Genomic DNA, 141,822 nt, shown 5'->3' with positions numbered 1-141,822 from the left:
GATTATCAACCTTTTTCTGTGTTGTTGAAGATGTTGTAAAGGTCCATTAAAATGTCTGCAAAGCAGCTCTTTGAGTGGAAATACCATGTTATCCTTCACCATCCCTCTGTTGTTGGATCTTTGGGCTCTTCTCATTTTATTTCACTCTCCTGGCCTCTCCACAGAGATAGCTTTGCCCCCATCAGAGGCTTTTCCCCTTGAGGCTGGGATTCCTAGGAGTGGAGCACCTTGGGCGACAATTCTGATGTTTAAAGATCTTTATCCCCTACCCGAAACCCATCACCTCCACTGGGCTTTGTTATTTTTTTTTTTAAGATTTATTTATTTACTTTAGAGTGACCTTTGGGGAGAGGGGCAGAGGGGGAGAGAGAGAGAGAGAGAGAGAATCTTAAGCCGACTCCCCACTAAGCGCGGAGTCTGAGATGGGGCTCCATCCCAGGACCCTGAGATCACATTCTGAGAAGAAACCAAGAGTCAGATGCTTAACCAACTGAGCCACCCAGGTGCCCCTCAGCTTTGTCTTAATACATGGATTTGCAAATACTGCCTTTCTAACAAGATTCTGACACCAATTTCACATTGGTTTTCCCTGAAGCATCTCTGTGGTTCCTGAATCCAAGGCCATCAGAACCTGGCACAAGTCACTTCCCAACGTGCCCAGGATGGTCCTGGGAGGCTGGGTACCAACTGCTGTTGAAGCAGCACGTGGAGGACAGCCCACCCTGCCACGTGCAGCTGCCTGCGCCCCAGCCGTTCCCATCCACCGCCCCGTCCCCACCACTTTGTAGCTGTGTGATCTCTTAGAATATCTTAGCCACTCTGAGCATCCGTGATCTTTAAAAATAGGACTAAACGTCCACTCATCTGAATGTTGGCTGGTGGTTTCTGAAGGCCCATGCAATTCTAAGCATTCACTCATTCACTTACAATAATCATTTAATTAATGCAGCGTCTGCCTCTGAGTTTGATTCATCATTCTCCACGGGTCCATGTCTCTTCGCCAGTTCAACAGAGCAGTGAGCTGGGTTCAGACAGTCATGGGCTAGAGTCCTGCCTCTCTCGGTAGTTAGCAGGGGGACTTGGGTGCATCAGTGACTCTCTCTGAGCCTCTGTGTTCTCTTCTGGAGATTAGGAACAGTAATGTAACCGGTGAGGTGAGTTGATCGTGTGGATTAAACATACAATGTATATAGAATACTCAGTAAGCAACCAGCAGAGTTTAGCTATAATAATAATTAGATGCTATTATGTTACATAAGGTCTCAGACAACTTCTAAGGGGGTCATTTTGCCCAAGGACCAGGATGATCAAATGCCTTCACTATGTTTGCATGTTGTGTGGAGGTGGGGGCACAGAGTGACTCTGCATGCTCCCAAGAAGGTTCCCCAGGGCTCATTCAAGGGGGCTGGTTTATGCTCCCAGGGGCAAGGAGACCACTGGGGGCGGAGCGCTTCCTGCCCGTGACTCAGAAAGAGACACTGGGAACAGGAGAACCAGATTCAAGGACCTCATTGGAGACCAGACGGACTGAACGATGGAGCAAGGCAGTGCCCGAGCGTTAGAATAATGTCATAATCAAGGGTGACGATGTTATAATGTAGGATGTTAAAATGATTCAATGTTAGACTGTGTGGCTATTACAATAATAGAATGTTATACTAGAAGAACTTTGGCTTTGGGAGGGCAATTAAAGAGGATGTGGTCTTTTGCTGGAAGTGCAGGCATGTAAAGCCGCAGGGAAAAAACATAATATGACTTTCCTAGGGGCTGGTGGGGGCTTTTTTTTCCCCCTAGGGCCTGGTTGGGGCTTTTGATAGAATTGTGAGAGGGAAGAACTGAGCTGGTACCGTTTTTATATTCTGTGTTTTATAATTACAAATTATAATTACAAATATATAACACATATTATAAATATATAAAGAGATATCATTATATATCACCGTATCTATTTATATGTGAATTACAGTTTTTATATTATAGCATGCACTTGGGAAGAGAAGGCGAATTTAGAATGTGTTTTGGAGATAAGATGAAAAAGCTTAACCATTTAAATGCATGTTGGTTTTGAGGTGGGCTCTTTGGGGTTATTTGCCCCGGGCATGGGCACTCACAGTCCCTTTCCCCTTCCTTGGGAGGCTCGTGGAAATGTGTGCAGATGGCTAAGTTTAGATCAGCCCCTTCATTCTACAGGTGGAGATGCAGAGGTCCAGGGACAGCAAATGAGCTGGCCAGGTGTGTGGGGGCTTTGCAGAATCCTAAGAGGAATCTGACGTCCTGACTGCATTCCCGGTCCCCCCCCCACCCCTCCTGCCTCAGCTGGCCCCCCAAGTCTTGGTCTCACCGGAGCGGCACGGAGGTAACCCTCCTCCTTGCGCTTGGGATCCATGAATTCTGGTTTGGAGTAAAGCTAATGGTGTACACGTCACACTCACCCCATTAGCTGTTGACTTGCCTCTGGTTTCAAGGTCAGATCTTATGTATGTCTTTGCACTGAGAAAATAAAAGATTGGGTAAAGGGGGTCATCGGGTCTGCCTTGAGCTTTGCAGTTTTAGAGAACTAAGAAGCCTGGGTTCAAATCCCAGCTCTGCCATTTCCTAGCTGGGGGATCTTGGGCGAATCTCTCATTGACTCAGTTTTTCCATCTGTTAAATGGGGTTAATAGTGACCTCATAGTGGTGTCATGAACATTAAATGAGAGGAAGAGCCTCAGCAGGACGCCTGTGACAGCGCAGGTGCTTAATAAACATTATGTTTACAATAATACTCTGTCCTAACAATCTCTGCCTCCTGCTTCTACTCCACTCCCAACACTGTCCCTGGATACTCACACACATATGTTTCGATGCCCTGGGGTCTCTTCTGGGCATAGAAAACATGGCTCACCCCCAAATACCAACGACATTTTGGAGCTCGGGTTTGCTTGATGGACTAGGAAGACTTTTTTAAAAAAAATATCTCAAAATCCCTTAGCATGCGGAGCCACGGCCTGAGAGGGGGAGTTCATGGTGCTGAAGGGCTGCCATGTTCTGTGAGAGGTAATTCTCACCGCTCCCACACTTAAGTATCATTATCTCCAACTTACGGATGAGAAAACTGAGCAGAGACCAAATTGGCCAAAGTCGGAGGGCAAAAAAGAGGTGGAGACAAGTCTCTATAACCCCGAATTCTTTTTTTTTTTTTTTTTTTTTTTTTTTTTTTTTTTTTTTTTTTTTTTTTTAATTTTTTATTTTTTATAAACATATATTTTTTATATACATATATTTTTATCCCCAGGTCTGTGAATCACCAGGTTTACACACTTCACAGCACTCACCAAATCACATACCCTCCCCAATGTCCATAATCCCACCCCCTTCTCCCCAACCCCCTCCCCCCGGCAACCCTCAGTTTGTTTTGTGAGATTAAGAGTCAATTATGGTTTGTCTCCCTCCCAATCCCATCTTGTTTCATTTATTCTTCTACCCACTTAAGCCTCCATGCATCCCAGGCCAGCGCAGCGAATTACCAAAGCAATTCCAGACCCAGGGCCGTGTCTCCCAGCTGTTTGTCTGGAAGCTACTTCATGGGACTTTTGAACTTGGACCACATCCTACCATACCCTCCACCCTCCCTCCCCTTTCCTGACCCCAAGACCAGATAAAGGCTGGGTCGCTCCCCTGCTCAGGAAGCAAAATGGGATATCTGGGTGGAAAGAGAATGGGTTTTAGGATCAAGAACAGGTTTTAGGATCAAGAATTCGGGGTTATGATCTCCCTGATATAACCCCGAATTCTTGATCCTAAAACCTGTTCTTGATCCTAAAACCCATTCTCTTTCCACCCAGATATCCCATTTTGCTTCCTGAGCAGGGGAGCGACCCAGCCTTTATCTGGTCTTGGGGTCAGGAAAGGGGAGGGAGGGTGGAGGGTATGGTAGGATGTGGTCCAAGTTCAAAAGTCCCATGAAGTAGCTTCCAGACAAACAGCTGGGAGACACGGCCCTGGGTCTGGAATTGCTTTGGTAATTCGCTGCGCTGGCCTGGGATGCCTGGTCAGTTTCTCTGGAGAACGTTGAGTTTGTTCCTCGTCAGCGAGGTCCTGCACTCAGGGCAGTTGCAAGACGGGACCTTATCAAAGCAGGTACAAGTGCTGCAGAACAAAAGCAAATGTGCAAAGTGTAAAGCAAAGGGCTCTACGCTCTGCCTCTTATCCTAGATGTTTCCCTCAGGCTCCGTGTACACCTCAGAGAGCGAGTGGGAGGACAACACTGCGGAGCCGGAAGAGGGGCCAGACTCTCAAGTAACCCAGGCTGGACTGGGGAAGAGATGGCATTCCCCTGGAGGAAGGAAAGGCCCCATACAGCTGGCCTGAGAGAGAGAAGTGGGACCACACAACAGAGTGGAACCAAGTCCCAAGGGCGGTGGGGGAGAAGAGTGGGGAAGCCCACCCAGGAGGCCATGGGTCGGGGCAGGAGGCTCAAAACCAAGACCAAGAACCAGGGTCGGGGGGAGGTTGAGGTCTGTTTCTAGGTCATCTGGAGGCAGATCTAATGGCTCAAGAAGTCCACCCAAAGCTCCGACCACAGCGGTGGGTCGTTCATGGTGATAGGCTTACAGAAGATGAGTCTAGCAATAACCTTCATCAGAGTCACCCAACTTGGACCTGGGGACAGAGACCCCCTGCCCCGGGAGCTGAGACCCACTGGGCGCCTCCCCTGTCCACTTTTGCTGAACCCCAAATTTCCTTGTCTAGCCCATGGGGCTGGAGCGAGCCCCAGGCAGCGCCTGCTCGTCCTTCCGTCTCCAGCCATAAAGAGACAACAGAATGGAAAAATAATTAAAAAATAAGAGTGGAGGTTGGGGGCGGGGTGCGTTGGTAAGGGGGAAAGCTGGGGGCTGGGGAAGCGATTTCCAGAGGAGAGACGGGTAGAGGGTTGGAGTGGCTGGCGTGGAGATAACCAACAGATGCGATTCTTCAGATAAGCGTAGCAATTTAGATAAATCTCCGGCTTTGGAGCTGGTCGCCTGCATCCCTCTCCTCCGTCTGCCTTTTTTCAATTTTATCTCTGAGCCAAGGGAGGGGGAGGGGGAGGGCAGGGAACTCGGAGGGGTGAGGAAATGGGAGGAGAGGAGGGCAGGGAGGGGGGCCAACTTCATCTTCGGGGACTTTGGCTTTTCTTTTTAATGTGTTTTTCCCAGAAGGTGGGAAAATGCCAACACACACTCGGAGACCTAGAAGGCGGCCTATGTTTTTTAAAAAGCGGCGGACAAAAATCAAAATATTTGAAAATGTATTTCATGGTAATTATGTCATATTTCATGGGCTGGTGCCACTACTGAAAGAGAGGCTGAATGCCTTAATTTGTATAGAAATTGTAATCATTTGTTCATTTCAAGGTGAAAATTGCATTTTTTAATTTAAATTGTATCCTGCATGATAGTCTATTATCTAGTAAAATTGTCTCCATGTCTGAATGCCTTATATGCAGCTGCAATGCTTGTTACAAATCCACTTATATTCATAAAAGCAGGTGGACATCTCAGGAAATGGAAGCCGTTGTGTGTGCGTGCGTGTGGCTGCGTGTGGACGCGGTGAGCCCTCTTGCCAGGCTCTCACTCCCGCCTTCTCGTCCCCTGTCCACTCCCCCCACCTCTGACTCTCATGTCAGCGTTTCCAGATCTCCTTAACAAACGAGCGTTCGTTGGAATAAATGAGGAATAAATGCACCGTGCGGAAGGGCAAGGTCCGGTCCGAGTCTGGGGGGCCGAGGCAGGGCTGGGTGCCCCCCTTGTCGTGCGTCCTCCCTGGGCAGCTTGCTGCCTCGAGCCCCACTCTGGGCCTGACTGCCCGACTCTGAGTCCTGGTTCTGACCCTAGCGAGCTGCACTCTGGGACTCAGTTTCTTCGCCTTTAAAATGGGATAACAACAAAATCTACTTTGTCTGGTTGCCGCCAGCAAGCCATGACCCGGCAGGGAGGGGAACAAATCCACCTGCCACCTGTCTAAAGCCTGCTGAGAGCGGCTTTTACATTTTTTTTTTTGTGTGTGTGGGAGGAGAAAGAAGTCAAAAGAAATGATAGGAAATTACCTGAAATTCAAATTCAAGGGTTTATAAATAAAGTATTATTGGATCACGGACATACTCGTTTAAAATTGGCCCCCGGCCCGCCACATCAGAGCTGAGTAGTTGTAACAGAGACCGCAGCCCACAAAGCAGAAAGTACATCTTTTTTTTTTTTTTTTTAATTTATTTACTTGACAGAGAGAGATCACAAGTAGGCAGAGAGGCAGACAGAGAGAGAGAGGAGGAAGCAGGCTCCCTGCCGAGCAGAGAGCCCGATGCAGGACTCAATCCCAGGACCCTGAGATCATGACCTGAGCCGAAGGCAGCGGCTTAACCCACTGAGCCACCCAGGCATCCGAAACTACGTCTTTATGGATAAAGTGTGCCCAGTCCTGAAATAACATAAGTGAAGCGCTTAGCTCAGCGTCTGTCATGTCTAGGCATCCAGCCCCATTAGCGGTGAGGACAGGCTGGAGACTTAAGGAAGTTTGAGTGCCCAGAAGAAAATCAGCCGACCAGTATTTCTGTGGCAACGGTTACCATCTGCCCAGCTTACATATGTGGTAGGTACTGGTCAAAGAAACAGAGTTTCTCTCTGGGGCAAAAACTGGAAATGGGGACCTTGTTATCCCAGAAGAATTTCATCCAGGGTTTTCTTGACAATTCTATGACTTTTTTTTTAAATTCCTGGGATGTCAGAAGGGGTTCTGGACTGAGAGTTAGATACTCTCTCCATCCATTACTCTGGGGTTTAGTTTCTCACCTGTAAAATGGGTCCCTTCCAGGGGCACTTGGGTAGCTCAGTCAGTTAAGCATCTGACTCTTGATTTTGGCTCAGGTCGTGATTGCACGCTCATGGGATCAAGACTCCGCCGCATGGAGTCTGCTTGAGATGTTCTCTCCTTCCACCCCTGCTCGCATGCGTGTGCGCGCTCTCTCTCTCTCTCTCAAAATACATAAATAAAATCTTTAAAAAAATGAGTCCTTTCCAGCAAAAGGTCCAGCTGCAAGTGCCTTATGACACGTGTGAAGGGTCACATGTTCCTGGCATATGGCAGCTGCCAGATGGTTCATTTCTTCCTCGCCTCTCGTAAGCGTAGGTTTGGTGGTCCCTATAGGACCCTGTTCGGGAGCACTGACCACCCATCTTTTAGTCCGTCCATCCATCCATCCCCCCATCCATCCCTCCTTTCCTCCCTCCTGCCCTCCATCCGACAATTTCCAAGCATCTCTGTCCCAGGCACTGTCTTGGAGGAGGGTCCTTTGTGGTGTCTCTCAATTCCAGGCAGCCTTGGGCAAAGGAGATAGAAATCTGCCCTCCAGCACAAGCTGGATGTCCTTTGGTGAGTGACTTCCTCTCTGAGCATCATTTCCCCAACCCAAAAATCGTGGCCCTCTCCCTCCCAGGGTTACGGGGGAGTGCTAGAGATGGTGGGTGTCAAAGTGCCTCAGAAACTCTAGAGAGCCACGCAATACCTTCCCCAGGAGTCAGGTTGGGCATGACTTGCCCAAGACCACACCTGGGAGAAAGGAATGCAACTGAGTTTAAGGCCAATGCTTGGTGTTATGGACTGCATGTTTATGTCTACCCCCAACCCCCCAGTTCCTATGTTGAAGCGCTAACCCTACCGTGATGGTAGTTGGAAATGCAGCCTTTGGGAGGTACTTGCCGTTAGATGATGTCATAGGGTGTGTCCCCCACGACAGAATTAGTCCCTTTGTAAGAAGAGGAAAGACGCTGGAGTCCTCTCTCTCCATGTGCTCCCACCGAGGAAGGGCCACGTGGGCACACAGCTGGAAACGGTCTGCAAACCAGGCAGAGAGTTTGCACTGGAACCCAACCACACTGATACCCTGACCTCAGACCTCTGGCCTCTGGGACTGTGAGAAAATAATCATTTATTGTTAAGGTAACTTTTTATGGAGTCCAAGCAGAAGTGAGACACCCAGGTTCTCAGCACTCCCCCCACCCCACTTCCTCCCTGGATTTATTTCATGAAGAGAAGAGAACGCTAGCCTTGTTGTGTAGCCTGGTGGGATCTGGGGTTCAAGGGTCAGGGGTGGGGCTCTGGGGCCTCAGTTTTCCCATTGTTTGTCCATACCAGCCGTATGACAGAATCAACAGGGAAGCTAAAATAACAACAACAGCAGCAACAGCAATAACAATAACAATAACAATAAACATGCCCGAGCGTCAGTCCCAGAGGTACTGGGAAGAGCCTGGACCCAGCGTGTTTAGTGCCCCTCCCCCGCCTCTCTTTGATTCCACACAGAGTATTTGTTGGGTGGAGGCCCACCCCGAGCACCGGTCCCCTGAGTCTGGGACCATTTCAACCCTTCCCGGAGCCCAAGGGTAGCGGAGGGGCACTGAGGGCAGCAGCACACACGTAGCCCAGCCCCGGCCAGAATTCCTGGAGGGTTCCCAGTGCTCCCTGCCAACTCCGGGGAGTCTGGGAACACGGGAATAATTCAACTGGGATGGATCCTGGGGCTGGGGAGCTGGAACCCAGGGCCCCGAGATCATGCCTCTTCCCCAGGAGCTCCTGCTCCGTTTGAAAGCAGTCTACGCGGGGGGCGCTATCCTGGCCATCTTCCAAGCACGGTTCCATTTCACAGGGACATTTACCATTTCCTAGGGGCCTACCAAGTTCTCGGTGCCCCGCTGACCACCTGCCTTGAGGAGGACCTCACCAGTTGCTCTCCCGTCCGGGCTTCGGGCGCCGTTCTCCCTGCTCTCTTGCCCCCTCTGTCCCTTTGCACCTTCGTGCACTGGACTCCTCTCCCTTCGACCTCGGATGGCTGGAGTGCCTAGAGCCCGGTCCTTGACTCACTGTTCTTCTTCTGTCTCTACCTCATTCATTCCCTAAGTGACCTCAGCCAAACTTAAATACTGCACAGATTGCACCCCCCCGCGCCGTCAGCCGCTGCGCCCCCTCCTCTCCTGCACGCGCCACAAGGGGCAGGTGCTGCCTCTTCATGTGGAGCCCCCAGGCGGTTCTCTGCTCCCACCTCTGGAACCCCTGCCCCACCCTCCACTGGCTCCTCCCCAGTCTTCCCAGCTCTGTAAATGGCCTCTCTGCCACCTACTTCTTAAGCCAAAGTCCTGGACAGTTGCCTCTTTTCTTGTCCCCTTCGACACCCCAGGCCACAAGCAGGACCAGCCGGCTCTTCTTCCAAAACGGGTCCTGCATTTGTCTTCTCCTCTCTACCACCACATCTTTATTCATCTATTTAGCAGAGAGAGAGGGAATGAGCAGCCGAGAGACAGGGAGAAACAGACACCCCTCTGAGCGGGGAGCCTGCCATGGGACTTGATCCCAGGATTCTGGGATCATGACCCAAGCCAAAAGCAGATGCTTCAACAACTGAGCCACCCAGGTGCCCAGACAACCTTTTCTTGACATAAATCAGATCATGTCATTCAAGATGCCCCCATGGCTGTCATTCATTCAGGAAATAAAACCCAGCCTCTGGCAGGGTCTACAAGGCCCCTGCCTGTTTCAGCTTTCCCATCTCCTACCCCAGATGAATAATCCATTGACTTGCCTAAATGAGCAGACGAATGAATATCTTGGGAAGGGCGGGGGCTGGGCACTGAGAGGCAGGGATGCAAGCCCCGGTTATTCTGGAACTTTGGACAATTCCCCTTGTTCTCCATATTTGTTGCAATGAAATCTCCTGTGAAGTAGGGTCTGTTACACCCATTCTACAGATGGAAAAGTGGAGTCTTGAAGGAACTCTGTCCCAAGCCAAGGGCACCCTCATCCCAGTAACTAAGAGGGTTAGGATTTGAACACAGGCCTATGTGGTTCCAAAGGCCACACACCTTCCACTGTGCTACTGCTCTGACTCCGCCTCCCACCTGAGACCCTCCGCAACCCTGTCTCCAGGTTGGGCCAGAGGCACATCCAGCTGCTGGAACCACACCTCTTCTTCTCTGACTCTGAGTGGGAGGGGGAGCCCTCACTCTGCAGAATCCTCCATCTGCCAGGACCTGGCCACTTCCAGACCTGCTGCATGGGCTTGGAGAGGACACTTCCTAAACCACAAGGTACCAGACGGCCACATCCAGCTGTCTTCCAGAAAGACCAGCTCAACGTTTGCTCTTGTAGGGATGGAAAAATTCCATTTACTTAGTTGGTGTGGGCACAGTGCAGGACAGCCGAGGCCTCTATCTCTCAGCCTCGGGGCGACAGAGCTAACCCCTCCTGATCCCCCTCCAATCCCGAGTTTCTCAGCCTCGGCACTGTTGACATCTAGGGTCAGATAACTTTTTGTGGGGGGCTGTGCTGTGTACTGTAAGGGGTCTAGCAGCGGCCCTGGTCTCTGCTCACTAGATGCCAGAAGCATTCCATTCACCCAGGTGTGACCACCGAAATGACCTCCAGACTGCCAAATGTTCTGGGACACCAGGGAGAAGCACAGCTCTCATCGTGGGCGTAGCTTGGTCCTTACCTGCCCTAGCTTATAGGATAGTAACCGTTCTCCCAGATCGTACCCTGCCAAGTTTCAGGCATCTAAGGTTAGTGACTTGCTAAGTGCCAGGTGTTAAACATCTAACAGGGATGACCTCATTCACTCCTTACAGCAGTCCTCTGGGGTAAGTATTATTATTATCCCATTTTACAGACGAAGAGACACAGGCCCAGGGATATCGGGTGAGTCCCCAGCAGGGCTCTATCCCTGTAGATGGCAGGTACCCCCAGCCACGTTCTCACTCAGTCCTGGTGCCGTGGTGTGTCATGGCATCATGGTGCTCAACTTCCAGAGGAGGAACCTGCAGTTCGTGTGGCTTCCACGAGCTCCCCTAGTGCCCCCAGTCACGGCAGTTGGCAGAGTCAGAGTTTGGACCCCAACCTTACAGTAAAGCTCATTATCTTCCCACCACTCCCGGCTGCCTTTTAGACTCATCAATACGCTTCCAACTTGACAGACACTTGGAGATGGTTAACTGATTCAGGAGCTATTTATTGATGTCTACAACAGAACCTGTGGTTAAGAATGTGGGCTCTTCTGGGAGGCCTGGGTGGCTCAGTCAGTTAAGCATCTGCCTTCAGCTAAGGTCATGATTCCGGGGTCCTGGGATCAAACCCCGCATCAGGCTCCTTGTTCAGCGGGGAGCTTGCTTCTCCCTCTCCCTCTGCCTGCTGCTCCCATGCTTGTGCTCTCTCTCTGACAAATAAATAAAATCTTAAAAAAAAAAAAAAAAAAAGGAGTGGATTCTTCCTTATCTTTTAGAGACAGGGGCTGATGTATCTAAGGATGAAATGATGGGGACATGGAATTTGCTCCGAAGCGGCCCATGATGTGGAGGGGTGGGGGGGGTGCAGATGAGATGAACTTGGCAGGGAGTTGATAATTACCAAGGCCAGCGGATGGCTACATCTTGTGTTCTACTTTCATGAACATTTCCATCGTACAATGCATTTAGCAGTGTGGACGCTGATTCCTGGTTTGGGTTCAAATCCCAGCTTCACTACCTAAGGTGTAAACTTGAGTCATTTTCTTTGACCCTCTAGACCTTGGTTTTCTCATTTGTGAAGTTGGGGGACAGTGATTGGTAGCTCGTAGGGTCTCTGTGGGGATTAAATGAGGAAACGCAGAGTGCGCAGGCCTGTTCCCTCACAGGGCGGGGACCTGCTCAACAGCGGGAGTCCCGGGGGGGTCACAGCAGGTCCTTATTCACTGTCTACATGGAGATGTGGGGAGCCAGTCTCATTACAGGGCTGATCCTAGTGGTGTCCGTGTCCTCCTCCAGTCAGGGTCACCAAGGAGGCTCTGAGCTCTTGATGGCCCTGGAGGGGCCTGAGTTATATATAATATTAACAATAATATATATTATATATATATATATAATATATATTATATAATCCTGAGTTACCCACTGAGCGAGGAGCACACAGAGCTCCTAATCCCCATGGAGAACGCTGACTCTATGCAAGTCCATCCCCTTTGACCCCAGCATGATGAGGCCTCGTCTGGAATTCCTGGTGACCGAAGTGCCACCTTCCCACCCATCCAGCCCTCGGCCTTCACTTTCTCCGTGCTCCCTCCAGGTTGGCCTCTTTCCCTCATCAGCTCTCTGGGTCGCTTGAATTATTCCCATGTTCCCAGACTCTCCAGGGTTGGCGTGAAGCACTTGGATTCCTCCAGGAATTCTGGCTGGGACTGGGGCACGGGTGGGCGTGCCATGTGAACTGCTCCCTTCCAAGTCCGTCTGCCTCCCCTGGGGGCGGACTCCTGTTCTCAGGGTTGCTGCTTGGGGAATGGGCCTCCAGCCAGCAAGTATTCCATGAATTGTCTTACATTTCCCAGAAAGCCTTGCAAGTTGGAGCCACATGGCCAATTCCATGAGAAATAATGGTGTGACTTCTGAGCCAAGGCAGCTAAGAGCCTGCGTTCCTGGCCACCCTTCTCCCTGACTATGGACACCGGGGAGGCCACACATTCCAAAAGGCACAGACACTTGGAGGAGAAAACAAAATTTTCCTTTGTAGACGCACTGAAACTTGGGGTTTATCTGTCTCGGCAGCAGAGCCAATCCTCACCTGACTAATATAATAGGGCCTTCAGAAACAGTTAACAAAGCCAAAAGACAACTGACAGAATGGGAGAAGATATTCGCAAATGACGTTATCAGGTAAAGGGCTAGTATCCAAAATCTATAAAGAGCTTATCAAACTCAACACTCAAAGAACAAATAATCCAATCAAGAAATGGGCGGAGGACATGAACAGACATTTCTGCAATGAAGACATCCAGATGGCCAGACACATGAAAATGTGCTCCACATCACTCAGCATCAGGAAAATACAAATCAAAACCACAATGAGATATCACCTCACACCAGTCAGAATGGCTAAAATTAACAAGTCAGGAAATGACAGATGCTGGCAAGGATGCGGAGAAAGAAGAACCCTCCTACACTGTTGGTGGGAATGCAAGCTGGTGCAACCACTCTGGAAAATAGCATGGAGGTTCCTCAGAGAGTTGAAAATAGAGCTGCCCTACAGCTAGCAATTGCACTACTGGTTATTTACCCTAAAGACACAAACGTAGTGGTCTGAAAGGGCACATGCACCCGAATGTTTATGGCAGCAATGTCCACAATAGCCAAACTATGGAAAGAACCTAGATGTCCATCAACAGATGAATGGATAATGAAGCTGTGGTGTATATATACACAATGGAATACTATGCAGCCATCAAAAGAAATGAAATCTTGCCATTTGCAACAACGTGGATGGAACTAGAGGGTAATATGTTTAGCGAAATAAGTCAATTGGAGAAAGACAACTATCATAGGATCTCCCTGATATGAGGAAGTAGAGAAACAATGTCGGGGTTTGGGGGGTAAGAAAAGAATAAATAAAACAAGATGGGATCGGGAAGGAGACAAACCATAAGAGACTCTTAATCTCACAAAACAAACTGAGGGTTGCCGAAGGGAGGAGGGCAGGGAGAGGGTGGTGGGGTTATGGACATTGGCGGAGGGGTGGGGTATGTGCTCTGGTGAGTGCTGTGAAATGTGTAAACCTGGCAACTCACAGACCTGTACCCCTGGGGCTAATAATACATTATATGTTTATAAAAAATATATAAAAAATTTTTAAATCTTTAATCCAAATAATAATAATAATAATAATGCCTTCAAAGGGGTCAGATCCACCTCCAGAGGGTCTGGAGACTAAAGATGAGCTACATGGACAACTGGACATGTCTTACCAATGAAATCTCTGCAGGCCAAAGCTTAGATGAACTTTCCTGGTTGGTGATAGTCTGTGTATATTGTTATACCCTGTTGCTGCAAGGAGTTATCACTGGCTTTGACTCCACAGGGCACGAAGCTCTGTGTTTGGAGACCCCCACCCCCACCACCTGACCTCAGATTCCAGCATGCATCTCTTCTCCAGGCTGATTTGCCCCTGCATCCCTGTGCTGTCGTAAACCACAACCATGGGTGTAACAGCTTTCGATGAGCCCTCTGAGTTTTTCTAGGAGATTATCAAACCTGATGGTAGTCTTGGGAACCCCCAAACACTGAAAGAAATGAGTGTCAGAAGTGAGGGTGGTTTTGGGGACACTGTCTTTGACTTCTTCTGTCCTGGAAAAATTATACCCAAATGTAGTACCAGGCGAATGGACCCATATATCCCAGGGGGTGGGATTCATGGGCCAACCTGTCTTCTGGGGACACAATCACAGATGAGGAAAGTGGTGAAGAAGGTCACCCCTTGAGAGCAAGGTGTTGTCTAGCAGGACTTGATGACCACCCCCATCCCAGTCTCAGGTGTTTAGGCCATCCCGTAAGGGGGCTGGCGCAGGTGTGCCACCAGGACCGTTTATGGAAGTGGAGACAGAGGCGAAATCGGATGGGCTGTTACCTAGCACACAGAGGTGACGCTCAAATATAGTCCCATGGGGGAAGTTCAGTGTCACCGAACACGAGAAGGAACAGAGGGAAGTCTATAGCACAAAGATATTCATGCAAATTCTTCACACACACACACAAACACACAGAGGTATTTTTCAGGAATCTAAGGATGTACTTTCAACATGAGAGACGCTAATGGGTGAAGAAAATGATCAACAAAATAAGACCATGACAACTGCGTTTGATTAGAATTTACAGAGCTATGGGAGGGCACCCTAAATTATAAAGTTACTAGCAGAACTGGGCTCACTTGTCTTGGCTCTTTTGGAAAGTCTTCGCCTTGGGTTGTCCCCTTTTCTGGTCTTCACCTCAAGCAAGTGCACCGGCTAGCATCAATTTTGATACAGTTCCTTCTGCTTTTTGTGGTGCCTCATGTCTCCAACACGCCTTCAGCACTGCATGCACCCAGAAAGATGGGTAGATCTTGATGCCTCCTCCCAGCTAGTCAAGGGGTCTCAGTCCTGATTGCAACTTAGAATCACTTGGGGTGCTTACCAATTACCTGCTCCCTCCTGTGCCACACTGCTGATTCTGTTGCCTGGGGTGGAGTCTGACATTGACCTTTAAATGGCCCCAGGTTGAACCCATGGATGGGAACCATGGAGGTTCCTCATCCAGGCTTCCCTCACTCAGAGCCTGCTCTCCTGCCACTGACATCACCCATGTATCCCTCCCTGGCTCGGCTCTTTCTAAAACACCTTGAACGGGACCTGGCATAGACTGACTTCTCAGGGGAATATTTCTTTGAGATGAACTGTTTTAAAACTGTTCAAATAGATGAGTCACACATGTCCTGCGCCGTTCAGCCTGGTGCTGCAATCATATATAATTCTTTTTCCGGCTGATCCCAGGTTCAGCTCCTAATTCCCACTGGATCTCAGAACTCTTACTTACAGAGGGCAAAATCGTTGTCTTTTTTATTTTTCAAGTTTTGAACAGCTGGGATCCACCTCCTTGCTTGTGAGCCCCACTGCTTTATTGGGAGTCCATGGGTTTGAGGCAGTAAGTGGGGAAGGGCAGGCTCTGGGGTCATTTGGGTCTGGGCTTGATGCTCCCCAGGCATGAGATCCAGAGTAGGATACCAACGGCTCATCATAAAATGGGCTGACTTGAGAATGGAGAGAGATTGTATATGCAGACTGCTTAGTGCTCTATCCAGCACATATAAAATGTATCATGAATAAAAAATTATTCTTAACAGCTTCTTTTGGTGATTTTAGATACCTCCAAGCATTAAGATACCTCCTTGCCTGCAGAACCAGGGGCCCAAGAGGGCACAGAAGCATGGGACCAGTAGCAGAGAGTTTATGAAGAACTTCAGAACCAGTGGTCTTACAGAGCCCACTTACCTGCAGTTGGGACAGAGCTAATAACCTTGTCTTTCTGGCCAGAGGACTATGAGAAAAATCTCCTGTGAGCCAGAGTGTGAGAAATCTCCAGGGTTTTAAAAAATTGATTTTTCAACCTCTGCCCAGCCCCGAGACCAACCTCTATGGTGGATCAGCTTTGAGGTTATGGAAGTGGTGGCAACTGGGCCTTTAAAAGCCAGAGAGAAAACTTGTCCATCTGGATGGAGGAACCAGGCAAAGGGGTCCCATGTTATGAGGAGTGTGGAAGGAGTCGCAGGGTTTAAAAAATATATCTGTTGCTCTCCTGTGTCTTCTCCCTGAAGGCGGGTCCAGTCACATCAACTGTGACAGTGTGGGAAGTTAAATGCTAACAGAACCCCATCTTTTTGGCCAGAAGGATCAGAAAAGGGAGCCCCTGGGAGCCAGGGGATATAACGAGAATCTCCAAGAGGAAAGAGATGGAGAAGAGGAAATCCTAATTCTGTATATAAAATGACACAAATACCTCACCCTCTAGCTGTGAGTGCACAGAACACACATTAAAACGCAAAACAAAACAAAGCAACGGCTTTGAATACTGAAAGAGTCTATAAACCACTACCCAAGTCCCAGACCAACCCCTGACTGGCACATGAGTGGGATAGACTGAAACAGCACAGCAAAGGCTTTGCACATTGGGCTCAAGTTGAATCTACTCTTCCCTGAAGGCAAGACAGATCTTGAGATCTGAACTTAAGTGGGTTGATGGTCTGCTAAATTAAAACAGAAACAAAATAAACAAAATCCCCATTCTCCAAAGGATTTAACAGGCTCCAGAATCTCATCACATAATGTTTCAAAAATCCAAAATTACTTGATGTATTAATAACCAGCAACCACAACCAATTTTCAAGGGAAAGGACAATCAATAGATGCTAACCCTGAAATGATAGAAATTAGAATTATTAAGGATTTTAATATGGCTTTTATAACTGCACTCCATGAGGTAAGGGGAACATTCTAGAAAGGGGTGATGATACAGAAATTCATGGCAATGAAATAGACACTACAAAAAAGAAGTAAATAAAAATTTTGTAACCAGAGCATATGATATCAGAATAATAATAAAAATCACTGGGCACATTGAATAGCAGGATGAAGATAACAGAAGATAGTCACTGCATTTGAGAAATGATTTAATCTGAAGAACAGAGAAAAAAAGATTGAAAAAAAAAATGGACAGAGCTTCAGAGATCTGCGGGACAATAATGAAAGACCTAGTATTTCTATCATCAAAATCTCCAAATAGGGGAATAAGAGATAGACACAGGAAAAATATTAAATAAAAAAAATGATGGCTAAAGTTTTTCCAAACGCAAGTGAAAAAACTTAAATTTACAGATTCAAAAGGTCAGTGAATCCCCAAGGGGATAAGCTCAAAGAAAACCATGCCTAAACACAATCTAATCAAACTTCTGCAAATAAAAGATAAAGAAAGGCTTTAAAGCAGTCAGAGAAAAACTACATTTACGCAAAAAGAAACAACAGTTCAGGTACCTGTAGATATTTCATCAGGAACCACAGTGGTCTGAAGACACTGGAACATCTTTTCTGAAAGAAAATAAACTGTCGACCCAGAATTCTATACCTAACAACAACAAAAAAATCTTCTAGAAGTCAAGATGGAAATGTCTATACTTTTGAATGAGGGAAAACTAAGAGAATTCTTAACCAGCAGACATTCTCTAAAAGAAAGAGCAAAGGAAGTTCTGGCTGAAGAGAACTGGTACCAGAGGGTAACTTGGAAGTTCAGGAATAGAGAAAAGGCAAGAGAAATGGGAGATATCTGGGAAAATAGACTACTTTTCTCCTCTTAAGTTCTTTAAAATATATGATTGTTCAAGGGAAAAGTATAATATTGTTTGGGGTGTTTGGTGTATGTACATATATACATATGTCAGCTATAACATCAAGGTTGCAAACTTCTACATTTTATTTGAAATTGTAAAATATTAACTCTAATTAGACTGCAAAGGGTAGTTATATAATAATTGCTAGACCAATCTCTAAAAAAATATTAAAATATGTTCCAAAAAACCAACAGATAAATTAAAATGGAACATTAAAATATGGCTAGAACTCTTTCTTTTAGAGAATGTCTCTCTCTTTTTAGAGAATGTCTGCTGGAGATATATATATACACATACATATATGATATATATGTATATATACATATATATGACCTATACATATAACAAATAAGATGTATATATATAAGATTTTTATATATATAATGGAATACTACTTAGCCATCAAAAATGAAAGTTTGTCATTTGCAATGATGATGACCTAGAGGGTATTATGCTAAGTGAAATAAGTCAATCAAAGACAATTATCATGATTTCACTCATATATGGAATTTAAGAAACAAAACAGAGGAGCATAGGGGAAGGGAGGGAAAAATAAAACAAGATGAAATCAGAAAGAGAGACACAACATAAGAGACTTTTAACTGTAGAAAACAAACCAAGGGTTGCTGGTAGAGAGATGGGTTGGGGGACGGGGTAGCTGGGTGATGGGCATTAAAGAGAACATGTGATAGGATGAGCACTGAGTGTTATATATAACTGATGAATTACTGAACTCTACCTCTGAAATTAATAACACACTATATATTAATTAATTGAATTTAAATAAAAGAAAATAAGATTTTAAGAAAAGAAAAAAAAAGAGACAGTCCCTCAAAGCACATCTTTTATTTTTTTAAAAAAGATTTTATTTATTTATTTGACACAGAGAACACAAGTAAGCAGAGCAGCAGGCAGAGAAAGAGGGAGAAGCAGGCTCTCTGCTGAGCAGGGAGCCCAATGCGGGGCTCAATCCCAGGACCCTGGGATTATGACCTGAGCGAAAGGCAGACACTTAATCAACTGAGCCACCCAGGCGCCCCAAAGCACATCTTTTATATTTCAGGAGTTTATTCTTGAGTTCTTATTTTTGTCATCACACTGTCTTATTTAGAAAGACACTAGGGAGAATGTCCTTTAGCGAGTTTCTTTTTCTTTTTCTTTTTAATTTTTTTTTTTTATTTGACAGACAGAGATCACAAGTAGGCAGAGAGGCAGGCAGAGAGAGAGGAGGAAGCAGGCTCCCCTGCTGAGCAGAGAGCCTGATGCACGGCTCAATCCCAGGACCCTGGAATCAGGACGTGAGCCGAAGGCAGAGGCTTTAACCCACTAAGCCACCCAAGTGCCCCTTTAGAGTTTCTTATTTTCTCATTGACATCAGTACCTCATTGTAACTCATTGGTTTTCCTATTTTCCATTGGTTGTTAGGAAACTCCTGGCATCTCTCTATAATGTTAACAAGCATTCCTATAATAAAAGATCTAAGGGTCACATAAGTTTGTGAAAAAGAACTAAAGAAAGTGAAATTGGTTTCATTCATTCTGTGATCTCACGTAATCTTCACAAGTGCCTTGGAGGTTGGTACCATGGTTATGCCATTTTTGCAGATGATGAGAAAGCCAAGTCCTCAGAGAGACTACTTGCCCAGGATTAGCTAGTAGTGGCATTAGGATTGGAACATGCTGTTTGATTTCAATCTGCTCTCTTAAAACCACAGGCAAATCATGTATATAAAATACGTGGCAAAAGGAAAAGTTTGTCCACATGACATAGGCATCAAAAGAGCTGGCCTTAAGGGCTAACTTCACAAAAGGAAGGTGTTCTATAGGGTCAGGAGGATGTAGCCCAGCCCAAAGAATCTAGGAATCCAGCCACCCATACCCCAACACTTACCCAAGTCCTTCTGCCTGGGAATGCTCCAGTTCCTGTCAAAACTGTTCTTGATAAACCACAAACTTCATACTGGTACCTGTTCCTCACCCTGACTTCTCCCAGTCCCTACTTTCCTTTCTTGGAAATCTGCTCTCTGCAGACCAATTTGACAGGGCTGGGAAAGGGGGCTCTATGGGCTTCAAATATATGATGGAGGTAACTGCTTATGGTCAGCTGTGTACTGATGGACATGGGGGAGGTAGAACCAGACAGAGGGATTTTTGGTGTGTGTGCTAAATTTCCCAAGTAATGGGTCCTAATTCCTAATTCTCTGTAATAGATATCCAATTCTCTGTAATAGATATCCAAACTCTTTCCATGCCTCAGCAACAGTGAAATGGACTCCCTTGTCCCTTGACCTTGAGCTTGACCATGAGCTTTGCCTTGGCCAATGGGATGAGAGTGGATCTGACAAGAGAAGAAACTTGAAGTGGGGTTTGAAAAGTTTGAAATGGGAACCTGATGATGCCCTTTGAACTCTGGTGATCTGTACTTATGGCCCAGTAGCAACCTGAACAAATATCATCAGACCTAGAGCCTCAAGTCTTGCTGCCCATCTGTATTAGTTTTTTATTGCTGCATAACCAATGAACACAAACTTAGTGGCTTAACACAACACCCCCCCCCCACCTTTATTATCTTGCAGTTTCTGTAGGTCAGAATTCTGGACACATTATAACTGGGCCCTCTGCTCAGGATCTCACCAGGCTGGAATCAAAGTGTTACCAGGGGCTGTGATCTCATTTGAAGGCTCAATGGTGGAAGAATCTATTTCCAAACCCATTCAGGGTATTGGTAGGATTCAGTTCCTTGGGTAAGACTGAAGTCCACTTTTTTTCTGACTACTGCATGGGTCACTCTCAGCTCCTGGGAGGTACCCTGATGTCATGTCATAGCTGTCATGATAAAGAAGCTTACTTCTTAAAGCCGCAGGAGAATCTCATTCCAGTCTGCTGTGATGGAGTCTTGAGTAATGTAAGGTAATCACAAGAGTGACTATACTATCATCTTTGCCAGACAGTGTAACCATGTCAAGGTAGTGACCATCCCATCAAATCCCACCCACTCTCAAGAGCACATATACCAGGGAACAGGAGTCTTGGTGGACATCCTACAGGTGATCTGCCTACCATAACACCCAAGCCTAGATTAACAAAACCATGGTTGACCTACAAAACTGTGGAAGTGAGAATTAATGTTCATTGTAAGCCAGAGTTCTGAGTGGCATATTATGCAGCACTACAGTGGCAATGGCTGATTGATACACTTCAAGAAGTATTGTCCTCCCGGTTCACACAGTGTCCTATCTGCATTTTGGGGAGGCAGCCTGCTATGATGGACAGGACATGGGGATGAGTCATGGGTTTGAATCTCTACTCCTCCACCTCCTAGTTGGGGATGTGGAGCCAATTGCCTCACTTCTCTGGGGCCCTTTCTCTTCTGTACAGTAGGGTCCACAATGCTTACCACATTGCAGATGGTGGGACTGTCACCTAAAACAATGGCTGAGGATCACCTGGTACACAGTAGGCACCATAAATATTAGTGTCTTTTCTATCTAAAGCTCATATTTCTAGCCAACATGCCCTTGTATTCCAAGAATGAGTGTGGTAAAAATTTAGTGTCACTGCAATGTTCCTACCTGTGGGTTATCTGGATGGTCTCTCCTCATCAGATGACAGGGGAGACCTACAGGGCTCTCTAACCCTGAGCCAGGTTGTGGAAGACAAGCCTGCTTGGTTTCCATGGGGTACAGACCATCAGCATCCACCATCAGACAAGCCCCCTGTTCCACATCTCTAGCACTTCAATATTAGGATGTGACATGGAAGCCTTCTTTTGGAGAGTTCAGTCCCTACCAGTAACAAGCTGTGCGAGCTTGTGCAACTTTCTGACCCTTGGCTTCCTTCCCCATACATTAATGGTGAATTCTGCCCCCCAAGCAATGTTGTCATGCCAATGATAGGACAGAAAGGGCATGCATGGCACACCGCAGGAGATTTTTACTCAGTGTTCCCTTTCCCTCTGAGAAGAAACCATCTTTGTGGTTCATTTAGTGCCACTCTTTGCCCCATCCTATCTCCAGGGTCCACTCTGGCAAGGGGCACAGAGCGGGCCCTTATAGAAATGTATGTTTTCACATCATTAGACTCACTTGATCCTCAAGAAAACCCCCTGCATAGGTGGGCATGGGTCCCAAGTGCTGTTCCTGATAGTTCCCTCTCCCATCTCCCAGGCACAGGATGCATTACACTTCCTTCCTCCTTTCAAGGTCAGTGTAGCCATGTGACTTGCTTTGGCCAATGGAGGGTGAGCACTTGTGTACACCAGCCACTTCAGGTGGACACTTTAAGAGCCAGCACACAAATTACCACATCTCTCTTTCATTCTGGTGCCAGCAGCCAGCAATAATCAAGACAATGCCTGTTCTTGATCAGGTTGACTATGATGAGTGGTGGTCACAACTAGGAATGAGAACAAAATTAAGCCTTTTTGGTGTTAAAAGCCAAGGAGGTTTGGGGTTGTTGGTTACCACATTCTAGCCTGATACAATGGGACAAATGTTATTCCCATTTCAAAGATCAGAGGAAGTGGCTTGTCTGCCGTCACACAGAGGGTACCTGGACCAAGGACAAGGCTTTATCTGAGGGAGCATTTTTATTCTTTCCAGGTGGGCATGAGAGAGCAGAGGTGACTGGAACCCTGAACATACTCTCCCGGGTGCTTCTGGGAAGTGAGTCCCAACTCCCTGCAACAGGTGTTTACATCACCAGGGCTAGGAGATTGATTCTGTGTTCAGAGAAAGTCAGTGGCAGCCTGGGGAGTGGAGGAGGTGGGGTTCTGGAAGCTGTGCTTTCAGGTGTTCCAGACTCAACACCACAGCAGATGGAAACCTCATCTCTCTCTCCTGTGTGTCCCTCCCCATTCAGGGCCCATGTATCTCCTGTCTCAGGAATTTCTTTCCTTAACTAGTCAATTTTACTCCAGGAAAGATTGTGAAACTCATTGCTATAAGAGGTGCATGAGCAATGAGACTAGGAACAGAGGCTGCTATGTTACACAGCATTTCTGCAGTACTGTGGCAATAGCTGACTGATACACTTGTCTATCCAATGGTTGTTCTTTGTTTTTCCTTTAGACACAGAAACCTGGTCTTATTCTGGACAGTAATATGCCTGGGCAGAAGATTACATTTTTCAGCTTTGCTTGGTCTGTGGGATGAGATTCTTAGAAAAGGTCCCCTAGAGGAGGGTCAGAGAGCTCTCTCAGGGCCTCTAAGGGCAAGTTTGTGTCTGGGAGCAACTCGGCATCATTCAGCACCCAGCACTGAGCATTGCTTTCCCAGCACTGACAGTGGACAGCTCTGAGCCATTGGGGCACTCTCTGGGCCACATTCCACACCAGCTTTCAGCTCAGTTTACTACCAGGGTAACCTGAAAGATCCTTAGGGATTATCTAGCCGGTTTTTTAAAAAAATATAGAGAGAAATAGGGTCTGAGACAGGGAGAAAATTTTCTCAGGACCCACCTCAAGTCACATGCAGAACTAAGAGTACTACTTGACCAGTTCTTGACTCTTCCCCATATCTTCCTGACTGACTGAATAACTACACAGTTGGGGGTGGGAGGGTGGGGAACGTGGGAGGCAGCCCTGGTTCTGACATAAGCTTCCTGGGTTCCTAGACAGCTGGTGGAAAGCTCATCACCCTGCAGGGATACTAAGTGAGGGAGGGAAGACCCAACCTCCCTCAGTCCTGCTGTGGAGCACCTGGCTGGGTTAGATGGACTCAGGTCCATAGAAACACCTTACAGTCCTTCACGTACAATTTCTCCCAGCAATTCCCCCACATTGCCCCTTCCTGTTCAGATTATCTGAGTATACCAGTACCCTGAAATGACATGGGTATCCTGATTTAGAGCCAGGGGAACATACGTGGAGGGGATGCTGCTGTTCCTTGCCCAGATCCCCTTTACAGGGCCAGCGTACTTGTCCCCAGTGGATGTGATATTGCATTGCATCACAGTGCAATGTGATTTGGGTGCCTTGCTGCACCTTCCTCTGGAGAGCTGCCCTCAGGCCACAGGAGCCACTTTGACCAGAGTCGCTTGGGCACATTAGCCTTTACTCACCTACCCACATTCCGAGGGACAGCCAGCAGCCAGTGAGTGACTGACCCTTTGGAACAAAAGGCCAGTCCTCCACACTCAAGGTGAGACTAACTCTGTGCTACTCATCCTCCAGAGCTCCCTGCACTATCAGGCTGAAACTAGACTCTAGTTAAAGCTCCCTCTTTGTTTAGCTCCTTCCCCTGTCCTATGTTATTTCCTTCACTCCCTTATGCCCTTCCCTTGAGAGCTCTCCCTCCATAAAATCACCTGTCCTTAAGAACATCAGGTTCTGCGTCTTAAGGACACATGGAAGCTTCCTTCCCCTCCTCCCCCCACTCCTCCTCCTCCTTCTTCTTTTTCTTCTTCTTCTTCATTCACCTCCTCCTCCTCCTTCTCCTCCTTTTTTTGAAAACATGAAAGTTTCTGAGTACTCTCCTACCTTCCAAATTCGATGTATTGGGAGAGGACCACAGAGGGCTCTAAACTTCGCAGCAAGAAATCTAGCCTAGTGAACAGAACCGAAATTTCAACAGCGAGATGCTTAAGCAACACCATTCATTGATCAAATATTGATTAGGCATCCACTATATGCCTAACACCTGCTTGGTATGGAGACCAAGAGGTCTTACCCTGACCCCCTAAATTAGGCCAAACAGCTTCTCAACCACCCCTTGGGTCCTTTTAGGAAAGCTGCCTAATGACAATCAATTGAGGACACAGAATCTCGGAAATGCTTTAATTTCTTTTAATGTATAACAGTTACGCCTGAGTTACAGAGGAAGCACTTACAAGCAGGTAGTTAAAGCAAATGCCAATTTCTCTTTCTAGTCTACTATTCCATATAGCTGAATAAATTATGGTGCGATTATATTTAAACACACACCCTTGTGCCCACAGGCCCACACTCACACCCCACTCACACTCTCATACACACACACTCACTTACACATGGAGGAATATGGCTGTGAGTCAAACACAGAAGCAACCAAGTTGCAATTATTAGGAAGAAGGAATGATCTAGAGTGCTATGTAGATATTTCCCAGGTGGGGGATTGGCGATGTTAGAGTTGACAGAAAAAGCATTCAATACACAGTTGTCGCTGAGCATGTCAAGATGGCGGCCGGAATACCCCTCCCCCGCCCCCCATTTGGTCTGGGTTAGGTGTCTTTGCAGGACAGAGCTGTCAACTTCAAAAAGCGTCCAGCAGGGAAGGGCACATCGGGAGCTTGGCGAGAATATCAACCTGAGAGAGGCAGAAGAGAATGTCTTTTTTGGGCAATCATGGAATTTCACCAAGTTCCAGGATCCAAATCTCAGAATGCTTTGCCAGCTCCATCTAAAACGTTGGATCTTGGTGGAGTCTGGGCAAAGTCTGGGCCCTGTTCTGCTCTCAAGCCATAGTCAGATTGGAAATCTGACCTTCTCATTTTCCTTCTGGGCAAACCTCCCTCTTCATCCTTCTGTCCTTCTCCCTCATTTCTCTATCTCTCTTCTTCATATTCTTCTGGCAAAAGAATGGGAAAGGTAAATCAAGTAAAAAATAAGAGTAGAAAGCATAGCTTGGTTCTTACACATCACTTTTTTCATAGCAAGAGAGAAATACCAAATGGGAAAACAAAGCAATAAAAATGAAAGAACCCAACAGAGCCTGGAATGTATAATCTGAAACACACAATATGTAGATATATCCCTACAGATGGTCCCTGGCACTAGCACGACACACACTGTGGGGGTTTTCTTTCCTTTTTTAGTATATATATATATGTATATATATATATATTTATATAAAAGTCAACTTCCTATAAACGAACAGCACATCACCACATTTCCAACTAATATACAATGAGTTAAGAAGAGGGACCCCCCCAATAGGTAGGACCAACAGCTACTTGTGATAAGTTGGAGGAAACATCTCTTATTTTGTTATGGATTCTATTTACAGGAATGGATGGGGATTGTTTCTGGGCTGGCATGGCCACTGAGTTTCAGGCCTTCTTTGTAGGCTGTGGTCAACCCTAGAGTTTGAAGCCTTATACCTCTTGTCCCACGTTATCTCTCCAGTGAAGGGGTGAGCTGCCAACACGAGACAGAGTTTTATGAACTAAGTTGGCCAGACACATTAATACACAAGGTTTTAGGGAAAACCCATCAAGGTCAGGGTCTCTCTCTGAGGGGGCGGGGCTCCAGGCGGAATAAATCCCATTTGCTACCAAGATGGCGGCTTGGGAGAACTCCAGAGAAGTCGGACATAATAAGTCGCTTGGTTTATTCCCATTTCATCACAGAGGGCAGATGTTTGGGATTGGTCCTAGCATAGGAATGTCACCTCCTGGGGGTGAGGCCTGGGCAGTTTTAATGTCACCTGCCTGAGAGCCCTGCTCCTGGGTATGTAAGGGGGCTCAGATGATTTCTGAGTCAGTCCTCCAGCGGAGAGGACTGACCACTCAAGGAATGTCAGTGAAGACCGTGGTTGATCTTAAAAGCTGCTTCCTGGTTGTGTTGGTTTCAAACACGGGAACCGGGTCACCAGGGGATGACACAGTCTTCCTTTCTGTCCAGAACTTGAAGGATCAAAAGTCTCCTGCAGTAGATGTTTCATTCGAAATCTTGGCTGAACTCCATGGGCTACATGTGTCCAGGTATCTGCTGCTACCAGAAAGTTTATCTGTCCCCATGTATGAATAGGTTCCTCTAAACCAGAAATACAAGCCCCCCTGGCCACAGTCCAGGACAGGCTTGATATTACCAAGTCTGAAGATGAGAAGCAGGTGAACATCTGTCACAGAGGAGGCGTCCATGCAGGAAAGCATCCTAGCATCTTGCCAGTCCAGTTCCCCAGTAGGGAGGAACTCAGGTTGACTCCCAAGGCAGCAGCCCTTCCCTCCAGGAATGTCATGTTGGCTGAGAGCAAGGGGCACGGGTGGAGCACAGAGGTGGCCTCACATGCCCAGGTGGGGACAAGCAATCTGGCCCAGTCTCTGCAGATTCAGTGCTGTGTCTCCCGTCACAAGTGCCTTTAGCCTAGCAGCACTTGATAAAGGTGATCCAAGTGTAGATTATAATCATGTTCATGGTGAAGATGAATATAGTTTTGAAAGTAGGTGAAGGTGGTGGAAAGTCCCAAGGGAGGCATAGCCAGGGGCTTGAACCATTCCCCAAATGTCTCGACTTTTAAAGAGAAGAGATATGAGCAAACCATGGGTGTGGCCAAGGAAGGCGCCTTTCTCCTACTCTCTGGAACATTTGGCATCCCCCACCTGTACAGGAGTGGTGGCCTGAAGACTGGCCACATATGTCACCCCCCCCCCACCCCAGCTGTGCTGGATGACCAGACAAGGCCCTCTCAGCCTAGAGTGGATCAACACTGAAAGGTGCCACTGTCAGTGGGACAGGGACACTCCCCCTCTCACCCCAAATGTTAAGGGGAATTGGTGGTCTTGTCTGTGGGTAAGCAGTCCTTGCTGGTCCAAGAAACCTCCTCCAGAGCTCCAAGGGAAGCTCTGTGCACCCCAGCAGCTTAAAGGGCAGATGGAGGACCGCTTCCCAGAGGTTTAGGTCTCCGAGGCAGGCTCTGGGAGAGATTGCAGCTCCATGGGTTGTGGACTCAAAGGCATAACCCTGAAGACTTTGGTGATACAGGTCTGATGCCCACAAGCAGAGGGACCCCAGCTATGAAGCCCCCTTCTGAGCCTACCCTCTGCCTCTTCACACAAAACTTGCTCCCTCCCCCTCCCATCTGATTCAGAGAATGAGAAAACTGAAGGGCTCGTGGGATCCCCAGACCCCACGTGGGGTGGGCAAGATTGGCATTTGGGCTTCAGTCTAGACGCCTGCTGTCTCTGGGTGCCTAGGTTGGGTCCTTGTACCCGGCAGCCCACTGCTGGTGAACCCTGCCTCCTGGGAGGCCTCTATCTGCCCTTTCTGGTCCCCCTGCCTGGGCTAGACTCCTCTCCTACACCCAGCAGAGGTGTGTGGGGAGGGTCCTGGAGTCCTCAGAATTCCTGGGTGATTCCCCTGGGAAAACCACAGGGCTAGGGTCCTCTCTCTGCTGACATCCCAGCATCCAAAGGAGGAATGAGCTCTGGTTCTGGGCCAGAGATCCACCTGCCAGGGCTAGTTCCCAGCGCTTCCAGCTAAGAGTGACCCTCTGAACTCCACCCCCACCTCTGGCCAGGGCACTCACTGGAGTCTGGTCCAAAGGGCTCTAGTACCTCATCCCAGTCACCATCCTCCTTTGGGTGCCCAAGGTACTCTTTTCAGGGTGAGCTTCCATTTCTGTGCCTGAGATAGCACAGAGACCAGGACAGGATTTGACTAGGGGGAGGACTGCAGGCTTAACCAGAAACCCTCCGGGGGAGACAGTGGAGGGGCAGATTCCAAGGGGGTCACTCTGGGCTCCTGAACATAAGTGAATGGTAGACTGGCTGCACATCTCCAGAGCACTGGCTATGAGAAGGGAATGGGCTCCTTTCCTGGCCTCCTGGGACCCCAGGGCAATGAAAGGACGGAGGCTGGGAGGCTCAGGGATCAGTAAGGGCTGGACTGGGACTTGGTCTGGGGCAGGTTGTCCCAGGGGCCCTAGTAGGCCTGGCCAGTTTCCACAGGCAGGAGTCCCAGCACAGCAGAATGCTCCCCAAGCTTCATACGACGCTGTGTGGAGAGGCTCACGTTTTTGGCCAGGTAATCAACAGCAGCTGGAGGAAAAAAAAAAAAAAAAAGAAAGAGAAAATCCTAGACATTGAGGTTCTTTTTGCCGATTCTTCCATCTGCCCCACATCCATCCGTCCATTTATTCATTCATTGATTCATCCATCCACCCTTCTGTCTACTTGTTCTTCAATCCATCCATCCATCCATCCATCCATTTATTCATTCATTGATTCATCCATCCACCCTTCTGTCTACTTGTTCTTCAATCCATCCATCCAACCATCCATCCATCCATCCATCCATCCATCCATCTTGTCACGAAACTCTTGCTCTTACCTCCTCTCTGACCATGCAACAAATAATTTACTTAACACTTACTATTTGCTCAGCTCTCTCATGGGTTCTGTAAGAAGCTACAGAGGATATCTACATTGCTGACTGAAGAATTAGTTCCAACACACCTGTATGTATGTCTGTTATGGGGAAAGTCCAGTGAATCTCACAGAGCCCAGGTAGTAATGAGGGCAAGGTCCTTCTGTCTTCTCTGGACCCTGAGCCCAGCTCATGGATGAGGCAAAGCAACATCCCTTACTCAAAAGCAAAGCAGAGATTAAGAGCCTCTTATGGTTTGGGGGCTGGGTGGGAGGGATGGGGTGGCTGGGTGATGGACATTGGGGAGGGCGTGTGCTATGGTGAGTTCTGTGAATTGTATAAGACTGATGACTCATAGATATGTGCCCCTGAAACAAATAATACATTATATGTTAATAAAAAATTTTAAAAAAGAAAGCAAAGTAGAATTTGCAATTGAGCTGAGGGGTAAATGCAGAAGGAGAAGCCAGGACCCTGATACGAAGAGAGCTGAGGCCTTTAGCTTTGAAGTTCTGGCCATCCAGATGGGGAGAGGAGAGTCTGAGCATGCATGAGCAGTGGAAATGAAAACCTCTGTGTAGTCATGGGCATGAGCTTGAACGCTGACATATGAACAAGGCTCACACGTGTACATGCGGGCAAGCCGTGTGTACCTGTGTGAGTAGAACAGTGGGGATGCCTGTGCACACACAGGTAAGTGCGTACAGGTGGGTGGCACCTAAGCCGGGCACACGTGTCCGTGTATGTGTGTGTGTGCAGGTGTGACTGCTGGGTCAAGCGTGCACGTGCTCTGTCTTGATTGTATGAACTGCGCCTGCATGAGGCTACTGCAGAAGTCAGCGCTGGCCAGGTGACTTGGCTGGCATGTGACCAAGGTCTCTTGAGGCACAGAGATGCCTCCTCCGAAGCCGGAATCCGTAGCTGTGGCCAATCCAAATCCTGGGATCTCTTGGATCCATGAGGTGAGAAGTAATCGAATGAGTGCTGCCTTGGAATCACAAGGCCTGGCCTGATACTCTCCCTGTCACCTGCCCACTGAGGGACCGTGAGGGTAGGGCCAGGAGGTGTGGGCACCGCCAGTGGGCAAGGCCCAGGGAAGTGAGAGGGCAGTTATCAATAATTGGGGCCATATTCCCTAGAGGTTCAAATCCTGCACCCACCAACTTCTACTCTGTGATCTGGGGCACACCAGCTCACCTATACAAGCCTCAGTTTCCCTGTCTATAGAATGAGAATGATGATAGCACCTAGGTCAAAGAATTGTGGGGCATGAGGTGAGAAAATGTATATGAAGGGATTCAGTGCTCAGTGAGCTCAATGGCTTTGGGCTTTTGTAGGATTGAGATTCAGTGGGATTCCTACCTGATGAAGGTAGGAAGGAAATGAGGTGCGAATGAAACAACTCAGAGTCCCAACTATCTCTGGTTCATGCAGCTTTGGGCAAGTCACTTTGCTTCTCCAGGCTGGTTTCTTTGTCTATAAAATGGGCACAGTAAATCCCAGCCTCATCAAGGGCTTTTATGAGGATTAAATGAGATGATGCACTTTAAGATGCTGGGCATAGAGGGCTCAGGGATTGCACCTAGTTTCCCAAAGATATGCAAATGTCCTGGGGTTTTTGGAGTGCCTGGATGGGCCCTGTGGTCCTCAGCTTCCCAGGTTCTTGAGCTGGAGCTGAGACCCTGAGTGGTGTCCCTGAGGTCACCCAGCCTCCAGACTCCCAGCTGGTAGCACAGAGGTGGTGGTGGCCAGCCTTGTCCTGCCTTGGGTCTGCCCCTCACTCTGGGGGGAAGCATGAGAAGCTCTGATCTCTGGCCTCAAGTATCTCATCTCTGCTCCTTGGAGCAGGTCTTATCTGGGTCCTGGGGGACCTGGAGGAAGCCGAACTGCAGAGCAGCAGCAGGAAGAGAGGAAGGAGCTGCTGCCTACTGAGCTGGTGCTCCGCCCATCCTGGTCTAAGTGCTTCCTGTGTGCTCACTTCCATGATCCCATTTTACAGATGATGCGGCTGAGGCCCGACCCTAAGACACTGTGTAACTTGAAAGGTCGTATGGCTCTTAGGCTGTGGAGCCAGATTTCAAGGCCAGGTGTTCTGGTGCCAGCTCCTAACCACCCCCACACCTTTACTGGCAGCATCCTACAGAGAAACCCCTGATGTGTGCACAACACTTAAGGGGCTACGAAGCACTCTACACCCCAAATCCTGCACTGGCCCCATTCTCTACTCTAGGACATGTGAGGGGTCCCAGGGCATGTGGTCAAGCCAGGTGGCCTTTCCTGACTAGCTGAAGGCTCCCCCTGATTGTGCCTCACACCCGACTCTATGCTGGGCTCTCCAGCTCTTCCGGGGTGTGGAATGGAAAGGTCTGGCTGGGAGGAACAATCAGAAGGACAAAGCCTGATCCCTCCTGCATTGCGCACTCACTAGAGGCTGGGTGGACGCAATCTCATTTCACCTCTCACCGATCCCAATAATCTCAACAATGGTACAGCTGTTCCCATTTTCCAGAGGTGGAAACTGAAGCACAGAAAGGTTGCTGACCCACAGTCAGACATAGCCTGTGAGCTGGAGGAGACCAAATTTGTCCTGCTTGCGCCTGTGGTCACTCTGGGTCATCCTTTTTAGCCCAGACAGGGCTCAGCGGACAGTAGGACTCACGTCCTGTCAAGATGGGCAAGGAGACACCAAGAAACTCAACTTTGCTGATGAGCAGCCAACTTCAAGGGCAACCCTCCTGCCGCACAGGCTGCCTCTCCCTGGGGTCGAGCTGGAGGCCGGTGAGGGTGGGGCTGTGACATTTCTCATTACGGCCTCTGTCAGTGGCCCTCCCTGTCCCTCTGTCTCTCCGCGTCCCTTCTCCTCTGCCTTGTGCCCGCGCCTGGGCTCTAAATGTCTCAAATTAGATTAATCGGGAGTTGGCAGGAGATGCCAACCAGTAAACAAATCTCAGCCATCACCGCCTCGTCAGCCCGCGGCCCCAGAGGAGGACCCTTCTAGACACAAATTCTTATTAGACTTGTCAGATCTATTAAAATTCTTTTCACACTTCTGCGTTCTATCAGCCCCATCATTAGTACGGCCCTGGCCTCTGGGAACGCCAGGGCCATACTAATCTGCTGTGTGCCCCGTCCCTGCCCCCTGCCCCCACCCCCTCCAGGGACAGGAGAGACAGACAGATGGACAGATGATGGCCGGGGACAAGCAAAGAGGGTGTGGAGGTGTCCCTGGGAAGACAAGAGGCCCAGGAAGAGGAATGGACTCTCCTGCGCAGGAGTCTGGCCACGTGCATGTGCCCCGCCCACCAGCAAGGCTCTCTGAGGGCGGGGCTATGGGCGTGGCTTCCTTCACACAGAGGCGGGATCTCAGGCAAATAGCCTCTCTGGGATCCCCTTCCTCCTCTGTCCCCCAGGAATAAACCACGTGCACCACACAGGGCATCCATGAGAGTGAGACCCACAGCAGGTGCTCAATAAACCTTGAAGCCACGTGTCTAGACACACGTCAGTGCACACTCAGGAATCAATGTGTGTGTTTGCAGCTCTCTGTGCACTGGTGCCTGTGGGGTCATGGACGTGAATCTGTTATACAAACGTGGGCCGAGATGTGTATCATTACTGGGTGTCTGACTCAAGTCGGTGGTTTGGCCAAAAGAGAAATGGGTTGGAAGTTAGGGGACCCAGGGCCCACCGTTCATCTCCTGTGTGACCTTGGGGAAGTCCCTAGGCCCTCAGAGCATTAGCTCTTGCATCTGTAAGCTGAGGACAAATAAAATCTACTTGGGGTGGGGTTTTGAGGATGGCATGAAATGAGGACCATGCCATCAGCCCCATGCGTGGGTGGGACTCACGCTTGGGACAGATGGGAGCAGGGGATGGGCGGACCAGGGCACAGAGGCTGTCCGGGATGTGCACTCTTTTTTTTTTTTTTTTTCGGGATGTGCACTCTTGCACTTGGGCTGGGAATCCAGTCATAGGTGTATTTGGTCTCCCATGAACATGGGGCAGGTGGTCCATGGCAACTTGATGCGTCCCTGTCCCTGGCTGTCCCAAAATGTCAAATGCGAGGAAGAAGGTGCAATGGAAAATCTCGGGGGGGGGGGTGTCTCGTCCCTGGATTCCCATTTCCCGGATGGCAAAACTGAGGTTCAGGGGCAGCGGGATCTGGGGGCAGAATCAATGATAGTGGGGCCAACTCTCCCTTGAGCCCCTCCCAGTCCAACCCTGGGACCTTTGTGGGGAGGGGTGGGGTCTGCCCCAGGGATGCCTTCTGGATAGGGTTGGAGAATATGGCTCAGGAGGAGCTCTAAGCCACCCCCTGGAGGAGCCAGGGAGGCAGGGCTGGAGCTAGAAGGGGAGAGTGAGGAGAACGGAAAGGAGGGAGGGGGGAGGGGGAGGGGAATGGCTTTGGCCAGCTTCTCCCCTAGCAGAGGGGGAACAAACACTCCTTTCTCGCCTCCTGGGCCCTTTCTCTTTTGATCCCCCCTCCTTGCAGCCCCCATGCTGACTTTGGGGTTAATTTTATTTCCGACTTGGGCAGGCACCCCTGGAGCAGGGCGCGGGGCTCCGGGTGTGACTAACGCCCGCCCCGGGCCGGCCGCCGCTGCCTCCGCGGAGCCGCTCTCAACTCTTTATCAAGAGCATGTGTGTCCCGTTCGCCCTGCCCGGGCACGGGGGCTGGGGCCAGGGATCGCCCTGGGCCCCTCTGGAAACACTCGCGTGCACACGTGCGAGCCCTGCCCTCCACCCTACCTGCACACACGTGATCTACCCCCTGCACACACTTGCTCTACCCCCTGCACACACTTGTCCCTCACGCGCACCACTCCACACAGGCACGGCTACACACACGGGCAACACCACGTGTCTGTGCCCTGAGACACAGCTCTACACAGGGACACGTGGCCTCACCTAGGTACACACCGTAGCACACACGCACCCAGATTTACACACCGCCCGTGTAGTGTGCGTGCCCATACACGTGTACTCCAGGACATTTATGGATCCGCGGACACAGGCAAGCATCTGTGCATACCAGAACGCACAAGCGTACCCTCAGATATGGAGCCACATGTACGTATCCGCACACCCTTACACACGTCTGCACACATGCGCACCTGCTTGTTACACACATCCCCAGAATGACATATGCCCATCACAGACATCACACATACAGGCACACCACCTGTGCACACCTGAATGTACACTGAAACACACGTGTGTATGCAAGACAGACACACTCACAGGACCAGATGTGAGCACTTGCGTGTTCACACAGACTCACACGCCTATCACCTGGACGCAACAGGCTCATTTAAATTCAGATACGTGAACAGCCAGGTGTACACACACTCACGTGTGCCCCTCACACACTCACACATACAGCACACACCCACACACAGAGATGTGTGGGCAAACACGTGTATGCTGAACGACAGGACACACACAGACACACGAATCATACCTATCTATGCCGTGTGTGTTCTCATACACATAGGTGCACACACATGCACTGAACAGACACAAACACACACACCCACACGGGGCAGGGGCCATGAGCACAGCTTGGAGGTGGAGGCCGGCACAGCTGGCCCTCATTTAGCTGTGGAGGCCAAGGCCGAGTGAGGAGGAGTGGCTGGTGTGGGGGGCAGGAAGCAGAGGTCAGGGAGGCCGGCGGGGCGGCTGCGGAGGGAGGCAGCGGACGCCCTCGGGCTGGGACCTCAGCCTCTCACCCAATGCCCTTCTGATTAGTTTGACACCAGCAGGTGAGGCCTTTGCTAGGGGTGGGGAGAGGAGGGGAGACTCCTCCCGGTGACCCCGGCTCCCAGTGCCTCCCGCCTGCCCTCACACTGCCCCGTCTGGCAGCTGGAGGCTGTGGCTGGGTCACTCTGCCTCTTGTAGCCTCTGGTCCGAGGGTCACCCGCCCCCCTTCCCCAGTCCGCATCTAGGCAAGGTACCAGGGCGATGGTGGCCAGGGAGGGTACGTAAGACCAGCTCAAAGTTTGGAGCAAACAGGGCTGAGGACGGTGGGGGCTTGGGTACGGGACAGAGAGGAAAATCCAGCTGTCCCCCCTCCCCCGCACCCCGGGGCAGAAATGGTCAGGGTCCCTAGAACCACACCATCCATCATGGCAGCCGCCAGCCACACGTGGCCCTTGAGCCCCTGAAATGTGGCCGTGCCAGCGAGGAACCGGATTTTACATTTTAATTTAATTTTATCTAATTTAAATGTGAAAAACTGAAATTCGATTTAGCTTAATGATTGGGAAACTTTACAGTATATCTGGAACAACTTGGGTGTGTAAACCCACTACTCCGTTGTAATTTTATGAAATTTAAATACGGACTGAGTAGTTCTATGAAAACTTAAGTGACCGAATTAAAAAGGGCCGGATTTCTAAGATGCTGCATGAGAAAAGAAACGGGAAAACATCTCACTCATAACTCGGTATGGATTACGTGTCAAAATGATCGTTTCCCATATACCAGGTCAAACAAAAAATGTTCGCGAAAAATCATTCCACGTGCTTCTCCTTACGTTTTCAGCTGTGGCTCCCAGGAAATTGTAAATGCCCTTCGTGGCTCCTAGTACGGTTCTATGGGACGGCACTGCTCTAGAGCCACGGTAGCGGGAGTGCAGGGCCCGGGCTCAGTATCAGCTTAAGACAACAGCCCATTCTTTCTGGGCCTCGATTTTCTCGTCTGTGAAATGGGCACTCCCACCCCAACACCGCCTTGCCGCTCTCTACAAATCAACAGACCATCCTCGGAGTGGGACGGGGAGGGGGAGGAAGACGCCTGGGGCGCCAGGCACTCACTTTGGCCGTACTGGCCGTACTGGTAGCCAGCCACGGGGTCCACGCTGTAGCCGGTGGTGCTGTAGGTAGGCGGGCAGTAGGACTGGGAGGTGGGCAGGCTGTCTCCTGGCTTGATGGAGTCGGCCCGCTGGCTGCAGCTGGCCGAGATGGACGTGGCCGAGTCCAGCCCACCATGCAACGGGGAGATGGAGAAGTCGGCCTGTGGCTGCGGCGGCACGGCGCTGGGGTTGCTCAGGATGCTCATTACCTGCGGGGGAGAGACGATCAGCGTGGCCAGAGCGGCAGGCTCGGAGTGGGGGGCTCGGAGGACCGGCCCTTGGCTGGGGTTGCTCCCTCGAGATCCCTGTGCAGCACCGAGAGCCTCAGTTCACCAGGTTTGCTAGCCCCTGTGGGTCAGACATTTGGTGGTTTCTCCTGGTCGGATCCTGACCCATGGAATGACCCCCTCATCCAGAGCTCCAGGGGGGCAGGGGAGGGCCGCGTTCCTCTCCTGGGTATCCCAGGCCTGGCTCTAAGAGACATCGGGTGCCTGTCACATGAATGAATGAACCTACAAACTAGCTGATGTCTCGCCCATCAGACAGGAGCTCCTCCGAGACAGGAAACCGTGTCTCCCCTATCAGACTCAGAGGCTCCCATCTTCCAACACAGAGGTTAGAACAGGACCCTGGATCTAGCCCAGCTTCACCCCTGGTCCTGAGGCAGGCCTGCTCTGCTCTTGACTTGGAGATCCTGCCCCTACAATGCCAACATCCATGGTCAATCCTTTTGAAGAGCGTCGCGGGTATCTTTCTCTGAATCTGGTAACTCTCAGATGTCTGTGATCGTCACCGCGTCCCTGCTTGGACAGGATAGCAAATAGGACTGGTGATCCCAGCCTAGCTGGGAGAGGCTCACTTCTCCATACTCAGCTTAAAGAACCTGGCGTCGGTTCACAGATGTGTTCTACTTATTCCTTCAACAAACATGCACTGATGGTGACTGCAGCCCAAGGCCTCGGGCAGGGCCCTGGGTCTTCAGAGGAGGAAGAACCACAGTCCCTGCCCTCGGCAGGGGGGATGTTCTACATCTGGTGGAGGAGGCAGCAGGGAGCAGACCATCAGGATATGAAGTGGTGAGGAGCACGACAGAGTCCGTTCAGCGAGGGCTGTGGGAACCCAGGGAAGGGCCAGTCTGGTGGTCCAGGAAGGCTTCTGGAGGAGGTGACAGCGGCTGTCCAGCTCTCCAGGAGAGAGTGGGGAAAGGCAATGCAGGCCGCTAGGCGCCCCTCTGTGTGGAAGCACGGGGGTCCCGTGCCATCGCGGGAGATGATGGAGAGGCAGGCCCTTGTGCTGCCGACCCACAGGGCCCAGGACCCTGCTGGCCTCCTGGGGAAGCCACATGCCTTGTGGGAGGGAGGCTTCAGCTTCAGGTGGGAAGCTGAGCTGCTAACCCGCCCCGCAGGGAGCTGTAGCGGCAGGCTGTGTTCTCTGGTTGCCTCTCCAGAGAAGACAGCCTAGAGGCATCAGAGCAATGATCTTGTTGCTGACTGGATGCCTTCTGGAAACTTCTACCTTCTCCCCTGTGACTTGTCCCTACCAGAAACACTGAGGCAGGGCGGGCGTCGAGGGCATGGATGTGGAGTCCTCAGGCCAGGGACTGCCCCTGGTCTCCTCCACTGACAGCCTAAGGTGTCGCTTAGCAATGTGACTGCCCGCAGTCCTGAGGAAAAGAACATGACGACTGTCCCTAGTTCAGAGGGTGGCTGGGGGGCACGAGTTGGTGTCTGTGTGCCGAGGGCTTTGCGCCAGGCCAGCGCTCCTGGAGACAGGTCCCCAGCGTCCCCCGGCCTTGTCCTCCCTTTTTCCTTCCTTTCCTTCGTCTTGACATGAGCTCACACGGCTCTCCCGGTCCAGAGGCCTACCGAGGTGTGCGAGGCTGCGCCGTGAGGCCTCTTCCTCAGACGAAGTAACAGAGACCTTCAAAAGGCTAAGGCCTCTCCAGACCTCACCGCAAGCCTGTGGGGAGCAGCTCCCCACAGAGGCCTGAGCCCCTTCGCCTGACAGGGTCACAACTGACTCTCCAGGGGTGGGTCTGAGCGTCTGACCCCTTCAGAGGTCCACACTCCAGGGGCCGGCAGCAGGTCGTGCCCCGGGCAGCCGCTGCTCAGGGGCCCCTCGTGGCTAGGGCAGGAGCACAGCCTCTCCCTGACCCTTCCCTGGATGCTCCCGGCACAATCCCCTCACCCTGGGGCTCACCATCCTGGGTCCTTTCGCTCCCCTTTCCCCCAGAGCCAGAGTCAAGGGCACTGGGCCTGGGGAGGGCTGGTCTTTGCCTCCCCTACAGCTGTGGGGGGGATCTTGATGGTGTATCAGCCCCATCAACAAGGCAGACACGCAGGGATGGGGGCGCGAGAAGGGGAGGGTCCGGGCAGGTGTCTAGCTACTCTGGGCCATGGCCTGACCCGTGGAATTTCCTGAACTCACACTCTTCAGTGGGAGGGGTACAGGGAAGGTGGCAGGAAGGACCCCCCGAAGGGGTTGGTGGGGAAGGAGGCCTGAAAGTGTGGGCTGTGTTTGTTGCTTTCCGACTGTGCAGACGGGTTCTCTAGGGTCTGGGAGATTTGCTGTGTGTCTGGGAGGGATCTGAGGGCGAACTCAGGAATCTAGCATTTGCCAGGGGGCTAGGGGACCTGATTCCCTTCCATGTTACCCGTCAGGTGCCCAATCTAGACTCCACTTTCCATCTGATTTAAGAAAATCACCGCCCACTCCATGTCCACCCCCCACCACCACCGCCCCAATATAAGCGTTAACCCTGCTCTCCCCTGGAAGGAGGCCTGGACTCCAAAATTAGACTCAGAGGCTCAGGAAAAACACACAGACCCCATTTCCCATCCTTTAGGAGGATAACTGTGGGCACGGGGAGACTCTCGGGAGGGTCTTGCAGCTCTCGTGAGACCCCGGTTTAATCCTCCCTCCTGCGCACCGCCAACACACCAAGCCCACAAGAGATGATGGAATGCAAGGGGAGAAGCATGTTTTGGGATGGGCTGGGAGCTATGCACAGACGGTGCTCATCCTGGCAGACAGAGACCCACAGAGAACTGCCACAGATCTGACCACAGCATTCAAGAATGATCAGTGGCTCGGCACCTGGGTGGCTCAGTCGGTTAGGTGTCTGCCTTTGGCTCAGGTCGTGATCCCAGAGTCCTGGGATCCAGCCCCACATTGGGCTCCCTGCCTAGCGGGGAGTCTGCTTCCTCCTCTCTCAGTTGCTCCCCCAGCTTCTGCTCTCTCCTCTCTCTCTCTTGCTCTCAAATAAATAAATAAATAAAATCTTAAAAAAAAAAAAAAGATCAGTGGCTCCTCATTACCTCCCAGATAAACAGGACCAAGTCTTTTTGTGATCAGACCGCTACCTACCTGTTCTAACTCCTCCCTCTCTTCCTGCCTTACACATTGCGTCCTGGCTACCAAGTGATATGGGGTTTCCCGAAGACATCTGTCATTCATTCATTTATTCATTCAACAAACATTTCATAGAAGGCTACCATGTGCCAGGCTGCAGAGAGGGCTGGACCCACCTTTGCCCCACCAGCACAGACACTGTGCCTGCTACATACTAGGAACCCAGAAAAACCAGCTGAATTCATGGATATCACTTAACAAGTCTGTAGTGAGCACCTATTACGTGCCAGACGTTGAGCTGGGCATGGAGGATGCAGCAGTGAGCACCAGCTACTCCATGCCCTCGTGGAGCCAGCCTCTCCTGAAGGAGGCTGACAACAAACCAGTAAATACAGAATATAATTTCTGATGCTGAGAAGTGTTTATAGAGGAGAGACAAAGGGGATAAGTACAGTAGTCAGGCAAGAGCTCCCCAAGAAGTGCTATCCAGCAAGACCAGAAAGAGCCAACCAAAGGAGGATGTAGCAGAAAAGCTTTGCAGGCAGCGGAACCAGCAAGTGCAAAGGCCCTGGGGTGGGAGCATACCCAGCAGGTTTAAGAAATAGGAAGAAGGTCAATGCTGAGAGTGAAAATCCTGAGAGCTCCAAGGCCTCTTGGAGTTTGTCAGAAGGGGCTTGTGTGGTGCTCAGGGGCTGGGGCTGGGGGGCGCTCAGCACCAGCTTCAGGCCAGGGGAGATTTTTCCCGTAATGGGATTTGTTCAATGGGATTTGCCCCGGAACATCAAATCAAATCCACATCTGGGAGAGGTGTGAATGAGGATGCAAGGAGGCTGCACACTCTCTCCCACAGTTCCTGGCGGCCTCTGGATCAAAGGGCTGCCATTTCATCCCGTGCCTGGTCTCCAGGCATGGCAGTTTCCAAGCAAGTGGGACAGGACCCAGCTGAAGAGAGGTGGTAGCATTGACTCCTCGAGCAACCGAGCTATTATTCCCCCTATTATGCAGACAGGGAAATTAAGGCACAGGGAAGAGGAAAGGCACACCCCGGAGCACCAAGCCAGGAAGCGGCAGGGTTGGGATTTGAACCCGGGTCTTCCTGACCCGGAGCTGTGCTGCTTCCTACTAGGATGTGCCGGAGACAGTGGGGAGAGAGGCCCTTGACAACCTGGCAGTGGGGGGTGCTGAGGACCCAAGTGGCCCTCTGTGGCCCCAGGCTGGCCCCTGGACCCCTGGAAGCCCCTCTTCGCCGGCAGAAGCAGGAAGCTTGGGCCAGGGTTAGCGGCCCAGCCAAAGTCTGGGGCCTGCAAACTTTTGAACTTGAGGAAGTCCCAGTCTGATGCGGTAATCCACCCCCCTCAAGAATGCTCAGGCCTCTCCCCCGGTGGGTTTTACTTTTTTCCCCGGTGACCTTGCTTTCGCTAATGTATTACTTCTTGGTACGTTACCGTTACTAACTCAAAATCAATACCGACCTCCACATCTGTAAGGTTTTATCTGAAGGCAAATCTCCGGGCTGTCTGTCAGGCTGAGTGACAGCCGTCCCTTCCACGGGCCCCCACCCGCCGCAGCCCCCGCCCGCCCCCAGCCCCTTCCTCTCTCTCTGCTCTAAATCAGTCCCAGCCTCCACCAGACTAAATCAATAAGGGGCGGCCTCATCCCCCTTCCGCCGCTGGGGAGAGGCTTGCAGGTTTGGGGGGTGCGGGCTGCAGGAGCCCCGTGCCAGCCCCTCCTTCCACATCCTCCGCTCACCACCCCCTCCCCGGGACGCGGTGGCGCTCTCCCCTCCTTTAAAAGAAGGGGATGGGAAAAATGTAATTAAGTCCCTCCGCTCCTGAGCTGGCCCCAGGGCCTGGGACCGAGGAGGCTGAGCGGTGGGATCTGCACCCTCTGTGATAACCAAGCGCGCTTCGGGAGCGAGGCTGCAATTAGGGGATCGCCATCACGGGGGCTCCGTGGCAGGGTGCGGGGTGGGCGCCTGGGGACCGCGGAGGGACACAGAGGAGACAAGCAGGGGCAGGGATCACGCCTGCAGAGGTCAGGACAGTGGGACCTGGAGATGGGACCACGGCTGGGAGGTGGCCAAGGACCACCGGGACCTGTGTGAGCAGGTCAGGGCGCCCCCACCTCCGCAGGGCCAGGGGGGACCCCGAGGCCCCAGAGGGACTCAGCTATTTGCCGCCGGCCAGAACACCAGCACCAGCATCCGGGCTCCTCCGCGGGTGAGCTGGGACCCTTGGTGATTTCTTGAACCTTCTGTGCCTCAGTTTTCTCATCTGTACGATGGGCATGGCAAGAATTGTAGCTACCTATAGGGGCATTGTAACTGAGGAAATGCACCTGGAACGTTTCAGGCAGTGCCGGGCACTGGGGCCTGTTCTCAGCACAGGCTCGCACTGCCCCTCGGCTTTCACTTGGAGAAGGCAGGTGGCCTGAGCTTGACATCAACTGGAGGGCAGATTCCCGGAACTCCTCCCTGCCCTGACTGTGTCCTTCTCATCCCTTCACACAGTGGGAGCTTTCTGGGTGGAGAAGCCCTGCCCCCACACAGAAGGGCATGGGCCCTGACGGCCAGTCTGTGAAGTCTCCAGCAGAAGCTGAGGCCTGAAGGGGGTGATGACTTCCACTCCAGGAGAGTGTCACCACAGACCAATGGCACACCATCCCCCGGGGCTTACTGCCACTCCTCCTGCCCTCAGCCTGGAGAGAGGCTCCCTGAGCACTTTCATCTCCATTCCAACTCAGATCTCTGGGTCACTTCTGATTCTACAAGAGGTGAGGGAGGGGGGCATGTTTGGAAGGCAGCCTGTTCCCACCATCAGGGGAGAAGGCAAGGGCACAGATGGCCAGGAATGGAATGCAACGCTTGAACTTCATGGTCTATGTCTCTGTGAGCTGAGGGATTACCAGGGGCAGCCTAGCTCACAACGCACCCTGGTCCCCAAGGGCCTGGGGCCTGGAGTCCCTCCCTGGGTGCAGGTGGAGCTCACTGGGGTTGACTGAGGGCAGGGGAGGCGGGACACGGCTGCCCCATTGGGCTCTGTCTGCCCAGTTGCTGCCTCCCCACCTTGGCTGCCTGCTGGAATCAGCGGGGAAGTCTTTCAAAATGCCGACACAGTGGGGACAGGATGCCTGGATGGTTCAGTAGGTTAAGCCTCTGCCTTCAACTCAGGTCATGATCCCGGGGTCCTGGGATGGAGTCCCGCATCATCCGGCCCTCTGCTCAGCAGGGAGCCTGCTTCTCCCTCTACTTGCCTCTCCCTCTGCCTGCTGCTCTCCCTGCTTGTTCTCTCTCTCTCTGACAAATACATAAAATCTTAAAAAATAAATAAATAAAATGCCAATGCCAGGGGTGCCTGGATGGCTCAGATGGTTGGGTGTCCGCCATTGGCTCAGGTCATGCTCTTGGGGTCCTGGGATGGAGCCCTGCATCAGGGCCCCCTGCTCAGCAGGGAGCCTGCTTTTCACTCTCCCTCTGCCCCTTCCCCACCTCGTGCTGCCTCTCTCCCTCTCTCTCCTCTCTCTCAAATAAATAAAATCTTAAAAAAAAAAAAATATATATATATATATATACACATAATGCCGCTGCCAGGATCTCTTACCCTGGAGATGCTGATTAGTTGGTCTAAGGGTCTGGACATCAGGAGCGTTTAAAGCCTGCTGCCCCTGCTGCCCCTGGTGATTCTAATGCGAAGCCAAGTTTGCGAGCCACTGCTTTCAAATCATTGTTATTACCGCTACACACACATAGTAATGACGGCAAGTCCTCACCCACGTGGAGAAGACATGGGCGCGCACACCAAACACACTGACACGCGTGCTGACTGCACACGGCCTTAGGCAGACACACCAACACGAACACACAAAGAATGATACACATGAAAAAGTGTGCATACGCACACAGCTGGGTCACAGCCCGTCACATGTGTCACAGACCCACACGCAAACACGCACACACGTTCACACACACTGCAACCTCACAACACAATCGCCAGCTCACGGAGGCAAGCCTACGAGCCTATGTTCACCTTACCGCAGCCTCCAGTGGACCCCCCAGGCACACATCACACAAACACACCCCCCAGCCTGTCCCACCGCCGGGCCCCAGCTCCTCACTGGGATTAGTGCAAGCGAGAAATCACCCACCCAGGCAGCCAAGCACCTCCCTGCTCCCCCTCTCTCCTGCTCCCGTCTTGCTAAGAGGATCGGCCCCCTCCCCTCTCCCTGCCCCCTGTGGACAGCGGTAATGGGCTTCGGGTGCTGACTTTGAGCTTCCAAACAAGATTTCCTGCCAGCCTCCCCATCCCCGCCCCCCCTTCGCCTTCCATCTCTCTGCCTATGGCCCTCACCCTCCCTTCACTGTGAGCATCTCAACCAGGAGAGCTGGTGCCCCGCCTGCCCGGCCCGCTCCCCTGCCCCCGCCACGCACCCCCTGACCCCAGCCTCTCTCCTGCACCACCACCAGCCTTCCGCGAATGCTTTTCTAAGCCTGGTTACTGCCATTTTCTGGCCCAGCACAGCACCTTACTGTTTCCGAAGCACTTCCCTTCAAGCCTCCAACCTTTCCAGATGAGGGACAGGCTTAGGGGCTCACTGAGAGTCACCTGGGGGAGTGGCATCAGTGCGGCAAGAACCTTCAACGCCTGACTTCTAGTCCAATACTCTGGTCCTGCGCCCAACTCAGGTCTTCTTTTACCATAGACAGCTCTAGGTCATTCTTGGGTCCGTGTGTGTGCGTGTGCGCATGTGTGCCTGTGCCTGTGTGTGTGTATGTGTACAGTGTGGGTGTACATGGGGATATCACATGTGGGAATATTGCATGTGTGTCAGAATATTATGTGTGTGCACACATGCGTGTGCATGAGAGGACTGTGAATGAATATATGAACTTTGTGTGTGTGTGTGTGTGTGTGAGTCTACATGTGGGTCAGTATTGCACGTGTGTGTGTGTGTGTGTGTGTTCAAATATGTGTCCTGGGTGCCCCCTCTATCTGGTCTCCCCAAGGGAGGGTATACCCCAGGGCTGGGGATTCAGCGGGTCACTGACTGCTGTCTCTGACCGGAGGGGAACTCCCCAGCCCCAGACTCCTCTGGGTTCTCTCTCCCTCCCACGTAAAAGCCCAACACAGCTGACCTGAAAAGACCAGGAGAGAGGGTCTGTCTGTTTGCAGAGGGAGGCAGGGAGAGTAAACTCCGCAGAGAAAGTCTTCAGCCTACGCTTGGGTAAGAAGTCCCAGAGTACGGAGGAAGATGAAGGAAGGCTAAGCTGGAAAGTCTTAGGCTTGGGCCTCATCCAGAGGGATGCTGCCAGCCTTGCGGTGGCACTGACCCTGATTCTAACCCTGACCTGGATTTAGCCAGGAGCGGCTGGGGGCAGACTTGCTGTCCTAGTCCCAGTGCCTGGCATGTAGTAGATGTCCAACTAATATTGACTGAGTGAATGAATGAATGAATGAACGAATGAATTTATCTGTCTTCCCCAGCACAGGGCCTGGCATGGAGTTCCACGAATGAAAAGAAGAAATGGAGGGGTCTTGTGGCACATTCACACCCGGCTCCTCCCCTCCATGGATTTCAGAGCCCCCTCCCCACCCTGGGGGTCCTTCGGGCCCAGCGAAAGACTAAAAGTAGGGGGGATGGACTGAATGACTCCCATGCATTGTCTAAGAAGTTAAAGATACTCTTTTTGTAACACATACACACACACACGCGTGCGCGTGCACGCCCGGACATCTCCAATGTTTGCTCTACGAGATGTTAATCTCCAAAATCTGGAAACATCTAGAAATATCTGGAAGCCCTGGAGAGGGGCTGGCTTTGGCATCCCCTCCCTGGATGGTTCCTGAGTAAGGTATCCAAGCCAGGATGGCTGGGGACTCCTGGCTGCCGGCGGGGGTGGGAGCTAGTGGGGTGGGGTGCAGCGGGATCCGGGGACCATCTCTGATGGGGCGATAATGGCGGAGGGGGATTAGAGCAACCGCTCTGAGCGGTGGCGGGGCTGGAATAGGAAGGGGCCGATCGCCGGGAAAGATATGACTATTTAAAGATAATGATTGCATAAATTTAATTAGCACAGTTTCACGCGGCAAATGGCCGTTTTGTAATTAATGTATCTGGCCTTACTAAGCATGAAAGATCCCATCTCCTCCCCCTCCCCTCCCGCTCCCCCTCCTCTGCAGCCCTAATGAAAGACAGAGAGCAAGTGACAGAAACAGTTCCTCCGTCAGTGGTTCCGCAGCTCCAGGTGTCAGGGGCGTAATTGGCTGAGCCGAGGGGAGGGGGGTGGGAGGGGGCTGGGGGGGGGCGCGAAGGGGGCCTCCTGGACTCTGGGTCCAGGTTGGGAAAGGAGGGGAAGGAGGAGGCCTAGGCTCTGGGCCCCCCTGGCGTGGGGGATGCTCCCCCTTGGTAATTGCCGGAGACGAGGACACAGATTGGCCGTGGCAGGGAGTGAGTGCTGGCAGGGAGGCCTCGTTAGTACCTGGGCAGACAAGCTGGCACATATCACAATGCGTTAAGGACTCCCAGCCGTGATAGCTCAGGCCCGGCGTCCCCTCTCCAAGGAGCCAAGTCCCCGGAGCAGAATGACCAAATGCCTCCCCACCCCCACCCAACCCCGTTATTGAGAGGCTCAAAAGGAAAACTAATCATTAGCTTTCTTTATGAAGCACCTACTGTGTGCCAAGCACCTACTATGGGCAGGCAGCTCTGCCGTTCACCCCTTAAACCTACAGCGGGAAGGATGGGTATTTTCATCTTCCTGAAATTGGAATGCATTTTACCACCTGTCTTGCTGGGGCTGTCCCAGCAGCCAGGTAGCATCCGTGTCCCGCAGCAGTGACCACGGAGCTGCGTGTGAAGGTTTTCACGATGCCTTCTGATAAGATCAAGGATGGGCCAACATCGAATTGTCTTAGGTTCAAGGAAATAAGGGTATCAGCTGTTCCAGGTTCTAGGTCAGGAAACTGAGTCTTGGGGAAGAGAATTACTTCTCTGCAGTCTACACAATGAGTGAGTGCCGGACTGGGATCTGAACTCAGAAGGTATAATGCTGAAGATGATTTTCCCTCTAGCATCTACCTAAAAAACCCACTGCAGGGCGGGCTCGGAATCCTTCCTTCCCCCGTGATGCCATTCCCGGCGGGCTGGCAAAGATGCTTGGCTGACTCTGTAGGAAAGCCTCTTTGTTAGGTGCGGATAGGGATCAGTCGTGGTGACGTCCTTCAGATTCAGAACAGCCTGGTTTTCCTGGAGGATGACCAGGTAACAGAACGGAGAGGGTTCCTGCTGGTCTGCCCCTTACCCTCGCGCTGTGACCGTCTCGGGGCTGTGTGCACACCCACCTCTCCGACAAGGCCCCTCCACCGTCTTCACCCGCCGGCCTCTGCCAGGTTCGGCCACCAGCCCCTGCCCGGTTTTCTCGGGGTGCGGGGAGGCCCCAAGCCAGCCTAGGCCGGGTGGAACAGGGCCCAGCCAGCCCTCTCCTGGACCAAATTCAATTTCAAAGCTTAATGAGTTTGCAGAGGAGCCGGGTGAGCTCGTTGACGCTACTCTTTGCCGGCTGGGTGGTTCCCGGCCGGGCCACCGAGCGCGCAGCGGCCCGAGCAGGGAGAGCCCTGGGCTCCATCGACGGTGGCGGGGGCACAGAGCGAGTGAAAAATGTCAGAGCAAATTGTTCTTGACAGCGTTAATATCTGCACCTCATAGCAATAATTACATGTAAATAAATAGCAAAATCACAGTCAGCTGGAGGCAGCTTGGGGAGGACAGACGCGGCTAAGGACCAGCTGGGGACCCGAATGCATTGCTCCAACCCTTTCTTCCCTCCTTCGAGTCTCTGCTCCCCCCCTCGCCCGCAACCAGATCCTTGCTGCAGCACGGAACAGAGACCTCAAGTTCCTGGCCACTTGTATTAAAAATGGGAGGGAAAAAAGAACACGTTTGGACCCCCCCCCCCATGGCTCACCCTGTTCTCATCCAGCTGTGGGGGGACAGCTGGAACAAGCATCCTCCCCGCCTCTTCCTCTCCTCTCTCTCCGAGCATGTCCCTCCACCTGCGGGTCTCTTAGAGAGACTCGCCTCGGAAACCCACATCCCTGCCCTGACCCCTGTCCCGGGCACCGTGCTGGCCGTCTCCTGGCCTTGACCTCCGCACAGCTGCCCCGACCCAGGTCCTCCTTCTGCACTCTCTGCTTCTCCGATCCAATCACTTTCTCGGTCACCCAGACCCCACACGTTCCCCAGCCTCTTCGCCTCCCCGGCCAGCCCGACAGTCCTGCTGCTGAGCAACAACACGCACCACATGAAAGTCACCAGCCGAACGTGGTGCAGTGTCCTGACACGACCTTACTTTACGGCCCCATTGTGACCAACAAATATGGCGGTGCCGTGGCCAAGAACCCAAAAGGCGCGTGCGTGTCTGTGTCGCAGGTCTGTGTCCCCAGGGCCCCGAGAGTACACACTCAACCCGTAGCAGGGGGACTTTGAGAGGAGCTGAGAAGCCCAGTGTGCGACCAGAGTCACCTCTTGCTATCCCACTGGTTGGCTTCTGTGCTTCTGTCTGCAAAAGCAAGGACCAGTCTTACCCACGTCTGGGTTCACAGTCCTTAGCAAAAGGCTCCCCGGAGGTGTTTGGGGGACCAGGAAAAGAAACCAAAAGGAAGTGGAAGGGCTGAGACAGGAGAGGAAGGAAGGAAGAGGCTAGGAAGGTGGGAAGGGGGGAGAAGGGAGGAAGCGGCTGCCCAGGCACCTGACACTCTGCAGATGAGCCCAGGTGTACCGCAGTGGCTGGCCTGAATCCAGGGTTCCATCGCTCCCCTCCCCAGAGAGACCCACGGGCCTGTCCTCCAGGGACCCAGGCTCCCTCCTACTTCCTGTCTGCACTGTAGAGAGTTCCCCTGTCTGAGCTCCGCTGCCCCAGGAGAAGGAGCGCGGAGGGCCCTCCAGCGCCGTCCGTGCCCGGCCTGCCTCGCCTGCGCAGGGCAGGGAACGCAGGCTCCATTCTTCACGAAACAAATATCTTCTCCAGAGCAGCCCCGCGTCCCACACTGTCTTATTTAGTTCACCGACTAATCCACTTATCGAGGATAAAGCGCCTGTGAATCCCCATTTGATAAAGGCAGTCACAAAATTAGCAAAAACGTGCCCACGGCTCCGACGTACCAAACAAACAAGAGGCTGGGGACGGCTGCGGAGAGATGTTGTCTCTCTCTGGTCCCCGGGCCCCCGCAGAGATGCGGGAAGAGATAGCAGCTTTCTCACGGGGCGCTGCAGGCTGGGAAGGCGATGCCACGGGTTATTTGGGAAGGGGGCTGGGCAAGTGGGGAAAGGAGCTGGAATGGGGTCCCGGCTCCCTCCGACACTGCGTGCACCCCAGTGCCAGGCCGGGGCCCCAGCTCCCAGTACGGCCCAACTCCATGACCCTGTGCCCATCACACCTCCAAATACCACTGCTCAGCATCCTGGCTGACGGCCCTTCATGGCTTTCACTCTATCTGGACAGCGTTCCAAGCCTTGCATGTGTTAACTAATTCCTCTGCTCCTCACTACACCCCTGGGAGATCGGTACCCACGTTTTATAGAGCAGGAAACCAAGGCACAGAGAGGTCAAGTCACTTGCTCAAGAACACACAGCTGCTAGCTACTGCCTCCAGCTGGAGAGTTATTATCGAAAACTCTTCCACTCAACCCTGGCCAATTCAAACTTAGTCTCCATCTCTGACTATGGTCCTCAACCCTGACAGCAGTCCGACCACCTGGCTGTACCCGCCCCATGATTCATGGCCCCTTCCCCTGCCACAGCAAACAGCCTTCAAGTTGCTGAAGCCTGGATGCCCCCTCCAAAATCTGACAATGCCAAATTCAACTCTCTGTGCCTCTGTCCGAGTCAATGTTATTCTTTGCCCCACGTCCACCATTAGCGACTGTGGCATCTAGCAGAGCCCAGAAGTCTCCCCGTGTCGCCCCAAGGGGCTCCAAGCCCTTCGAGGACACTACCTCCTCTCGACCACAGCAGCTGGGTTGTTAATGCCATCACACAGATGGGAAAACAGAGACATGAATAAAACCTCAGCCTGAGCCAACCGACCCGTCTGAGCGTGGCTTCGAGGAAGGGATCTTTTCTCTGCTCTTGGTGGCTGGAGAAGGTGCAGGAAGAGGAAGGCACAAGGAGAGGCTTCTGGAAGGCTCAGTCCCTGTGCTGCCCACACAGCCGCTGGCTTGGGGAGGAGGGGCTGGTCTCTGGCCTGGGGGGTGTGGGGACATTAATCACAGGGAGCACCTGTGGTGGGGGGCATCTGGAACTAAAAGGAAACACTTGTCAGAAGGGCAGGACTTCTTAACCCAAGGCTCTGGGGGCTCTGAGACCAACCACTGCCCCGCCAGGAGGCCAGGGCCAGGAGCAGGGCATCTGGGGGTCAGGCCCGGGCAGCCCCCTTTGCTTGGGAAAAGGTGCTGCCATGGACACCCGGCCTGCTGAGGGGAGGAGGGAGCACAGAGCAGCAGGCTACGTCAGGGCATGAAGACCCCTTTCTGCTGCTGCTGCCTTCCTGCAGGAGGACGGAGCCAAGGGCACACAGCCGGGAGGTGGTGAGGCTGCGGCTCCTGCTGCTGCGGCTCCTGCTGCAGAGCCCGCTGTATCTCCCTCAAACCCTCTCTCTCTCCGTGTGCCCCCTCCAGCTTCGGGGGCCCCCTCCTGTCTCAGCTCCCGGTCCCCACCCCACTTCTGTAAGTACGTGTCCCTCCAGTTGGGCCCCCGAGTAGCCATCGGGCCCTGCTTGCTGGCCTGTGTGCTCTTTGTCTTCCTGCCCCCGTCCCTGCCCCTGTCTGCACGCCCCTCCCCGCATAGCTCTGTCTCTCCATTTTTCCTTCTCTCCCCCCTGTTTCTGTCTCTCACAGTCTCTGAGTGTCTCTCTCTTCCTGTTTCTATGCCTCCATGGGCTTCTCCCCCAGACTCTCTTTATCTCCCCCTACCTCTCTCCCTCTCTCCCCGTGCCCCCCCCCCCTCCCCCCGGCTGCTGCTCCGTTTCCCTGAAGCAGCTTAGACCCTGTCTCTCTCTACGGGTCTGCTGGTGTCTCTCTGCCTTTCACTCCTGCATACCTCCAGCAGGAGGCGCCTCCCGCATCCACCTGGAGCTTCCTCGCCAGACCTGAGCCCACCCCGCCCCGCCCCACCCCGGGGGGGGCCAGGCTCACACCCTGGCCCAGCTGGCTGTCACCATAGCATAGGACTGCCCGGCCAGGGGAACACTCAGGCCACCTCCCCCGCTCCCCTGCTTCTCCTCTAGGCCTTCCCTGCAAGGCCCCTCCCTTCTCTTGCCTCTGCTGTCCAGGGCGGTCCACTGAGTCACTGTAGGGAGCTCACGGGGATTCTGAGGGCCGGGCAGTTGCACAGGCCCCTTCAGCCAGCGCTTCTCAAACTTTCCTGAATCCCCTGGGAACTTGAAATCCAGACCAGACCCAGAGCAGCCAGGGTCTAGTCCAGCCTCTGCCTGTCCTGGCAGCCCAGCACAGAGGGGAGTTTCCTCTCTGCCATCTGGCAGATCTGGGCTTTGGATGCCAACGTTATCCCTTGTTCTTGACCTTGACCTTTGGCTCTCTGAGTATGCAAAATGGGCCTGACGATTCCAGGCCCTCAGGATTCAGTGAAGATCAAATCATGGAACAGGGCAGAGGTACTCATGGATATCCAGGTTCTAAACAAATCGATGATGTCATTGCCGTCACTATGGACAGTATCAGAGCTGAAAGAGCCACCCTGTTCCTGCTCCTTCGGGAGCCAAAGCAGGGAGGGACCCCATTTGGGACAGCTGCTTCCTCCCTAGAGAGGAAGCATGGAATCAGCTGGGTTTGAGGTCAGCATCCAGGGGACCTGGGGGAGGACATGGGGAGTTAGGGGAGCGGGAGCTGGGGTGGGAGCACTATCTGTGGTGGTGAAGGGAAGGTAGGCCCTGTGGGAGGCTCAGGAACTTCTGCCTTGGGCATCATGTCTCAATTGCAGCCTGGATGTGCCCCCTTTGTATAAGACACTTGACAGCGGCCCTTATAGGACCTCTACCCTCCAACCTCGAACATCAGACCCACTGTCTGGAGAGAGGAGTGCATGCTGAGCCCTCATACTCTTGCTGGTCCCCAAGAGACCATCAGGATGGAGGGACAGGAGCTGGGCAGGGGTGGGTCTTCCTCACACATCTCACCCCGCTTTCCTCTTCTGGTGCTCCACACTCCAGATTTCCCAGGGCTTTGTGTCAAAGTGGGGATAGCCCATGGCACCGGGAGCAGAGGCAGAGCTGAAGGCAAGGCTGTCCGTCCAGCCACTGGCACACCGACTCGTGCCCTCTGAAAAGCCTTGTTAATCCCTGAGTCCTTCTAGGCAGTGAAAAAGGTGCAGGGCCGCCGTGGGTGTCTGTCCTCATAAGAGGAGGCACTGGGTCGAGTTCACTCTTTCTAGGATGCTTTCTGCCTTGGACCCTGCTGGAAAGGGACACTGCTGGAAAGGATCTAAACAGTTCAGTTCAGACAGACCCTACCCTGAGGTCACTTCCTAAAGAAAGGGGAGGTCAAGGCGCTCCTGAAGCTGACAGGGGGGCCAAAGCTTGCTAATCCAGTGCTTTGATAATCCAGGCCGCCTTTGATGGTGTCTTTGAAAATACGGATTCTCCTGTTCCCCATGCAGACCTAGGGCATCAACCAAACGGGGTGGAGCCTGGATTTAGATTTTTACAGGCATTCCAGATCATTCTGATGCACAGGCTTGGGGAACAACAGTCTCTACTGAATCCCCGACACCAGATTCTCCAGCTGAACCCCCCCAGAAACAGGGCGCTCAGGGCTTTACGACATCACCCCTTCCACGCCAGCTTGGATGTGGACATCCTGGGCTGAATTCTGCCTCCCCATGACCTCCATGCCCTGCCACCAATGGGAACCTGCTGGTTCTCTTGCCCCGCAAAAGACAGCTTTGTGGAGGTTTCTGGTAGAATGGTGGAGGTTCCCTTCTGGTTTACTTTACAAAATCTGACCTCCCGGACCTCCAAGTGGGACCGCAGCTTGCCAAGGAAGGTGGCTGGAATCACAGCTGAAACCCTCCAGGTAGTCTGTCCGGCTCAGCCAGCCCAGAGGAAGAGATTTCCCTTGTAGGGGAATTGGGGGGGGGGGGCTGTCACAGATACCCCTCTGCCCCCATTCCTCGTCTTGTCTGGGGCATCCCCTTCTCGCCAGAAGCTTTAGGCTTCTGGCTTGTTTGCTTGTCTCTTGCAGAACTAGCTGGAAGGAAGGTCCTCGAATGCAGAGGCCACGGAGCTGGGCAAAGAACAAATGGTCAGGGTGTCCAGCCATGCCCACAGCTGTTTGCTGGATCCCTATTGTGTGCTAGGTTTTGTGGTGGAGACATGGGCCACCAGGATAACCTGGTCCTGGCTTTAGGGGGAGATGGCAGTACCCAGAAAGTTAGAATTCAGAGCCAAAACTGCTACTGTGGAAGGGGGTGTGGCCACCCAGACTGGAGGGTCCGGAAGGTTTCTCAGAGGAAGTGGCCTCTGGGCTGAGACGAGACAGATGAGTGGGGGGTTGGCTAAGAGAAGGAGGGAGGCTGAGCATGTTCCTGGGGAGGGAAGGGCAAGCGCACTGGCGCAAGGGGACCGAATGAATGCACGGGGACTGGGGGAGGAGCCCTGGCCCCGCTGAGGAACTGCGTTTCTGCCTGCCTCTCTCCGTCTCTCCGGAGCGCCAGCCTGGCCCCCGGCTCGCCCACTGTCGCCGCCCGGCCCCTGGGCCACCACCGTGCGCACCTGGCCGGACCGCGGGCCGGACGGACTGCGCGCGTTCCGGGGGCGGCCGGGCTCGCGCTGCTCCCCGGTCCCGGGCCCGGGCAGCAGGAATTAAGCAGGCCGCCGAGCCCGAGCGCGTCCTTATCTCGGGGAGACAGTTGTTGGGAATCACTTTGACTGAGTGGTTTTGTCTCCCCGCATTTTCCACTGTCAGGCGGCCTCGGGCCATGGATCAAAGGCGCGGCGGCGGCAGCGGCGGCAGAGCGCAGGGAGGGGAGGGCGGGCGCGCGGATCCGGCCGATCCCTCGCCGACCGCCCCCCCCCCGTCCCCGCCCAGACTCAGCACCCCCTCTCCCAGCCAGGAACCGCGCCCAGCCCCCGCCCGGAGCCTCACCCCTTCCCACCCAGGGTCGTGAGCCTGCGAGGTCCGTCGGAGAGGGGAGGTTGGGAAAGGAGAAATGGGGGGTGGGGGGAGCGGGGGCTGGAGACACAGCGGAATGAGCGAGGGAGTGGAGGAAAACGAGAGATTAGGGGAAAGAGAAGGGAGAGCGGGACTGGGTTTGTGGAGAGAAGGGAGGAGCGAAGAATGGGGTCTAAGAGCAGTCTGGATGGAGGTCCGGTGAGGGATGGGGGCAGGGAGGGCTGGGGAGCTGGAGCCAGGCGTGGGGGAGGCGGAGAAACAGAGGGAAGTGTCCAGGAGAGACCCAGGTTCGTTTCCCATCAGCTGGGACCAAGAGAAAGTTCTGGGCTGAAGATTGGGGTTGGGACGTGGAGGCAAGACTGGCTGGAGACAGAAAGGGGGGGGGGGCATGACTGTCTGGGCTGGGACTGTGGGGGCGGGGGGGGGGGAGTCTGTCATCCTAAAGAAAGTGCTGTCCTTCATCACTCACAAGGAAACAGGTGCTGAGTGCAAGTGACTGAGCGAGGCCGCACAGGAATGGGGATGGCGCTCAGGCTTGACCTCCCAAAGTCGCCAGCGGTGCCTGGGAGACACGGGTCTGGATCTCAGATGCTCCCAGGAGCCCCAGGGGAGGATGTTCTCTGCCTGTTTCCTCTCCATCAGCCGTTATCCTACAGCCGAACTCCCCGGGATGGCTCAGAACACCTGTCCCCACTCCCAAAAGTGTTGGAGAAAAGTTCACAGCTGGGGAGAGGGCCAGGAGAGAGGAGGGGCTGCTGGGGAGGGTCCACAGGGAGGGGGACCCTGGGGCTGAGGTTGGGGCAGGGCAGATGCCTAGACAAGGAGGCAGGAAGGAGCAGGGGAACTTCAGGGCACCGGGGGAACATTATTTCTGCAACAGGATGTCTGGGGCCTGGCCCTGCCCCAACTCACTGTGTGGCCTTGGAGCCCCATCTGCAAATAGCTACCCCGAAGTGTGCCAGATGCCAACACACTTTGCAGATCTCAATGTGCTCATTCCTCGGACCACTCTATTAGATGGGAACAACCGCTAGCCCCAACTGACGGCAGGGGAAACTGAGGCAGAGCAGACTCTCCTTGGAATCACGCAGGTAGGAAGTGACAGTGCTAGAGACTGGGACCAGGTGCAGGGACCCCAGAGCCCACGTTTTGATACCCCTGCTCTCTTTCCTCTTAGGGCACTGGGAATAACGACAATGAAAACTCACCAGCAAGTGGGAAACAGACCGTTCTCATGACATGTGCCAGGTGAGAGCATGGTCTCTGGGGCCGGACGGGCAGGGTTCAAGTCCCCGGCTTGCCACTTGTTAGTGATTTGGCTCAGGCAAATGATTTAAACTGCTTGGTTTCTCTGTACCCCCCCCCCCATTTAGGAGGCCCTCCCCCTCCAAAGGAGATGGTGCAAAAAGATTAAATGAGCTGATCCCACGTGAGGGGCTATGTAAGTGCTCTGGAAAAGGAACAGTTCTTTTTACCTACTATTGTCTAGTAATACAAGCACTTTCAATGCAGCGGTAAAATGTGACAAATGCACAGGGAAAGCACAACTAACCCACCATGAGGGGGTGAGCAAAGGTCCTGGAAGTTGGCCAAGCCTTAAGGAATAAGCGGGAGCAGTTTCGAGATGACAGGGTAGGGGAGGAGGAGTCCCAGTAGAGAGAGACACAGCAGAGAGACGCAGGAGGAGTCCCGGCGGGCACAACATCCTAGGGGCAGGGGACGGTGTGACTCTTTGGAGACCCTCCCTCCCAGGACCCGCTGCGTGTTCTAGCTGGGGAACTGCCCCGCCTCCCAGGTCCAGTCACTGGCCATCCTGGCGGCCTCGTTCCCACTGGGGACCCCAGGGACTGGCCTGGAGCCACTCGGCGCATCTGCCTGCTGTATTAATTGCTAATCTCCCTCATTTTCTTCCCCTCTATCTGCTGGGACTGTCTCATTCCAAGCCCCCGTGCTAATCACAAAGAAGGACAAATCCTCTATCTGCATTCTTTCCCACCCAACCGGGCAGCTCTGGGAGGCTAAAGCGAAGGCCTGCTGGGAAGCCCGGAAGGCCCAGGCTGGGGCCCCACGGGGGTGAGGAGGGGGTCCAGGACACAGAGGAGGGCCAGCCCCTGCCCACTGATCTAGGGGCTGTGACTCACGGGCTCGTACAAAGAACCCACAGAAATCGCAGACTCTGAGCGGGAAGGTTCCTAATTAGCAGCCGGACCATCTCTTGCATTGCACAGATGGGGAAACGGAGGCCCAGAGGGGAAGCATCTACCAAAGGTTGCACAGTGGGCGAGAAGCAGAGCTGGCAGGGAGCTCAGATCTCCTGAATTTCCAGTTGAAAACTGGCCACGCCAGACCTCTGGTCCCAGAAAAGAAATGGCCCAAGAGAAGGAGGAATAAGGCTCATTCGGTTTCTAATCAGAGCAGGGAGAAGCAGAGAGGAGGAAACTGTCACTTATTAATCTCTTACTATATGCCCAGGATGGTACTAGGTGTTTCTCATGAACATTCCCAAGGCCTTATTATTGCTCATAATCCTGCAGGGTGAGCAGTATCGGCCTCATCTAATAGCGGAGGAAACCGAGGCTTGGAGAGCTCATGTAACTTGCCTGTGGTCACAAAGCAAGGAAGCAGGAAGCTGGTGTCGGAACCCTGGGCTGTACGATCATTCCACCTGCCCATGACGCATCTGCACTAGACTCGGGTTTCGTACTTGCCCTGTGATTTGCTGTTGTCTTGCCAGCACCAGCCTCCTACCCCTTCCGTAAATATTGTCTCCCCTGAAATACACTTGGTTAGAGAGAGACAGCCATGTCGTTTCTTTTTTGAGCCTCCCTAGAAGCTGCCCTAGAAGCTGTGTTAGTAACAGGAGCTAGGGAAATGAACTTGAAGGGAATCGTAAGTAATGACATTCAAGTACAAACTAAATGATCAGCGGCCTCAAAAACCTTTTGGGAACAGAGCAGAGCATGTGATCAGGTTTCAGAGGCTTAGGGGCTCACCAGTGGTAGTTGGAGACCTACTATGTACCAGACGCTGGGGTCTGTGCAGTGCCAAAATGAATTATCAGCCACTGGGTGCTAAGGCCTCCCTCACTAAAGAGCACGTCCCTGCCATCCAGGCTCCCCTTCTCCCCTTGCTTGAGCACCCAGTCTCACTCTGCCTGTCATAAGCTCACACCCCTAGCTTCTCAAGGTGCACGGTCCAGATTGCTGCACCTGTTTTGGTGGTAGGCGAAAAAAACGGCCCAGAGCAGCCCCGACGGAGGGCAGCCCTTGACCTACATCTCTTTTCCAGACTCAGAGACGTGGACTCCAGATGCTGTCTTTCCAGAATCCCACCCAGTCCTCTAAGGAAGGAGAAAGGGCCAGGGGTGACCCTCCTACTCCTCCCTCGATGATAAAAAGACCCTAAAGTCACCCAGAAGCAATAAACCAGCCCCCCCCCCCCCAGTTCCTGGCATTTCCTGCACATAGGCATGACCTGACTTCCTCAACCCCAGTCTAGAAAGTTCCTGATCCCAGCCAGTCTCGCCTCCCCAGCCCCCCTCCACCCAGGAAAAAGGGGTGAGAAAGGCAGAGAAATAAACAGGGCTCTGTTTTCACAGGAGATGAGGCTCTGTCCTGGCCTCTCCCTGTGGGCTGGAGCTGAGCCTTTGATTGACGGGAGCAGGTGGTTTTGTTTGGCGAGGAGCTGCCGGGCAGGGGCGGGCAGGGGCGGCGGCGGTGGGGGATAACTCAGCTTTTCCCACTGAGGTGGGTTAACTGTGGACAAAGGCAAAGCTGGTTGTGAGAGCAGGATCTTGGGAGAGTTTGTCCCTCTAGGGACTGGCTGGGCTCAAGGATGCCCCGGGCCCCACGGCCGATTCTATGAGCCCCGGGACTCACCCCTGCCCTAGGGCTGGCCTAGCTAAGAGTCAAGGGGAAAGGACACTTGGGGTGCGGGGTCACCTGATGAGCTGAGCTGATACTACCCACCGCCCCCGCCTGGTGCCTCGATCAGGGCTCGGAAGAGAGGCTGGCAGATGTGGATGTGGCAGAGGGCTGTCCGGGAGCTGGACTAGCCCCGGGTACGAAGAAAGCCAGCAGGGGAGGGCCAATGCTGCTCAATGGCATTTGGCTTTAAGGCTAGGAAACTCTGGCCACAGACTGTAGCCCTTCCCACCAGCTGACCCCTGACCCCATTACTGTTGGTCACCATGAGAAATGGGTATGTGGGCTGGGTGGGGTGACTCAGCTCCTCTGTAATCCCGGGGAAAACCACTCAGCGTCAGAGCCATGTCCTTCCAGCCTGAGCCAGTCACTCTTTCCGTCCTTGCTCATCCTTTCCAGGGACCTGAGGCGGGCCAGCGGAGAGAGCCTTTCCCCGTGTTTTCTGCAGAAGAGGGCGCTTCCTGCGCCCAGCACCCTCTCTTCCCAGGACTGGGGTCAGGGGGACATACTACCCTGTCCTGGACTGGAAAGCGAATCAGGCATTTTCCAACTAATGGAAGGGAGGGTAGGAGAGCGAGGGGGGAAGGGAAGGAGGAAAGAGATAGAAGGGAGTAAGCAGAGTTGGAGGCCAAGATACAGATGCGGAGGCGGGGGTGGGGATGCAGGGAACGAGAGACGATTTAGAATTTAGTAAGCACCTTCTATGTACCAGGCATTTTACTCACATTCTCCCTTTATCCTCATGGCACCCCCTGAAAGGTAGGGATTATCACTCCCATTCTCAGGCGGAAAAAAATGAAGACCAGAGAGGTTAAGCAAGTTGCCTTAGGGCCACACAGCAACTCACTAAATGGCTGAATCAGAACTCCACCCCAGAGCTGCTTGATGGCAATGGGCCGAGCAGTGTCTTGCCCCTCTCTTCCTCCTACTGGGTGGTGGGGGGAGGGCCTGTGGGAGAGATCCCCGGGGAGAAGGCAAACCTGGGAGAGATCTTGAGAAGACACGGGGAAGGAAGCTGGAGGCAGAAGAGGCGCCCAGAAGGGAGGAGAAGGAAGGGCTGGGCGCCTCACTCGGCTGGGGGCTGGGGTTAAAGCCCCGTGTTCCTACAACCCACTAAGCTGGAGAAATGAATTCTGATCCCTCCAAAACCCAACCTTGGAAAATGTGCGAAAGAAGGGTCTCCTTTCAGGGGAGCAGGAAATCCTCCACACCTCCTCCCGATGCCCTGGTAATGCCAGGATGTCCCCAATCTGCTTTGAGGAATGGAGAGATTAAGAATAATAAAAAAATTGCAATAAAATACGTGTGAAGGAGGGGGTAATTGTGGACAAACGCAGCATTCAAATTCATTTTTCAGCTCTTTTACACACCATTTCAATCTTATTTTCTGCTTGTTAATGAGATCTTGTTGCCTGGGCTAGGCAAAACCTTCCAATATCGGGACGTAATTGCACATAATTTTCTCTCCTACCAGTGATTTGCATCAGTTTTTTAAAAATTCTGGGCTATTTAACACCCCACTATCCCCCTCCCGTCTTCCTGCCTACAAATCTCCCACTCCCTCCTCCTTCCTCATCCCTGGTCCAGCAAGACTCATTTTAAATGCTTATTATAAACGTAGTGTCGCCAATAAAGAGAAGAAAAAAAAAAAAGAAAAAACACAAGGAGGAAGTGATAGGAGAAAGAGGCACAGGGAGTTTCCAGAGCCCACCGCATGAGGGGCACAGCTCAGTTCCCCAGAGCCAGCGGTCATATTCCGCTGAGGGTCACCGCAAGGCACAGTGCGTGGTCCTGGCTCTGCCACTCAGAGGCTCTGTGGCCTTCAGCAAGTTGCTGAACCTCTCTGAACCTGTTTCTCCAGGCGGAGGGTTTCTGCAGAGTTTCAGTGACTTCCTAGAGCCAGAGTGCTTCCGTGGGATCTGGCTCTCTATAGGTATACGGCTCCCCTGGGGCCCTCGCAGAATGCCAGAAGGGGCATCTGTTATGGTGAGGCATTTGGATACCCCTTTCATAAAGAAATTAAAATAAAGCCTTGAGCTTTTAGGAGGAAGGGAAAGCTTAGCATTTGTGGATTCGGACTCTGAACCTGACCATGCCCCATGGGTGCCAACGTCAGCTTCACCAGATGGGGTGCAGGACGCACCTGGGGGGGGGGCAGCAGATAGAACAGCTAGCCCGGTGGGCTCTGGAAGCAGACCCTTCCCATCCCAGCGCTGCCACTTTCCAGAACCTACCACAGAGCCTGGCACATGGTAGGTGCATGGATGGATTTGGATGGATGGATGGCCCCAGACAAGTTGGTTTTCTCATCTATAATCTGAAAGTCACAAGATGTGGCCAAGACTCTGTTAGGGAAAGTGGTTATAGAGTTTATCTCTGTCCCAGCCGGCCCATCAGGAGCGTCTACTCCACGTTAGCTGTCGCCGTAATTATTCTGGGCAAAAGAGGGGAAGGAGAGGAGAACATCAAGGAGCCGAAAAGGACAAAAAGACTTGCTGTTCGGGGATCGTGGCTATGTGAGAACCGTACACTTAGAGTACGTTTCGGGAGTTCAGTGTAGGAAAAGGTAAATATGTAAATCCCTTGTACAGGTTCCTTCCCCTTAAGCTCCAGAGTGGAGCAAAGGACACGATGAATGTGGAGCGAGATGAGCGGAGGTGGCCAGGAAGAAACACCCCCGTTCTGGGAGGCAGCGGCAGGAGCCCTTGGCTGGGGGGTTGGGGTTCTGGGGGGCCTGGAGCAATTCTCACTCCCTGTCTGGGCCTCAGTTTCCACTTCCAACTCTGACAGAATCTGCATCTAAAAAGCCGGAGGGTTTGGGGAGCTCAAGCCAAGGATGCGCCATCCATAGATAAAACTCTACCCGTAGATGCCCTAGGGCAGCGGTAGAAGCCAGGGCTCTCCCAGAGAGCTCCCAATTTGAGGGGATCCTGAAGAAGCCCCCAGCACAAGCACAAGCCCCCCCCCTGCCCGTAGCCTTCAGCAAAACGACAGGACTGCACTCTTGCCCTAAGCTGTCCCAGGCTGTTTTTTTAATCTAAGAGCCATTTCCAAGGACCTCAGCCTAGGGGATCTGCGAATCCTAGTTCCCTACATCTCGTGGGCAGTACACTGACCCTCGAACAACATGGGTTTGAATGTGTGGGGACACTTCATACGCTCTGCCCTGGACCCCGCCTCTCACATAACAAACAGTTACGGGGTGCCTCGTCTGTGCCAGGCGCTGTTCTAGATGCTGTTTCAATGACTACAGCACAGCCCCGCTGCACATGTATTTTCTCTTCCTTATGCTTTTCTTCTTATGATTTTCTTTCTTTCTTTCTCTTTTAAGATTTTATTTATGTATTTGACACAGAGAGAGAGATCACAAGTAGACAGAGAGGCAGGCAGAGGGGAAGGGGGAAACAGGTTTCCTACTGAGCAGAGAGCCGGATGCCGGGCTTGATCTCAGGCGTGATCCTGAGATCATGACCTGAGCAGAAGGCACAGGCTTAACCCACTGAGCCATGCAGGTGCCCCTCTTATGGTTGTCTTATGACAACATCTCTAGCTCACTTTCTCGTAAGAATGCAGTATAAAAGAAATAGAACCTACAAAACAGGTATCCGTGCCCTATTTACCTTCTCACTAAGGCTTCAGGGCAATGACAGGCTATTAGTAAAGTTTTGGGGGAGTCAAAACTTGGACATGGATTTTCAGATCTGTGGGGGTGGGCACCTCTCATCCCCACATCGTTCAAGGGTCAACTGCTTTGGTTTTCCTTGTACATCTTCAGAAAGACCCCATGTGCAAAACTGGGGACGTCTGCGTGCTGAGCACCGAGTCCCTGATCTTCTAAAGCTGGGCTTTGGGGTGGGGTTATGAGGGAACCAAGCCTCACTGGTGTCTGAAGTCTTCTCATCCAGGACATGGGTTGAATGAGGTTTCCCCTCCATCTCCACTGAGCAGAATGGGAGAGGATTTCTTCTGCCAATCTCCATAAAGGAGGGTAAGCATTTATATTTCTGAGGTCACAGGGTGGTGTCAGTTCTGGTCTCAGGCTCCAGAGAGGAGGGCAGAATCCTGGTTTTGCTACCCAAGTAGTGAGGGTAGAGGAAACACTCAGAACAGGGTGCGGGCCACAGGGGCTTGCAAGTTTAGCTGCCCTTGCCAAAGCAGTATTAGATACATTGCGTGAACTTGCAGTTTTATTATGTATTATCTGTCTGTCCTGTTAGACCGCCGGCTGCATGAGGGCGGTGAGGGGGGGGGTCTTCATCTCTGATGTGCACTGATTTATCCCCAGGGCCTAGAAGAGTGCCCAGCACATGGCAGGCACTCCGTAACTCTTTGTTCTCTGACACCCAGGGTGCAGGGTCCAAGGCAGAGCTGAATCAGTGGTTTTTCCATGGGATTCTGCTGGGCAGGTCTCTCCTTGGAGACTCTGAGGCCTGACAGCCCCTACTTCCCAGGCTGGGTCTGAGACAAAGACCCAGGTCGGGCCCTGGGAGGGGGGGCTTCTCCAGGCAGCAGCGCACAGACCAGTGTGAGGAGCACATGCTCAGCAGAGCCCCAAGTTCATTTCCCAAAAGAATCACTTTGGGCTTTCGTAAGAACAAGGACTAAGGCTACCTGCGGTCTGAGAGGAGGAGAAGCCCCATCCCAGACGGAGCCCACCCCATCCCTCTTGCCCACATGAGCTCCGGACAACCACCCTGCTACTGGGGGGCGGAGGATGAGACCCAAGGAAGTAGATCTGTCCTGGTGGAGAGCGCCAGCCCGCACCCCTCCCGAGATGGCGCCCATGTGCCCGATCGTGCAGTTGGCCCGCTCAGAGGGAGGAGGGGCCGTCCCGGGACTCACAAATACCAGGAACTCTTGTAAAGACCCAGAAACATCCCCGGCTGCCCCCTTCCTCCGGAAGCAATTGAAGCTTAACCCCGGCCATTCACACGGGCAGAAGCACACACAGCCTGCCCTCCTGTCCCCACTCCGTGCAGCCCCCTCTCCCTGCCGGCAGCTGTTCACCTCCTGGTCCCCTCTGCCCCCGTCAGACCCTCCATCTGTCTTCACACCTTTGGTGGGAACCTCTGGACAAGTCTCCAGAGTTGGCCCAATCCATCATGTCCTCAGAGCCTCTCTGCCTGAAGTGGGGAAGGGGGGAGCCTCCCAAGCAAGGGTCTCTGGGAGGAGAGGCGAGGGTCCAGCTCAGGCAGGGAGAAGGTCAGGCTACTGGCTGCTTACAGTAATGGCTGTTTTTTTCCCCTCCTTTTTCTCTTTTTATCCTCCTTCCCTGAGGCTTGTTTCTGGGCTCACACAGGTCCTGGGACATCCTTACTTTTTACCGCATCCCTGAGCCAAGCTCCAGAAGCCAGAGGCCTTTTATTTGCTTGTCCCTTCTCTGCCCTGTGACAAAACTGGGCTTTGGGGAGAAACCTCAGCCCATGCCGAGACAGTGGGTTGCGAGTCGGCAAGACGGTGCCCTAGACTCTGGGCTCTGCCCGGCCAACGGGTCCCTGGTCCCCATTCATGAAGTGAGAAGGCTGGCCCATATAATCTGATCTTTGGACTTCCGAGTGATGCTCCTGTGACCTGTCTCATACCGTGAGGCCAGGCCTGGACTGCATCCTCAGGTGTGGAGACCTCGGGTCTCCATGGCCACGGTCACCAAGCCAGCTCTTGGGTCCTGTCCTGTCCGTCTCTTGACTCTCTGGAAGGTTAGCTCAGCCAGTGTGTGCTCAGTACTGAAGCCATGGCCTTGAGCCTCAAAGACGCCAGCTACATTCCAGCAGGTAAACGTTCTGGTTTGCCGGCTGCATCATCCCCGCCCCATAATGGGCGCTCCAACAGGACGTGGTGCACCACCGTTAGGAGCTCTGCAAGGAGCTGGTCAAGTCCCCCAGGGCTCAGCTCTGCCCTGGACCTGGGCGACGTGCTTCATGCCTGTCCGCTCACAGCTTCCTCAACAGCCCTATGAGATGGATGCTAGTGTCATCCCCATATCATGGATGGGAAAAATCAGGACAGAGAGAGGTGAAGGAATCTCACCCACAAATAAACGATGACACGAAAATGCAGTCAGCTGTCAACCACACTCGCTAACAGAGGCAAGCAGGGATGAACCCAAACCAGGCAGAAAATGAACATTCTTGCAAAGGTCTTAGACCAAGGGTTGGCAATGGGTTTTCTCTAAGGGCCAGAGAGCGAACACTCTTTGCTTTGTGGGCCGGGTGGTCTGTTTCGAAATTTCTCAGCTGTGGTGTTATAGCCCCAAAGCAGCCATAAATACGTAAATAAATGGACATGGCTATGTGCCAATAAAACTTTATTGACAAAAACAAGAAACTAGATGGATATGGCCAGGGGGCTGGAGCTGACCTTCCCTTTGGTCCCCTTTTTTCTTCACGTAACAGATTTCTCACGCTAATTGAATCATCTTGGCGATGGGGGGTTGGCAAGAGGACTAATGTTTTTTGGTCCCTATTTGGTGTCAGGCTGGGTGCTAAGGCTTTGGCCAGTTAGACGCTAAGTTCAGAAAACACCCTTCTTAGGAGGTCAGCAACACCTGGTTTGATCACTCTTTAGTTCTATGGGGGACCAACCGAGGCTCAGCAATGCTAACTTCCCAATGCCCTGAGCAGTGGAGATGGGATTTAACCCCCTGCAAGACTCCAGCTTTCCTACCCAAAGCACAACAGTTCAGAAAAGCTCGCGCCACGTGTGTCCCCATAGACACGAGGGAGGCGACTCAGAAGGCAGGAGGAAGGGTGAAACCAACCTTGGATATAATTCTTTCCTCTGTGGGTATTTGAGAGCCTGCTGTAGCCCCAGAAAAGAACTCTCAAGGTCACATGTATCACCACATCCTGCCCCCCAGACCCACTGGTCACTGCCATCAGCCTCAGCCCTGTCTTTCTGACTTGATCTAAGGGCAGTCCCATGACTTCTGACAGCAGGAGTAGGCACTGAAGGACTTCGCCAGCAACCCATTGGACTTGAGAGAATGAGCTCCAAGACCCCATAGGGACCCCATGGGAGACCCCATGAGGTTCCCAGTCTAGAACTCTAGAACCTTAGCTGTGTTTCTCACTACCGATCGGATGCTGCCTCTCACTCACAGGTCACTCCTGGGGAAAGGCAAGAGATGGAGCCCAGGACGGCATCCAGAACCTGGTTCTAGAACAAAGTGCGAAGCACGGTCAGCATCCCATAGGAAACGGTACAACCCACACAATGTGTGAAAATACCCGACTTTTATGGACCGAGCAGCCATGAGGTGGGTGGAGGGCCAGTTTCAAAAGCTCTGGGGGACTGTCAAGCCAGGAGCACATCTATAATGTGGTCTCTGTGTGCTGCTGGTGGCCAGAGCCCTTTCTCCGCAGCCGCCTGCTGGGTCACCAGGACCTGCGGCTTGAAGAACATGAACCCAGGGCGAAGGATCCCAGAACACTGCCCCGTGAAGGTGGAAGGAGCATCTCCACTTCCCACTGTAGCTCTCTCCAAGGTACCCAAGAGTCTGCCATTTCCCGGGCACCAGTCTGGTGAGGCCACCTACCTGGGGAGACAGGCCGTTGCTGACGGGGTTCATGTGGTTGGAGGACGCCGCCGGGTTCATGAAGCTGTCCGAGTAGCTGGAGAAGCTGTGGCGGGCTCCGTAGGCAGAGCTGGTGTCGGCGGCTGCGGCGGCCGCGGCCAGCCCCCCCTGGTGCATGGTGGACGGAGGGAGCGGCTGCGGCCGGTGCACAGTGCTGCCCCCATCTGCGGAGAGACCCAGAAGACGGCCTGAGCGAGGGGCCCCAGCCCAGGGATGGTGGAAGTCCCAGCACAGGGAAAGAAGCACTTGCTTGGAAAACAAGCCAGAAGCCTCCTCCTCCCAGTGTCTACCCAGCAGAGGGAGGGGACCACCTACTCTCACTACTCAGGATGGGGCAAGCTGGCTTCTGGGCTGGGCACGAGGGACTAGCCAAGTCTGGACAGACAGCTAAGCAACGTTCCACGTAAACTCCAAGGCAACTGTGAGCCAGCCATGTTGCTCAGTGTTTGGCACACAGTAGGTGCTCAATAAGTGTCCTCTGGACTCAGAGTCACGCCTTGTTGGGAATTCTGTTAATCTACCCAGACCTGTCCCGATAGCATTTGTGGGGACCAACCACTTGCCTGGCGCCTTTACAAGCACTGGCTAAGGGTTTGAAGCAAGAATACTGTTCCCATTTTACAGATGAAGAAACCAAGGCTTGGGAGGGTCGGGGCACTTGTGCAAGGTGATAAGGCTAGTGAGTGGTGGGCCCAGGGTTTGAGCTGCTGTTTCCGTTCCTGGCTGTAGGGTTGCTGTTTTGCTTTGCCAGGGTTCCTCCACGCAGCCTTCCAGAGGACGGGACAATCCTCCATTTTTCATCAAGAATCATAGGGAAGGTCCCCTGCCTCCTGGGCTTCCAGAATTCCAGACTGCTAGCCCTTTAAGAGGGAGCCATAGGGACATCAAGTAGTAGGACTGCTAATGTGTGCTGGGAGGGGAAGAGAGTTGGTGGGCTGGGGCAGAATGGAAGGAAGGTCTCGGAGGGAGGGTAGCCTTGTATGTCACTTCTATGTTTTAATATGACTGCAGGAGAGGCACATGACTTTACAGTGTGAGAAGCTCGGTGCTAAAAGTGTATGGGAAGGCTATGTTGTGCCCTCACCTGAATGCTCTGTGGTCTGTGGGCAGAACCAAGAAGTTTAAGGCCAAGACCTGTGTGTGTGTGTGTGTGTGTGTGTGTGTGTGTGTGGTAATAGTCTATCCATATGCAAATAGACAAATGGTCATTTAAAAAAAAATAGCCCTGGGGCAGCTGGGTGGCTCAGTTGGTTGAGCATCTGAGTTGGGTTCAGGTCATGATCTTAGGGTCCTCCACTCATGCTCACTCGCTCTCTCTCTCTCTCTCACGTAAATAAATAAAACCTTTAAAACTTAGCCCTTATGATTCCTTTTTGGTTAAGGAAGGGAGGAACGTGGGGGTGGGGGTGAAAAGGTGTGGTTGGAGTACCCTGACAAGCTTGCACACTCACCTTGAGAGATGGTGGTAGTGGGGTAGGTGGAGTCCGGCAGCTGGTAGGGGGGCAGCGTGGGCATGCCGGTGGGCGGGAAGCCCCCGGGCAGAAGGTGGTTGAACGCTGCCAGCTGGTTGGCTCCTGCCTGCTTACGCCAGCGGGCGCGGCGGTTACTGAACCAGACCTGGGGGGGTGGAGAGCGGAGAGTGGAGAGCCCTCAGCCCGCCTCCGAGTGGAGAGCTGAGCCACAGCTAGAACCGGTCGCCGAGCCATCACCCTCTGTCCAACCAGGATCCTCCTCTGTGGAGGATCCCCTCCTCTGTGGAGGTCCCCAGCCTCCTGCAGCTCGGGATAGCGGGCAGAGGCCTCCTGTGGGTGTGATCCCAGCCTGTCCTCACCACCAGCGAGGGGAATATCATTGTTATCCCCATTTTACAGATGAGCAAACAGTGATGCAGAGACAGCAGGGGACTCGTCCACGTGATAGGGTGAGCAGGATGCGCAGCCAGGTCCGGGAGGACTCTGGGTGCAGTGTTCCTTCCACTGTAGCGGCTCCTGTCCTAAAGGACATCCGTGGGGGACCACCCTCATTCTAACACATGCTGCCCCCCACCTGGCCAGAGCCACTGGCCAGAGACAGATGCAAGAACCAGTCCTTTGTTCAGAGCCAAGTGGCTTGGCTTTGCTAAATTCTGTTTACCCAGCACAGGCCCCCTCGATCTGGAAAACCCACCTTACACAGACACAGGCATTCATTAGGCATCCGTGGAAAAATAACCTAACACATTTGAGGCTTCCTCTGCTCCAAGCCCTGGGCTGATGCTTCACGTCTGTCCATACAGAGACCCATGAGATACATCCCTTTAGACCCATTTCATGGAAGGGGAAACTGAGGCTCACAGAGGTCAAATACTTTGCCCAAGGCCACACAGTTGGCTGTAACGAAGCTGAGGTTCAAACTTAAATCAGTCTGACTTTCTAAACTCCCCTGTCTGGATTTGCAATGAGTTCTGGGCCCAAAAAGGGGAATGAGTGTGGGACCCAAGGGTTGCTTCGGGGGGTGGGAGGTTCTTTTCCACCCATGGGCTTTTCACATGCTGTTCCCTCTAACCGAGACCCTCTTCCCGCTGGCAACTCCTCCACCAGCAGGCTCGGTGGCAACGCCTCCTCCTCTCTGATTCCCTAATCACCGCATCTGAGGCAAGTTCAGGCATGTCCTGCCTCCTCGCCAGAGGCCCCCAGCTTCCTCATGAGCTCCCCACCACACACGCACTTAGTCTACGTATTTGTTTCTGGGCTATGCTTCTCTTTGTCTCCCTCTCCGGTTCTAGTCCCATGGGCAGAGGCCACACCCTCCTTGCTCAAGGATTAGGGCTCCATAGGTGCTCACGGAATACTTGTTGAATGAACGAACGAACAAAGGAATGAACAAGGCTATAGAGACATGCTCTGGTGTGTCTTTGCCAGGGCTGGTGCCGTAAGTCTCAGTTGGGAGCCAACCGCTGCACCCAATGAAGACCTTGACCTGTCCTGGCATAGGATCACTTAAGATCCCCTCCCCCAACCGGTAGACCATGTCCATGGACACGGGGGGCGGGGTGGTGAAGGCAGTCTCAGTTGGATGGTGGGGAGCAGAGTGCTTCTGTGCCCCTGGTGTCTTTCGTTTTCTGGATCCTTCTGGAGGAGAGGAGCTCTGCTTAATTTTCCGAGACAGATGAACAGAAAAGCTGCCTCTGACGCGTTGAAGACGCGCAGAGAAAGGAGAGGAGGTGGTCAGATCAGAAGTGAAAAATGGGCTTTGGGTCAAAATTAAGGTCCCGGCTTCTTCCCAATCCCCAGGGGGCTCCTGGTGGGATGGATGCCAACTGTTGGACCGAGGAGCTTCTGAACCCATGAAAAGGGGGCAGTGTCTCCTCACTCCCTGCTTCTGGGAGAGGGGGAGGGGCTCATGTTGTTTTCATTCTGTGTTTCCCAAGGGGTGTGCCTCCTAGCACCCCATGCGGGAGGAATATCCCAGACAGCAGACCTTAAAGAGCCCTGAACCGCTCTGCTTGTCCTCTAGGCCATCTGGGTGTCGGGGAGACAAGGTTTGGGCTTGGTGCTGATGGGGCCTCAGTGCCTGGCTAACACCTGCTGAGCTTCCTTTTTAGCACACAGAGAGGAGCCCCAGCCTGTGCTGTTCTCCTGCGGGACATCCACCGTGTTTTTCGGCCTTCCCTCGTGTTTCCAGAGGCCTTCCTTATGTAACAGTGGTAGATGCTTTCACTTGAAAATATATCGATTTTATTTTAGAACTGAATTACAATCTGCGTAACCTGTATTATGTGGCAGCAGTCTCGAAGCTGGTCCGAGAATGACTTAGCTGTGGGACCTGCTGCGCCCGTGTGGCACGCTGCCGCTGTCCCTTAGCTGGGGGTCACCCCTTCCTCGAAGGAAGAATACTGAAGGAGGTTGGAAACGTCCTCCCCCCCCCCCATCCTTCCTGGTCTTTTCCTTCTCGCTCCTTCCTTCTCATCTCAAACCCTCGCTGGGACTCTGCTCTGTGCCAAGCCAGATGCCAAAGATGGAGAACAGAACAGGACAGTCCTAGCCTTCCTTCAAGCTGCCCTCTGCCTGGGCACGTGACAGACAAGGCAAAGAATGCCTATTTCCAGGGCAGTAAGCTCAGGGGACATACAGGTGCTGGGAGGAGGTGTGAGGATGCGCTTCCGACTTCACCTCTCAGAATCTGGGAGGACTTCCTGGAGGAGATGACACGCCCTTTGCTGTCAATTCTCTCACCTCTTCTTCCTCTATTGTTCTGTTTTCCCTGGAATGCCTCCTTCCTGGCAGGCACCTCCCTCCTCACAAAGTATAACAGGATGATTAAGAGCAGGGACTCTAGAGCCCGACAGCCTCGGCTCGATTCCTACCTCTAACTCCTAGCTAGGATGGGCAAATTCCCTTAACCCTCTGTGCCTTTGCTTCTTTGTACCTAACACTGGCAATCCCCTCCGGTGCTTCTGGACCTCCAATGAGTTCACACTGGCCAAGTGCTTAGAACAACATGTGCAACTCTCATCCTTCTAGAAAAGCCTCTGATGGCTAAGCTGGGGGAGCTCTTAGCCAGCAACCGCGGCAAGTGGCCCATTCACAGGAGGGGAGCGGAGGCTTCGGGAGGGACAGGGGTAGCCCCAGCACCCACCCAGAATCCCCGATCAGCGCTGCATTCTTTGAGAGCAGAGGCCGAGTTTTGGTAACCATTTTTGATCCTTCTATCAATACCTTGCCCTGGGAGCAGGACGCTGCGGGAAGCAGCTTTTACGGAGCTGAATATTCCATCTGGTCCTTCTCTGGATGGAGCACAGAAGAAAAGAACGGGACAGGCGGACTTGGGTTCAAGTCCCAGCACTGGTGCTTCGTAACTGTGTCTTTAGGACATTTCTGTCCTCCACTAAAGCTCAGGTTTCTCACCTGGAAAGGGAGTGACTGACCGTACCGACCTTCTAGGATTACAGGGAGGATGCTAAGGATAACATAGGTGGAACACATCGTCCCTAGCACAGAAGAAGGGCGCGATAAACACGATCTACTCTTAGGGAAAGATGCAGTCACCGTAGTTCATCAGCGAGTTCTTCTAGTGCTTCTAAAATGGGATTCCATTCAGGGTGGCTCTGTTTCTGGAGGAAATACGCAGGCTCAGAGATCCCTGCACTTGGGACAAAGTGGATTTGTTTACCTCCAAGGAAGATGCGCGGTTGGCCCCCAGCTGTTTAAAAATGAAGATTCTTCCAGAGGAAGTTACTGGTCCCCAGGCATGTGTCCTCCTGCCTGACCCCCTTCCCCACACTTCCTGGTGGCTTGCTGCCTGCCGGCGAGACAGGGGTGTCTCCCCCAGACATCACAGATGCCAAGTGACACCTGCAGGCTTCAAAAGCCCGCTGGAGCAGAGCCCAAGGGAGGGAACGTATCTGGGTTACTAGAACCCCGCCTGACATGTGTTCCTGTTTCCTTGTTTCCTGGGCTACAGCTCCGTGACAGCAGAGATTTCTGTCTGCTGGGTCCCCGGCGCCTAGACCAGCGACCTGCATGGGAAAGGTGCTCCGTTAAGTGAGCGCCAGAGGAAGGCACCGGGAGTTCCCATGGTGGCCAGGATCAGAACCATCAAGAACAGGTGCAGCTTAATGAGACTGTACCCCGCCTGCGGCGCTTCTGTGTGCCAGCCACTTCTTAACATTGAGTGTGTGTTTTTCTCATGTGGGAACACTGAACCCTCAGAGTAAGGGGGGCTATTAATGTCACCTCCACTTAACTAAGGCCAGAGGGATGTCCAGGTGGAGCTGGACCTCACACCTCGGCATCTGGCTCTGAGCCTGCTCTGACCGGCTCTACCCTCCCACCACCTCACTGGGGCCACTGAGATGACATGTCTCAGGACTGCAAAATCCCAGAACCACAGACTCTTAGAAACAGAGACCCGAGACCCCAACACCATAGGCTCGGCGCAGTGCTCAGAAGGCTTTGAGCTCCCTGCCCGACTACCCACAGCAGGAGCACTCTCACCAGCTTTTCTGATCCACTGGACATTGTACTTTGGCTTGAATGCTTCTAGTAATGGAGATCTCATCACCTCACCAGGCAGCTCTGATTGTCAGTAAATAAGGATCCTAGAACTTTAAGGAGCGTTGGTGATCATTCAGATCCTTGCCTTTATTTACAGATGGGAAATGAAGTCTCAGGAAGGGAAACTGATCGGTTGAAGGTGATTCAGCTGATTAGAGTCAGAGACCAATGCAAACCCAGGCCTGTGGCTCCCAGTCCCACCATCAGCGGCCTCTTAGCTGCCTCTTCCAAATCTCTCCTCCAGGCCAAATGTTCTATCAATATTCCTGTCCTGGTTTTTCGGGAGTCAACCTTTGTTTGTCCTTTTAAAACCCAACATATATGGACCTCTGCCCTGCTGGGATTAAGCTAAGTTCTCAGGCTAAAATTGGGAAGACTCACTGCCTTGGGGGAGCCCAAAGGATGGCAGAGGGGTCAGCATGAGCAAGAAGTCTGCCTTGGCTCCCTCGTTATGCATTTGCCTGGGCTCTGCCTGCTCCCCCTATTCCCAGCCCCCCTCCGTCCTTGGACCTTGAGTGACACCTGTTTCTGGGTCCCCTGGGCCAATAAAAGCACGGCCCTGACAGCCAGGAAATTTTACAAGGCACAGTCAGGCTTCAAGGTGGTGGGAAGCAGCCGCAGCCGCCAGACGTGGGAATGAGAAAGCACCCAGGAATGTGCCCAGGAGAACAGCTGCAGGAGGATCAGAGCCGGGGGAGGGAGGCCCGGAGCCCAGGGCAGGCTCAGATATCAGCCTGCAGAGCAGGGGTGGGAATGAGACGAGCTGGCTGCTGCCGCCTGCTCCCTTCCCCTGGGGGTCTTCCTCAAAGGCAGCCACGGACCCGCTACTCCAGGAGTGGGGGTGGGGAGGGTGGAGAGAAGTACACTGGCTCCATACCAGCTTGCTTCTAGAACTTTCCCTACTGCTTTCAAATCCTAGGCTCTGAGTCAACCTCTTCCTTCCCCATGGAAAAAACTTGGGCTCTGGATTCCTTCGGGACTGAGTTCCGGGGGCCCAGCTCTGTGCCCCTGGGCATGCCTCTTCTCCAAGCCTCTTTCCGCCCCTGTGGCTTGCCCGGAGGTGCCAAGCCTGACAAGGTGGTCTTAGGTTCCACCAGGTCATGTGTGAGAAGGCTCAAAGTGGGTGCCCAGCAAAGGCTGCTTGCGCTCGGCTGGGAGTCCCTAGTGAACAGTTTGGGGGGCCCTCCTACAGACCCGTCTCCCTCGCTCGCTGAGAAGACGGGCCAGGAATGGGTCCCCTCAGGAGATGCTCAATGGAACCCTCTGTCTTCCTCCCTGACCTGGGGACAGGAGACTGCTCCCTCCCCCACTGCTGGCCAGGTGGCAGGTGAGGGCCAGGCTGAGCCCAGGCAGGCTCAGCTCCTTCTCCACCTCCCCCGCCCCCAGCCCCCCTGATGAGGAACCACACTCATGGGCATGGAGGGAGTGTTCAAGGTCTGCCCATCCTCCCTCTGATGCTTCTAACCCACCAGGAACGTGTCTGCTCCGTGTGCTTCCATGCTGCCTGTAACGGGAAGCTCTTCACCTGTCTTAAGAAGCTAGGCCACTCACCAATTTCCCTTCTAGTCACTTCCTTCCCTTATCAGAGACCTGGAGCCGTTTATGCATCCTGAGCCCTCTCTTCTGGCCCTTCCCTGGAGGCCTGAACACAATCCAGCAGGCCTCGCTGCACGTCCTGGCTCCCCCAGGGCTGCCCACCCTGTGCTCAGTGAGTCAAGCAGCACTTACTGCCCGTTTACTCCGCATTACGTGCCTCGTCTACACAGTCCCTGGACCACCCGCTGGAGAGCCCTCTGGGGGTCCACTCAACCCTGGGACACCGGCCACCTCCACCTTCTCCGTTCCGCCAGCTTCAGTATGCCCGCAGGGCAAACACCCACGGCCCCGTCTCACCTGCACACGTGCCTCCGTCAGCTTGGTCCTCTGCGCCAGCTCCTCGCGGGTGTAGATGTCCGGGTAGTGGGTCCTCTCGAAGGCCTTCTCCAGCTCCTCCAGCTGCTCAGCCGTGAACGTGGTCCGACTGCGGCGCTGCTTGCGTTTCAGAGGGAGGTCGGGTTCTGACTCCACGTCCGAGCCCTCGTCCAGCCGGTTCCCTGCAGCAGAAGGAGCGGGCCGAGTGAGACGGAGGGGCGCTTTGTGCCTGCCTATCCACCCACTGCCGCGCTGACCGCCAGATCGCTCCTGAGCTCAGGAAGCGTGTTTCCCACAGCACTGCTCACCAGAGCGATGGGGGGACGCAAACTCCATGCCCAGCCTCAGGGCACTGGCTACATACTTTGTGGCATGACTGGTCTTGCTTTTAAATCCCCTATAGTTGGGTACTTGGGTTAGTTCCACTGACACGGAAGGATGGCCATGACATAGGACTCAGAGTAGTTCCATGATGAAATACATTTGCTGAAATTTCCTACAACTATATTCTTCAAGATGAGAGAATTTTGCTGTGCATGAACTGTATCTCCATATACCTAACTTGAAGAAAAAGGCAGGGTAGGGGCACCTGGGTGGCTCAACTGGTTAAGCCTCTGCTTTTGGCTCAGGTCATGATCTCAGGGTCCTGGGATGGAACCCCGTTTTGGCCTCTCTGCTCAGCGGGAAGCCTGCTTCTCCCTCTCTCTCTGCCTGCCTCTCTGACTACTTATGATTTCTCTCTGTCAAATAAATAAATAAAATCTTAAGAAACAAAACAAAACAAAATAAAAAAAAAAACCCTAGGGCTAAGAGGAAGGCCAGAAGAAGGGGAGAGAGGGAGACAGAAAGCACATGCATGTGCTCAGGGCTGGCAGCCCAGAAGCTTAGATTCCAGACCTGATTCCACCCCTAAATCCCCAGAACCATGACCCCAAGAGGGTTACCTTCCCTCCTTGGGCCTCAGTTTCCCTGCTTATAATATGAAGGGTTTGGACTTTGAATTCTACACAAAAGCCCTTCCTGGGGTGTTTCAGGATCTGTGCTTCCAGGCTGGAAAAGGAGACCTTACCTGACAACCTTGGTTGTGGTCATGGCCCCTACCTGATAGCCCCCTGTGGGTCTGGGTGTGGGTGAAGGTCATTGCTTCCTGTGCAGAGAGAGCCCAGGAGTCTGGAGTCAGCTTACTTCTTAGTCCTAGATGGGGCTATCAGACCAGGTCCAGACCAATGAGGTTGCAGGAATGGCTTGATCAAGCTCCTTGGCATCAGAGCTGAAGACACCCTGGGGACTGAACTGGCTTCCCGACCCCACTGATCCTGTGCCTCTTATCCATCTCAGTCCAGCAGAGGGAATGCTAGCAAGGAATAGCCTAGCCGGGGCTCTGGAGCTGTACCCTCTGTGGCCTCCAGGTGAACGTGGGGAGCACATAGTAGGGCCAGGAGAAGACCAAGGAAGGGAGAGGGAAAGAGGAAGCAGGCTGTCAGAGATTATCTTCCTCCCATTCCTGCTTTCTCTCTCTTTCCTCTTTGCCTTCAGTGTCTCTCCCCTTCCCCTCCTATCTCCATCTCTGGAATTCCTGGAAGTACTTGTGTGTTCTGTCATTCATTTGTTCACCAGAGCATCAACAGAGCACCTGCTAGGTGGTGCCCCCCACCCCGGGCTGGGTACACTGTGCTTATAGCGCTTAGTCTGAGTCAATCATGTGATCACACTGTACAGATGGGAGAAACTGAGTCACAAAATCTCTCAGGAAGTGTCCACGCCTGTTTCCACTCCTGTTCTTGTTCAACTCCTTTAACTGTCTGTTATACAGATAGGTCTAGACCTCTCCCACAAGGGACAACCTCTTCCTCCCTCCCCTGAACACCTAATACAGCTTCTTAGATGTTAGGAGATGGGACAGGCATTCTAGGTCATGGTAAGAGTATTTGCCAAGGCCTGGCCTGGCCAATGGCACGATGGGCAACCTTGTCATAGGGCTGCATCCAGAGCTCGGATGTCATCCGGGCTTGAGTAATGCCCCTCTGCCCCATGTCTCCTTCCTTCCCTCCTCCTGTCTTGGTCATTGGACAGTCATCCCTGCTTTTTCTTGGCCACTGCCAGGCTGTCCCTGATTGTGATGCCACAGGACAAAGGAGACAAAAGCAAGGAGCTCTCCCTTCATCATTGCCTACACCGTCCCCAAAGGCAGAGACCTGGGGTCAGATCCAACCCCCTCCTCTCCCCATTCCCGGCTCTCCAGCTTCCCATCACTGAAAGGAGGCCAAGCCGGCACAGCTGGCATCCTGGGCCACCTTCCCCAGCACATCTGGGGCTCAGAGCCAAAGACAACTTTTCCCAAGGATTCGATCCTGAAATTCACTGCATCACCCTTTAGGGGCACGGGAGGGGGTCCCGTGGGCAGTGTGGACACAAAACACATACACTGAACAGAGGATTTTGGGGTGGGCCGTGGGGGAGCAGCCTTCTGGCCGGCAGCAGTTCCTGCCCTCTGCCCCAAACAGCTGTGAGATGGAAAGCTCCCAGAGGGACAGAGCTCATGCGGGTGTGGGGAGAGCCCCCAAGACAGAGGGAGAAGGCGAGGGACCCGCTCTCTGGGTTCCTGGATCCTATCTCTGCTCAGGGATGTGGGGAGTCTAACCCAGCGCAAGGATAAAACAGCCCCACCTCCCAACCTTATGGGAGAGCCTGTGTCTTAGGAAGTTCCCAGTCCGATGGAGGAGGTATCAGCCCCCCCCCCCATTTTGGGAATTTCCCAGTCTGATAGAGGAAATGTGGCTTCCATAAGAATTGGGGCCAGGACAGGCACAGAACACAAGACCGCTGCCGGACTTTGGAGAGTCTCTGAGAATGAAATGGATGAGGGACAGGAAGGGTGACGGGAGCTGTTGGGTTTGTCAAAGCTTAAAAGTGGGCAAGAATGAGGTCTGCTCAGGGCCGAGCCCAGCCCAAGGCTAGGCTGCTGGAAGTGGAGAGAAAATCACCGGGGACCATCCCTTCCAGGGTCTACCTCAGCCACTGTCCCTCCGCCCGAGCCTGCTCAAAGCCACTGATTCTAGAAGCTTCTGCGATACCAGGGAGGTCCCACCACGTGCACAGATGAGCCCATCACTCCACCCGCTTCCCTGGCCAGCTCTCGGCATCCTTAAAGGACCAAGCCAGACCTCCTGCCTTTAATCGTGAGCTCCCTCTGTTTGAAACGCCTCACCCCCTCCACGGGGCTTCCTCTGGCTCATGCAGCAGAACTCAGCTCATGGGGGGCCTCCCCCAGCAAGGCTTCCTGAGCGCATCCACGTTGGTCTCTGGGGCCCTTCATGGGCTCTCAAGGCTCATCAGGGGACCCCGAACCTGCCTGTTTCTGGGTCTCTCGGTCCCATCAGACTGGGACATCCCCAAATGGAGCAGACATTGTGCCTAGCATACAGAGGGTGCTCAGTAAAAGCCTTCTTAGATGAATAGGGCTTGGCAGAACAAATACAAAGTGCCTTCTGAACTTGGACACACGGCAACAGTCATCACCCAATATGTACACGCCGCACCCTACAGTTTACAAGGTCTGTCCCTGTTCTGCCGCAGTCTCTCCCAATAACCCTAGAGGACCGAGCAGGTACTATTAGTCCCATTTTACAGATGATCAGTGTAGTCCTGGGGTGGTGGAGCTGGGAAGAAAACCCAGGACTCAGGAGTCCCAGCCCAGTAGAAGTCCCCTTTGCCATGGAGTACTCCCAGGTGGTGGAAAGTTCCATTTCTGAGCTGGGGGGTGGGGGTGGGGTGGGGTGGGGGGGTGGGGGGGAACCCAGGTGGCTTATTCTCCATCCCCATGCCCAAACTTCTCCTGCTCTCTCTCTGGCCAGAGGAAGACACTTGAAAGGAGATGAAACTCTACCAGCTTCTCAGAGGGCAGTCCTCCTGGATCTGAGGGAGACAGCGGTGGCCTTGAGGTTTGGGGTCCTTCTCTGAGTGCAGCCCCCACCCCCACCCAGCGACGCCCTCCCACCTGGGCTCCTGCGCTCCCCCTCCCTGCTGCCTCCGAACCCAGTCTTTATTACAGTTTAACATAGGCCCGGCTCTAGCTGCGGCAGAGAAACGAATCACATAATAGTTGATATGCGTTTTAATCAAGTAATTCGGGCAGAGCCGAGAGCTGGCGAGTGTGGGCCCAGTGTCCCTGAATACCAAACAGGCCTGGGCGCAGGTCTCAGAAAATGGAAAAGTCATTTACAGCTCAGCTGGGGGCCCGGGGAGCTGGGGCCAGGGCGGGAGCCCCTCCCGGCCCCTCCGCAGAACCACTCAGCTGTAACCAGTGCCTGCCGGAGCCGGGCCCCACACAAGGGCTGGGAGCTGGATCCCCAGCTTGGGGGGGACAGAGAGACCGGGCTTGGAGTCTGCATGGAAGCTCCCTGGAGGCCAGCCCTCTTGTCCACCACCTCTGCCTGCACTTCTCTTGGGTGCCCACCTCAGCACCGCCACCCTGGTGTCCAGATCGAAGACCTGGTACTCAGCCCTAGCACCCCTCTCCTTCCCACTTCGTGCCTCCCAGGCAGCCAGCCCAGCACCAAAGCAGGGGTGGGGGGTACGGGACTCAGAATTCCCGTGGGCTCCAAACCTCCCACTTATGGCCGTACCCACAGCCCTGGCTCATTATGCCCTCTCCTCTCTCCCTGGACTCCAGCAACCATCTCCTGCTCTGGCAACCATAGGCCTTTGCACAGACTGTGCCCTCTGCCTGGAGCGCCCTCCCTGTGCCCCCCTAGGCCTGCCGTTTGCCACTGTCTGGGCCAAAGTGAGTGGACATCTCAGCGCACAGGCTCCTGGAGCAGTCGGCCTGGATGTGAATCATGGATAATATTAGAGACCACCCCCCCATGCCCACCTGTTTACTTTGTCTTTTTCCACACCACATATCCCAATCACATGGGCTGACTCTTCTATTTTTTGCCCCTCCCCCCCCCATCGTCTGGGCCATCACTAGAACTCCATGAAAATGGGTGGTTTCATCTTTGTTGTTCACTGCTAAGTCTCCAATGTTTAACACAAAGTGAATGGCCAGATAAATATTTGTTGAATGAATGAACAAATGAATAAATGAATGAGAGGATACTGAGGCACATGAAACAGTGACAGCAATGCTCAGGGAATGTGAGCTTCTGTTGATCCTCACCCTTTTCGATTAGCTTGGGATCACTCTTCCAGGAAGCCTTCCTAGGTCACCCCCACCCCCGCACCTGGTTCAGAGGCGCCCACCTCTGTGCTGTCATTGCTGGGGCTCCAACTGTCCACACTTGGTTCACTTCAGTCCTGCCCTCTGGGAGGGCTCCTGGGGGTTGAGAGAGGCACTGATGAGGTGGGGATTTCTGTCCGACGCTACACCAGCAACTGAGTCAATGGCCCAGCTTCACTCTCCCAGCTCAAGGAAAGGAGAGGCAAGGTGGAACTCTCACTTTATTATAACCTAAACCCGACAAACCTTTTCTTTCTCTGGGAAGTCCCTATCCATCCCCACCAGGCTGCCTTTTTAAAAGTTGGAACTGCAGGTACAGAATTTGCATTACAAAATGTGGAGCCCTGGGGGGTGTTCTTGGGTCGTGGCTTCTCTGCTAACAGCTTAGTACTGCTCTTAGGCACTAGAGGGCACTCTTTATACATTCCTGCTAGGAAGGGGCATCTCTAGGAAGAAGGAAGCAGTACTGTTTGAAGTGGTACTGTGTTGTGGCACTGCCAGAATTCAGGGCCACAGTCTTGCAATGGAACCAGAGCTGTCTCTGTAGGGAATTGTGAACCAAGCCCAAGTCACATGTGGGAAAGAAGAGAGAGCATGTAGAAGGCTGGAATTGTCCGGGAGTAGCTATTTAAAATAAGGTTTCCCTGCTAAAGCAAGAGGTTAAAACAAAGATCTCAAGAGAGTCCTTCCAACTCGGACTCTTTAACCTGTTGGCATCATATGCTGCAAATGCGGAGTTCTGGAAGGGGGCACAGCAGCTGTGGACTAGGAGAGAGGAGAGGGCAGGTGACTTGGGGGCACAAGCAAGCCCACTATAGGAGGATCTCAGCTCACCATCTCCTTTAACACTCTTCCTCTGACTTTAAGACAACCTTACAAATAATCACCAGTTTTTCTGTGCTGTTTCAGCCATTCACTCATCGACCTCATGTAAGGACAGGAAGAGCCAAGCTTGGTGCTGGGCAGGCAGCAGAGCCCGCTATGGCAGCACCTAAAGGAAGCCTGTCAATGGGTCCCATCTTTGTGGCCCAGGCTGGCAGGCAGTGGGGAGAGAAACGTGGGGTCAGATGGACCTGGGTTTGAATTCTAGATCCGCCCCTGACAAGCTATAGATGCTGGGCAGCATTGTTGAACATTTGAAACTCGCTTTCTTCATTTCTGAAATGGGATGGTGCTGGGATCCAGAGCCCCCTCCCCACACTGAACCATTAAGCAGCTGTGCCTCCAGATCCAGAGTCCCCTCTGGTTCAGAGAGCCCAGCAGGGGACAGCTGGTCCTCCAGGCTCACACCCTGAGATGCTGTGTGACCCCGAACATGTCACTCACCCTCTGGGATCCCCATCTCCCCACCCATTCCTGGGAATAAGAATCCGCGTACTGACCCCATGGGGTGCCATGTGGCTATACGGGGTGGGGGTGGGAGTGACCTCAAGAAATACCAAGTGGTGCCTCTCACATGGCACTCCTGGCCTGCTCCCCACACTAACTCGGGAGTCACTCCCCTCCTCTGGGTCACAGATTCATCTGTAAAACGAGGAAAGTAATCCTAAGTCATCATGCACAAAGATTAAATGAATTACTATAAGACAAGGGTTTATACCAGCACTGGGTATACAGTAAGTGCTCAATATACACGAACTATTATTATTATAATGATGATGATGATGGCGATGATTTTTGTTTTTTCTTTTTAAAGATTTTATCTATTTATTTGACAGACTGAGATCACAAATAGGCAGAGATGCAGGCAGAGAAAGAGAGAGAGGGAAGCAGACTCCCTGCTGAGCAGAAACCGCCCCCCCCATGCTGGGTTCGATCCCAGGACCCTGGAATCATGACCCGAACCAAAGGCAGAGGCTTTAACCCACTGAGCCATCCAGGCGCCCCAATTTCTGGGTTTTTTAAAAAGACTTTATTTTTAAGCTATCTCTGTTCCTGATGCGGGGCTCGAACTCACAACCTCGAGATCAAGAGTCTCATGCTCTACCGACTGAGCCAGCCAGGCACCCCTCATTACTGCTGGTGTTACTGGTGTCGGCGTATGCCGAGAATTTAACCTCCCTCTGCCTAGAATTTAGCCTCCCTCTGCACCCCGCCCACAGGCAGGCAAGTTTTCGGAGCACACAACACAAAGGAATGAATGCACATGTGAATGAATGATTGAATGAACGGTGACCCCTTTGTTATCCCTCCCTTGTTCTCCTATAGCCACGTGCTTGGCACAAACCCCAGGAGGCCCACAGACCACGCCTGCCCACCCTCCCCCAGGAGGGCCATCCCTGACGCAGAAGGTGCCCGCTGAGCAGAGGCCGTGGCGGGCACAGGCGCTCACAGGCGCGAAGGGCCAATGAAGGAGCCTGGCCCTCAGGAAGCAGGTCCTGGCGGAAGCCTGGCTCAAGGCCTCAAGGTCAGCGAAGGGGAAACAGCAGCTGGGGCCCCAGCGGCCAGATGAAGCTGCCCCGCATGGCGGGCGAGGAAAAGGCAAGCCGGCCACCCGTCGGCGCCCCACAATGCCACTGTGAAAGGGCCATATGCCTGAGAAGTCAAGCCTGCTGGCCCGACTGGCTCTGCCTGCCACCCCCTCGCCCCTCCTCGCTGCGAGAACTCCGGGGGGCAGAGGGGTTCAGCCAGTTGCAAAGTCATCGAAGGAGGCAGAGATGGAAAAGGGCTCAGCACCCCGTTGGCCCCTGCCTCCTTTCGTCCATCGAACCCCCAGCCTCCAGACTCAGCCCCGAGGAAGGGCTTCCACCTGGGGCTCACTGGACCCTCGGATCCTGAGGACAGGGCTCTGAGGTCGCACAAAGCCTCCCGTGGCAGGACTGGGCATGAAGGCCTCCGGAGAATAAACCTAGCAGCAGCTGACGTGCTCTGGCCATGCCGGGTGCCTTTACTGCCACGAATCGCAGTATCCTGGGGAAACCCTGAGAGGGACGGGTATGATCAGCCGCATTCTACAGGTGGGGAAAGAAGGCTCAAAGGGTAAGTGAAAGCCGGGCAGCTGGCCCCGGAGGCCCACTGGAGCCAAGCATCCAATGGCTTTGCAAGGGCCCAGGAGCCCCTTACCCTGCAGGTTCCTTCCAGGCCTTTGTACTGCGCTGGGGCCTGGGCTGATGCTCTACTCTACCTCCTAGATCCCCCTCTTGCAAAGCTGCACCTGGAGTTCACCTAGACCACGAGGCTCTCCCTGAATCCCCAAGGGAAGCATCCGCCACCCGCACCACCCTCCCAGCACTTGGCATTGGCTCCTGCTGGAGATGGACGATGAACATCTAACCCATCTCTTCTGTTAACCAAATGCACCGGATCATCCGGCTTGTGAGCTGAACTTGAGGACGGTGTCTCCCTGCCACTGAACTGAGGACCCTCGGCCTTAGACGGAGGTTGTGCTTTCCCGATCAGTCTGGGAGTGTCTTCAAGGTGGAAACTCTGATTTCTCTATTATAACTGGGTGCTTCCCTGTGCTGGGTAACAGCACTGTGGGTCCTATCATTCTAGATGTTTTTGTTTTTGTTTTTTTTTAAGATTTTATTTTAAGTAGGCAGAGAGGCAGGCTGCGGGTGGGGAGCAGGCTCCTCGCCGAGCAGAGAGCCAGATGCGGGGCTCGATCCCAGGACACTGAGATCATGACCTGAGCCAAAGGCAGAGGCTTTAACCCACTGAGCCACCCAGGCGACCCTCTAGAATGTTCTTAATGACAGTCGTTGGTAGGAACGGAAAAGCAAGCCAGGCTTCCACTGCTAGGGGTGGGTGAGACGCATTAATAGAGGGCCGCCTCCCTCCTTAGAAACTCCAAGCTTGACCTGGGAAGGCCACCTCCTAGAACAGACTTCCTCTCTGGAGACCAAAACCAAAGCCAAGAACCAGAGGTACTACTCCACCTACTGCTACCTCCAGGATTTCTGGGTAAAACGCAAATATTGGCGGCAGAAGCACCCTCCACCCTGGTTACAGGCACCCTGCACCCTGGCCAGATGAGGCAACCGTCACCTTGCCCAGAGGCAGGACGCCAGGGAGTCTGGTGGGTAAGTCTAGGAGCTTTGGGTTAGAGCCCTGAATTTGGTTCCTGACTTTGCCTCCATCTTGCTGTGTGACCTTTGGCAAGTCTGAACCCCTCTTGAGCATCATTTTCCCGATCCCTAAAATCCAGAGGTCCTCCTGGATCTCTAGGAACAATCCTGAGAAGGGGGCCAAGGCTAGATCTGATTTATTCACTACTTCACACTCCCAGAGTTCCATACCGCTCCTGGCACACAATAGGGCTTTCAATAAATGCCTATTGGTCGATAAATAATGACGGATCGATGAGAGGAGGCAGCAGCTCCAGAAGGGACTGGGATTCTAAGTCGGTGCACGGTGTGGGACAGTGAGACAGCAGAGACTTTTCTGTTCTTGTGGGGACAGGGAAGGACAGACGTCAAGACCCTCCTATTCCGCTTCTCAGTCGTCCTCAGGCCCTTCTTCTTCTCTTAGGGGAGGGGGTAGGGAAGAAGGCTTCTCTCTCCCCCTTCCCTCTCCCTCCCTCTCCTCCCCTCGCCGCCCCTCCCCAGGCCAGTCCTGGGCCCCTTGTGTCTCAGGGGTCGCTGGGCCGCCAGAGGCCTTTCATGGTGCATTCTCGCCCTCCCCTCCCCTCCCCGCCAGCTCTCCCGGGCAACCCCACCCTGTCCCGCTCCCATCAATCTGCCGCAGCCTGGCCTCTCCAGCTGGCCTGACTGGGCTGTTCCCAGGCAGAGCAGGTCCACAGTGGAAGGTGGTGGAAAGATGTGGACAAATTTCTGATTTGCAACACTCTGGGAAAGAGTTTATTGCCATTGTTTGCGGACGAATGTATAAATAAAGCAAGGCGAAGATTGCAGGGGGAGGCCGATGAAAGGCAGAAAACGAGAAATTTTATGGCCATAAGGAGCGTACTCTAATGGTGATTTTTGAGGCACTGGACCATGGTAGTTACTTAGCCAAATGATCGCTGTGAAGCTAAGCAAGGCGGCTTATTTCTTAATTACTGTTACGTATTATGTCAGGCAGATGCCCCAACCCTGGAAAACTTGGTCCTGAAAGCAGACACTGGCTCAGAGTCAGGTCCCAGGGCCCAGCGTTCTGGCGGGCCGGTGGGAGGGCCATCCCCTGTGCCCACCGAGAGCAGGGGGCCCCTGGGGCCCGCCACCCTCTCTTTCTGCCCCAGGCTCCTGTCCTCAGATGGGAACCCACCCGCGCCTCACGTAGGTGCCCAGCACGTGCCGGCTTCGAGCCAGCCACAGCAGGTGCAACACAGAATGAAACAGACACAATGTCTGACTTCGAGATTTTCGTGGAAGCACCTTGGGGCTCATTTCGGACTCCTCACTGTGTGTCTCTGTGCAAGATAACTCGGGACTAGACAGACGCAGGGAGGAGGTGGGCTGACTGGCCAGAAGAGGGCTGCTGGGGGCGGGGGGGGGGCGAGGCTGGGACATGCTGTGTCCCCTGCCTCTGTTTCTTCACCTATAAAAAAAAAAAAGTGGGGGGGGGGACTAAATCATCCCCATTTGGGGACTGATTCCCAGATGCTGTGATTCTCTTGCTCTCACAGTTGATGAAGTTGATTTTTCAAAAGTGACCAGCCCTGGCCCCATGAAACACTAGGCTCTTATCTTACTGGTTCACCACTGTCAAGGAACAGAAGGAAGACGGGGGTTCCGGTTTACTGAGGGCGTCCTGGGTACCAGGAGCTCAGCAGGCACCATGTCCTCTCACGACCTTTCTGTCCATCATCTCAGTGCTCCTCTGGGAACCCTCAGAAAGGCATGGAGACTTTTTCAGAAGCTAAGTTGTAAAGCCTCCATCAACCATCAACTCCGGTGGATCCCAAAGTCACCAAATATATTCCAGGTAAATCAAACGATCCCCCCGCCCCATACCTCGCAGACCAGCATTAGGCCATCAGATTGCTGAAACACAGAGTGCCGGCCCCCGCCCCAATCCACCCCGGGTGGATGGAGCCAAGAAAGAGCATTTGCAACAGGTCTGCGGGTGGTGCTGATCCTGCTGGCGGGGACCCCAGTTTGGAGCCACTGTTCTACAGAAACAGAGAAAAGCAGCACAGCAACAGCCAACACAAAAACCACACTGCTCTGGGGAAGGGGAAGCATATGACTCTTCTTCCCTCTTATCAGAACAGAGGGACTGCAAGAGAGTGCCAAGCCCGCACCCCCTGCCCCCCACAGCGGACCCCAAACCTGACGTGTTCTTCACACTGGGATTGGCGGGGAGAAGACTCAGCCCAGGGTGGGCCCAGCCAAGGAGCCAAGCTTGGCAGGTGAACTTTCTTCTCTGTGGTCCCTGCTTCTGCCACTTGCCGTGGTGTCTGGGGCATTGGATATATATTTTTTTAAAAGATTACTGATTTATTTGAGAGGAGAGAGAGGAATGCAAATGGAGGTGGGGGAGGGGAGAAGCGGAGTCCCTGCTGAGCAGGGAGCAAGTCCGCTGTGGTAGGGCTCAATCCCAGGACCCTGAGATCATGAGCTGAACCGAAGGCAGACACTTAACCGACTGAGCCCCCCAGGTGCCCCTGGGTCATCCGATTCTTGACAGACCACAGCCCAGGATGCCTGGAGTCCCAACCAGGACCCATTCCACCCTCTCTCTCTGCCTTGGCTCCCTACCTGGGTCCTCTTCCGCTTCCCCACACCTTCCCGGGAAAGACAAGGCTGATGTCAGGAACCAGACCTGACACCTGCTTCCTCCCGGACCCACCTTCCTGTCTCCTAGTTTGAATTATTCGAAGAGGCAATTCTTGCTCCAAGAGGATGGTTTTTGGTTTTGTTTTTGTTTTTGTTTTTTTTTTTTTTTAATCTGTTTTGTTCATTGCTGAATTTCCAATGCCCCAAAGAGGGCTGGGCCCATGGGAAGAGCTCAACACATGTTTGTCCAGTGGCTAAATGAATGAATGGGCGAGTGAATGCATGATTGTGTGGCCTCTTCCTGCATGCCCAGAGCCATGCAATAACTTGGAACATTCCCACAGACACCTTTGACAGTTTGTTTCTCGAGCCAGCGTGACTCCTGGTGAGCAGGTTAGGATCGTCCAGCAAAACCATCTCATTAGAGATGTTCATGCAACAGCAGATGCCTGGCCCCAAGCTGAGAACCCAAGCTAGCCACCTGAATGGCTCCAAGAGATCCAGAGGACTGATGCTCTAGAAACCAACACACATGGACTCTGCTGATTTCCCCCTTCTGCACCCAGATGTTTGGTCCACTCAGAGGTGACCCCAAGGCAAATGTGGGGTCCTAATGAAGTCTTCGAAGTCACCTCCACTGCCGTGGGGTGATTGCCCAGCCACCCCAGACCGTAAGCATCTCCCGGCAAAGAGCCTTCGGCTTTGGAAGTGGATTGCTGGAGGGAGCCGGTTTTTAAGGGAGTTAAAATCCAATTTGATCCTGCTGCTTACGCCTTTTCTAGTTTGATGTGCTTTTGATAAAAAAAAATTTTTTTGATCAATAAAAATAAAATCTGTTACTCGCACCCTGGGGCAATTACTACTCCGGGCCCCGTTTGCTGATTCTTGATAGAATACATAATGCTATTTTTCAAAAATGTGGTCAGCCACAGGTTCGCTGCATTAAACCAGCAGGGAGGGGGTAGAATCTGAAAATGGAGCTGTTCTCAGAGGGCACAGTCAGGTTCTAGGGGCTGAGGGATGGGGCTTCCCAGTTCTGAAGGGCAAGCGGCCCTCCTCACAGAGAACACAGGGAGGGATGCCCTTACCTGGAACCAGGTACTCTGGCCTGGCTGGTGCCCCTGGTAACTGGCTTCAGCCCCCAACGCTGGCTGAAGACCTGGCGGGCCCTGATGTCTGAGCGGTTCCAAGGAGAAGATTCAGAGAAAGGCAACGCTTTACCCAAGGTCACACAGCTGCACATGGCCACTTGAGGCCCGGGACTCCAATCCATCGGGACTCTGAGCCCACGTGCAGACCCCTGCCACTCCAGCTTTCATTTCTCTAAGTGAGGGTGGAGAAAAGGCCTTGGAAGGTGGAGAACATTCCCACGTCAGCGCGTCTTTTCTGACCCACCCCTGCGCCCTCCCCTTCTTCCCAAGTGCCATACTGCGCCGGTTCCAAAGAGCCCTGATCGGGGCAGCTGGAAAGGCCAGCTTCCTCTGGCCTGGGGTTGCATGTGGAGGAAGGGGATGGGGCATTTGAGACACAGATGGCTCTCATGGGAAGGTACTGGGGTCTGGGCTTTGGGGAATCAGTGCAGGAGGACACACACACCTACTGTTAGCCATAGTCCTACTTTGTGCACGCGTGTGCGTGCACGTGCCTATGGTCAGGGACGATTTCACTTTCTGTTGCATATTTCTGAACGATGACAAAATATGATCTTTTAGTAAAAGAGTCCTACATATCCGGCAAGGGTCGGGGGAGGGGGATGGTTTGGTGGCCTCACCGACGTAAGATGCCAGGCGAGGGGGCCCAGGGACCAGATTCAGAGGGTCAGTGGTGAGAGAGGGGAGATTCTGAGTCAGGGGAATTCTCGAGAGTGCCTGGCGACGAGGGAGGGGTTTGTGTTGGAGGTGTGAACACTGGGGACCTCCGTGGCTGCTGAAGGACGGAAATAAGCCAAGACGGAGTACCCAGTGGGCGCCAAGCCTATCCAAAGACATAAAGCAGACCCGAGACGCGGGATTCGAATTCAAGCCAGCTGAGCCTCCCCCAAGCCCCGTGTTTCCTCTCCTAGCCCCCTCGCACGCAGCCACGGGGGGCCCCCCAGCCCAACCTTCGGCTCCCATTGCTCTCGGGCTCGGCTGCCTGCCCGCTAATTAGATTCCCCTGGAAATAAGAGTTCATTGTACAGTCCCGCTAAAGGCAAACTGATTTCACAATTTCTTTTCTTTCCTCCTCTTAATAACTCGCAATGTCTCAAGGAGGTTTCACTTACAGCCTGCACACTGGAAAATTATTCTGTCTCTCATGCACTCATTTTTCTCTTAAGGAAAATTGAAAACTGGATTTCTCCTCCATCACCAGCCCCCTCGCTTTGCCTATCTTGTGCCCAGACTATTCTAGTCCTTGGCCCCTCTCTACCTTGCAAGCAAGCCCCCCCACCCCACCCCGCCTTCCTGCCCCACAGCCTGGAAAGGCTGGCAGCCCCACTGATCTTGGGAACAGGGAGGCGTCTTTCAAAAGTTTAGAGAGGGGCCGGAGGGTGGGAGGGAGGCATGCGGTGGCGGGGGGGCGGGGGGGGGGGTGAGGCGGTCCTCTCCGCTGCCGGATGCATTTGCCTCCAGAGAACTGGACGGGCTCCAGCACTTTTGAGGTAGGAGCTGGGTGAGTGAGGGGCCTTTATTGGTCCCATCGGGTTCCCGTTAAGTGTCAGAGAGTAAATTATAAACAAATGGGTCCCATTTCCATTTCTGAAGGCATCTCCCGCCCTGCCTTCGCCCTCCACATTTAAGGGTACATGCCCCTAAGTGGTGCCTCATGGGACAAGGAGCCAGGTGGATGGCGGCACGCAGGTGTGGGTTGTGGTCTGCACAGTCTGCAGCCCCTAGCTGGCCGGCCGGCACCCACTCCCTAGGCCCTGGGGCCAGACCAGTGAGTCACGTGTGACAGACGGACAGATGGACAGAGAGACGGACACTCCCGAGGGACTGCGGATCTGGGCGATAAGTGAGCGGGTTTCATGAATTAGGGTTTGAGAGCCCGCCCCCCCTCCCCAGGGGGAAGCGAGAGGGTAGAGGAGGGTGCTTGCTGGAGAACGAGGCCTGGCCCAGGGCTGGGCAGCTGGGGCGGCGTGAACAGCCACCGCCATGGGCTGGAGCCAGGGAGGAAGGCAGCAGGTCCCAAGGCCCGGCACTCAGGACGTGTGGGACGGAATGGGACCCTGAGCTGGGCAACCGAAAGCCACCCACTCGCCCGTCACTCTCCGCCCGCTTGCGAGCTTCTACTGCCCCTGCTCCCATTGTGAGAGCTGGAAGGGGGAGAAAGATCCAGCCACACCCGTGCAAACAGCTGATCTTACAGGAACTGGGACCGTTCGCCAGGCACCAAGGCCCCGGCACTTACGATCTCATTGAATCCTGGCATTCACAACCCCACTCCGTAGACAAGGGCCCTGGAATGCAGAGAAACTGTCACCAGGGGCCACCCCAGCTCCTCGGAAGCGCCCCTCTGTGCCACGCACCATGACGGGCTTCGTGTGGATTAGTGGCTCTAACTGTTCCAACAATGTCACACTGTTAGTCCATTTACAGATAAGGAAACCAGGGCTCAGAGAGGCAGAGGCTGGGGTCAGTCTCAGGTCTGGTGCAGGCACTGGCCTCCGTGTTTAGGATGGCTTCTCCACGTGGACTGGGTCTCTAACGTTTGAGACCTCCTTTCTGTATCAGGGGAGTCTAGAAGTTCAAACTAGAAGCGACTTAAGAGATCATTCAGTCCCATCTCATCGTCTTACAGATGAGAACAGTGAGCCCAGAGAGAGCATGTGACTCGCCAGAGGACACACAGTAGGTCAGTGCAAGAGCTCATACTGCTGTCAGGGGTCAGGCCCCCTCTCTAGTCCCAGAGATCCACAGACACTCTCAGGGTGTGACCAACGGCAGGCCTCCGCAGCCAGGGACGTATAACCATGCTACCAATAACTCCACGTTAGCTATGTCCTGGGGCCACCGAGTCACGACGGGCTCTGGAGCTCTAAAGATGCTCTGGGTTCCTGGCCTCCGCTGTCAGGCTGGAAGCAGTGCCAGCGGCTGCTGCAGACCTGGGAGGAAGACCAAGGAGAAGGCCGAGTAAGGCCAAGTGCTAGGAAACGAGTGGTGTCCAGCCAGGCTTAGGATCCAGAAACATCATTCCTTGGTTCCTGCGGCAGAAACGGCAGGCTACCGGCACGAGGGGACTCTGGAGACCAGGCACTGCGGGTCTGAATCCTGGGTGACCTCGAGTTGGTCACTTAGCCTCTCTGAGCCCTAGCATCGAGGAGGCAGGGGGGGTGCTCAGGCAAAGCAAGCGTCTGAGGAAGGGGAGGCAAGAGAGAGAGAGACTCCTGTCCTTTGGCCCCTGTTCCCTCCTGACGGCCCCAAAGAAAACCGACACAATCGCTTGCCATCTCTTCGTGGGCTCTAACATGTTGCAGGAAGAAACTTGAGGACCTGGCCTGGGAAGGGACTGCGCTGGGGCTGAGTCACTGTTTGCCGAAGGTTACCTAGGATGCGTCCAGACAGGAACCAGCCAGGGTCCTCCTGCAGGGCCTCCAGACACACCAGCCTGCCCAAAACCAGGACAAAAACAACCCTCCTTCTGGGGAAAGACATGCCAAGCCAGGAATCCAGGTCCAGAGAAAAGCTTATGTAAATGTATGCAAAAATCCCTGGCTCTGAGCAGGGCTCTGTGAATGGAAACCTTTATTACCTTAACAAGCATTTAATGAGCACCTACTAGGTACCAGGTGCTGTCTCACACACTGTGGCCCTTCTGTCTGTGAGAGGGCACTGGTGGCCCTGGGTGTTTGCAGGTGAGGACGTGGAAACCGGGAGGGGGAGGCTCAGGCATCGTGTGGTTTCAACACCCACAGCTCTGATTCTGGGTGAGGGGTCCCTCAACCTGGGCTGCTCACTGGAATCCCAGAATCATGGTCGGCGGTGCAGCTTGGGGCACTGGGATGCGGAGAGCCTCCCCTCTGGACCCCTGGGTTTTGCTCTGGATTTGCCCGTCTCCTATTGAGCTCCCGAGGCAGCAAGGCTCAGAGAGACTGTGGAAGGAAAGATGATGGAGATTTCGGAGGGAGGCGAGAACTGGGAGTTGGGGTGGGGGCACGAGACCTATTGCCCTTGGCTGGGGATAGAGAAAAGACTAGACCCTCCCTAAACCTTGGTGCTTCTTGGGCCAGCTCAGGGGAAGGGATCCCAGACAGAGGTGACAAGTGGGGCAGCAGCTCCTGGGACTGGGTGGGAGGTGGGGTGGGGGTGGTCCACTGCCTCTACCGCATTCCCAGAGCAAATACCCCCCACCCCCCGCCACTGGCCCCTCTCATCTCCCTCCTCACCCCAGGACCTCGTGACTTGTAAAGACTATAAGTGTGCATTTCTTCACATCCAAACTCAAACCCCTCCAACTACAGCCTCCAGAGTACACCTGCTAGAGCTGGGCTGCCTTGTGCTCCCTTGTCGTGTGATGATCTGGCTTCTAGGGAAAAGGTCTCCCTTTCCGGGGCTGTTGCAAAGTCAGGGCTGTGAGACCGAAGCATCCTTCTTTGCCCTGAGGCTCTCTGAAGGATGGAGGGGAAGCCCAGCCCCAGAACTAACGTCTCCCTGCCCCTTCCCTCTCGGCAAGACTTCACGCTTGACCTAGAACCTCACAGTGTTATTATTCTTCCCCGTTTTACAGACGGGGAGCAGACATAGAGCAGTAACGCGGGCTTGGCCAGCGGCACACGCGCCCGCGCGTGAAGCTGTAGTAGGGTCAGGACTTGAACCTGGTTCCTCAGCTCAGCTGCTGAGCCAGGAACAAGCCACCGGGGTCACGCCGTCTTGGATCTGCAGCAGGAGGGAATGGAGTAGGACCAAAGGAAGAATTGCTCGCTCTCAGTAAGTCTACGCCCTACCACCAGCTGCTTTGGGGGAAGCTATAGAATATCTCAGAGGCCTTTCCTGATGACCCCAAAGGACCCCTGCCCCGTTCCGCTTACCACTGGAGTCAAGGTCCCAGATGCCTGTCCCCCACCCCCACCAACCAGTCTGAATGTTTCCCCAGGTGAGTTGGAGGGGAAATTCAATCCTGTTTCCTTTCCTCCAAACGTGCCAAAAGCTTGTTTGCTCTGAGAGGCCCTTGAGGCCTTGGCTTCCCTGGTTTCAAATAATTGACTTTCAAAGCCTGTCTTCAGGTGGAACGCTGCCACGTAGCACCTGGGTGAAGGGCTGAACCCCCGAGGACATTGCCAGGGAATGAGTGGGGAGGTGCCTAGGCTCCATGATTGGCCAGATGCCTTCCACAGTCACTTCTGGGCCCACTGACCCCTTCCCCCACCCGGAAGCTTGTCAAGCTTGTCCCACAGTCACTGCCTGGCATGGGGGGCGGAGATGTGGGAGGCAGGCCCCACGGGGCTCCCCAAGCTCTTACTGCGCAGCTATTAGAGAGAATGTGGTACATGCAGGTGTGTTCACCTGTGCCACGAGCCCTCCTGGGGCTTGAGGCTGAAAGCCTGGCACCCCAAGACCCAGTCCACAGGTCAGAGCCCTTAGGGTGTCCCCTAGACCACAACTGGGCCACTATGCATGGAGGGGGTGGGAGAGGCTTGAGGTTTGGGGTGAGTGCAGAGCTGGGCATTTTCCCCTCCACACTAAATATTTTGAAATGGGATGAGTTTCATCGGCTCAGTCTCCTACCTCAGCCCTCTGTGTTGGCCAGGGACCACGAACGCTCTAGAGTGTCGTCAAGGCCACTGCCATGGAGAGCCGGGTCACCATCAACCCCTCTCCATCTGCCGTGACTGCAAAAACAGTAAGCCACCCACATTTACGGAGCACTTACAGTAAGCAGGCAGTCTGCTAACCTGTGTGCGTGGCTCATACCATCTAAGGGACACGGCCAATCGATATGAAGCCCCGTGTTGCCCCTGGGGAAGCTGAGGCCCAGAGAGATGCGGTAGTTTTCCCAAGGACACACACAGGGCATTCGGGTCTAGCTGACTCCGGGACCTCGGAGCCTCGCTACCACCTGACACCGCCATGGTTAGAATCACTAGGAGCGGGAGGTGGTATCTCTGACTGCACCTCATGAAATGTTTTCGGGGAAAGGGACTGCATTCTGCTGTTTCCTCTCAGGATCTGGGGTCACCTGTCATGTGTCCAGGGGATCAGCCTATGTCTGGGGAAGACGTCCCAGAGTAGGGATTTCCTGGCTCCCCCTCCTCTGAGCCTCATCCTCCTCATTTGTAAAGTGGCGGCACCGATCTAGAGGGTCCAAAACCTTCCCCTCCTCCAGGTTTGACACTCCATCGCTCACTGTGTGACTCAGAGCTACTGGTATCTGTCACGCTATGGGCCTCAGCTTCCCCATGTGTACAGCAAGGGTGATGGGCCACTTCACAGAGGATTGGGAGGGTCGCAGTCCTGAGAGAGCTCCGGAAACTGCCAAGCACCGGCCGCATGGGAAGCTTTGTCTTTCTTTTCCCAGGTCGCCAGCTCCCCATCTGTTAGGCCTCCTGGCGTCCTCCGGGTTCAGAAGACTCTCAACAGTGGGGAGGGAAAAAAACCCAGATGTGGCTCCAGGCGGTGTGGAGAGGTCACCGCTGCGTCAGAGGGATAAGATCACCTTTCCAGCCGGCTGGGATCTGTGCGGGACCTGCCGCTCATCAGCTGTGTGACCCTGGGCAAGTCACTTAACCTTTCTGGGGCCTCTGCCCCTCCATCTGTGAAAGTGAGAGGGTCAGACTGGATGCTTCCAGGGCTGACAGGGGAGGAGGCGCTGATGGAGGAGACTTTTTTTTTTTTTTTTTTGCTCCAAATCCTCATCTTTGTACAGTGATCTGGAGGAGCTGTGAGTTTCAAGATCCCAGATCAGGAAAGAAAACTAGAACCCAGACACCCCATGTTCTTAATGTCAATGGGGGAGGTGTGTGCTTACTAAACCTCCCTGTCTCTCTGGTGGGGAGGGAGGGACCTATCCTGGACAGGCTGGGAGCAGCTGACCTTTACTTCTAGTTCATGTTAAAGCCACCTAATGGCTCCTGGCCGGTCAGGAGAACATCAGGGCTGCTCATTTTTCGCCTCAGAGAGAGGCTGCTGTTCTTAACTGGAGTCTGTCTGGTGAACGTGGCGGTTACATTTGAGGGTGGGGCCAACCCCTCCACACACCCCAGAATATTCCAGAGGACTTAGAATCAGAAAACTCACACTCAAATTCCATCTCAGCGACTTTCCAGCAGGAGGCCCAAGGGGATCATTCCTGGCCTCTGAGCCTCAGTCTTACCTTCTGTAAAATGGGGACAGCAATGGCTTCTAGAATGGACAAGTGAACGTCACAGGCACGGGGGCAGGCACCCCTGTCCTCACCTGTCAGACTGACAGCGACTAAAGCCACTGATAGAACTCACTGTCGGCGAGACATCCAGAAGAGGAAGCCCCCGTGTACCAACCTCCAGAAAACGACGTCCCCAACGTGCCATTCACTACAGAAGTCCAGAACGGGGCGCGCTGCAGAGCCCCTTTTGCCAAAGTAAACATATGTGTACCTGCGCACCTTTCCCGGAGGAGAGATATCTAGACGATCAGATTCCCAAATTATTTGCAATATTTACCTGGGGCTTGGGGGGCAGGGGGTCGGGGGAAGGACAAACCTTTTCCTTCTACACCCTTCTAGCCTGTGACTTTCTTTTCCCCACCACACGCGTGTCATTCTCATATAATAAAGAACCAATAAAATGTCGTCGAACGTTGGACACCAGCTTCCTTTTCTCCCTCATTCCAAGCAGAAGCCTGACCGGAAGCTGCAGCCTGTCTCACGGGACAAGCGCATAATGACGGCAGGAATGAATGAAGGGACGAGCCAGCTAAAGGAGGAACAAAGGGGCAACGGCAGGCCTTCTTCACAAAGGTTATGTCACACCACTGAGCATCCCTCAGCGCGTCCGTCCAGGATGTGGGCAGGGGTCACAGACCTCAGGCCCCCCTGGAAGACAAGATCACCAAAGCTCAGAGAGGAGGTGAGGCGTGACTTGGCCAGGGCCCCGGTCACATGCTTCAGAAGTGCTCGCTGTGGGCTTTGGGAAGCCGGAGCTCTCCCTGCCCCGCCCCCCGCCCCAATTCGGGGTCCTCCCCAGCCTGCCAGAAGCTCACGGAAGAGAGGCTGCTCCCCTGGCCCCCAAGTGCCCGCCCTGTCCCTGGCAAAGCGCCAAGCCCCTCGGTCCAGCCCCGGAGCAGACCTCAGAGGACCAGGCAGGGCTCAACCAGGGACCAAAAAATAAATAAGGCTGTTCTCTGGGCTCCGGAGGCTGGCTTCCACCCCCTCCTTGGAAACGTTCTTTGATTTCAAAACAGGCTGGAGTGTAAAACCAATAAAGCTTTTTGGGCCCATAAACAAACAGGCAGCCGCTTAACCTCCCTCCTCCGGGTGGTGCCCTCCGCCCACCCCCTACCACTCCAAGGCGCGGGCAGAGGGCAGGGCTGAGCACCATTGTCCTGGGTAATTAATTGCGGTAATAAGGAGATGCACAAAGCTTCAAAGCCACAGGAGCCGGAGCCCGGGTTGCTGTGTTGCAGCCAGAAGCCAGTCTGGGCTCCGGGCCTGCCTCCGGCACCAGCACCCATGCTCTGAAGACCTACTGTGTGTGGACGCGGCACCCAGTGCTCCGATCTTTCCCATACTGTGTGTGGGGTCATTCACCCTGTTTTCCTGATGAGAAGACTGAGGCTTACAGCGGTTGTTTCTTGTCTGAGATGACAGAGCAGAAAAGAGCTAAGCTGACATGGAACCCAGGCCCACGTGGGCTTCTAGAAGATCTGGAAGGAAAGCAGGGACAGACCCTTTCTCTTCTTCGGCCTCTGCGTCCCCATCAGGAAGATGGGGGCAGGGCGAGGGATCTATAGGCTAACACAGGAGACGCAGACACACCAAGGCTGGTCTGAGATGGGTGAGGGTGGCCGGGGGGAGCAGGGATCAGAAAGTTTCTGGAAAGATGCACAGGAAATGTGAGTTTGAAGAAAGAAAGAAAAGTGCATTTCCATCTCACGAACCCTAATCTCCCAAATCTCCTACCGTGGCTGGGTCCCACGTCAAGCACCTCTTACACTGAGTATGGGGGGGACTGTATGTTTTCCTGTCTCCTCCAGAGAGAGACAGGGGGTGCTCTGAGGACAAGGACGTTCCCATGCTGCTGTCCGCCTCTGCCCCACGCCTGGCATTTACTCAGTGCCCAAATAGGACAGACTGATCCTCTGACAACAGGGTCAACTCCCCAAATCCTCACTGGACCCCTAGTCTGTGCCCTCATCTGATGACATTGTTCCTGTCACTTTTCCCCTCTAGCACTGCTGAGCCCCTATGATGCCCCAGGCTCAGGGCCGTGGCTGTCACCCGTGTTATCTCACCAAATCCTCACCAAAACCCTTCTGGAGACAGTGGTTCTGGTTCCATTTCACAGGTGGGAACTAGGGTCAGAGAGAGGAAAGCCATTCCTAGGCAAGGGGTTGGCATCCACTTCTCCCCCAAACCCCTTCCACCTCCCAATGGCCCTCCTGTCCGCACTCACCCCCTCCTGGGCCATGTGCTCACAGGCCCCACCTCTGGCCCCCTTCTGGTTTTTCGCTCAGGATTCCTGAGCCTGAGGAGCCCAGCGAGTTTATAGCTCTGCCTGCCCGGTTGCCTTGGTCCCAGATCAGGTCAGCTCTCTGGGGCTAGGAGGGGCTTTTGAACGTGCTAAATGCGGGTTACAGGGGTCAGGGGTCATAGCCCTTCCTTAGGGGAAGTTTGACTTGAATCATCCACGAAATAGCAACTCTTATCTGTGGGGAGGCAGGACAGGCAGATTTCTGACATTAGGATGATTCTTAAACAACCTCCCTGCCTCACTGTGCCCCACTCGCCCCCCGGCCCCCCAATAACCTCCCTACACTGCTGTTCCCCACTCACTACCCGCTCCGCCATGCCCCACTCACTACCCGCCCCCCACCCCCTACCCTCCTTCAGTCTCTCTATGGATTCCGCATCTGGATTTCCCGTTTCCTTTCCTCTAATTCTGTCCTTAAGCCAGAAAAAAATCTGGAGTCTGGAGGATGAGCAGAGTAGGAAAAAAAAAAAAAAAGGGAGGAATTTAGCATCTGTTAGAGACCCACTTTGTTGGGAGCAGATCTGGATTTGGATGTATCACTTTGGTGTCCCAGACCCGGGGGTGACTCTGCCGGCAGCCTTCGTGGCCCAGAACTCTGTTAGTCTAAAGCAAAGGGCCGAGCTCCCTCTGCCCCTCTCCCCTGACAGGTCCCCTGCCCCAGGCTCCAGCCACGGAGGACACCCCCCATCCCAGCCACCTAGCACAAAGTACAGGCGCCCAAAAGGCTTCTCCAAGGGAAGGCATCCACGCACCGGGCTCCCCCATGCTTTTCGCAGCCCTTCTGCGGGCCCAGGCGGAGATGTCCCCACCGGATGGTGACAGATCTGGGCCTCACAGGCCACAAGGACCATCCCTGCATGCCGGAGAACAGAAGGACCCACCACCCAGTTTGCTCAGGACTGAGGGTTTCCTGGGATGTGGGAACTCTCAGTGCTGAAACCAGGACAGTCCCAGGTAGACTGGGACAGTGAGTCGCCCCACGGGGGAGGGAAGACCGGGGGCCGAGGCCAGGCTCCCACCTCTGGGACAAGAGTGATTTTTCCTTCTACCTGCTACTTGCCTGAACCCCCTTCCCTTTGTCTCCATCCCTTTCCCTGGGGAGGACAGCGACCAACAATCTCCCCGGCTCTGCCGTGAGGTGGACCGTTCAGAAGCTGAAGGTAAGTGACGCCATGATCCAGGATCCTTAAGGGTGCTCCCTTTTCAGGCCTCCTTGGAACCCAAATTAAGACAGGTGTGGGGTTGAGGGGGAAAGGAGAGAAGCAGGGAAAGGGCTGGTGGTCCCTCTCCCTCTCCCCTCCACTGCTCAAGTGTATAAGGAAAGTTCTAGATTTAGAAAGTGCTTATTGGGCACCTACTCTGCTTACTGCGTTGTGCTGGGACCTGGGAAAAAGCCCTCAAAGGACATTCCCATCTGGCACGGGGATAGGAGCAGAGAGCTAAGCTCACCAGGACAGTGAAACTGCGCACAGGTGCACACACACACACACACACACACACACACATACACACACACATACACACACACACACGTGTACGCACACTCCCCATCCCAGTCAGAAGGCACCAGGCCTTACTGGAGCAGAAAGGTCTTCTCCTTCAGCCATGACGGACAGGACAGGATTCTCCAGGGACCCTTCATGTCCCAGCCTCCCGTCAGGTGGCTCTCAGCCTCGCCCACCCGGCATGCCCGAGTCCAGCCCTCTCCCAGACGACCTCCCTCTCGGAGCGTGGGGACTCTCCCGGAGCCCACCGAGCCATCAGCCAGCCGGTGAGCGAGCCGGCCTATAACTGGGGTGACACAGGCTTTGGCTCTCAACCCTCTCCAAACGCAGCCGCCGAAAAATGGGAGCGGCGGGGGGTTACAGGAGGCTCCGGAGTCGGCGGGCCCACAGTGACCCCCCCCACCCCAGCTCAGCAGCGGTTCCCGAGAAAGGCACAGCCGTCCTGCCTCACTGCTCTATCCATACTTGCGGGAAGGGACCCCCAGCTTGCCGTAAATGCCCACAGGAGTGATGACACGCACACGGGGTCGTCCTCCAGCCCCGGGACACAGGGAAGGGTCAGTGAGGGTGCTTGTTACTAGGAGGACAGACGGCAAGAGCCAGAGTCCCAAGAACCCCACTCTCTGCTCTTCTCCACGAACACCCACCCCGGGGTCCCTCAAAGACACAGCAGGCTGCGCTGGCAACATATGGCTGGAGGGCCTCTGGGCGAGGGGGCGGGCAGGGCTGGGGAGGAGGGGCGGGTGGGGGCAGGGGAGAGGCGAGGAGGGGCGTATTTAGGAAAAAAGAAAAACCCACACAAAACCGACAGAATTCCAGCTGATTATTCCTCCCGCTGCAGATGTACATTAATGCAGGAGGAGTGGGGGACGGAGCTTCGGGCTGGGGAAAGAGAAACAGCTCGAAGTTCCTTTTAACAAGCCCTTGTCTGGCTTGATCTTGTCACTCTAAAGAGGGCCATTGAGAGGTATTCATGCGTCGGCCCTCGGGGGACAAAAGGGCCAGTATATATATTGACTGCTCAGTTGCCTCCGGGCCTGGGGGCTTTTGTCTAACCTTCCCTTAATAAACTTTTGGGAAGAGTTCATCAATCCACTTCAATAGCTGATGTTCTCATTTTCAGAGGGAGAAGAAAAGTAGCAGAAGGCCTGCGTGGTGCTATTTTTTTTTTTTTTTTTAAGGAGGCCTTCTCAATAAGAAGGTGAATGAGGGAGAGAAAGGGAGAAAGGCCGCGACACCCCACTTTAAAGGCAGAGAGAACACATCGCAACTACAGCCACAAATCCTTAAATGGGGGCCCAGACAAAACCGCTATTCATGGGGCCCTGGAGCCAGCCTCGGGGCCGAGGGTCTCTGAGCCCCGCTGGAGCCTGATCCCCTTGGCAGAGGTGGGGAAGGCCCAGTTCGCAGCTGTAGGGAGCCCAGAGAGAAGGAATTTCTTGGAAACCGAGTGTGTATTAGAACGGGCAGCAGGCAGGAGTCCCACTTAGATCTGGGGTCTGCTGGTTGCCCTCCCCATCGGGCGATTTTTTAAAAACCAGAGGTGTTTTTCTTTACCGAGGGCAGGGAGGGTGCAGTGTTTCCTTCTGCTTCGGAGGCCATGGGGACCTCTGCCCGCAGGTGGGGTCTCTCCAGGAAGCTGGTATCAGCGCCCCCCCGCACCCCGGCTTTGCTTTGCATGGTAAGGTGTGGGACGGGTATCGCTCACGGTCCCGCAGGGCTGGACACCACGCTAACTCTGGCTCCATCTGTCCTAAGTCCCTTCTCAGCACAAGCCAATGTCCCAATGCACATTTTCCTCATCCTCCTCAGGGAAACTGAGCCTCAGAGAAGTGAGCCCTGATCCAGGGTCCGGAAGCAGGAAGCTGAGGTCCAGACTTGAATCTTAACAGCTCCCAATTTCAAGTTCTCAACTAAGCTGTCTTTTACATCTGAAGCTATCATTTTTTTAAAGATTATTTATTCATTTATTTATTTATGAGAGAGAGATGGAGAGAACATGAGCAGGGGGAGAGGCAGAGGAAAAAGCAGGCTCCCCGCTGAGCTGGGACCCTGGGATCAGGACCTGAGCGGATGGTGGCCACTCAAGGGACGGAGCCACCCAGGAACCCCCATCTGAAGCTATTATTAGTAATAATAGCTAAAAACATTACCACTACCACTAACAGTAATGGCTACCAGTGGCCGTGTTCTTAGAATGTGTCAGGCATTGTTGCGAGAGCCTTCCACACGTACTTTTCCCAGCGGCCCAGTGAGGCAGTTCCTATCAAAAGCCCCATATGGAGGCACCTGGGTGGCTCAGTGGGTTAAAGCCTCTGCCCTCAGCTCATGTCATGGTCTCGGGGTCCTGGGATCAAGCCCTGCGTCAGGCTCTCTGCTCAGCGGGGAGCCTGCTTCCCCCTCTCTCTGTGCCTGCCTCTCTGCCTACTTGTGATCTCTCTCTCTGCGTCAAATAAATAAATAAAATCATTTTTAAAAAATAAATAAACAAAAAATAAAAGCCCCATATTCCAGATGGGGAGACTGAGGCCAGAGGATGTGAGCCTGGGCCACGTCAGACAAGCGGGAAGGCAAAGGCGGATTCCAACTGAAGTCTGATTCTGGAACCGTGCCTCAACCCCCACACTGTTCCACCTTCGATGAAAGGCACAGGCAGGAGGAAAGAATCGGGACTTCTGCCCTGGCCAAGCCTCGGAGGTGGGTCTCTCAGGGCCTGGTTCAGCTTTGCTGTGCATGCTCCCAGACACACACACACACACACACACACACACACACACCCTCTGCGAGTCTCCCCAGTGGCTCTAGTTCAATGTTTTACAGGCCTAATGAGTGTTGACAAGTTTAATGAGTTTGTTTTAAAGAGGGGAGGGGGAACCTGGTCAATTTGAGATTTCCGAGTCAAATGAATTAGTGGAGACCGCCAGACTTCAGCTGACAGGTCTGGAAAACCTCCCGCCAACGGCAGCCTTGGGCCATGGACCCTGGCTCCCCTCAGTGGGAGCCGGGCCCCACGCCAGACACCGGGAGGGCTCCGGGGGACCTCTGAGTGGCCCCCAGGCGCCCGGGTCCCCGCCGAAGCCCATCTCCTTATCCTGCGGTCCCCTTCCCTGCCAGCCCACCCCTGATGGGCCCCCCTTCTTCTGGGCTCTCCTCCCCCACTGGGTCCCCAATGAGAAATTTGATTCAAACCCAGTTTGGCACTTGTTTGCATATTGATTGTGTGGTAATTAAGTGGCTTCATCTGCGGAGGGGACTCGCCACCTGCATTTCTAAGCTTCCCCAGGCCCGGGCTGGGACAGGCCCGCAGCCCTTGTTTCTGACCGTGGAAACTGGAATCCAGGGAGACCAGCTTCTGGCCGCGGGAAGGGAGTATGTCGTCTTTGTTTAAAATGGTATTTATTTTTTACGGAGAGATGAACTGGGAAGGAGCTTGCAGAAATGTGACCAGCTCCTGACAAAATAACAGTCAAAATGAAATCCTAAAATTTATGCCGAAAATAAAGGGGTGCATATGCGATTCTGGCGTCGGAGCAGATGCCACTGTGGCAGGACAGGCAGGTTCAAACCAAGATTAGCTCTCGCCTGGAGCGGCCCCTCCTGAGCCACCCAGGGGCTGACATGAGTCCTGGACCCCAAGCAGGAAGAAGAGGCCAGGTTCTAACTCCTTCTGCCTCTTTCTCGAGTCCTGATCTTAGGAACTCTGAGCCCCAGCTGCCTGATCTGTAAAATGGGATTAGCGAGACCTGTGATACTGGCGGGACTGTGGGGCTTCCGGGAGCTGCGCCCCTCACTTGGCAGGTCCTCCTGTCCTCCTCCGTCCCGGGCTCGCCTCCCAGAGCTGCATCCCCGCAGAGGGGGAGCATGACCTCTTCATGTCTAATTCTTGCAGCCTTGCAAGGAGCCCAGCCGGCATTGTTTGGTATTTTCCCCCTCTGCTAGCCCGGGCAGCCCATGACGTTCTCAGGTGCCATCTGTCTCCCTTGCAGCTCCCCAGGAGGAAGTGGGTGAGCGGAGATTCAGGAAGGAAAAAGGCATTACATCCCTGTGCTTTGGTTTTATTTATTTTGTCGTGTTTTGTCGTCTGAGTTCAGGAAAACAGAGCTGGAGGGGACACCTCTCAGGCTGGGTGGCAGGGTCTGGGTGGGATGCCAGCTGCTCCCCCCCCCCCTGCTCCTGCTCCCTTTCTCATGTGCTACTTTATTGGCTATTTCTCCCTGGGAGGGGGCACCCCCTCCTTTAAGCTTCCCCTAACCTCTGGTCCAGTGTGGGGCACTTTGTGGGAAGGGTTCTTTCCAGAGAGAATTTCATTACAGACTGTTTTCCCTTTCCAGCTGGGAGCATGGAGCTGGGGTAGGGCTGGGAGCGGGGGTCACACTGAGTCAAGTGGGCAGACCCTGTGAACCACATCTCTGGACGGGGCTGTCCTGTCTCTCCGGCTACTTCTGCACTTCCTAGGTCTCACCATTGTTCAGGGCCGTGGCCAGCTGCAGTGTTAAGCTTTGACATATTTGCAGTCCCGAGAATGAAAGGCCCGCGTGCAACAGGGCTGGGCTGGGGGCCTGGGGAAGAGGCAGAGGCTGAGACACCACGAGGAGAAGGGGGACATGCATGTGACCGCATGTATATACATCCCCCAGGCTCTCCCTGGCACTTAAACCTTTTGTTGTCACTTAAACCTTTCTGGGGAGCTGGGGAAAGAGTTACCCACACGGACCAACAGAAGAAGACAGAGCCGCCCACTCCCACCCCCAACCCCAGCCTACTCAATCTAACCAGGACCCGCGCTCTCCTTTCCTGGCTTCCAAAAGATGGTCCGTTAGCAGCTGTGAGTACACAGGACAGTTCCAACAGCAAAATACACACAAGAACGGACACTCCCTCAACAGAGTCCCAATGTCTCCCTTTCAACACACTCCTAAGGCCAACTGGGATTTCTCCATTCATAATCCCAAATGCAAGTCATGCACACGGGCAAGACACTCCTGCGAGAAGACACGCCTGTAAGCCTTCCTGCAGAATCTTTGGGTTAATGACAAGCCCTTGGCTCCGGAGAGAGGGAAGCCACTTCCCAGGAACACAGGGAGTCTGCCAGGAGGACATCCCAGAGTCAGGTGCCCACCACAGAGCTGGTGCATCACGGCAGGAAGAGTTTGCGGGACCTGCAGGCCAGGCCTGGTTCTGCTACTTGGCTGTGTGACTCTAGGGGCTGGAGCAAACATCTCTGAATTCTGCTCTCATCTGCAAAATCGGGATACTAGATCCCCGTGGGGTAGGGCTGGGATGGTGGGGGGGGATTCAGGAGACAGGAAGCAAATAGAACACTTGCTCTGGACCTGTATGTTGCAGGAAGTGGGCACCTTGAGAATATCATACAGGCTTCCAATGAGACGTACCTGCCTGTCTGTGCAGGGGTCTAGGCATCTCCCCATGCCTCAGTTTCTGTATCTATGAATGGGTATTTTAACATAAGGCGTCCTGCGTGGGTTCATAGAAGTGCTTAACTCAATGCTTGGCACAGGTCACCTGCCGCGGGGCTAGGCTTCTGAGTATTAGATGTTAAGTGGACGGCAGCTGCTTTCCTACTACCCTGCTCTCAGAGCAAATATCACCTCCTCTGGGAGGACTCCATGCTAACCCATCACCTCCCCAGGCGGCCACTTTCTATGGTGACTCTGCGTTCTGTTCTCCCAATCCCTGTGCACTTCTGAACGTGTTCCCTGGTTTGTGAACCTGCTCACTGCCTCCCTCCCCCCAGGCATCAGCATCCCCCGGGGCCGAGGCATTTTGTGCATTTCGAGGCTGTGCTTCCAGCCCCTAGAACTATGTGTCTGGCACACAGGAGATGCTCTGCACATCATCGCTGTGGGCATAAAAGGGTAGTTCTAGCTCCGCCTTCCTGGGGCACTAGGGAGCCGGGAGGGGAAGAAAGATGGTGGAGGCAGCAGCTGGAGGGGGCCTCCCTTCTCCTCCCAGGCCTTGGCCTCCCTGCACACACGTCGACCCGCCCCCCCACCTGGGGAATGCGATTTCCAGCTGTTGGCCCAGCCTGTCCACTGCCGGCCTGGGATTCTCTTGGTGCCCCGGCTAAGAGGCGGGTGAGCCTTGATGGGTTTACCTGGGTGTTAATCCCCCCAACAATCCTGCCTGGCCTGACCAGACCTTCAGCCTCTATTCTTGTCCTGGGTCTAATTAAGTGCCTGAAATGCCACTTCCCCTTTGGAGGCTCTGGCAGGTAAAGCCTAGCTTGCCGCTTTGAAGCAGAGGAGACCGGAAGCCCAGGCAGGTGCACAACAGAAAGGAGGAGGGGAGAGGTGATGAGGGGCCCTGGGGAGGAGTGGGGAGGAGTTGGGGGCGGACTGGGAGCTTCTGTTGCCCCTCCTTAGAGAGGACAAACAGCTGCAAATCTCCTACCGCAAGGTGCTTAACCTTTTAGGGACCCGAGCCCTAGAGACCCAGGAAAACTAAAGATCCCAGGGAAATGCATGTGTACATACACATATCTATACCTGAATTCAATTCTAGGGTCTCGCGCTCACCCCCGGGGTCTCTAGTGTCCCCAGCTTCAGTTGCTACCCTGCCACTTTAACTACCCAGGTCTCTATCTAGACTCGCTGCTGGATGCTTAGATACAGATACAGATAAGGACCCATGAATCCAGACAGCGATACTGCCAAACTCAACAAGATCATCTCGGGGGGAGTAGAAAGATTTTCCATTTTTATTTTGTCTGCTTAAAAAAAAAAAAAAAACAACTTGAAATTTTACAGGTACCTATGACTTCGGTAGTAAATCTTTATGGAGAACTATGCATATGTATCTTCGAGGTCCTGATAACACCATCTGCATTTGATTTGGGAAATTCTTATCTTAGGAGCCTCTATGGGTCCTCTGCTCCCTACCCACTGCTTTCAGTCCTTTTACCTCATTTTGATCACACACATCCTGGGTGCCAGCCCCCTCTTCTGTGTCTCCGCTCCTGTCTCCTTTTGGAGTTTGTATCTCCAAGGGATGGGTGGAAACACCAAGGCTCAGAGAGCAAGCAGGCCAGGGGACCCACTGTGGGATCCTGCTGATTAGGAGTTCAGGGCTACTGCTGTTGCCCACCGCTCCCTTTGGATGCAAGAGCTGGGCCCAGAGCTGAAATGAGAGGGAGTGTCTGGGTGGCCGTGCCCATAGTGTGGGCAGGAGTCTGGCATGGCAGGGATGGGGGTAGGGATGGAGTTCAGACCCAGTGTGAATGGCCCCCATTGAATGGCTAGTCCTTCTAGCCAGTGCCTAGTAAGGCAGGGGTCTTATCCTTACAGTCCCCTTGTTCCTGGGATGATGCCTTGCCGGTCAGACCCTCCGTTGGGGCAGGTGACAGTAATAAAAGGTGAGGGACCCAGTGACTTTGGAAGAACGGTTCATTCACGGCACCTGGTTGAGCAGTCTGGAGACCAGGTCCCTGCTCTGACTCTGTTCCCTATCTGCTGTGCAACGAGGAACAAGTTTCTTCCCCTCTCTGGGCCTCAGTTTCTCCATTTGTAAGTAGGGGTGTTGCGGTGGGCCAGTGGCTGCCAACTGGGGTGTCCATCAGAAGGACCAGGGCAGCTCAACCCAAAAGTCACTCCTCTCTCATGTTCCAAATCAAGAAAGTGCTCTTGTGCGCACCCTTTGCCAAAGTACCAGGATGACTCTGGGACACCCCCTTTGGCCGTCCTGGCTCCTGGATCTTTCCATCTCCCACACTCTGCATTGAATTATTCTGCATTGAATCCTCCTTCCCGTACCACCCTGGGATGGCACTGAAATCCAGCCACACCACCAGTAGCTGCCAGTGAAGCACAGAGAGGGTAATGGCCCCTTATTCACACAGCAAGCTGAGCCAGGACTCAAAAGGTACCCAGTGTCTGGGGACCAGCCCTGCCTGTTCTTCCGAAGAGACCTCCTAGCCAGGAGAGAAAGTTCCCTAATGCAGGGACTAGAAGAGGAGCAGAATCATTTGTCACAAGATAAGCAGTATCAGCTTATCTCTGAAGACCAATAACCACAGCCCCGGGCTCTGATTCCTGGCGCAAACAGAGAGCTCCTCCCGCCCTCCCCCTCCTCCACTGGAAGTAGTCCCTGCTCCGCCCTGGGACAAAGCCCTGCCTCACCAGAGCTCCCTCGGTCAAAGGGGAACACAGCTGGGTTTTGACTTCCTCCCTTCAGTGCAAACATGCCTAGAGGCTCAGAGCTCCAAGGGTCCTCCCCTGCTACCTGCTCAAAAGAGCCAAGGCTCCACGGAACTCACTTTGAGTGGTTACTAGACTGATTGTGCCTTGCCATTGTTCAGACACAAGGGCAAGGACCAGAGAAATTAAGTGGCTTGTCGAGGGTTACACAGCAGTTAGCATCACAGCCTGGGCCTCTCCCCGGGGAGACCCATTCACACTGGGTCTGAACTCCATCCCTAGCCCCCAAACTGGGTACCACCATTCCTTTCCCTCTGGGTTTTATTTGTCCTTGCTGCTACAAGAACTCTTCCCAGGAAGGTGGCCAAGTCTGTGACATCTGTCTGGTCTCAAAATACTAGCAGGTGCTATGGGTGCTGGGAGTGTGGGCAGTTGTGGGGGGATGCTGGTTGGAGCCACAGTCTCCCCTGGGCCTGGATCTAGGGTTCCTGAAGAATGGGGGCAGGGGCTGGCGGCTGCAGCTCTGCCGATGGGACAGGAAGAGTGGCCGGACTTGTGCCCTTCAGGCTTCTGAGGGTAAAGGTCTTGGGGTCCTACTAGGAGAAAACCCTCCTTTCCCTACTTCTTTGAGCAAATCTCTCCAAGCCTCAGTTTCCCCCTCTGTGAAATGGAACAACAACAACAACAAAAAGCAGGCATCACATTAAGCACAAAGGGTGACAGGCAGCAGGGATGGACAGATGCCAGACTTCCCATGTCCTCACCCTGGGCCTCCTGAGCTCCTGGAAGCAAGACTTCAACCAGCACTTTTTGCTCCTCTATGAAGGCAACTGCCAGCGAATCAGAGCTACCGTTCCCTCCTCCAGGCTCACTCATGCCACACTCTCTGGACCTCAGCCTTTCCATCTGTAAAATGGCCAGATGAGCTCTAAGGCCTGTTCAACTCTGACTCACCCTCGGGGATCTCACCCTGGAGTCCCCTAATTCCGGGGCCACAGGTTCAGCACCCCAAGGCATCCGGTAAAGGGGGAGGTACTTTGAACAATGCCTCCTCTCCGCCTTCCCTCCTTCTCAGGCTAGGGCAACCTCTCCTCGACATCTCTCTCCCCATGCTCTGCTCTCCACCTTCTCTGCACCTTTCCCCTGCTCCCTTCGAAACCCTAAGATCCTAGCTGCCCCCCCCCCACACCCTCCAGTCCCTTCTCTGCGGTCCATCCCTCTCCAGCTGCGCTATCTTCCCGGGCTCCCCACCGCACTTAGAACAAGTACTAACTTCTTAATTCAGCCTGGAGGGGCCCACAGCCTGGGCTCTAAGGGTATAACCCCCACCCCCACCCCAGGGCAGCAGCCTGCAGGAAGCAGGACTTCAGAGACCATTGAGGGATGAATGGATGAAGAGCCGAGATGCCTTCAAAGCATCTTCCAAGTCCTTCTAGCCAGTGCCTAGACCTAACCCCTATTTCAAGCGAATGGGGGCAGCTATCCTTGCGGAGGGAATGTGATGGGGGGGACTGTGTCTCATACCCTCCTCAGCCTCTTCGACACCTGTAGGAGGTTTCTGCCATCTCCTTCAATCACCGAATAGGGCTCACCCGGACCGTCCCCACCCTGCCCACCAAAGCTGGGAGGGGAAAGAGCTCACCCAGGAAGGAACGACCCTCCGCACATCTAGCAGGGTCTACTGGGTCCCAGGAGCTGGCTGTTTCTGCCTTCTTCCCCTGGCCCTCCGTTGACTGAAGAGCTGCCTGCAGGGCCCACTTACTTCTTTTCTTCCTTCCTCTTTCTTTCTTTTTCTTTTTCTTTTTCTTTTTTCTTTTCTTTTTTTTTTTAGATTTTATTTATTTATTTGGGAGAGAGAGAGTGAGTGAGAGAGAGAGAGAGAGAGAGAGTGCAAGCTGGAGGAGGTGTGTAGGGAGAGGGAGAAGCAGGCTTCCTGCTGAGCAGAAAGCCAGATGTGGGGCTTGATCCTAGAACCCCGGGATCATGACCTGAGCCAAAGGCTCAGGATGCGTGGGACGGTGTTGCAGGAGCATTGAGGCTTGGGGGGAGGGGGTCCCTCCTTCAAACTTGCCCGGATCTTTCAGGTTGGGGAGGGGGCTCGTCTTTGTCCTTCAACCCCCTCCTCCCCAGCAGCCCTAACTCAAGCACCTTTTCGAGAGCATCTCAGAGGAGTGGCCTCTGCCCACCAGATGTCCCCATCACTGGACCCAGCTCCCCAGGTTCACCGAGGAGGAAGGGAGCGGCTGAGAGCCAGAGCCTCGTGCCCAAGCCACCACCACTTTGCTCAGCGACAGACACACCAATCTCACCGGCCCCGTGACTTTCTCCCTCCCCAACCCCGCACCCCTCCCAAGAAAGCCACCGACTCCCTTTCCGGGCGGGCCCAGCTCCTCCATCCCGCACCCCACTCCTCCACGGGCCGCCCGCCTGGGGCAGCTGACCCAGCAGAAGCCCGGGACGAAGCCCTCCGCCGCCAGCTTCCCTCGCCCGCAGCTTGGGTTTTGTTGTAGGGTTTTGTGCGTGCTGTTTTGTTCGGGTCTCCCCGCCCCTTCCCGCGCGGGCCCGGCCCCTCCCCCCTGCCCGGCGCCCCCGTCCCCCTCCCCCGGGGCTCCCAGCGTGCCCGCTCTTGACTTCATCCACTAAGTCAATAGCCCGGGCGCGGGCGGCCCGCTCCCCCCGCTCCCCCCGCCCCGCGCCGCCCCCGGTTTTCTTCTCGGGATAATGGGGGCCCTTTGTGGCCTAATCAGCCTCCTGAGGGGCCGGGAGGCCGGGAGCGCTTCCCCCGCGGCCGTCGGTGAAAATGAAAGCGGGATTAGGCTGGGGCCTCGGCCCACACCATAGTAAAGTGCCACCAGGCATTCGCCCCTTCAAAGCCCCTTTCGGGGGTTTGGTTACTTTATTTCTAAAGTTGTTTGTATTTCTAAAGTGGCCATTGAGGCGCGAGCGGGGACTGCGCCCAAGGAGGGGGCGGCGGTGCACGGGGCCGGGGGAGGAGACACTCCTGGAGCCTCCCTCTCCCCCTCCTGGGACCCGCTGACCAGTTTCCAAGGAGCCTTCCAGGGCCTTATTTCCTCCTGCCCCAGGAGGTGGGGAGGGGCGGTTATCCCCACTAATCAGATGGGGAAACTGAGGCTCGGGCCCTGGAATTCCCTGAGGCAGAAGACGAGCTCCCAGCTTGCAAATCTGCCACGCAGCCAAAAGGGGGAAAGGTGTTTCTGTTTGTTTGCTTGTTTGTTTGCTTTTAGCAGGGGGGAGGGGAAGGCGCGTTTACCAGTGCTAAGCCTAATCGCCGCCCCCACCCCCACCCCTGCGCAAAGCTCTGAGCGCACCAGCTGTCCTGTCCCTTGTATAGGCCATCGAAGGGAAAGTCCCAAACTGAGCACAATTCGACTCCGGAGAGAGGAAGGTTATCCACCTCCATTTATTAAAGAAAGTTCCAGAACCTCTTTTCTTAGGGTTCACTCCCAGCACCTGCAATCAATCCCAGAAACTACCAGCCTGATGATTCAGTCTTCCCCATCACCAAAGATGGGAGAGGGCGGGCATTTGACGGCAGCTGGAGAGACATAATAGAGGAAGGGGTACAGACTGGGGCAGAGGGGGGCAAAAATCAGTAGAAGAAAGCAGAAGAGCATCTCCTAGCTGTGCCCTTTCTCACACACGCACACACACATACACTGGAATTTCTTTTTTCCTATTGGACTTTCGGTTCTCTGAAGAGTGTGAATCCAAGCTCAAGCTCTCCAGGTAAAGAGAAAAAATGGCGAGGATAAGGACCACGGTGGGGTTGGGGTGGACAGGGGGTGGGAGGGGTTCATACAAAGTCAGGCTGGAAAGTTCCAGGTTCCCCCATTCTGCTGCTGGACCAACAGTGGGAGCTGGTTCTGTGGTTACAAGAGAGTGCAGGAGAAAGAAGCTTTTCTGCAGGCTTCCACCAGGAATGAGATATTCTAGACGGTTCCTTAGAACTCCCCCTGACCTCTACCAACCCCAAAGTTGTTGCTCTAGAGGTGAACTCTAAATCAGATAAAGCCGGTGGTGTAGACTATAGGACAGGTAGGTTTCCAGGGAACCGAAGGGCTTGATCCCAGATACACAATCCCCATGCAGAAGTAAGACAACACACCATCCAAACACAGGACACCCCACAGAAATTCCCCTGAATGTTGCCTTCTTTTCACCTTTCCCAGTCGCTTAGAGACCCACAACTGTAATTCGAACCAGGAGCGGACCCTCTCCACCTGTTACCCCCAAGAGGCTAGCAACTGAGGGGGGGGGTTTCCTATGGAGAGACAGGTAGCCCCTTAAGTGGGGCTCCACTTGGTCTGGGTCCCATGGAAAAGACCCCAGTAAAGTTCAGGGTGGAGTTTTCCAAGCTACTTCTGGGGCCGACGCCCCACCCCTTTTTCTGCCCAGGCCTGGGGTCGGTTTGAACTTTTTTCAGAGGCAAACAAAGAGCACAGTGAAGGGAAGGGGCTCCGGAGCCCGGCCGCCTGGCTACTCCTTCCTCCTCTGCTCAGCTCCAACCCGGGTTGCTTCCAAGCCCTGCCGGATGCCTATGGCTCCCAGAGCCGCGTTGGGGGCTGCCTTGCCAAATCTGGCTCGGGCCCCAGACATAGCCCATTGTTGCACACACCAGCAGATCTGCACAAACACACAAAGGCAACACTCACAAACACCAGAGCACACAGCCAGCCGGTAAGGGGGCAGGCACACACGGAGACCCAGGTAAATATGCACAGAAACACATGCCCTGAGTCAGGTCTGTTTATCCTGAGCTTGTTTATTTTCTGTCTCAACCACCTGGCTCAAAACTTTCTGAAGGCAGGGACCTTCCTGACTTCTCAGGTACCCCCTGGGTGCTTAACACAATGCCCGGCACATAGTAGGTGCTCAACAAAATTTTATAGACTGAAGAAATTGACCCTTCGAAACAAATTAATTTCTTTCTTTCTTTTCTTTCTTTCTGGAACAGAAAAAAGGGGAACACAGCATTTGTGCTCATTTTATCCTCAGAAAGGATGCTTCCAACAAATGAGTGGGGGGGGCTCTGCTGCCTCTGTTTTTGAAAGGCAAAGAAGCAGCAAGGACCAGATGGAGGACAGGCTTTCAGTCTCAACTCTCCCCCGCCCCCCCCCGCCCCCCCAGTTCCATCATCTCTCATCCTGAGCTCCTGGGCTCCTGCTCTGGGGTTGAGCTGCTGAGTGGGGGCGGGGCCAGGGGACACACACTGGAATCACCGGGAAACTTGCATAGGCAAGGTTCCTAAGGGGTGTGGCCTCTAGAGACCCAGAGACCCCTTTATACTGTTGGCAAAATTCTATCTGAATGGCTTTGTGTGATTGGCCAGTTTTTCCGAATTTTATCCAATTCTCCAAGGGGTCTAGGGTTCCCCCAAAGGACAAGAATCTTTGACTCAGTCCAGTTCTCTGGCTTTCATGGGAGAAAACAGAGACCCAGAGAAACTGAGCAAGTTGTCCAAGATGACATTGCCTATGAGCTAGGGGCAGGATAGACTCGAGAACCCTTCCTTTCTGGGCCCACCGCAATGCACTCTGACCTCCCGATTCCTCCCGCCTAGCGCAGTTGGCTTCAGATGGAGACAGGGCATGCCCTCGGAGGAGGGAACGGGACTCTCAGCCACTGGGAACCTGCGGGTGTGAACTGGGCCCAGAGCAGCACGAAACTTTCAGCTCTCCAGGGTTGCAACCTTGCCTCCACTCAGCTCCCACTCGGCAGCGTGGGAAGCCCGGGAGTGCGGACGCTGGCCGGCACGCCATCCCTTCCCCAGACCTGAGAACTTAGAGGGGCTGCTGCGAAACCTCGGAAGGCAGCGAGTCTCCCTCTCCCGACAGCGAACCCCCCTCCCCGACCCCGACAGGCCTGTTTATTTAGCAGCGCTCTGAATAAGGGTTTCCCGCTCTCCCCCCTCCTCGTTCTTAGTCCCGACTGGGTCAGGCTCTCGGCCGGCCCCTTCCCAGCGCCCCGGGTCGGAGCGCAGAGCTCAGGCCCCCGCCTCGGGGTCGGCCTCCCTCCCGCTCCGCTGGCCCGACTCGCTCGCCTCTAATTAAGCGGCGGGATCGCAGCGAGCCGCCGGGCCGCGCTGTAATATGATGAACCGCCTTTGTGCCAGTGTCACCGAAAGCGCTTCTGATAAGGGGAAGCCGCCGAGGATCAAAAGGACGACAGCGGCTCGCCCGCCTCCCGCCGCCGCCGGGCTTTGCGCGCTCGCCCTCTCCGCCCGCGCTCTCCCGCGGGCTGTCTCCAGGTCCCGCGGTTTCTCCTGATCTGCCTGTCCCGGGCCAGCCTTTCGGTGACTCTGCGTCCTTTTGTCTTTCTGCCTGCTGCTCCGCGCCCCTCTCGGTCCCTCCGCATTTCTCAGCGTCCTCAAACGCTCTGGGCAGGTTCTCCTAGGCCTGCTTCCCGTGGATTCCTGGAGCGCGCAGCGTTCTCCCTCCCTCCCCTCTTTGGCTAGTCTCCTCCTTTCTGACTCTTCCTTGTGCCACCTCCATGGCTCTGCGTCTCCCCGGTCTCTGCCATCCCTCCCTGGGGTCTCCACCTGGGCTCAGACCCAGCGCCCAGCCAGGGCCCCCGTGACCAAAACTTGGACCATTAGCTGCCCCGCAGTCTCGGGGAAACCGGAGGGAGCCTTCCTCAGCAAGCGTGCAGAGCTCCGCGGGTCCCTGAAACCCGCCCTCCCTCAGGTGCCCAAGAGAGGGCCAGGCAGGAGCACCCCAGGTGCCCTGGAATGCCTTGGGGCCTCGTGGCGGCTTGATCTGGGGAACACACCCTTCCCCTCATCCCTCCGCAAACTGCAGTGAGGGGAAACCTTTCTTCTTCCCCGAAGGCTGAAGTTGCAAGTGCAGCCGACCCTCCTCCGGCCTCCTCTTTCCTACACCCCTTCCTTTGGCCCCCGCCTCCCCTTTGCCCTCGACCCTTTCTCTTCCTCCTCTAGGCCCCTCCCCTTCACAGTCTCCGGGTCCCCTCTGTGCTGACTCTCCGGACTCCTTCCCCGCCTGGCCTCTGCCTCCCCTGCTTCACCACTCCTTCCCCCCCACCCCCACCCCCACCCCACTTTGTTTGAAGTTTTGGAGAGATCTATCTACTAATGGCGAAGTTTCCCCCTTAGGTCACCGTTCTGCCTTGATTCGATTTGGGAAGGCAAGTTCCCTCCCTCCCCCCTGCCCGACCCCAGCCGGGGCCAATCGCTCTGGAGCAGGTCAGAAAGCGCTGACCCCACTTCCACCTTTTCCTCTTTCAGCCAGAGTTGGGGGGAGGGGGGGGGAGAAGGAAGGCGTACGACAGCAAAAAACCGAAGGGGGCAACCGAACCTTCCAAGCCCCTCTTATCCCCATCCCCAACTGGGTTTCCTAATTACCTCATTAGTCTGGGGTAGAAGAGGCAGAAGAGCTATTTTTCTGGAATTCCTGGAATGTGCCCCCCCCATCGTAGTCATGGCCTTCAAGGCCCCTAAGTCCCTGGAGCATCTCCCCTTTGGGGCTTCTCTTCTATGCTCTTAGCAGTAGGAAGGCTTCCCCTCACCAGGCACTTCTGGGTCTCTTCTGTGGGTATGAATTCTGTCTGGCTTTAGGCGAACTCTGGGGCCAGAACCAGGGGCCTGGTCCACTTCAAGTTTCTATAGGTGCCCATTAGGAACCAAGCCCTCATCAACTTGGCCAATGATGGCAAACGGGAACTCCAAAGAGGCAGCCTGGTAGGAAATCCCATTTGCTCAGCCTCCGTATATAAAAATATATATGTTTTTATATAATATTATTTATATAAAACGTAGTGTGTGACAACTATCATTTTCAGAAAGACATTTTTTTTTTTAAAGCCCAAATAATCACCTTATTGCTTTAAGGCTACTGTTATATGTGCTTTTAAATCCTTCCATGTAAATTCCACTGAAAAATTTGGAAAGCTGTGAAAGGGGAGGGGGCGGCGGGGGTGGGGGGAGGTTAATCCGGGTTTAACGCCGTGATGGCGTCTTAGGACCAGGGTTAGCCTGATTGCCTTATCTCTTCCCAACATTTGAGACGCCCATATTTCACCCAGCCAAATAGCTCGGAGAGCAGCGCAGATGGCTGCCGTGGTCGCGCCTCAGGAAAATGTGTTATTAATATCTAAATAACTTCCCAATACTGTCTGGTAAATCTCCCCTCCACCATTCCAAATGATGAATTCGTTTGAAGTCTTCCCCCAGCCTCGTCTTTTCAATGTCCCCCTCTCTCTCTCTCTCTCTTTCTCTCTCTTCTTCTTAGCCAGGCTTATTTCAAACTGGTAAATATCTAATTCCTTTCACGGCTATGCCGCGCGCACACGAGTCTTTTAGGTACAAACGCCTCGAAACAGCCGGTGTGTGGCGGTGCGTGCCCGAAGGTGAACATAAAACCCGCACGCCTTCGCGGCGGGGGACCCCCACCCCGTTTAGAAACGCGTCGGGGAGACTGGAGCTGCGCGGGATCCTCAATCTGGGAGCCCAGCCCTTCCTCTGCAGGCCCTGGGGACCCTCTCCCGGTTCCCCGTGGAGTCCCAAAGACACCCCCCTCAAACACGCAGCTCTTGCACGGCTCCTGCCTCCCCCCCCCCCCTGCCACCGCACCCCCAGCCCTCCAAAGTCTTCCCTCCATCTCTGGGGCAGATAATTACCTTCCGATCGCCTGTTCTCCCTTGTTTCAACTTTGTTTGCTAAATGTCTTCTATTAGATTACGTTCGTTCATTCCCCCTCCAACCTTATCTCCTTCTGTCTCTACTCTCCTTGCCCGTCACACTCGATTTAGGCACGAGTTTATCTGGCAAACAGTTTGCCGACTTTGTTTATGTACCGCGGGTTCCGGGGCTGCGAGCGAGAGAGCGAGCGCCAGTGTTTGCCTTTGTAATACTTATCTCATTGTTGTTCTCCGTGAGTCTCAGCTCCCTCCTTCCCCGCTCTCTTCTTCGGTCGGGGGGGATGGAGGGAAGAAAGGGGGGAGTCTTGTCAGCCCAGTGTGGGCTCGCCCCCTCTCTGCTCCCCCCATCCCCCACGCCCCCTCCCCTCTCTCCCTCTGGTCTCACTGCCTATCCACCGCGGAGTGCAGCCTAAAGCCGGCGAATTGCCTGACACCCTCCCATCTTCCTCCGAGCCCCCATTATGCGAAGCTGATCCCACTCTGAACAGCCTCAAATCCCGCCTGGACTCTGTTTGATTAGATTGCCAACCCGGGGTAATCCTTTGATATGGTGGAGTGTCAATTACCTTTCTCTAAACACACATTTACAGAGGAGGGAACTTGTTGGTTTAAATCAATGCAGATTGTTTCTTGATAAATGGACTATCTTCGTCCCCTCCCTCGCTCCCTCTTCCCAGGCCCCTCTCTCTGCACCTCCTCCCCTTCCCTCGGCCGGGCGCTCTTGCCTATCTGGTAAACAATGCCCCTTCCAGGTGTGAAGCTGGGGGAAAAAAAAAAATAAACGGTGTGTGCTGAGGGGAGCCTTGCCCCCTTCCCCTATTCATGTGCTCCCCCGGAGCCTAATTAAATTTGGCAGGTCCTTGTACACACAATCAAAACAGCTTCCTCCAGGGTAGCAAACGACCGAAAACCGCATTAGCAGCTAGCGGCGCTGCCAAATTAAATTGTTTCCCACCTCCTTTTACAAGTGTCTAAAACCGACACTTCGGGCTCTCCCTCCCTTTCCGAGCCTTCTCCGTCATCTCCCACTCCACACCTGTACGTTTGCTGCTTTAAAAATAAATGAAGGAAAAATGCACAGAAACCCAGATCTGCCTCACACACACCACCTTCGGCCCCCACCTGGGATGGTCTTTCAAACCCGGGAGGTCGGCGAATCTTGGATGGACTTTGGCCATGGCACTTCTCCCCATAGAGGAAATGCACGCTCGCTCTTCTTCTTTTAAATACTGCGACCCCCTCCATTATTTCCTATTAATTGTGACCTCTCTGGGTATTGTACCCTAGAGACCCAGGTGGAGCCCCATGTCTGATCTGGTCAGTTTCAGCCCAAGTTTGTACATTGTCAGATGCACGAGGCTTTGGTGTTCTTATTGTTTATTGCTATTGTTACTGCATTTTATTTTATTTTATTTTATTTTATTTTATTTTATTTTATTTTGCTATTTCTTCCCTCAGAGAAACGGTTTGACTTTTTGCAACCCCTTTTCAAATTTCCCACCAGACTCTCCCTGGGCTCAAACTAGGAAAAGCTTTTCCTTTCCCATTCGTCTTAAATCCTTTCCCGGTTGGGGTCTCTGTCCTGTGTCTTCCCCTGGTCCCCGGAGAAGGGGTGAGGAGAAGAGAGTCCAAGTGGATGAGGGCAAGGAACTGTCCATTTCCCTCTCCAGGTGAGCAGAGCACGGCTGGAGCCCCTATCCGCTGCAGTCTGAAATTCTCACAACCAACAATCCTAATAACTCAGTCTTAACAAGGATAAGAGCAAAAAAAAAAAAAAATATGAACAGCCTCATGAATATCAGCCCAAGGGGAGCAGGAGTGAGCTGTTCAGAGATGAAAGTGCACAGAAATAAAGGCTCAATTTAATCTGCTTTAAAACCCTTCAACTTAACGTTTGTGCTTCAAACTCCGAGAGTGAGGACTGATTGCGGATAAATAGTTTCTTACCATGCCTGGGAGCTATAACACCCTTCTGCAACACAGTTTCCTATTCAGCAGCCCCAGTTTTCATTACCAGCTCTAATAAGTCTTAACATTATTAAATGCCAAGCGGACGATAGGGAAAAACGGACTCAGGGAGGGATCTCTCTTTAGCGCTTAAAGAGGAGAGCTCTTAAACCCCTTCTTGGAAGGCTCCCCGCCATGAGAGGGGCAACCCCTCCGGAGAAAGCGTTTGTCACAAGCAAGAAACCAAAACAAAGTTTGTGGGTGTGCACCCCTCCCCCTGCTCTGCCCTTTAAGGCTTCTCTGCCTCTCCCCACCTGGTCGACTTGGGTGGAGGTTAGGAGGTCTTCTCCTCTTTAACTTGGCCATGAAACTGATGGCTGGGGCCTGGGAGAGAGAGGAGAGGTTCCAGCTGGGTGGTTCACTGGGATGCTTGCCTACTGCCCCCAGGTACTCAGGGGGTTGATATGTTCTGTTGGGGGGGGGGGGGACAGACGACCGTCCCTCATCCCCACTGTCATTCTGCTCATTCACACCCGCATCCAATCACCCTGCGCATCCACGCAGAACCCCACCCCCACCTGCACAGAATACGACCCACGGCACAATGATCCAAAGGCCCACGGGCAAACAGCCACACGGAGAGTCACATGCATTTTTACACAGCCATCGAGCTCATGGTCCCCGCGTTGGATGTGCCCACTGTCACTCAAAACCTGCCAGGCTCTCTGGATACCGGACCCAAGGATTCCGTTTCATTTCTGCAGCTCCTGTGCTCTCTGCCTTCCCGTCTGGAACCAGCAGGCTCCTTCTAAACCCTTGGAGATTTGGAGCTTCCTGGTTCTGCTGCAGGGAAATCCTCTCTCCAGCGAAGCTGTCTGTGAGCCGGTTTTATAAACCCTGGCCAACGCCAGAAGCACCCGAACTCCCTGGAGCCAGAGAGATCCCCAAAGCTCAGGCTTTCTATCCCCTGCCTCTTTTTTCCTTCTTTCTCAGAAGACACTTACCTATTTTGCTTCCTCACAGACTGAGCTGGGCACCCCCACCCCCGCCACACACACACACACACACACACACACACACACCCTAAAATCTCGGCAAATAAAACCAAACCTCCTTCTGCTTCTGCCCAGTACTTCTCAGAAACGGAGTCTGCTGTGTGGTATTTCACCAGGAAAGATCATTTCAAGTTCAACGTGTCCCACCCCACAAAAAAGAAGAAGCCCAACCAAGTCCCTTTCTGATACAAACTGAAGTCAGGAATGGGTCCCCCCGCCCTTGCAGGGGTCCCAGGGCTCTGGGCTGCCTTGTCCAAGCCAGGGGCTCCTGAGCTGCACCAGGCGGCTTCCCACTGAAGACCCGGGGCTCCGAGGCGGGCCGGGCACAGCGGGGTGCCAGGCACAGCTCGCTCCCTTTCTTCCCTCGCCCTTTTGTCCCTGGCGGGACTGGGCTCCACTTGGGGCCCTGAATGTCAATAGCCCGCCCCTTCCCCAGCTCTCGGCTCCTCTCTCAAAGGGGCTGCTCCTGCCCCTCCTCCCACCTTCCCCCTCCACCAGGCCTGTGGGGGCTGGGCCTCCCTGGGTGTTGTCATTGGAAGCGGGCTTTGTTTGTGAAGTTCATCTTCAAGGTTGGGAGACTACTGACAACTGCAGAGAGAGAGAGAGAGACCTGGGCTAGGAGTTCATGGAAAGCGAGAAGAGGGGTATCTCGAGACACCTCTGGAAAGGAATTCAAGCCAAATGTGCTCCTTGCAAGTTTCCAAGTTTGGGGCACTCCCCCACTTTTTCCAAAGCTACCGCTTTGCAGGCTTGCCGGACCACTATCTTTCCCGTCTGCCTGCTGCCTCCCAGCATGCCCGTTTGTGGGCTTCCTCTTTTCCCCAGCCAGTCTTTGTGACTCTGGGCCTTCTACTTCTGTTTCTCAACCCCTTCCCCCATTTAAGGCACACTGACCAAGTCTCAAAGAGAAGTTCAGGGGGGCCGGTAATGTGGAACACTCCCCCCACCACACCCCTCAAGAAACAAAAGCACACGCCCCTTTCCCGGGCGTGCAGGCGCTTGAAAGATAAACGCCTTCCCTAGCCGACCAGGAGAAAAAGCAGGGCGCAAGGCCCCGACCCCAGCCGGCGGGGCGGCGGAGCTGCACGAGGGGAGAAGGTGGGTGCCGGCGGAAGCTTTCTCCCCGCCTGAGAGATCCTCCGATCCTGGGCCTTGGGGGAACTTGGCCTCCACGCCTGGCCCCGCCAGAGGCAAGCGCTGACCGGTGCGCCCGTCTGCACCCAGCCGGCACTGTCTCGGTTCGGGCCCCTGGCAACGCCGGGCTGAGGCTTAGGCGGCGGCCCTCGCTAATTTTTATTGATTGCAGCGGTCAGTCAACTGTCAGGCAGGGTTTCAAGGGACCGTTTAGAGAGCGTGTGCGGGTCTGGTTAACAAATTCATTTAGGGAGCCGTAGGCCGGCTCCTCCTTCCTCGCCCCCCGCCCCCTTGTCCAAGCGTCCTATAAATAATAGATCCACACAGGGACTCGCCGCCAAAACGCCGGCCCCGCAGGGCACACGCCCGGGAGCGCTCAGCCAGGCCCTGCGCGCGGGGCTTGCGCACTCGGAGGCGCGCAGTGCACCAACCTGCAGCCGGCTCCGCGGGGACGCCGAGGCCCGTCTGCGCCCCGGCTCCGCCTTCTGCCCTGGTCCGGGGCGCACCGAGGGGGCGCTCTCCGCAAACCCGGAGGGTCCCGGCTGCCCCGGGGGGCTGCGAGTCCTCCCGCTAAAGTGCGGTCGCTAGCCCTGAGCGGCGGAAGCGAACCACTCACCGGTCCGCACGGTCTCGCGCGGGGACGCGGGGTTCGGCGGTGGAGCCCCCCCCCCCCCCGGAGAGTCCCTACCTTTGTCGCCCAGGATGCCATCGATGCTGTGCTTGGCTTTCTTCTCTCCGTCGTCCTCCTTCTTGTCCGCTTCCTCCTCCTCCTCTTTCTTCCCGAACTTGATTCTGAGCACGCGGCTAATCGAACTCACTAAACCTCAGAAATTCAAAGGCAAAAGAGCAAGTATAAGTTGTTGGGGCAGCGGACCCAGGCGACCTGGGTCCCTGGGAGAGAGCCACGCACGGCAAGGGGACTCACACCCACTGACCCCCCCCCTCCCCCCCGCCATTTAAGCATTTACAGCCAAGTGCAGTCGCTGGGACACACTCACAGTGGCATTCCTATGCTCCCCCTTGCACACACTTGTGCCTAACACGGTCACAACCCCTAGATGCACTCACACCCATGCCCACTTCCCCAGGACCTTGCCAGAGGCCCTCCAGCCCCTGTGACTGCCACCCCTACACCAGGTGTGTGTCCCCATCTCGCATGCCTCGATGCCCTCCTCCCCCCTGGCACACGTGCACACATGAATGTCCACCCCAGGCCGCTTGCTGCCTCACGGGCAGTGTGGTGGAGAGCCTCCCTATTTGGGACCCACTGCCAGCTGGTGGCATTAACAGAGAGGAAAGAGTGACTTGGGGAAAGGGGTCCAGGGAGCCCAAGGAGATCAACCCTCCTAGGACAGATCCTTCCCTTCTCTCCTTCTCTCTGTCTTTCTTCCTTCTCCTTTCTCTGTCTTTCCTAATTTTTTCTTTCTTTCCTTCTCTCCTCCCTCCATTTTCCTTTCGGTTTTGATTCCCTCCTTTGCTCTAACTCTGCCCTCCTGCTCTCTTTCCTCACAACTTTCCTTGGCGCTCCCCATCATTCATCGCCTTCCGTCCTGTCCGACCTCCAGCCCTGCACAGCCCGAGCGGAGCCAGACCGTGCTGTGCCCGGCTTAGCTAGCTGCCTTCTCACCTGAGGGCACCGTGCTGCGGTCACAGTGTCCGTCCTTCAGTAGCCTGTCTCGGATCTCCCAGCTGAACATGCCTGGGTTTTCCCTCTTGTATTCTTCGATCTTTTTCTCCACATCCGGAGTCGCCACCTGCTTCAGAGGTGGAGGTGGGGGAGCAGGAGTGGAGAGAGACGAGGTGGGGAGAGGGAGGCACTTTTAATACCAAACTCCCAAGAGCCCCGGGCCAGGCTGGTGGCTCTGGATCCAATGTCCCTCCCTCCGACCCCCCTTCTGAGATTGGCTTTACCCTTCCACAAAACCTGTGCCTGCCTTCAAGGAAGGCAGCCCGGTGCATAAGGTAGTGACAGGTAATAAGATAGGACCTGATAAGGACTCCTGAAAGTCCTTATTGGTGGATCCCACCCCCCCACTCACTAATCAGGCAAGACCGAGGGGACAGTTCTCCTGGTCTGGGATGATGCTGGTGGTCTGGGCCGATGTAGGAGCAGCCCAGGGGATGGCTCATTGGCCTCAAAGTCCTGGACAACATGGAACCTCAGTTATCTTATCCCCTAGAAATCCAAATAATGAGGAGGATATCTGGGGGTGAGGATACTCTCTTCCTGTACTTTTCTTAAGAAGCATATGGACACCCCAGTGGCACTGGACGACAGAAGGAAGTGAAAGGGGCCACAGCCAGGATCCCCCAACTATGGGAAGGCCGACTGCCAGTTCTGCAGCAGAGACACTCACTCTGGGCTTGCTGCCGCCGATGGCCCCAGGACGGATGGACCCAGTCTCCTGGTAGCGGCAGAGAATCTTGGAGACGCAGCCATGGGAGACACGCAGCTGGCGGGAGATGACACAGGGCCGGATGCCGTGGTGAGCCATCTCCACGATCTTGTGGCGGATGTGGTTAGGCAGGGGTCGTCCGTTGATGAAGACCCCACCAAGTTGATTGACCCGACCTTGGCCAAGTGGTGTGGACACTGGAGGAGTGAGGGGAAATGAGGAAGGAGAGAGGCACGGGGTGTGAATGCGGATCAGACAGTGAGAACGCCCCTTGACTCCAGTTTTGTGAGCCCCAAGACCCCTGACAGAGGGTCTGCGGGTTCCCCCCCATTTGGAGGTGTGGCTGTTCAGAGGTCAGGAAAAAACTGTCAGCTGAGAGAGGGTCCTAGGAGGATAGAGAGAGTCATAGCTGGCGGCTTCAGTCCCCCAGATGCTGTGTGCCCCCACTCCTGTCACAGTACGGGGAATGAGGGATCTGAAGCTTCTGTGAATGGGAGGGAGAGAGCAGAGCCAAGAGGCTGGTGGAGTCTTGGAAGTCTGGGGGTCCAGTGGCTCCATCCCCCAGGATGCAGTTTGGGACACAGGTCTGCCTGCCTCTTAGGGAGGCCAATGGCTAGTGAGAGGTGGCCCCCTCTCACTGGTCATTTCCATGCCTTAAGTGGTCAAGATTGATCCATTTTGGGGGGAGCCAGAAGAGGCTGGTTAATTACCAGAATTTACAGTCCTAGCCTGGACAGCAGGTCTTCCTACTTATAATTGAACAGCGAGGAACTGGTGACATGATGCTGTTGGTCACTGCCTCTGGGGTCACCTGGCTGTCCCCCGAGGGACTCCCCATGGTTCCAACGCCTCTCAAAGTTCTAATTTCGTTTGGGGGCAATTTGGGGGCAATGCTCCGCTGTCAGCAAGCTCCCATATCAAATACTTATTTGGGTTCAGAAATCCAGACTCGGTCCCTGTAGGCTCTGTGAGGGTGGTACAGGATGGGCCAGCGTCTCCCCGGGTGGGGGACTTTGGGAACCGGGGAGACAGGCACCCCTGCTGTAGTGTGCCTGGGAGAGGAGAGCTCCTCAGAAGCCTTAAGGCAAAGTCTACACAATTTCCTCACAGAAGGTTGAGGGGCACCCGGTGCACTAATCCGGCCTCCATTCCCCCAATTTGGGGACCAGGCGGCTGCGGAGATCTGGCAGATTAGAACGATTTCACAGACGCCGGAGTGGAGGGAGCTGCCAGTGTAATTGGAAGGGAGGAGGCGAGAAGGGGCTCCGGCTGCCCAGCCGTTCCTACCGCCTCCTCCCTCGCGCGCCTGGTCCCCCCACCTCTCTTTGTAAAAGTAGGTGTCTGAAGCCACCCTCGGATTTAATCAGAAATCGTGCGTCGCCAAGTCAGAGTCACTCGGTCTCCGCGGCGGGATATGCCATTAGCGCTGGAGAGCTCTCCAGCGCCCAACTTTATATTCAAGAGCCTCTTTAGCGACCGGCGCTCGGCTCTCCTCAGTATTCTCCGTCATGTTGGGCAAATATTGTTCTAATCCGCTGTGCGTCCTCGGCCGCCTGTTTTACTTGCATTCGCTACAGGAGAGTGCTACGGCAAATCCCCGGGCTTGTGCGCTCTCCCGCCTGCGTGGCTGCAAGCGCGCACTTGATCACGGAGCCACTCTCTTCGCCTCAGTCTAATTCAGGGACCCGCGCCATCTCGCTGCCAGAGGGACCCCTCCCTCCCCAGATCGCAGGCTGCCTGCCCGCCCACCCCTCCCCGCCTCCTTTACTCTTCCTCACGCACAAGGGGCTCGTACAATTACAAGAAGAGTAATTAAAAAATGAAAGTGGCACCTATCTCTCACCACTTCTGTAGGACACCCTGGGCTACCCACCCCCAGAAACCCAGGGATCCCTGGGTTTGTTGACAGGTCGATGGCCTTCCGTTAGTTTAAGAAGAAAACAAAACCAAAACGCAGGGAAGGGTCTTGGCAGCGCGATCCCCCTCTTTCCTCCAGCCTGGAACCGAGCACTGCCAGTCCTCTCTGCTCACCCCCGGTGCTGGGTACTGACGGAGGACACATTACAGAATTCACCTTTTCCCCTTGTCCGGACACTGCGGTGCCCGCTCACCGTCCTGAGGGTCTCTCCTAGGAGAGTTGCGGAGTTCCGAAGCCCAAGCGAAAAGTTTTTTTGGGGAAAAATCGTTACTATTTATTATTTCAAATTAGTTTGTTTTGTAACCCAAAGGCAGGAATTTCTGTCTGGTGCTTTGGAAGAAGCGGATAGCCTTTCTAGACGCTGTCCGCACATGGCTGGTATTTCGAAATAAAAGGGATTGGAGGACCATACCAGGACTGAAAAAAGGAACAGTTCAAAACCGAGAGTAGAAAGCGCTGTAGCAGGCGAGCGCCGAGAGCTGAGAAAGTAACCGCGGGGAAAGTGTCTGAAAATAGTGGCCACGACCTGAAATTCGCTAGGACTTGAAATTTACTCGGGGCCGAGATCTGCCGGGAGTTCCGCCCTGCGGGGGAAGGCCGCCGGTCACCGAAAGCCGCGCAAAAACGGACAAGTGTCGGCCCCCGAAACTTCCGGGGGTCCAGCGCCCCGGACTCGGTCCCCAGAAGAGAAGGGGACCCCCTTCCCTTCCCGCTGCCGCGGGCGCCGCCACCACCCCGGGACATCGCTGCCTCTGCAAGGACCTCGGGTTCCCGGCGGAGGAGCGGAGGCGCGGCGAGCCCAGGCGCTCTTACCTTCCAGAGGGAATCCGGTGCGGGGATAGTTCTGCCCCGGAGCCGGCCGCATCATCCTCGGGACGGTGCCGGGAAGGGCCGCCATGCCTGCGCGCGCCGCGGACGAGTCCAGCGTCGGCCAAAATCGCTTCCCGTCCGCCGCCTTTACCCCCGCTGCGATCTCTTTCTTTCCTTCTTCTTCCACTTCTCTTTTTTTAACCTCTTCCCCCTCCTCCCCTGCACACACGCTGCCTACCCCCACCCCCCACCCCGGGCTGCAGTCGAACGCGTCCAGAAGCTGGGGAGGGGGGCGAGGTGGGGGCGGAGGTTGGGGGGGGAGGGAAGGTGGTGACAAGGAAGTTCAAACAAACAAACACAGCAACCCCAAGTCCGCCTCTGCCCGCTCCGCGCGGCCAGAAGTTGTGCGGGCGGACGCGCCGGGCGGAACCGGGAGGGGAGGCCGGGCGGCCGAGCGGGACTCGGGGGGACGCGGCCGGAGGGCAGGGCCCCGGCCTCGCACTGACAGCGGCGCGCTCTCGCGCTCCGGGCCAAAGTTTCTGCGCCCAGAGGCTGCCGAGTGGATTCTCCTCCGTATTTATTTATATATTTTTCCTCGCGCCCGCGCGCTCCCTCCCCGCACTGCTCTCCACGCCTTTCTCCGGACCACACTCACGACTCCCTCTCACACCCGCGCTCGCACCCCGCCCCCCACAAGGCTCGGGGAGGGAAGGCGGTGGCTCTCGAGTTTCGGGGCTTGAGGGGAGGCGACAGGGGGTGACGGGGTTGGGAAGCGAAGAGGGGAAGCGAGGGGGCGAGTGATCCGCTGGGTAAGTTGTGCAGAAGTGCTCCACTGGAGTACGGAGAGGGTCGGCAAGGGAGGGGGGCGCGGGGGGAGGCGGCGGACGAGATCTGATAGGTTCGGACTTTTCTTTTATTCATGAGGAGGGAAGGGGGCCAGGGCGGAAGGGAGCGGAGGACCAGTAACGAAAAGAAATCGCCAACGAATATTTTTTTTTCCCTCTCTTTTCTAATCCCCGGCTCGACCTCGTTTTTTTTTTTTTTTTGCGGGGGTGGGGGGGAGAATTTGAACCGCCCGTTAACACATAGGGAGCTGAGGCCCCGGGGCTGGGGGAGGGCACAGAAGGGGAGGGGGCCAACTTTGTGCAAGTGTCTTCTTTTGACGAATGGGCCAAATCGGCGCAGCGCCCGGCCCCCTGGTCGCCCGCCGCCGGCCCTCGCAGCGTCCCGGCTGCTTGGGAATGTCTGCCTCGGGTTGGTGGCTCCTCTGGATTCTCGCCTTTTCTCTGGCCTCCCAGGGTCAGAGTCCGCTGATGGCCTCTCTCCTTCATCTAACTCACACACTCTGAAATTTCCGCCACTAGGCACACGGGAGACCGGCCTGGGGTGACTTCAAGGGAAGGGTTTATGACTTTCTCTGTGAAATAATGTCTCAGCCCCGGTGTCCGGTTCTTGCTCTGCTTCCAGCAGCTCTGGGAAGAGCAGAGTGCTTAGAAAACTGGCTGTGCCAAATGTTAGGGACAATCTCTCCCCCTCTCCTCTTCCCTTTCTCCTCACCCTTCTCCAGCGGGGCTTAAACTTCTCTTCCTCTTCAGGCCCCCTGGCCACAACCCGGTACCCCTTTCCAGCAGGCAGTCCATCGCACCCTGAGCCTGACAGCGAGTGGGTCCCCAGGATCTTGGGAGGGAGGTGGGTTAGGACTTGGTTCCACCTTGAGCGCTGGGCCCGTCAATGCTGAGCTCCACTCAGAATTTAGAGGGGGGCATGTCCCATTAAAGGGTCAGGAGTGGGGGTGGTCATCAGAGGTCCTGCAATTCTGTGCTCTCCCCTGCCCGAGTGACCAGACGCCCCTGCCCGGGGACACGAGTCCCGGGGGCGAAACGCCCTCCCAGCGGGGCAGGACGCCAGGACAGCAGGCCTTTTGTCTCCCCCGGGAAAGAGTGTCTCCGGCCCAGCACTGGAGGCAAGATACAATAAAATAAACCCAGCCCTCCAACTCGGCCCCCACCCCGCAACCCGCCCCTGCCCGCCCTCTCTCGGTCCTGGGGTCAGCCCTGTCTTGGCCTGGGGGGCTCTCCTCGGGCTGGCCCTAGTGCGCCCCCTCCCCTTCCCTTTTCCTCACCTGTGACCTTTGCCCCTCTCAGCGTGTGACAGACGCCCTCCACTCCCCTCTCCCCCAGCACAAGGGGCTCATCAGGCTCTTGGCGGGGAGGCTTTCTGGGAACGGAGGCCTACGGAAAAGCAGTTAAACCCACACCCTCCAGTGGCTGAACTGGGGGGGGGGGGGCAAGTCGCTTTGGAATTGGAAAGGGGGACACCAGGGTGCCTTGCCCAGGCCAAGGTGCCAGGCTGCCTGAGTCTTAGGGAACTTACAAGGTTTTCTGGGCCCCTTTCTGCATTGGAGGTGGACCCCACTGGACCCATAGCCCCCACCAAGAGAGGGTCAGGGAGACGAAGTCTGAAGCCACAATGTGTATGTCTGGGGGAAAATGACTTAGATTTGGGACATTTTACTTCTTGTCTTGCTGGAGGGTCTGGTTTGCTTTGACTCCTGGAGGTGGCTATGTATTTAATATATGTATGTATATTCTGAGATACACATACAGATAGGCATACAACACACACACATATACACATACAACACACACACATATACACGTATATATTACAAAAATGTTGTACACTCACTCATTCATTCATCAGTAATTTCTGTCCTGGCGTGGAGGAATTCAAGGCACTGATTCTCTTGGACGTGTGGGTGGACCCAGGAGTGTCTTTGCCTGTGTCCTCGTGAAGGTGGGTTTGTGTGTAGGTCTCCTGTAGGCCAGTCTGATTAGCTCTGTGTTTCTAAGGGAGGGTCTGTGTCTGTGTTTCTGTTTTGGGGTCTCTTCCATGCTGCCATGGCTAGCTCTCAGTGCAGTCTGGAAGGTGTAAATGTACTTTTCGGTCAGTTCCCAGATGCAGGAAAGTCTTCTGGGGCGTGGACCCTGGAACCTTCAGTCCCTCCTCACTGACTTTGTGGCCAGTGTCCGCGTGGCTTCTGAGCTGAGCGGGGAGAGCACACAGCCTTCCTGACCCCTCGGCTCAGGGCCCACCAGTCGACTGCGACTGGGCACACTGAGCCCCAGGCATCTGGCGCGGGTTGCGGGGAGGGGGGGGGGCACCGAACCCGTCGCCTGGTTCCTGCCATAACCAGGGAGGCCCCTCACAGGCTCCCCTAAACCCTCTGCTGGAGGCACCAACCCTGACTTTTCCCAGCTTGGGGATTCCGTGGGCTCCCGCGGGGCAGGCGGAGGGGGAGGGAGGGGGGTGTCTGTCGGAATGAGCGTGGCGGTTCTCGCCTGTTGGAGACCAATTTCACAAATGATTTTTGCAACAATTAAGAAGTGTGGCGGGGTGAAATGGCGATTTCACATCCAGCGGGGGAAAGGGGGGTTCATCTCGGAACTGAACTGCAGCTGGAGGTGGGGGGGAATCTTTTCCTCTCCTCTCAGCTCCCCACGGATAACCCTCTTGCCCAAATTCACTCCCCACACAGACATTCATCAACTCCTAAGACCTCCAGCCGCTGCTGTAAGCTCCGAGGGGCTCAGGTCTGCATTGTCTGTGTTGGGCTGAACTTGGCCTGGAAAGTTTCCCTCCAGCCCCTCGCTCTAATCTCTGTCTCTCTCTCTCTCTCTCTCTGCTTCTTCCTCCCTCCCTCTTCTCTCTCTGTCTTGATCTGCCTGTCTCTCTCTGTCTCTGTCTCATGCTCACGCACGTGCACGCGCGCGTGCGCGCGCGCACTCACACACACACACACACACACACACACACACACACGTTTCTGTCTCATGGGCCCCTCCATCTCTTTTTTGTCTCTACCCCCTTTTACTCCTTGCCTTTCTGACTCCTCCCCAGCCGCTTGCTTTCCTGTCTCAGCCTGCTCATTCTGGCCACTGCCTACCCCCTCTATGGTGTCCTGGGGCCCTCCATCCTGCACCAGGCTCTACCTCAGACCTGTTTCCTGGAAAAGCCCTTTCTTTTGTCCAGATGGGTTTGGGCAAAAGCCTTCCAGAAGGGCCCCTCCTCTGCTTTGCATCTACTTGGGGCTATCTCTGAAGGCGCATCTCCAGGCCCAGCGCAGCCTGATTCTAGCACTCCCTCCCTCTAGAAAGTTCTCCTGTACTCTTGCTCTCTGGCTTGGCTAACCGATCCCTAACTCCTCCCCTCCCTGTCCAGTCTGAGTTCCTTGTCTGTCCCCCACCTCCTGCCCCACCACACACACCTCCTTTTAAGGGCAACAACAATGCTCCTAAGAATTCCTCCTCCCAAGTTCCCCAAATGAACCCTCCCAACGGTCTCTCCCAAGAGAGACCTATGCCCAGCAGCCAGGTTGATATCAACTGGGGAAACTGGCCTTTCTCTGGCTGCTCCCAGACTGTGAATTGATGGGTCCAGCAGGTGGGACACGAGGGCCACACTGAACCTTCCTTGTTCCCGGTCCCAGTGGCCAGCGGTCTGCTCCCCCAGCCCAAGGGGGAGGGCACTCTTTATTTTAGATCCCTGTGCAATGAGCACTTTCTGAAAGCGATTACCCAATGAATCTTCCTTTAAAGGGTGATAAATCCACCTTGAAAACCGGGGGTTTTGATTTCAGCAGGCCTTCTGCGTTTTCAGAGGCTCTGGCCAAAGACATCAACAAACGGAATTATTCAGTCTTCAAATGTTTGATAATGAGAGAGGAGGGGGTGGGCGTGGGGACAGGGAGAGAAATGGAATATCCATGAACAAAGGACCTTCTGGAGGCTCCCTCGGGTTCGGACGCTGGCACTCCTCAGTGCTGCTTAGGAAGGGGAACTCTTGAGAAAGAACACCTTGCCTCCACGCCCGCAATCTTCTATTAAGAATTCTCTCGTAAGAAGTCCCACTCTTGGAAGAGCGATCTTGAAATATCTGTCCAAACCAGAATAGGAAGGGGAGGGGAACTGGGACGTTTTCTGGCTTGACATTTTCCTTTGCCCCAGAAAAATAAAACAGTACTAAAATAGTACGTCTCAGAGTCCAATTCCCAAGGTTAATAACAACAGTAATAGTAATCAGCTTCCCCCCAGCCCACCTCCTCATAGGATCTGGGTGAGCCTCTTCCTGCCCCCCTCCTCCCCTCTCCCCCTCTTTCTCCTCTGGGCTCCTGCTAGCTGCGTTCCACTGGCTTCCAGAAATGCAGTCAAGGTTATCTTTGCAATGTGTTCCCTAATATCTGTAGAAACCTTCCCCTCTCCCTGGCAGTCCCTGTGTCCTCTGCACTCCTGGTGTGGGAAAGAGAGGAGGATTCTTCCATGGGGGGGTGGGGGGTGGGGGGCTAAAGGGCATGGAATGGGGGCAGAGGTGACCCAGTGCCAGGGTGCAAGGAGCCCTATGTGAGGCTGAGAGCACATGTGTACCCGTGTCAGAGTGTCGGAGAGCACGTACGTGTGCCCATACCTGAACGTGTGTGTGTGTGTGTGTGTGTGTGTGTGTGTGTGTGTGTGTGTGTTTGCAGGTGCGCACCCAGGAGTGCAGGTAGGAGGAGCTGGAGGTGTGTGTGTGTGTGTGTGTGTGTGTGTGTGCGCGCGCGCGCTGGGAGGGGGAATCTCGGTTTGGCTCCTCCCAAGCTCCTGCTGCTTTAACAAAAGACCGAGTGTCCGAGTGTCCGATGGAGGGCGATGGGCTGTCTTCTCTGGCCCCTTTAGATCACGACTCCCAGGTGCCGAGTCTGGTGTTCATGGGCTGTAGACTGCGCGTTTGCCCAATTACCTTATCACAGCTGAGCATCTATGGAGTCGGCAAAGCATTTTCACTGAACAAATCTAAGGGGGGAGGTGTTGGTGCCCAGCTCTGGCTGGCCTGGAGCTCCTGACTGTGCATAGGTTCCTGGGAAGCCCAGGAGCCCAGACTAACTTTCCCTCCAGGTTCCCAGGCTTTTGGGGGGAGGGGTGAGATGGGAATGAGGACAAAAGCATCAAAGAATGCCTGGTCCCCGCTGCAGATAGCTAAGGGGAGGCTGATGGATTGGGCCCCTTTGGTCCCCAGGGCTCCTCCTTCCTGGTCTCCTGGGGAAGCCCCTCCTCCACCATGGTCTCCTCCGTAGGGAGGGGTCTTTCCTCTCCTGGGTACAGGAGCCCTTGTTCAGTGTATTTATAGTTGTAGCCCAAGTTCCACAGGAGATGCTCTGTGAATCTTCATTGGCCTAATGAATGAATGAATGAATGATTCTAGCACCTGCAAGATATCTGGACGTGGGAAAAGGCAGGGGAGACCTGGGCTTGAATCTTGTGCCACCAGTGATTCTCAGTGATTTCGAACCTTTGGTGTGTGCCTTCTGTGTGCTAAGATCTCCTAGAGCCCGTGGAACATGGGGAGGGTGACCAGCCATACCCGCGTCATGAAAGATGCTCCGATGGAACTCCAATGTGGCTGTTCTGCAGTGTGGTCAGTGGCAGTGATGAGAACTGGGGGAGCCTCGGTCCGAAGACGGTACTCGGTGCACGATGGCTTCCTCGATTCCCATTTCTTCGGCCGTCAGCCACGGGGACCTTCCTGTATTCGCCTCTGCAAGCATTCTAGGGCCGAGCTCAGTGTCTAGAAGAACACAGAGGGTGCTCAATAAAGAGCTGAGTTGAATGATCATATTACTTTTTGCTTTGGGGCACCAATATTAATAACTAGCATTTAAAAAAAAGATTTTATTTATTTGACAGGCAGAGATCACAAGTAGGCAGAGAGGCAGGCAGAGAGAGAGGGGAAGCAGGCTCTCCACTGAGCAGAGAGCCCGATGTGGGGCTCCATCTCAGGACCCCGAGACCATGACCTGAGCCGAAGGCAGAGGCTTAACTCACTGAACCACCCAGGCACCCCAATAACTAGTATTTTTGAATGCCTGCCCTGTGCCAGGCATTGAACAGCAAGGCTGTTTAATCTCAAAGCCCCCTGTGTATGGTGGCTCTCAGCATCTCTGTTTTACAGATGAGGGAAACTGAGACCCTGGGACATCCAAGGTCAAACTAAGACTGGCCCAAGGTCAAAGATAGTAGGTGGTAGGGAAGGGATTTTAACGAAGACTTCTTTGATGCTGAAGTCTGTTTTCTTTCTTGCTTGCTCCCGTGCAGTCTCTTGCCACCTCGGTTTCCCTTTTTATAAACCAGATGATGCCCAGCACTGAGCACAGAGACTGGCCCATGGCAGGTGCTCAGAGGTGCTACTGAATAATAAATGAATGAATGAATGAATGAATGAAGTTAAAACATTCTAATAACCGTAGCATCGGACGTCCTGCCTCGGGAGTCCATGGGGGTGGGGATGGGGGATGCAGGACCAGAGAATGGTGGCGCGGTGAGGGAGGCTTTGCGATGACCTTGTCCAAGGACTTTTCTGCTTCTGGAGCCTACTTCCCTCCTGGGCGCTCTGGGGACGCCAGAGGGGCTTTTGCCTGGCTAGAAAGTGCCGACCCTGAGGGAGGAGGTGGCCAGTCTGGGGGATACCCAGGAGCACCTGTCGGGTGCTAGGTCTTCATTGAAATGTATGGGCAGAAGGGAGGGCGCACTGCATATTTGTCTAGGTGAATTAGAAGCACAATCCCCATTTCCCAGAGGGAGCAGTTGGTTCATATTTATACATTTAGTCTTACAGGTGTAAAATAGGTTTCCTTTATGCTTATATAATAATTTTTCATTTGAATTTCAAGGCTTTATTCCCTTCTTTGGATTCAAGTCTTCCACCTGAACCTGATTCTCTCCATAACCATTAATTCCTTCATCACAAAAATGAATTCCATCTAATTCTCTATAGTGGCAGTGAGAGGAGATGAAAAAGTACCTTTGCAAAGGGGCTTCCCCCCTCCCCGCTCCTGCCATTGTAGTTTTCAGCTCCTCTCTTCTCCCCACCCCCTCCCAGTGCTGAGTTTCAGAAACCAGGGCTGGGAGCAGAAAAACTTTCTCTCGCTCAGGAGGGTGGGCGTGTGCACGCGCGTGTGTGCGTGCGTGTGCGTGCCATAGGAAATGTTCCTTGGTTTCAGGAGGACAGCGACAATAATGATGTTATTGGTGACCCGTAACCATGAGCTGTTAATAGGCACTTCACGTCGGACATAGTCTCTGACTGAGTGAGGTAGGTATCAGTAACTCCATTAAGACAGACAAGAAACCAAAAGTCCATAAATGTGCAATAAATTGTGTGTGTGGGGTCACACAGTTAGGAGCTGGTAGGGCTTAAGGTTTTTGTTTTTGCGTTTTTGTTTTTTAAATAACTTATTAAATATTTCACACAGACAGTATTATAGGATGGGTCCTTCCAGATGCAGTTGGCCCCTTAATGCACCTGTCCCCTCCCCCATTCCCTTTCTTTTCTTCCGGAAGCAAGCACAGGCACGAATATGGCACATTGCATTTCTATGCATGCTGTCATAGGCTGAATCACGCCTCCCGAAGATATTGCGTCCTAGTCCCTGGAGCCTGTAAATGTTACCTTACAGTGTAAAGGACCAGACCTCAGTCTGGTCCTTGCAAATAGGACCAGACTGAGGACCCTGAGATGGAGAGATGATCCTCGGTGATCCAGGGGGCCTGAAATGCCATGACACGTGTCACTATAAGAGAGGAGGAAAGGGGAGAGTTGACACAGAGGAGAAGAAGGTGCTGTGGTCGAAGAGACAGAAATTAGAGGGATGTGGCTATAAGTCCAGGCATGCTGGCAGCCAGCAAAAGCCAGAAGGAAGGGATTGACCACAGAGCCTCTGGCAAGAGTGAGTCCTGGGACACCTTGGTTTTGGCCACGCGTTAGAGTGACGGGGCATCTTCTGGCCTCTGGGACCATGAGAGAGTAAGTTTCTGTAGTTTTAAGTCACCAAGTTTAAAGTTGTTTGTTACAGGGGCCCTAGGAAATTCATACACACGCTTTTATGAGTTTACTCCATATTTATCTGAAAATCTGTACTTTTTACAGTTTATTTAATGTACGCCCTGTGTACCATTCTGAAGCTTCGCACAGTGTTTTTGAGATTTATCCTTAATGCCATCAGTATTTTTGGCTTATTAGTTTAGTTTTTAAAAGATTTTATTGGGGTGCCTGGGTGGCTCAGAGGGTTAAAGCCTCTGCCTTCGGCTCAAGTCATGATCCCGGGGTCCTGGGATCGAGCCCTGCATCAGGCTCTCTCCTTGGTGGGAAGCCTGCTTCCTCCTCTCTCTGCCTGCCTCTCTGCCTACTTGTGATCTCTCTCCGTCGAATAAATAAATAAAATCTAAAAAAAAAAAAAAAAGATTTTATTTATTTATTTGAAAGAGAGAGAGAGTGTGTGTGTGTGAGAGCAGTGGAGGGACAGAGGCAGAGGACTGAGCGGGGAGCCCGACGTGGACCTCAATCCCAGGACCCCAAGATCATGACCTGAGCTGAAGTCTGATGCTTAACCGACTGAGCCACCCAGGTGCCCCTTCATGTCCATTTTTTAAAAACTCGATTCTGGCTTCCATATTGTGTGGTACAGGGGAAGGGTGTGGTCATCCCCAGATGAAGGAAAAAGGGATTAGGGTGGTGAAGTGGTTTTCCTGGTGTTCTGGAGTGAGCAGGGGGCACAGTGGGGGTTAACCCAGGTGGGTCCAGCGAGTGGGGCTCTGTAATCCGGCACAGGCTTTGAAACCCGATGAGCTCCGTTTTAATCTTGGTTTCTGTCCTCACCAGCTGGGTTTCCTAGGGTAAGTGACTTCACCTCTCTGAACTTCCATTTCCTCATTTAGGAAATGGGCGCAGTAACACTCAGCTTGTGGAGGATTGCTGGAGAGATGTGCGCACAGCGCTGGCACTTAGCAGGGCTCAGGAAGGGGCGGTTTTTAGGGTTTATCTGCTGTTGAGTATTATTTTTCCTCTTGAGGCCCTGGGCTGTATCTTACATTCTACCAGAAATTATCAGGGAAATTTAGAAAAGCAAGCAGCCAAACCAGTTGGCTGGCATCAACTGTTATCACCAGGGGGTTTGATTTATTCCTTTTTGGGGGTCATTGGGGCGTGATGACCTATGACCTGGGCTGCCAGCAGGGGTAGGAGCCAAGCAGACTTGGGGTCATCTAGGACTTCTGGACAGACCTGATAGACCACTTTCCAATTGGGTTTTTCATTATGTAGAGGGCAGTAAATCAAAGGGATGGCCCCAGGCTACAAACTTAAAAGGGCCCCAGGCTGATGGAACCCGGCTGGAAGGATACTGATGAGGGGGAGAGTGAGGGCACCTCTGGTTAGTTAACAAGTGGATCTGAGGGGAACAAAGTAACACGCAAAGGAAAAAACCCACCGAAAATAAAATCATGAAAATGACAGATCAGAGAAAATACTTTCAGTACTTCAGTGTCTTTGCTATATAAAGAGCTCTCACAAATCAATAAGGATGACACACCATCTTTAGGCAGAAACACACAGGCAGGCAATTGATTAAAGACCTACACCTTTAATACACAAGGGCTAGAAGCATATGAAAAACTATCCATTTTACGAGATACCTAAGCAAAATAAATGAAGACAATGAGGTGCCATGTTCACCCATTAAAGTGGCAGTTGTGAGGGGGAAAAGCTATACTACCCAGGGTTGCTGAGAGTTCTGGAAGCTGGGGTTCTCCTATACTATTTGTGACAGAGTAAATTAGTACCAGCTTTCTGAAGGGCAACTTGCAGAGTGTTTTAAAAGCTCTAGAAATACTTAGAACCATCCTTGGGATATCACTTTGTACTTCTAGGAACTTATCACGCACATGTGCAAAGATATAAGTATATTCTTCACAATTTTTTTATAATAGGGAAAATGGGGGAGAAATCTCAAACAGTATAACATTGACAAATAGATCATGAAACACGCATATAAAGGAATCCTCTGGAGCCATCATAAGGACACATTGTAAAAGCTGGCACTTGTGTAATGTTTCTTTAACTTAGTGCTAGCAACCATCTTAGCTCATTTAGTCCTCACTACTGTTTGAGATCTGTACTAAGATTACCACCTCTATTGTATTGGCTAAGAAAGTGAGCCAGTGATAGGTCAGGAGGCTTGTCCTTGGTCCCCTACCTGGTCAGTGGTACATACAGTGTGAACTCAGACAATCTAGTTGTAGGGTCTGTGTGGTTTTTTTAATTTTTTTTTTTTATTTTTGGGGGGCACCTGAGTGGCTCAGTGGGTTAAAGCCTCTGCCTTCGGCTCAGGTCATGATCTCAGGGTCCTGGATCGAGCCCTGTCTCCGGGTTCTCTGCTTGGCGGGGAACCTGCTTCCTCCTCTCTCTCTACCTGCTGCTCTGCCTACTTGTGATCTCGTTCTGTCAAATAAATAAATAAAATATGAAAAAAAAAGAAAAAAATTATTTTATTTTTAAGTTTGGTTTTTTTTTTTTTTTTAAGAGAGAGATTGGGAGCAGGGGAAAGGGGAGAGGGAGAGAGAGAGAGAGAAAGAGAGGGAGGGAGAGAGAGAATATTAAGCAGGTTCCATGCTCAGCACAGAGCCTGATAGGGGGCTTGATCTCATAATCCTGAGATGATGACCTGAGCCAAAATCAAGAGTTGGACGCTTAACCGACTGAGCCAGCAAGGCACCTTTAAGGTCTATTGTTCTTAACTGAGTGAATAGATGATTTTGGAAAGGTGCAGGTGCATCTTGAATGGCCCCGTTTTTTGTCTCTGCAGAACGCTGTGCTGGGTAGGAGTTGGGGTGACGTGTACTACCTCTCAGAATTTTTAATCATCTAGCAAAATGTTCATGAAAATGGAGTGGGAAAAAAAAAAGAAGCTTCCAAATCATCAGGGTCCTACTTTATTTTCTTAAAAAGATTTTTATTTATTTATTTGACAGAGAGAGAGAGAGAGCGTACAAGCAAGGAGAGGGGCAGAGGGAGAGAGAGAGATGCAGGTTGCCCTCTGAGCAGGGAGCACGATGTGGGACTCAATCCCAGGACCCTGAGATCATGCCCTGACCTGAAAGCAGACACTTAACCGACTGAGCCACCCAGGGGTCCCAGCATGATCTTACTTAAAAAGAAAAAAAAAAAAAGATATGTATATGCAGAGAAAAAATCCCAGAAAGGGGTATAGCCAAATGCTGAGTGCTACCATGGGGTATGATTCTGGGAGATACTGATTCTCTTCTCTTTGCCTCCAGGCATTTTCTAAATTTTCTGTAATGAGGATTATAGCTTTAAATAATGAAGTCATCCGCATGGAAGTTATTACAATGAAAAGAAACAGATTTGGGGGTCATGTTCATGCCTCAGCACCCAATTACCCCCAACCTAGTATCAAGGCAAAGAAATGAGTCTCATGGGTCACTCTCCAAGTTCCCCCAGACCCTGGCCATCTCTCCCTTCCTTTCGGCTTGGGGAGTGGGCAGGGACCGGTGTGATTTGCCTCCACCCAACAACAAAGAGAGCATCCGGAAGCACGTGTCCCTCTGGCATCCTGATGTGCCAGCCCTGGGATCAGGCTCTGATGAACAGCCGAGATGGTCCTTTGCCCCTGGAGTCTGTGCAGAGCTTGCCGCCAGTCCCCTCTGCCCAGCTCTGAGTCTCCTGCCTGATTGCCGCACTAGCACTATTCTGCCCCCAGGTGAATAAAGTTGTTTTATTTTTTTTCCCCACCCTTTTGTCTGGGTCATACGAAGAGCTTCAGTGGCCCCCAGAGCACTGATTCTCAGTGTGGTCCCCGGACCGGCAGCATGGGCATTGCGGGGAAGCTGATTAGAAATGCGACTTCTCAGACCCCACATCAGACCTGCGGTATCTGGGGTGGCAGGTGTAGGGGGTGGGGGGTAGGGTGAGGGCAGCCATCTGTGCTTTCTCAAGCCTTCCAGAAGGTTCTGAGGTATGCTAAAGTGTGAGTCACTAAATCAGAAGGATCATGGTGCAGGTTTAGAGCACACGAGGGTGTGAGAGCCGTTTCTTATTTTCTCAGACGCCCCCAAAGTGACTGGTTGTGCTAAACTCGTTTTTGAAATCCTGGAGACAGGCTCTGGAAAATGAGTTCGTCTTCTCCATTCTCCACTGCCCTCCCCTCCCTCAGAATGCTGCTGACAGCTGATTAATGGGGAATGACTCTCCAAAGATTTCTTTACATATATTAGGTTAGGAAAGGCTTTGAAAACTTTTTGTGGCAATTGTGTCTGCAAAGACTCCCTCCATTGGCTCTCCTCAGGGATGGAGAAGTGGTATTTGTGTCCTTTGAATTTAGACAATGACTTCTATTCTTGTTCCTCTCTGGGCAGTGCTGGACTAGGAGCCAGGGGGCCTGGGTACCCACTTGGGCTCCAGCACAGATTTACTGTATGACCTTGGGCAAGTCACTTACCCTCTGGGTCTCAATGTGCTTCTCCGTTTAATTATGGGGTCAGAGGGTCCCTATGCTTGCATTCATGGTTTAAACCTAGAAATTTTCTTCTGTCCTGAATGTCCAGAGCTGGGCATTATCGAGAAGTTTCATGGAAGTATGTCTCACATATTGATTAATTTTAGGGAAGAAACCCATGGGGTTGTAAAGAGTGTGTGTACGTGTGTGTATCCGTGCTCAAAACACTGATGTGGGTTGAAGTCCACAGGAAGGAATATACCTATGGACACAGATAAAAAGCGCAGGTTTCAGTTTTCTTTATTCCCTGAAAGACATGTTCAAGAAGTGTTGACTAATACTGGTTTGCTGTGATTGCAAAATATAGACCATTCAAATGTGCCATCAGGTCAAACATATTTTCAAGTACTCATGAACACAAGTGGTTTTACGTTAAATATGGGAATTTGCATAAAGCCGAGCTTCCTTGGAATGAGCTGGGGGTCCTTTCAATTTTTAAAAAATGTTTATTATTATTATTTCTTAAGGATTTTTATTTATTTATTTGACAGAGAGAGAGAGAGAGATCACAAGTAGGCAGCGAGGCAGGCAGAGAGAGAGAGAGAAGCAGGCTTACAGTTGAGCAGAGAGCCCGATACGGGGCTCGATCCCAGGACCCTGGGATCATGACCTGAGCCGAAGGCAGAGGCTTAACCCACTGAATCACCCAGGTGCCTCTGGGGGTCCTTTCAAAATCCTTTAGAAGAATTTTCTTTATTTTCCCTTCCTTTTCTTTATTTCTCCTCTCCTGGAGGAGAGGGTAGTGAGGAATACTCCCGAACCATGCCTCCCACTTGGTGTTCCGAGCTTTGCACCCTCCCCGCCCAAACCTGGGGTGGGAGTGCAGGGGTGTGAGGGCCTGAGCCAGCTGTCCCTGGCTGCACGTTTTTGGTCTCATCTATTCATCCCTACTAGGATCCGTTTCTGTGCGCGTTATATGTGTAAGAGGTTGGAAAGGAATCACCTCCATTTTCTCAGCGAGTCACATCCAAGGTCCAGAAGGAAAAGAACATCTTAGCTTGTCTCCAGCAGCTGGGTAATGTCCACAGCTGGTTCACGCTCCCACCGTCTTTGCCTCATCCTGGGAGTCTCCATGTACCAGCTCCAGGTCCGGAGTGTCGCTGCCCAGCTGTAAGTCAGAGCCAAGGTCAAGATTTCCAGCAGCCTTGTAGGCTGAGCCCGCTCTCGGCAAACCTTCCATTTGGAATCCATTACCCCAGGTCCTATAGAGATACCTGTTGTAGTACCCACGCCACAGAGCCAATAATTTTAATCTTCAGCCCTGCAGACGTTCTTGGGTTTAGATTCCCTGATTTCCCAGCTCAGAGATACTGGGTGAGTCCGTTTACGTCTGTGTGCCTTCATCTCTTCATCTGTGTAATGGGGAGACGAACAATGCTTCCCTCTCAGGGACTGTTGACAGATGAAAGGAGCTAATGCGTGGACAGCACGTAGCACAGCAGCTCAGAGTTGGGAGTCGCACAATGAAGTATTATTTAAATTCTTCACAAATGTTTGCTGAACCAGGTACAGTGTCCGTCCTCAAGCTGTAGTCCGAGGGGTAACACGGACACAAGAATGAGAAACCAGTGGGCTGCCTGGGTGGCTCAGTGGGTTAAGCCTCTGCCTTTGGCTCAGTTCATGATCTCAGAGTCCTAGGATCGAGCCCCACAGCCAGTCCCGCATCGGGCTCCCTGCTCAGCAGGGCGTCTGCTTCTCCTTCCCCCTCTGACCCTCAGCCCCCTCCTGCTCACCCTCCCTGTGCTTGTGCTCTCTCTCTTTCTCTCAGATAAATAAATAGATCTTTAAAAAAAAAAAAGAGAGAGAGAGAGAAACCATTCAAAAGAGCTTGGGCCCAGCAGCCAGGGATCTGGGTTCGAATCCTGACTTTCCATTTTCTAGCTGTGTGACTCTGGGCTTCTGTTTCCTCATTGGTAGAGTTGACACGGATTCAGAGGGTCATGCACAGATCTGAGGGGCCTGAACACAGGGTTAAAGTTGGGCTTGTTCATTTGAACCTCATGGGAACAAGCATTTATTTTTCCTGGTGAGAGATTCCAATGACTTGCCCAAGGACACACAACCAGTTAAGTGGAGAGGTAGGAGTAGAGGGAAGACTCGGGGAGAAGCCCCTTCACTTGGATCTAAGAGGACACTCTCCACCTTCTCTGAGAAAGAAGTCTATCCCAGAAGGACCGGGGGTGGGGGGGATGGAGAGAAACATTCCTGGGGGCGGGGGAGGCTGTGTGTCCCCCGAAGCCCCATTGCCTCGCTCAGGCTGGGTTTCTCTATCGCTCTGTGCCGAGGCTGCATCTTTGGGACGCAGCCAGGAGCAGCCTCCAGAAGCTTTTTTTGCCTGTGATCTGAATTTCTCCCACCGCAGCTGCCGTGACAGCCAGAGAGCAAAGAGGAGTTGCAGACCATTTGCAAGCTGGAAGCCATTTCAAAGGGAACGCTGGTCCTTGATATTCCCTGCAAACATTTGAAAAAAAGAAAAAAAGTTTTATATGATAAAAGCAACACTCGTTCTTTGCAAAGTATCAGAACAAAATCAAAACTGCTCATCACAAAATTTTCCTTGCGTTTTCAAGTGTTTGCTGCCAATATTTCCCATTTGCAATAATGCCATGGGTTCAAGGGCTGTTTTACTCAAATTTGTGTGAAAATGTGTCTTCGTGTCCTTAGTTTTTTGTTTGTTTGCTTGAAGACAAGCATATGTAATAGCTGCTTGGAAGGTGCTATTGGCACCTCCTTCGGACTCTCAATTGAGCCTGGGGTGAGGTTGCTTTTCTGGGGTAAATAGTGCTGGGATGAGCCTCCAGCCACCTGTGGAAGAAAAGCCTCCCCTCTCAGCCCAGTAGGCTCCCTGAGCCATTTCCCCATGGCTTGGAGACCGACCAAACCTCACTTGGGCTCCAAGTGCCCGAGGCCAGACCCTTCAAAGAAAGGACTTTCCCCCTTCGATTAATTGGACAATTTGGAAACCCAGGCTTGAGTAAAAATATTATTTTTCCCCAGTCATTCTCAAATTGCTTATTCGCCAAGTTAAGGCAGCCAGTCAAAGCGAGGGAAAAGAAAACAAAACCCCAAACTTCGAACCAGCTGTGCCGTGTTGTGTAGACAAAATAACCCTTTGACACACCGATCAGATCACCTTTTTGACCTGCTGATTCTCCACAACGGTAGCGAGACTCAGCTGTCCCAGCGGTCTGGGTTTTGTGTATTTCTTCTTCTTTTTGTTTTCTATCTGGCTGGCTTGTTGTGCAAACAATATTCCAATATTAGAGATGAAAAGATGGGCACACACTCTTAGCCCAAGGGAGTCAGGCTGGTTATGCGCTTCTCCCCCCTCCCCCCCTTCCTCTTTCCCTTCCTCCCCCCCCCTTTTCTTATTTTCTCTCATTAATCTTTATACATTTTTAAAAACGGTGGCAGAAATCACATGCATGAAATAGACCCTGTTTTACCATCTTATGTGTACAACATAGTGACATCTGATAGTCTCGCAATGTGCACCCGTCACCACTATCCACTTCTAGCACATTCTTGCCCATCCAGAAGGAGAGCAGCACCCGTCGGCGACCACACCCCATTCCTGCCCTTGACTCCTGTCCTAAGCAACTACGAATTTACCTCCTGTCTCTTTAGATCTGCCTCTCTTGAGTATTTAGATCCTATAAATGGACTCCTACAATAGGTGTCCTTTGGTGTTTGGCTTCTTTGACTCTGCATGACATTTTCTTGGTTCCTCCATGTTGTACCGTGACTCAGGATTTCACTCTTTTTTATGGTGGACTAGCATTCCACTGTTGGGTTGTACCACTTTTGCTGTTTTGAGCTGAGCGTTCCATCAGGCAGTCTGGGGCAGCAGAGGGCAGGGGGCGCTGGGGTGATGGGGCCGGCTGCGAGTGGGTAGTTAGCCCCAAATGTGCCAGCCATCTGGGGAACATAGTCTGTGTAGACACAGAATTAACCGAATTGGCTTCTGGATGCGGATACAAAGTGAGTCATCCACACTGGTCGGGAATGTTAGATTTCTCTTCTTTAAAAGGAAATAGTGTCATTTTTGAAAGAGTTGCCATGGGGATTAATTGGTCAATGTATTTATAGTTATTGCTCTTCCCTCTCCAAGCACATCGATAGGATTCATTCAGTTGCTGACATTTCATTGAATTCACGGGGAAGTTCCAGTTTCACTTACTCACAGAGACACTTGCCTGAACCTGCTTCCTCTCCCACTCGCCTTTCATGGCTGTCGAGAGGATGGTATAACTTAGGAGAGAAACTGCGAGCCATAAAAATCTTTAAAAAAAAAAAAAATCCCTTTAAGAAACCCCAACAGGAATTAGCTTTGGTTTGGTTTATTTGCCCATTTCCAATAACAATAAAACATGATCAAAATGAGATAAACATTCTATAGGCCTATTTGGGGAAGGTTAAAAAAAAAGATTTAATTAAAAATGGGAGGGGGGCTAAGAGTTGAGTCAGAAACCTTGGCCAAGAGAAGCTATGGCAGTTGAATATAAAATTTTGCTCTGAGCTTCCCAGTGGCCAAGGCAAAAAGGGAAAGCAAGTGGGTTTGATCTGTCTGGTGCAGGGTGTCTCAGGCTAGGTACCACTGATATGTTTGGTTGCATAATTCTTTGTCACAGAGCATTGTCCCATACAATGTAAGATGTTTAACCTGCCCCAAAGCACCTGCCCTCCACCCAGCTATGACAAAGATATCTCCAGGAATGCCTGGGTGGCTCATCAGTTAAGCATCCAAATGTTGATTTCAGCTCAGGTCATGATCTCAGGGTCGTGAGATCAAGCCCCACATCGGGCTCCAGGCTCAGCACAGAGTCTGCTTGAGATTCTCTCGCTCTCTCTTCCTCTTCTCCTCCCCGCACTCTCTCTTTATCTGAATAATAATAGTAGTAGTAGTAGTAATAATAATAATAATAATAATAATAAAATGTGTCTGGACATTGCAAATATCCTCTAGCGGTGAAAACTGTCCCAGGGTTGAGGACTGGTGACCTAATAAAAGGACACAAACCTTGAAGTGGAGTCTTCAGATCAAGGACTGGACAATGGGACCACCAGGGCTTTCAGGATCAGGTCTCAAACCCCAAAGATAAATTTTAACCTGTGACATGCTCAGCTCACGAAGACATCGGCCCCAGCCCCAGTGACTGCCATCCTCGGTGTTTGTCTTGTCTGGGTGACACTATCTGTTCCCCCCACTCACGATCATTTCCTTTGGTTGCACACACTTGTCAGATACTGGACTGAGCCCCCTCACACGTGCCTCATGGAACCTCTAGGTCATATCTTTGCATATCATTATCACCTGCGTTTTTCAGGTGTGGAGACTGAGCCGTGGGAAGTCGAGCGGCATGCTGAAGGCACAACTAAGGGACCGAAAGGGGCGTTTGTCCCTAGGTAGCCTCGTCCCTGTACCTTTCACTGCTAGAGCAGGGGATCTGCACTGGGGGATAATTTTGTCCCCCTGAGAATCCTAGGCACCACCTGGAAATATTTGTGGTGGTTGCAGCAGCTGGGCGGGGAGCTGCTGGCATCTACAGAGGACAGAGGCCAAGGAGCCTGGTCAACAGCCCACAGTGCACAGGAGGGCCCCACCCCACAGTTATGGGAGCCCTACGTCAGTGGTGAGCCTGAGAAGCCCTGCACTGGGGCTTGCAGGGGTGGGCGGGGGGTTCTGCTGGAGGAGAGGAGCCCAGAGGCCTAGGGGTTCTGG

General features: G+C 53.6%; 1 protein-coding gene across 2 annotated transcripts; it reads right to left on the bottom strand.

Annotated features, from left to right (window-relative positions):
- Positions 1-27,928: 27,928 nt before the first annotated feature.
- PAX7 (paired box 7) lies at positions 27,929-122,807 on the bottom strand. Of its 2 annotated transcripts, none has more exons than XM_059136671.1 (9): positions 122,723-122,807; positions 119,953-120,188; positions 119,223-119,352; positions 118,284-118,418; positions 72,586-72,785; positions 66,109-66,274; positions 64,619-64,821; positions 35,592-35,838; positions 27,929-28,448 (listed from the first exon to the last, which is right to left on the bottom strand). In XM_059136671.1, exons 1-9 carry the CDS (start codon positions 122,805-122,807, stop codon positions 28,333-28,335), a joined length of 1,518 nt encoding a protein of 505 aa, XP_058992654.1. In that variant the 3' UTR covers positions 27,929-28,332. The 2 variants fall into 2 exon arrangements, with proteins under 2 accessions (XP_058992654.1, XP_058992656.1); XM_059136673.1 differs by having other exon boundaries at positions 118,284-118,412.
- Positions 122,808-141,822: the final 19,015 nt, after the last annotated feature.

The sequence above is a fragment of the Mustela lutreola genome, chromosome 10 (genome assembly GCF_030435805.1).
Source record: "Mustela lutreola isolate mMusLut2 chromosome 10, mMusLut2.pri, whole genome shotgun sequence".
NCBI lineage: Eukaryota > Metazoa > Chordata > Mammalia > Carnivora > Mustelidae > Mustela > Mustela lutreola.
Note: the sequence above shows the minus strand (reverse complement) of the source record. Positions and strands in the feature narration are given on the sequence as shown.

Excerpts from the sequence above, each read along its gene's own strand:
- PAX7 (XM_059136671.1), bottom strand. The coding sequence starts at position 122,807 with ATGGCGGCCCTTCCCGGCACCGTCCCGAGGATGATGCGGCCGGCTCCG. Across the intron at positions 118,419-119,222 it reads CCGCAGCACGGTGCCCTCAG|GTTTAGTGAGTTCGATTAGC; the intron begins GTGAGAAGGCAG and ends TGAATTTCTGAG. Across the intron at positions 66,275-72,585 it reads TGACGGAGGCACGTGTGCAG|GTCTGGTTCAGTAACCGCCG; the intron begins GTGAGACGGGGC and ends CCACCCCCCCAG.